At 46.0% G+C, this 123555-nt stretch overlaps 1 long non-coding RNA gene and 1 other non-coding gene across 6 annotated transcripts; one reads left to right on the top strand and one right to left on the bottom strand.

The window, feature by feature from the left end:
• Positions 1-19405: 19405 nt before the first annotated feature.
• Positions 19406-93886, bottom strand: LOC103165326. Of its 5 annotated transcripts, none has more exons than XR_005659732.1 (4): positions 93808-93886; positions 28811-28888; positions 27252-27386; positions 19406-19502 (listed from the first exon to the last, which is right to left on the bottom strand). It is a non-coding gene; the product is annotated as an uncharacterized LOC103165326 (long non-coding RNA). The 5 variants fall into 5 exon arrangements; XR_005659731.1 differs by lacking the exon at positions 93808-93886 and adding an exon at positions 76862-76931; XR_005659730.1 differs by lacking the exon at positions 93808-93886 and adding an exon at positions 31472-31598.
• A 25747-nt stretch (positions 93887-119633) lies between these two features.
• Positions 119634-119771, top strand: LOC114809459. The gene has a single exon (XR_003757243.1). It is a non-coding gene; the product is annotated as a small nucleolar RNA SNORA7 (small nucleolar RNA).
• The last annotated feature ends 3784 nt before the right edge of the window (positions 119772-123555 follow it).

Here is a 123555-nt window from a genome sequence, read left to right as displayed (position 1 = left end):
CACGACTGGAGCCTCGTCCTCTCCCCTCCTCCTCCTCTCTCCTTTTGGTGCAGTCTGCTTGGTAAACAGCAGCTGGGAGCCATCTTGTCGGGTTGGGTGGAGAGCTGGAGTCAGTAGCTTTGGGGAAAGACTGCTAAAAAGAATGATCTTGTCCTTGTGATTTTTTTTTAACGTGTGTATGGGGGGGGACTCTCGCGTGTAACGAACCAGGTTAGAGCGGCGATTAATAATTTAAACACACTGACATTTGCAGTCCGGACTACCCAGCTGCTTCCCTCCCTTCTACTAGCGTTGGCAGTTATTATTTTGGCTTGAGTCGCTGGATTTTTCTCCCCCCCCTTTACCCTGTAACAGTGTGTGTGTGTGTGTGCCCTTTCCATCCTCCTCTTTCCTCCCGCGCCCGGAGGTTAAATTTAAAATAGATTTTGCAGATTTTTTTGCTCCCTCTCCTTCCCCAGCACTTGGGGATGGACGGAGCCTGGGTCTTGCTTATTCCTTCTCCCGGTCGATTTGAAACCAGCCATTTTTCCCTCCCCTCCCCGCTTTTCAGGAGGCTCTGAATCTCTCGGCCCTCCTCCCCCCGGCTCACACGCACGCATTCCCTTTTCTTGGGGCGGGGAGAAGTTGGAGGCGGGGGGGGGGGAGGGGGGGCGGAGAAAAGATGTGGTTTAAAACTTTTTTTTATTGACTCTATGGAAACTCAATTGGGCTCGGCTGGCTGATTTTTTTCGCAGAGCTAAACCGGAGCTCACCAGGGGGAAAGGAAAAAAAAAGAAGAAGCAGCGACTCGCCCTTTCAGATCGTGGTCGCCCTCGCCAAATAAAGTGGACCGAATGAAAACGCGTTGGAGAAATCCCGACACCCCCCCCCCCCCCCCAACACACACACACTCACACATCTTTCCCAGGCTGCGTTAATTAGATTAGGTTTTCTTTTGTTTTGCTATTGACGGTTGGGTACAGTAAGGATCCGGGGTGCCCTTTCCTGGCCGAATGTATCACAAACACGTAACAATGCCCAACTGGCTTGACAAAATACTTTTCTTTTTTTCTTTTTAATCTAAGGACAATCCAACCTTGAGGCTTTTACACACGCACACTCCCCCCCCCCCCCCCCCCCCCCCGCGCCTTCCCGTATCCAGAAAGTGTCTCCCAGTTTTGTCGAAGGAAACGCGCCCTGCTTCCTCTTGTCCCTCCCGGCCGGTCCTGGGACGCGATAGGGATCTCCCGCCGCCGGACCCCCCCATCCCACCCGGCCCTTTTAATCACCTTGCAAGGAAGAAATTGAATAGGAGCCCCTTCCTCGCCCGCCCCGGCTACCCACCCGAGCCCGGGATCGCCCCCCCCTTCCCCGGCTCTCGTTGTAGGCCCAAGAGGGAGAGATGGGGGAGGGGTGGGATATGGGGAGGGGGCGGGAGATGGGGGAGGGGAGGCTGGGATCGAGCTCTGGATTAAGCCGAGCATAACACCCCACCCCCATTCCCACCCGAGCAAGGCAGGCGCTGGTCTCCTGGCTAAAACCCAAAGCCCCCTCCCCTCCCCACCCCCGTGTCCGGCCCGGCGCTTCTCCTCCGTGCCCGGCTGCGACAAGGGCGAGACCACCTTATTCGGTAGAAAAACTTTCTTATTTTTTGTTTTTTTTACCTCTCCCTCCTACCCCCTCCCCGCGGGTTTGTGGTGGGAGGGGGGAGGGTCCTCTCCCGCCACAGCGTCTGGTCGAGGCCGACTTCCCTCCGCGGCCGAGGGCCCGGACGCCTGGCTCCCCTCGCCCCCCCACCAGGCTCCCCCGGCCCCCCTGGTTCCCCCCGGCCTCCCCCCGGCCTGTTTCTTTGTTCGGGGCTGGGGCTCGGTAAGTGCAGCCTGCACCCGGGAGGATCAAAGGGTCGCCTTGCCTTGGTCGCCCCTAAGGTTGAGAATTCGATTCCGAGCGTAAGTCCCGGCGTTTCTCTGGGCTTTAGGTCCGGGGGGGCTCCGGGAGGGTGGTCTTCGTGGCCCCGGAGAGGGCAGGACCGGGGCCCCTGGGATGGGCAGGACCGGGGCCGGGCAGGACCGGGGCCCGAGGGTGGGCGGGACTGGAGCCCGTGGACGGGCACGATCGGGACCCGGGGATGGGCAGGACCGGAGCACGGGGAGGGCAGGACCTAGGCCCCGGGATGGGCAAGACCGAGGTCCCGGGATGGGCAGGACCGGGACCCCGGAGAGAGAAGGACAGATCGGGGCTTGGGGCGGGCAGGACCGAGGCCCGGGGATGGGCAGGATCGGGCCCGGGCATGGGCACGACCGAGGCCGGGGGGTAGGCAGGACCGGGGCCCGGGGATAGGGAGGACAGGGACCCGGGAAGGGCAGGACCGGAGCCCGGGGATGGGCAGAACCGATGCCCCGGGATGGGCAGGACTGGGACCCCGAGGAGGACAAGACCGACCGGGGCTCAGGGAGGGCAAGACCGGACCCGGAGATGTGCAGGACCGAATCCCGGGGATAGGCAGGGATAGGCAGGAGCGGGCCCCGGGCATGGGCAGGAGCGGGACCCCGGAGATGGGCAGGACCACGGGGGGAGGCGGGCGGGCTCCGGTGTCGGCATCACCCGCTCGTGGAGAAGACCCGAGGAGGCGGCGGCCAGAGCGGGGCAATCCTCCTGCCGATGGACGGGAGCCCCGGCCGCTGGCCCGGGGAGGCGGGAGCGGGGCTGTGGATTGTTTATTACAGGGTTGGGGCGGCGGCAGTTAAATGGCCCTTCGGCTCTGGAGGAGGAGGAGGACGGTGGCCGTCGTAAATCTTGCGTTGGATCAAGCCAGTCCTTCCTTACTGCGCCCCCGCCCCTGTCCCCGGTGATCTCCTTTTGTGAGGGGTGGTCGGGGGGCTCCCCCGCCCCCGGCTCTCCCGGCCTGGACGGCCTGCTCGGCCCTGGGTTCGGGGGCGAGGACAGAGCTGGCCCTCCGGGGTCCCAGGGTAGCGCATTATCGGGGCAGGAGGAGCCTTGGATTCTGCTACTACTGCTGGTCCAGGTGCAGGCATATAACCGCGCTTGGGCCGCGACCCCTGCCCAAGGCTGCTGGGGGCTGACCAGCCCCTGCATCGGTGGGCTCAGCTCAGGACGAGCAGTTATTTCCTTACAAAGGAAGGAAAAAAAAAACTTTCCCAAAGACACCCCCACCGCCCTTCCCGGAGGCCCCGGCCTCCCTCCCGGGAAGCGAGGTCCCCCGTGGGCGGGCCGAGCCGGGGACGGGGGGTCGCGGGGTGATCGGGGCTGAGCGGGTCCGCACAGCTGCCCGTCGCCTCCCCTGGTCCGACCGGGATCTGTCCGAGGAAGAAGACAGGGAGGCGGAGCTGCCTGTCCCCCCTTTCCCAGGACCCTTCCTCCATTTCCCACTGCGATCCCCGACTCCCTCTCCCGGAGCGTTCCTTGCTCCCCCAGGGGGTTGGAAACAGGTCTCGGGAAAAGACTGGAGTCCGGGAGGCTCTGGTCTCCTTGGGGGCCCGGGGAGGCCGCCGACCAAAGAGGCAGCAAGCAGGGACATCCCGTCCAAGTGCCCGAAGAGTAGGGACGGGGAGAAACCGACTCACTCTGCGGACTCCCTTCTTAAACATCCACTGGCCCACCAGTTCCCTTCGGCTCCCGCTTGAGATGGAGTGGGTGAGGACACGAGTGGGAAGGCCTCGGTTCCCCCAAGGAGTGGCGACATAGGGGCCTGCCCCCAAAGTGGGAGCGGAGGACACGGGAGGGAGGGGGATCCTTGGCCTCTTGAATCGTCTCTTCTGTCCGGGACAAGCAGTCTCTCTCACCTTGGCTTCCTGACCCCTTCATCGTGAGCGGTTTCATCGCTGCCAATCCCCCATCTCCAGGGAGCTGGGAATGGCGGGGGGCCTGGATCTCCCTGGGCAGAGGCCTGAGCGGCAGTTGGCACATCAGTGAGGGTCGCCCACTCTCTGACCCACCCGCACCGCAAGTGCCCACTTTCGTCTTAGGAGGGGCGGGAATGGGATGAAGGGGCGGCAAGCTTGGAAGGGCATTTTCAGTAGCCTGATAAACGAGGGTGGCAAAGTGCTGGGGCAACACCACTCCAGACTAAGAGAAGCCTTGTGACAGTGAGAACTGGGGGAGCACCTCTAAGAATTAGTATTGGGGCAGAATGGCAGGGGTCGGTGGGGAGAAGGGTGCCTGCGACCTTTCCAAACCACTATACCGCTTGAAATTCCCAGTTCCTGCCTTACCTGTCGTTTTGTTGTTCATAAATGGGATTAGCTAACATCCTGGCTGCCCAGATCGAAATTCTGGGAAACGGAAGTTCTAAGCCTGACAATGAATCCAGACACCATTCCCATTACATTGTCATTAACTCCACTGACGGAAACCCTGCTTGCATGTGTTCATGTGCAAGTGAGCATAAAAGTATGTTCTCCATGCATTGGAAACCCTATGTGCACACCCTGGGAGCGTCTTTAATTATTTTTAATTGATTTGATTTAACCAAGGATTGTTTGACAGTCCTGTGCCAACAGCAGGAAAATAAAATACCTATGCATCCGGCAGCCTCCACATTGGTATCAACGGAGTGCATAAGCAGGCGTTCTGCTTTTTCCTATCCTCTATTTTTGCCCAACTTTGGGGGTTGGGGTGGGGAAATACTTTGAACTTTTTAAGAAGAGCCCAAATGTGGGTAAGGAACCTGGTGAATTGGACTGAATCTGAAACTCTAGCATGTTCCTAGCATGCTGGTCGCGTGTGCTTTTCATCGGATTTTTAACAAGGAATCCCAAATAAGCAATGCGTCTTTTTTTCAATGGCGTATTCTTTGCTGCTTTAGCTAATTTGAGAGATTTCGGTAGGACGAAGAAAATGATTTTTTTTAAGGGCTGTGAGGAGATCATACATAATTCGCTCATCGGAGGAGTCGGAAAAGGAGTTTTGGAGTTAGCTATGGCTCTCTGTCTTTGGTTGCATCCTTCTTAAAATACGCTTCTTAGATCTACTACTGCTTAAACAGCTAGAACCCTCCAGGAACTGGAAAATCCAGATTTGCAATCTCTCCTAGAAGTATTCCAGAAAAAAAAAAGCGCTACAGTTTCTGCCCAAGGTTAAATTCACCACGCGTATTTTTACATCGAATCGAAGATAGTGTTTCGGCAAATAAATGGACAGTAAATCAGTGCAGCCGCCTGTTTCCCTGAGCCCAGACTTTTCGAAGGCCTGCCCTGTGTAACCTTGGAAAATTGGGCGTTTCCTTTCCCTCCCCTCTGCCGCCTCCTAAGCCTCTCCCCCCTCCGCCCCCACCTCCCCACAACACACATACAAAAAGTTTGGGGGTGGGGAGGTTGGGAAAGTGAATGACAGATTCTTGGATGCACATCTCCAAGGATAGAGGCCGCCTCGTGAGCCGCACCTCCTCCTAAAAGAGAAACGAGACGAAGGGTGGGCAGGGGATCACTGTCACTTCCCAAGGGTTGTTGTCGTGGGTCCGGTTTCAGATTCTTTCCCGGGCCCACAGCCTAAGCCTGCGACTCCCTCCTCCTCGACCTCCTTATCCTTCTCCTCCTCCTCTGTCTTCCTCTTTCTTCCTCTGCTCCTCCGCTTCGTCCTCCTCTTTCTTCTCCTTGTTTTCGTCTTCGTCTTTCTTCCCCCTCCTCCTCCTCCTCTTTCTCTTCTTTGCCCACCCTGTCCTATGATCCGGCGCCGGCCCCACACCGTCTGGGGATTCCAGCCCCGAATATGGCAGCCTCAGCCCACCCTAAAAGAGGCCGCAGAAGATCCCAGGTCGCGACCCTCCTTGGCAGGTGGGGTCAGGAGGGATCTGGATGGTATTAATAGCAGCGACCCCCCGTTATCCCCCCGGAGCGGGGCAGATTCGACGCTCCAGGAATTCCTTGAGAGACCGGGCATCCCAGGCCTTTAGCAGCTGCAAGGGGCCTTTCCTTCCCCCTTCTGGACGACCTCTCTCCCTTCTTTCCTCAAACCAGGGGGTCTTTATTCTGCGTGTCCTTGGCTTTGGACTTGGCTCCAGTCACATGCTTAGGATTTTCCAAAGAGCACTCCAATCCGTCCTCGCCTCCGATTATTTCTCCCTTTTTGGGGGGGTGTGGGGAGGGGGGAAGCCCAGCCCCGAAGGACACGATCCGGTCCCTGGAACCCCCGGGGCATGAGGCCCGTCCCCTCGCAAAAAAAGGACCGGCTGCTAGATCCATTCGACCCGCTAATTGGCCTATCGTCTGTTTAAGGGCAAAATGCGCGGAAATTCCTCCGGCCCCTGTCGAGTCAGGCTTGGGCTGGCCTTGCCTGGAAAAATGAGTGGTCGGGCTCCTTCTAATTACGCGGTCTCCACTGCAGCACTGCGTCATTGTCTTCTCTCCCTCCCTCCCATCCCGCCCTCCCCGCAACTGCGGCTGCCCGTTCGGGTGTCGGGGTTCCTCGGAGCCCCGGACCCTTTTCTCGCCCCACTTCCCTCCTCACTCGGCCTGGCCAGGCCCCCCCTCCTCGCCCTCCAAGCTGGGAGGTGAGTGGGTGGGATGGGCGCCGGGTCAGGGGGCTCCCAGGGGCTTCGCCTCCAGGGCACCCCGTTTGGAAATAATCATAATAATCATCATGGTATTTGGGAAGGGCTTACTCTGTGCCAGGCCCTGCACTAAGCGCTGAGGCACTGTACTAAGCGCTGGGCCATCCGAGGGCAGGAGGATGGGCGGGAACTTGGCATCTGCTGGGATCCCACCTTTCATCCCCAGGGGTCCCGCTGGGCCAGTTGACGCTTCCCGTCGACCTCCAAGGGGGTGGAGGGGAAGAGAGAGGCCAAGGCGGGAGCTGAGGAACCCAGGACCCGGAGCGGGGCAGATTCGCCCTTGGTGCGTCCAGTCGTCTGGGCAGAAAGGCAGGTCCTTGCGCCCGGCCGGGCACGGATGCCAGCCGGTTGGGTTGGGTAACGTGTCCCGCGGCTCTCTCGCCCAGTTGGACGCAGCCCTCCGCCCTCTCGGAGCCCCCCCACGCTGACCCCGGCGGATCCCGGCCTGTCGGTGCCCGGGGAGGGAGGAGGTCGGCAGGTCTCCGTCCGACCAAATCCACCAGCGCGGGGTGACCAGCGGGTCAAAAGCTCAGCATCGTCGAGCTGCGAATCCGGAGCTTTTCGGGCTCCTTCGCTCCTGGCCCGGCCGGTCCTCAACGTACCCTACCTTCCCCACCCGCTCTGGTGGGGTCCCGACCCTCACCCCACCCCGGACCCCACCCCCACATTCCCGGAGGACGGGAAACTTTCCCCGCGTAATTAAAGGTGCCTGGAAGTTGGTGCGCCTCGGGGGAAACCGAGGCCTGCAGAGGGGCACGGGCCAGCCAGGGCGAAGCAAAAACGATCCTTTTCTGGTGATGGGATCAAGAGACTTTCATTTCACTCTTCCAGGAGAGCCCTTTTTTGCTTCTAAGGACTATTTATACATACCCCCCTCCCCCTCCGCTCCCACTCATACCCTATACTTATAGCTCACATCTGCTGAATGCGTACTTGTGCCGTATCTATCTATTTACATATGCCATCTATACGGCCCATATATGTATATGGTAGCTATACCCACGCTCACCCATGCCCGTCGACATGTGGGAACGCATCCTTTCCTCTCCCGGTTATCTCAGAGCTCAGCATGAGAGGCTAGAAAGGGGCAGGGGGGCGGGTGGTAAGATTTAAGGGTTGGGGGCACAGTGGAGTGAGAGGAGCAAAAACAGAGAGGTGAGATACACGAGTTCTCACCTTCTCCAGCTTCTCTAACGGTCCCTAGGAAAAGCTACCTCCTTTCCCCTCTCCCGATGCTTAGCTTTCTATTTGTCTCTGGCATTTTCTTTCAGGCAGAAAATAAAAACATTTCCCATGGCTACCACTCTGAATGATTCCCTTTCCTTTGCCTCCTCGCCGCCTCCGTCTCAATCCTCTTCGGCTCGAGCCTCAAAGTCCAAACACAAACCAGAAAAGATAAAACCCTATCCAAACAGGCTCTCCGAGCCGCCGCCCCCTCCCTCCCCTCTTCCTTTCTTATTTCCCTTTATCCTCCTCAGAAACCCAAATCCCTACGCAGCTCCTGGAACGGATTGCAGAGTTTAGGGCTATGGTATGGTTTTGGACTTATTTATTTTTTTTAATGGGTCGTCCTCATGTAGAATCAGTCCAATTCGTCTACAGCAGGACGTCCTTCTACAGCCCAACCTACTGTGACCCTACATTTGCTCCCTCACCGAGCAGTGGGGATTAAGAAGTACATTCATTCATTCCTTCAATCGTATTTATTGAGCGCTTACTGGGTGCAGAGCTCTACTAAGCGCTTGGAAAGTACATGTTGATCAACTTTGGTAGTCGAGGACTGCTGGCCCTAGAGAGAATCTGGTGCCCCAACCCGAGCATGAGCTGGTTCTGGGGGAAGGAAGGTGGAGGCTCTTCTGGAAGTGGGGGTACAAATGTCTTCCTGGGAGGGCTCTCCTCTTATGAGAAGAGATCTACTAAATATTGGGACTTGCCTTGGGCTATTAAAATAAACCCCTCTCCGGCTCCTCTCCGTGTTCCTACAAATAGATGAGTCCGCCAGGGCTAGGAAGGGAGGGACTTTTTTTTTCCTTTCTGTGTATATTGGAAGTGGGAGGACCTGAAGAAAGGCTCAGTCATTTCGATTAAACTTTACCCCATGAGAGCAGGGGAGAAAGTATATCTATCCCCAGTGGGAGTACCCTCAGGGAACAGGGCCCTCCTGTTTGCTTTTCTTCTCAGGCCTTCCTTCCCACCCAGTTATGACCCCAGAGGAATCTGTTCAGTCCTCATGGGAAAAAGACTTGGCACTTTGTGTAGCCCATGTCTATTTCCCCAGCAGCAAGCCACCAATCAATTAATCAGTCAATCCGGGGTCTTGATCGAGACTTTACTTGCAAGCAGAGCACTGCACTAAGCATTTAGGAGAGTACAGTTCAGTTGATAGACACGATCCTCACTCCTTGCTGCTTACCCACCAATCTCGGGGTCTGAAGTTCCCCCTAGTTACCCCCCTAAAACATCTGCCAGACTCCCCCATCCCAATGCCTAAAGCATTGAAGTCAGCTTCCCAGGTCAGCGACCCTCCGTTCAGCAAAAACTGATTGGATTTTTTTTAAGTACCAGATCCATAGATGTAAATAAATAATTAATTATGACTTGAGAAAACCCTGTTCCAAATCTGCCAGGCAGTGAGAAGGAGCAACCTCTCTCCCTTGTCACTTGTGCTGGATTGATGGCTATTTGTTCCCAGGAACTCAGAGGGCTCTGGCTTTCTTGATTTTGGCCAGCACTATCCTGTGGCAAGGTAGGGGTGGAAGGATGTGGGGGCATTAGGTTCAGCCCTGGGACCTATTTTCCCCTTGAGAAAGCTTTTGAGATCCTGCCATAAAAAATAATTTTTAAAAAAGGCAAAGAAAGGCAGCACAGTTTCGTCATCCTCCCAGGGATATGTGAAGAGGGAGAGAGGTTGGGGGAGAGAGAGAGAGGGAGGGAGAGGGGTAGGGGTGGGGAAGAGAGCAGGAGAGGAGGCTGTTTAGGGGACTTCCATGCTGTAAACATCGGACAAGTATGGCTGGTTTTTCTCCTTTGCTTCTTTCCTCACCAGTTGCTGGGGTCTAAGATGGCTAGAGATACACTATTCCTCAGCCCCTCCGATGAGTTTCCAATAAACCGCAGCCCCAACTCACCACGGACATCGGCCCCACTTTATAATCCGAAACGTGAAGTATAAAAACTCCCCCGATGGGGAAGGATATACTTTCTCCCCTGCTCTCATGAGGTAAAAGTTTGATCGAAGTGACTGAGCCTTTCTGCAGGTCCTTCCACTTCCAGTATACCCAGAAAGGAAAAAAAAAAGTGAAAGAAAAAAAAGTCCCTCTTCCTAGCCCTGGGGGACTCATCTATTTGTAGGAACACGGAGAGGAGCCGGAGAGGGGTTTATTTTAATAGCCCAAGACAAGTCCCAATATTTAGTAGATCTCCTCTCATAAATAACTTTCAGATGAGGCCTTGAAAACTCGGGCTCTGCAGGCTTGATGGAGACATTACAAGTCCCGGGGGGGCTTTTCACAGAAGGTGGGGAGGCGGAGGGAGTCGGTGTGAGGAGCTGCCCTGGATGTCCTTGGTCAGATTTCTGGGATTTGCTGAAAACCTGGGACTTCCAGAAGCCTGGCCCAGCCCTGGGAGCGGAGCCTCAGAAACCCCACAAGAGGCCTGCCTGGTTATTTATTTCTGCTGTCTTAGAGGTTGGGTGTTTTTCTTTTCCAGGTTGGAAAACACAAATAAAAAGGAACTTTATCATTTTCCATCTTGCAGTAATGTGTCATTTGGTTATTGTTTTGTGTGGGGCTTTTTTTTTTTGCACCATCATCCATTTGTTGTTAGTCTCATTTAGGAGGCCATTGTTGTACAGGGAAATTCTCTTTACATTTCAAATAACAGGATTATTCCTCAGGAGGTAATATCCTGTAATTTGAACACAATAATAGGAATAAATTACTTACTTAGAACTAATAACGACTGCCTGATTCCAATATATGGGAACTGTAACAGCTTTGGTTAGTTAAAATGTAATTGTGTCACTGGCTGACATTTTCTTTCAAAGGAATGTGAATGACTTTTAATTAAATTTTCTGGGGAAAAGGCCGGCAGATTGTTGTAGAGTACGGTTGTTAGCCCTTGTTCTAGTCACAAAGCACATAAAACAATAGTAAGAGCTAGTAACAAACAACCCAATCTGAGAACTACTCTTACTCACCCATCTTGGGCTAGCCCAAATTCAAGAAATTGGGCACCATATAGTTCTGGAAAGAATGTTTAAAAACCTCAACCATTCCTATTCATGTGTACAGACTGGGTGGGGAAGAGAGTCATTTGTTATTACTAGTTTTAAAGAGATTGTATTTCCTTCCAAGAAGAAAATATATATATATATATATACACACACACACATATATGTGTGTGTGTGTATATAGGTTTCTTGATCCACACTGATGCTGAAGTTTACTTAAGATTGCAATTGTGGCTGAACTGAACAATGCGGCTTTGACCATCCCAACTCCCCATTGCACACAAAGATGGTCTCCTATTGTAATGATATCCTTGGTGCTTGCAGCCCCTAATGCTGTTTTCCCTTCTACAACAGTCTCCTGATCCTAACAAAGGCTCTTTTCCCCTTCCCTGATTGCAACACATCAGGCCAGTCTGTCTGCCAACATTCAGCTGTGAGGCTGCATTGTTGAAGGCTGCACTTTTCAGCATCCTTTAAGCATTTCTCCTGTTCCCCCTGCTCTAAGGGCTCCCCATTTCTGTTAACCTCACTGCAGTTCTTTGAGTGTCCCTGGGTCACCCATTCCCTTCACATGTCCCACCCATCAAAAGTGTTCAGGGGAACTTAAGTTCAATGTCAATAACAATAATAATCATGGTATTTGTTAAGTCAAGTGCCAGGGTAGATGCGGGATAATCAGATTGGACACGGTCTCTATCCCACATGGGGCTCACAGTCTAAGTAGGAGGGAGAACGGGTATTGAATCCCCATTTTACAGATGAAGACACTGGGGCACAGAGAAATTAGGTGATTTGCCCAAGGTCACACAGCAGATAAGTTGTAACGTGGGGATTGAAACCTAGGGCCCTTGACTCTCAGGCCCATGCTCTTTCTACTAGACCATGCTGCTTCTCTAATGTCAGGTTGCTGCCTCTCTCTATCTAGGGACAGAATCAGGAAAGATAACTTAGTTACTGAAAGGTCTGAGTCTCTATTATACGGCTGGAGGAAGAGAGTCTGCAGGCTGACTGTCCTAGGATCTCTCCAAATTACTTCATTCAGTCCGTCAAAAGGAAGCAGTGTGGTCAATGGAAAGATCATGGGCCTGGGAGTCAGAGGACCTAGGTTCTAACCCTGTCTCTGCCCCTTGCCTGCTGGGTGACACTGGGCAAATCACTTAATGACGGCGATGATGATAATAATAATAATGGTATTTAAGTACTTCTTTAATGGTGTTTGTTAAGGTCCAGAGAAGTAAAGTGACTTGCGCAAGGTCATACAACCGACAAGTGGCAGAGACAGGTTTGGAACCCAAGTCCTTCTGACTCCTAGGCTTGTGCTCTAGACCAATCTGCTTCAAGCACTAGGGTAGATACAAGGTAGTCAGGTCCCACATGGGTTTCACAGTCCAAGAAGGAGAACAGGCTTTTGAATCTCCATTTTGTTGATGAGGGAACTGAGGGACAGAGAAGTGAAGTGATTTGCCTCAGGTCATAAAGCTTGCAAGTGGCAGAATCGGGGTTAGAACCCTGGTCCTCTGACTCCCAAGCTAGTGCTTTTTCCACTAGGGCACTTTACTTAATTTCTCTGTACTGCAGCTACATCTGTTGTATTGTACTCTCCCAAGCTCTTAGTACAGTGCTGTGCACACAGTAAACACTCAAAAAATACCACTGATTGATTACCTCATCTGTAAAATGGGGATTAAATCCTGCTCTATCCCACTTAGACTTTGAAGTCCCATATGGGACAAGGATTATGCCCTTCCCGATTATCTTGTATCTACCCCAGTATTTAGATCAGTGCTTGGCACATAGCAAGCACTTCATAAGTACCACCAAAAAAAAAATCAGTGAATCAACCATTGTATCTATTGAGTGCTTAGTGTGAGCAGAGCACTGTATTAAACACTTACTATACTAAACCTTCTATTTGCATGTTTGGCATCTTTTGTGGGGAGTATCTGGGAAATGCTCTTTGCCTCCAGAGGAGATGGGGAAGAGCACTAAGACTTACTCGACTGGAGGAAAATACACCAGTCCAACTTCACTAAATACAAACAATTTACAGACTCTCAAAGACAATTTACTGACCTATTCTCTCCTTTCATTCATTCAGTTATATTTACTGAGCACTTACTGTGTGCAGGTCACTGTACTAAGCCCTTGGGAGAGTACAATATAACTATAAACAGACACATTCCCTGCCCACAATGAGTTTACAGTTGAGAGGACAGTCTAACGTCTCCTCGATGACTACGCAGGCAGCAAATGGAGTGACAGTCAATATTCTCATCACTTGCTTCTAAACTATTACTCACCAAAGACAAGAGGTCTAGTGACAATTTGCTCAACTCCAGCAACCCAGCTCCAGCCCAGTCCAACCTCTTTCTTATCCCTGTTCACCTTTTAGGTTTATCTGGTTTTGCCTTCAGATAGATTTTATGGTCTCCCCAATCCCCACTGGTGCATCTTCTCTGAAATGTATGGCTGTTCTCCTATTTATTTTTTTGTTTCTAAAATGTAGAGGATTGTACATGGACTTTCCTGCCCCTGCTTAACTGACAGAGTTGCCTGTGACTGAATGCTCCACCCCATAAACCTCACTTACATTAGAATCTCCAAAAGCTCTCTTTGTATTTGAGGGAATTCTCCCTCTTGGCCTGGGAACAATTGGTTTCAATCTGGCCAGAACTGTGATGAGGCTGCCCAGAAGCACTACTAGGTCCTTTGGATGGAATATTTCCTGGTGCCCATGGTTTTCCCCCAGCTTCCATTGGAGAGCACAGTGGAAGGCTTTGCTATAATCCTAGTGGCTTCAGCTGCTCTTCTCACCTCTGCTTTGTTTGCCATGGATAAATCACTGGGCCTCAGCTTCCCTTCCTCTTTTCTCCATCATACTTCCTGTTAGAGAGACTTGGGCTTTTTCTCCCATAATGCTTTGAAACTTTTCTAACATTCACCACTCCTTTTTCTCTTGAAAGTCAGGATAAATCTATTTTAGGTGCTTAATTCATAGTATCCATTTGGATAACCTCCATCACCTTTTCCAATCCTGCTTTTAAAAGCCCTTCCCTTAAGTAAATCCTTAAGTAAATTCAAGACACATTTAAAAATTCTTTCCTTAAGTTTTATGGTTGTAATACAAGATGGTTGTCTGACAACCACACCCTCAGCAGAATAATTATCCAACAGGTAGCCAGCTATGGGCCTGCTCTATTGAGGAAAATTGACAAACTGAAGCATGAATGAATTAGGGAAGAGTTACCAGCCTCCCCCACAGTGAGATTGTTAAACTCTGGGAGAGGTTTCCAAAAGGAGGTAATGGAATTCTTTCTCTGGAGTTCTTCCTTAATAGTATAGATTCTCATCAGTCTGGAGTAGTTGAGGAAGCAGGAGGATGGACTAGATGACCCCACAGATAACCTTTAACCACTAATCGATCATGTAAGCTCATTGGTGCTTTAGAATGCTATTGTATTCTCCCAGGTGCTTAGTACAGGGCTCTGCGCACAGTAAGTGCTCAATAAATACAATCGATAGATTAAATATGATTGATATTCAATGATTGAATAATATCAATCAATCAATGGTAGTTACTGAATGTTTACTGACTGCAGAGCTCTGTACTAAGCACTTAGGAGAATACAGTAGAGTACTAGAGCACCAACTGTGTGCAGAGCACTGGGGAGAATACAATAAAGTTAGTAGACACGATCCCTGTTCTCAAGGAGCTTCTATCCTATGAATTCCAAAATCTTTTGATGACCATATTAGGGAGGAATTCTCATACCCTGAATCACTTCTTCCAAATGAATGATTCTACATCTTGAATCTCTCTAGCTCTGAGTATTTCTATAAGTAGATCTAGCAATCACCTTGTTTCTGTTTCACACAGTGGCACCTAGATTAATTATCCTCTGGAGAAAGAAGGCTTTTACCAGTGTTCAGATTGGGAAAAATCAAAGTCTTGGCAGAAGCCCAGGCTGAAGGACCCTCTTTGGTAGCATCACCGGACCCCACAGCAAAGGCTATTAGGCAGTGGCAGAAAGATCTCAGTCCAGCCTCTCTGGACTCAGCACAATGCCCCTTGGGGGTTCATTGACCCCATCCAACCTGCCCCTTCATGATCACTTACAGAGGAACAGCATCTTAAAGCCAAAACCTCAAAAGCTTTATTAAGCCTCAGAACAGTTGTGGGGAGGAAGATATTATTACATGGATTCTCCAGGCAGGAAACTGAGCCCCCGGGAGCCAAAGTGACTCAACCAAGGTCACAGGGCAAGGCCGCAGCAGAGCTCAGAATAGAACCCATGACTTCAGAGTTCCTGCTCCAACCACGAGACCAAGTCCCTTCTCCAACCAAGCTGACCAAGTTGACCAAATAATCAGATTGCCTCAGCGGCCTGTCAAGTTGTGGATCACTGCATCACAAGTTTTGCAGGAAATGAGCTTTTCAAATGCAGTAGAGCCCAGACAAGTGTGTTTCTGCTGCGGAATGAAAGAATTTGTTTAGCCAAGCCAACTCTCCACTCCTGCATGGAAGTGAGACCTCCGTCTCCCAGAATGAAGTTTGTGTATTTTCTCTGAAATCATGAACATGGAGATGTAATGGTCCTCAAGAAATCAGCCTGGCCTAGCCTCCCTCCACTTTCCCCTTCCCTGCACCCCAGAGAAGAGAAAGACCGAACCCTCACGGCATCAGGTTAAAGATCGCCAGGGTTGGAGCTTCTATAGTTTCCAGTAAAGTCAATCTCCTCCAAGAAGCTTTCCTCAATTAAGCCATTTTTTTCATTAAATCAAAAAAAAAGTGGTGGTATTTAAGGCTTACCATGTGCCAGGCACTGTACTAAGTGCTGGGGTGGATAAAAACAAATTGAGTTGGACCCAGTTCCTGTCCTCACTGTTTTAATCCTCATTTTCCAAATGAGGGAACTGAGGCCCAGAGAGGTAAAGTGACTTGCCCAAAGTCACACAGCAGTCTTGTGGCAGAGCAAGGATTAGAACCCAGATCCTTCTGACTCCTGGGCCTATCATCTATGCACCAGGCCTTGCTGCTTCCAAATGAATAATTCCAAATGAATGATTGATTCCCTCTCCCTTCTGTGTCATCTCTCCACTTGGAATTCACTCCACCCCCAGCCCCACAGCACTTAGGTACATAACCACAACTTATTTATTTATATTAAAGTCTGTTTCCCCCCCTCTAGACTGTAAGTTCATTGTGGGCAGGGAAAGTGTCTAAATACTCTGTTGTGTTGTGCTCTCCCAAGTGCTCAGTACAGTGGTCTGCACACAGGAGCACACAGGAAGTGCTCAGTGAATGCCTTTGATTCATCGATTGATTCCATTTCAGTGTCTCATTGCCCATTCAGAAAAGACGTTTGTCCTCATGTTTAATCAAAATCTGCTGCAATTTACATGTATTTCCTCTGGTTTGGTCATCTTATTGACTTGGAGAATGACTAGTCAGCTTCCTTTTCTAAGGAACTTGCCTTCAAGACCAGAAAGGTTTCTTCAGGGCCCCCCTTAGTTCTGCACTGATGGTATATCCCACTGCCATGGAGCCTGTCACAATCTGCTTTAAATAAACATATGTCCATCTCAGTTCTTTTGGGGGTGAAAAGGAGATGTGTGTTCCCTTTCCTTTCCAGCATTTTCCTTCCAGCATTTCGCAAAATGTGCAGGGGCTCTATTCCTCTGCACTGTAAGCTCTTTGTGGGCAAGGAACGTGTCTACCAACTCTGCTATGTTGTACTCTCCCAAATGTTTAGTATGGTGCTCTGCACACAGTAAGGGTTCAATAAATATGATTGGTTGATTGGTAGCTTTCTTGTTCTCATCTCAGGCTCTGTCCAGGGGTTGGGTAGAGAGCTTGGTTCACTTCAGAGCAAGTTGATTATTCCAGAGAAAGTGGCATTCTTCCCCTGCCGAGAAGCCTCATTCAGAGTAGCAGTAGAATTGTCCTGTCTTGGAGTAACTGTGACCTCTCCTTTCCACATGGGGTCATTATTATGATTATTAGATTTCTAAATGCTTACTATATGCCAAGCACTTTACTAAGCACTGGGATAAATACAAGAAAATCAGGTCCCACATGGGGCTCGCGGTCTAAATAGGTGGGAGAACAGAGATTGAATCCCCGTTTCATAGATGAGGGAACTGAGGCACAGGGAAGTTAAGTGACTTGCTCAAGGTTACAAGTATAAGGATGTCCTGGGTATCTCATAACAGCTTGCTCCTCACACTCTGGAGGTAATGGAACTTTTTTCCTGAGAAAGATCCTGCAAGGAACTCAAACTCAAAGGCGAGTTTTCTGACCTACGCTGTCTCACGGGATCAACATCATCATCTTTGCCACCATTGTCGTCAGCGGCATTTCCTGAGGATCTACTGCAGGCAGGATACCTTAATAGGCACTTGGGAGTATACGGCAGAAGTAGAAGATACAATTCTTGACCTTGAGAATCTCTCAATCTGACACACATTGCTAACTGTAGAGTACTGGTGGTAAAAGTATGAGTGTATTGATGCAAATGATAAAAGCAAAAGTAAGCAATTAAATAAGTAATTGTAATAACAACTGTGGCATTTGGTAAGCCCTTACTATGTGCCAAGCACTGAGGTAAGCGCTGAGGTAGTTACAAGATCATTAAGTTGGACCTATGCCTGTCCCTCACAGGGCTCACAGCCTGTGCGGGAGGGAGAACAGGTATTAGATATCTTTTTTACAGATGGGGAAAGTGAGACACTGAAAAGTTAAGTGACTTGCCCAAGGTCACAGAGCAGGAAGAAGCATGGCTTAGTGGAAAGAGCCTGGGCTTGGGAATCAGAGGTCGTGGGTTCTAATCCCGGCTCTGCCACTTGTCAGCTGTGTGACTTTTGGTAAATCACTAAACTTCTCTTTGCCTCAGTTACCTCAGGAGCTTTAAAATGGGGTTTAAGACTGTGAATCTGATAACCTTGTATCTATTCCAGGGCTTAGAAGAGTGCTTGGCACATAGTAAGCATTTAACAAATACCATCATTATTCTTACTATTATTATTAATGGATCTGCTATTAGAACCCGAGCCCTCTGACCCCAGCACTGTGCTTTTTCCACTAGGCTAATTGTATAAAGAACCAACAAACAGACATGAGTGCTAAGGTGGCTTTTTAGAAGAAAGTGGCTTTTCAATAGGGCTTTGAAGTTGCCTGGTTTGGCAGATTCAAGGTGGGGGAAGTTGATGGATTTGAGGGGGAAGGAAAAGTATAAGCAATGGGTCAGAGACAGGACAAGTCTCTAGAAGGGTTCAGTTAAGAAGGTTGGTCTAGGATGAGTGAAGAAGGCCAGGTGGGGCTCAGCAGGAGAAGATAGTGGCTAGGTAAGAGCAAGACAGCTGGTGAAAGCTTTGAAGCCAATGGTTAGGAGTTTTTGTTTTCTATGCGAGACAGAAATAGAGTTATCAGGCACCTGCCATTTACCGGAACAGATTTTCTTTTCATGCCTTACCTGGAGAGACTGAGGATTTTGTTACGCTTCAGGGATTTTTATTTTTTTTTTTTGCACTTCCAACTACATAGATCAAGAGTGAATTCAGCCTCACCGGACCCCAATTGGATCGACTAGTATCCTGCATTCTCAAGACCCTGGAACCTGAAAGAGATTGAGAGTCAAGAAGTTTGAGGCAGCCTTGAAAATAGCTTCAAAAATTTACCAGCCTGCAAAAAATTTCCCTTGCTCTCCAGGTCTTCCCACATTCACCAATCTCAAGGATGCTGTATCTGATGGCAGTGAGTTTTGGAGGCCTAAAAGAGCATCAAAAAGTTGATCATCTTTGTTACTTGCCTGCTGCCTTATTTCTTTCAGATCCAATATCATTCTTTGAGGCCCTCTACTGACGTTTATTTGCCTGGTCAAGTTAGGAGCTACACTGGGTTTGGTTTTATAGTTGCCAATAGTTCCTAGGCAATAAACACAAATGTGAAGGACAAGTGGAACTCCAAATATAATCTCGAATTACTGTCCACCCCAAATAAATGTGCACAGATGTCAACTACACAAAAGACTCATGTCCATATCTTGGTTTAACATCTAGGAAGAAATTTTCTAAAGTGGTGACCGTTCAGCCCCACCCCTCCTTCCCCCTCCACCCAGTGAGTCACAGATTGCTTCCCTACTTCTAAAGCCCAAACTCCTCTAACACCTACATGCGATTCTGAGGGAGGAGAAATCACCGGACACCAGAGGCGGACAAAAGTGGATTTCATCACGGATGATTTTAACCTTTCTAATAATGGGCCCCTCTAAGAGGAAACAAACCAATTAAAAAAATTAAAAGAAACAAACCCGAGAAGTCACTCCTTAGTGTATGTTTCCTGGGACCAAAGGAACTTCAATCAGTCCCTCAGTCATATTTATTGAGTGCTTACTGTGTGCAGAACACTGTACTAAGTGCTTGGGAGAGTATAATACAACAATAAACAGACACATTCCCTGCCAGATCAACAGTCCAGCAGCCCAGTGACCTTGGTCAGGGCAGGCAGTATCCTTGCCTCTCAGGGGAAGTTTGTTGTATTTTCCTTGGGGTGAGACAACTGATCCTCCCACAGATGGGGAGGACCCCAGAGAAACTCACATCGTTCAGCCTTACTCTACTTGCCTTTAGTTCCTCTAGCTCCAGGTTGACCTGGCCTCCAAGTTGCATCCATTAGGAGAGCAGATTGGAATCCCATTGGCAGGCAGGCAAGTGATCAGCTTTAGCCTGGGAATTAAGTTAAGAGCAAAGGTTTAAAATAAATAAATTCCCAGAGTCATTTCCCCTTTCACAGCCCCACCTGCACACCCTCATTCATTTGGCTGGGAAGCAAAATGATTTTCCTGAGGGGTTAAACTTGGGGCCCAAAGGTCTTGACACTGTCCATTTAAGGCAATCTGCATGTGGCTGTGGATGTATTCTTTAGGAGATGGATGGTAATGGAAAGCTGGGCTGTTATGCAACATAATGCATGTCGGTGATGGTGATCTATCACCATATGTAAATACAATGTTAACATGCCCTTTTTATGGCCCGGCTATAATGAAGGGCAGAGCTGTGGGACTGGGCTTCCAAGGGGGAGGGTCAGGATGACTCCGAAGTATTAATTTGGGCAGGGGGATTGAAGGCTGGGATGTCAGGGAAGCCAGAAGGAGAAAGAACCTTGACCCTGGCAGTGAAAAAAAAAATGTCCCAAAGTAGAAATCGTAATCACAATTCAGTGACAGGAAATCAATGCTCAGCGGAGGGTAGGGCAGCCAGAGCGTAAAGCAGAATGAAACCACTATATTTAATAGCACCGTAGAGTCACCGATGGATGGTATAGGAGGAACGGGGCGGCCAACTGGCAGGTGGGCCTACAAAGACTATCATCACCATCATCGATATTTATCGAGCCCCAACCACGGGTAAATTCCTTGCTGCAGAAGAGAACAAATGAAAGATTTGTAGCTCTGTAGATCTGAGGGTATAGGCACAATCCTGTTCAGTCTTGATTGCTCATGGGCGATGATAAACCTATGGATTTTCCAGACCCCTAATTTCCCCCCACCCCCCGCTCTCTCTACCATTTGGCCATTTCCCTACTTGTTATTACATCCTCTAATGGTTGGACAGGGGAAAGGAAAAGAGGTAGAACATAAAGGAGTTCATTTGCCTCCAGGATTTCTTAGCAGATCTGCTGCAATATTTGGCAGTGGTAATATGGTTAAAATGAGGATTTTGGTTCCTCTCTCCCATTAGCTTGGATAATCCATAGTCGGTTGAAGTCCTGGCTGAATGCAGTGGGTTGGATTAGCTGCCTTTTAAGGATCTTAGTTTCTGCCTGACAAGGCTAGACCATCATATATACCAGCTTTTTATCTCTTGAGAATGTTTTTCAAAAAAGTATGTGTCAAACATACTAATCACCGGACAGTGGAACTTAGAATTGGAGGCGTACACTGTTCAAGCTTGACCTTGACGAAGAGCCGCTTCAATCTTCTCTCATTACAGAAAAGGCGCCAACTATGATGCCAGAAGGCAGAGTCACAGCATTGGTGACTAGGGAAAGAAGTTGTGGAATCTGCCTCCCTGGAGGCGGATTTTTAAAAAGGACAGATTACCCTCTTGCCTTGGGTGGTTTTAGGCACTTCTCTGCCTGCAGGCAGGGGACTGGACCAGATGGCCCCTGAAGGTCCTCTCTTCACTAAGATTCTATGTCCTTAAAGAACCGCAACCTGAAGATTTGACATGTTTTTCTGCGTGTATACTTGCTTACATGCAGCATTCTTGCATCCTCTAGTTAGACTTTGGGTGCAATTCGTTCTCCTGAGCACAGGAGCCTGGAAAACAGATACCCTTCCTCTTCCCTCCCCCACCCACCATGCTGCACTGTACTCTCCCAAGCACTTAACGCAGTGCTCTGCACAGAGTAAGGACTCAGTAAATACAATTGAATGAATGAGTGAACACCCATGCCAACTACCCTGCTCCAGCAGGGCAGAAGGAACGCAGAGTGGCAGCAATAAGCGCTCAATAAATACTATTGAATGAACCTCACGATATTGGAAAGATGGTGACTGTTGGACTCTGGACAAACCTGCCAGACAGGCCAGCTCTGGACAGATGACCCCCATGAGGGAAAAATTTGCCCCGTCCTCTTGCCCCATACGAGGTCATCAGCTTATGCTGCGTACCCATGCAGCATTCAGTGTGACTTCATCGTGTCAGGCAGTGTTCTGTGTGATGTCACTATGTTACACTGTGTGGGGGCATAGTGAAATGTGATGACATCATAAGGAAGCCCAGTAAAACTTCCAGACCATTAGTGTTTCCCTGTGGGACACTGCTTGATCCCACTGCTCCTGAGCTATTGCAGTCTTCTTTCAGTTCTCTGCTTACACAGGCACCATTTCCTTTCAACCCGGGCTAGTTACATTTAAACTGTCACCATCTTTAGGCTATCCTATGTTCCATCCCCCAACCCCATCCCCGAGAACCCCATCCCCAAGAGTGTGCCCTGAGGCAGCTGCTTACCTTAGCTACTGTCTCAAGCTGTTTATTACTATCATTATTACTACTGCTATTATTAATAATAATAATAACATTTGGTAAGGGCTTACTGTGTGTCAAGCACTGTTCTCTAAGTGCTGTGGTAGAGACGACTTCGTTTAGACGCAGTCCCTGTTCACAGTCTGAGTAGGAGGATGAACAGGTATTTAAGCTCCATTTTACAGATGAGGAAACTGAGACACTGAGAAGTTGCCACCCGACCAAGATTACACAGCAGACAAGTGGAAGAGATGGGATTAGAACCCAGGGACTCTGACTTTCAAGTCGATTCTCTTTCCACTTCTCCTCCTCCTCCTGATCGCAACCTCTATTTTGGCCATTCCATCTATCATTCACAGCTTCAGCAAAAGGATGGAGGGATAACAAGAGGAGATCAGCTCATCTGGTTCTCTCTCGTCAATTCTGGTGACAGGCTTGGTGAGGGCAAGGGATGAAGCCATTGTTTAAATGGAGCTGGGTAATTATCTGGAGATTTGCTTTATCAAGACCATCCCTCCCCTCCTAGCAGAGATAACTCAGAGCTTACTGTAGGAGAGAAGACCCGAGGGAACTGCCTGGATTTCACCAAGTTCTGAGAGCTTGGGCCTGAGTTTTTTGAGGTGACAGAGAGTGACCCAGATGTTTCATATCACATTTTGCAGGAATTCTGCCCCCCAACCTGGCATTGTCAGCCTCACTAGTGGCTAGTGTGATAATGCCCTAAAGGGTTATGAGTGATCAGGGAAAAAGACCAGCAGCCCTGAATGACTCACAGTTTTGTGTATTACCCAGTGTTTATTCATTCATTCATTCACTCACTCATTCAATCGTATTTATTGAGTGCTTACTGTGTGCAAAGTAGTGTACTCAGTGCTTGGGAGAGTACAATGTATAATGAACAGATACATTCCCTGCCTACAAGGAGCTTACAGTCTAGAGGGGGAGGCAGACATTAATATAAATAAATAAATTGCAGATATGTATATAAGTGCAATGGGGTTGGGACGTGGGGGATGAAAACAGTAGAAAACATCACCTCCTTCTAAACAGTTTATTTAATGCTGAGCTTTGTATCCAGGGTGATAGTGACAGACTATCAGTTGGATATGTACAAAAATAACTTCCTTATGGATGCTATTTCTCTTTTCTGAATAGACACTTGGACTTGCTTGTGTCCCTTCTTTAGCAGAAATTCATTGTTCTGCACCTTGTTCACTCTGGGGAGAGGCACAACCCAACAGTAATTTCTTCCCAGGGCAAGTGGAAGAGCAAGAAAACAGCTCTCTCCACCACACACTCACACATCCCATTTCATTACATTCATCTCATTCTTTATGAGCAAGGCAGGCTAAGATGGTTGGGATGCCAACCCGCCTCTCCAAAAGCAGGGACTAGGCCAGAAGACTTCTGATTGAGAAACAGCATAGCCTAGAGGAAAGAGCACGGGACTGGGACTCAGAGGACCTGAATTCCAATGCCAGCTCTGCCACTTGTCTGTTGTGTGACCTTGGACAAGTCACTTAACTTCTCTGCACCTCAGTTGCCTCATCTGTAAAATGGAGATAAAGACTGTGAGTCCCATGTGGGACAGGGACTGGGTTTAATCTGATTAAATTGCATCTAACCCAGTGCTTAGAACAGTGCTTAGCACATAAAAAGCACTTAACCAGTATAATAATTATTATTATTAGTGGAAAGAGCACAGTCCTGGGTGTCAGAGGACCTGGATTCTGATCCCGGCTCCACCACTTGTCTGCAGTGTGACCCTGAGCAAGTCACCTAACTTCTCCAGGCCTCAGTTACCTCCTCTGTAAAATGGGGATGAAGACTGTGAGAACTACGTGGGACAGGGACTCTGTCCCACCCGATTATCTTGTATCTACCTCAGCGTTTAGTAGAGGGCCTGGCACATAGCAAGCATTTAACAAATACCACCATTAGTATTAGTATTAGTAATTGCCTCTCCAGTCAGGGGGACCCAGGACATCATGGTGCTTGAGACCAAAGGAAGGGATGCAGAAGGCTGCTGAACTGGAAGGTGAGAAGCAGAACTTGGTAAAAGAAAACAGGTCTCTCCCATTCCAGCTGCAGGCAAGTGCCTTGTCCACCTTTGGAGAAGAACCAGCTTGAGTTTTTTCCAAGGCTGGAAGCCCAGGACTGTTCCTACTTTGATTAGTCTGGGAGCCTTCCCACTAGGGCTACGAGCTTCAGGAGCCGAGTCAGACACTCCTGCCTGACAAACTGGACAAGTACAGTTTACTGTGCACAATTACCAAAGATGAGTGCTATCTATGTGAGATGGAGAGCAGACAGAGCTAGGGGCAGAGTGAAAGTGGGGCTTGGCAAGCTGCCCAGTGCCACTGTCCCTCTCTTTCCAGCTTCTTGGGCAAGTTCAGGGGCAGGCAGAGCAGAAAGGAGAGCCCTCAGTATGGCAAGGTATGGCCATTACCCCATGTCCTTGGCTGAAAGACATTCCCCAACAGATTTCCTTCCAAGGAGGAAGTCCAAGACTCCTTTGGGAAAAAAAGGTCTTGTTACAGTGGCTAAACGGGGCAAAAATCATGAGGCTGCCAGGGGCTGTGGATCACCGGAGTTTCCACCTCGAATGCGCTCTAGGACCAAGCTGGGCTAGGAGTTATGCCACACTTCCAAGATTGCTGCCTGCCCAGCCCAGCCTACCAGAAAAGCCAAGGACTCTACAGTTCAAGTGTAACAAACAGGAGGCAATTAGTATCAGTGATAAGCAAAGTTTAATGACTATATCTTGAGTGGAAATGCAAGTGGAGAGCCACGAGTCAGATGGAAATGAAGACACCCTAGAGCCAAAGTCTTTCTTTCCATGGCCCTCACCACCCCATCCCCAGTGGCAGAGTGGAATCGCCCTGATGGGGCTCTCTCGCTCCTGCAGTGCTTTTCTCCTTTTTCAGTTTGCTTCATTTATCATTTTTCTGGAGGGAGACCAAGATAGTGAGCAGCGGCAACCTGGGACCTGATTGGCGATTTCTCTGAGAGTGTTCCATCCCATCGATCAGCACCAGGGGAGGCCAGGAGGGATAGCTGCAAGCTCCACTCTGTCGGCCTCCAGCCAGAAGGAGGGAGAGGCAGTTGGGGTGGGATTCAGGCCAGCCTTTTCCTGGCACCGAGCAAACATTTTTGTTTGGTGATGTGAAATATTTCAAAATCCGATGCAACTCTCACTTTGCAATGTGCCAATGTGTAGGTCATTCTCCTGAACCTCTCTTCTTCCTCAGATTGGCAGGATTGGCCACTTGCCCAAGTCACATCTGCCAGGCTCCAGTAGCATGGGCTGGAATCATGGGCCCTTCTCCCCTTTGAATTGTTGCCTCTCTGATGGCTCCCAGAACAGTCTCCTTCCAAATCATATCAGGAGGTGCACTTACTGAGTGTGTGTCCTTGTATGCGTGTGTGTGTGTGTGTGTGTGTGTGTGTGTGTGTGTGAGAGAGAGAGAGAGAGAGAGAGATTCAACCACCTCTTGGTACAAAGGGATTTTTCATGTTCATCAAAATTTCCAGCCATTGGGGGTCGGGGAGCGGGGAATATTGGACAGAGGGGACAGGAGAGTCTCACAGACTTAGTCATGGGCTGAGTCATTCTGAGAGTTCATCGGTATTCATCATCATCCTGCACTAACACATCACTCCTCCAGCCCCCCAAGATCCCTCCCCAGATATGCTAATGCACTTCCAGCTTGCACAGGGGTTATCTGGCATAGAGTTGTGGTCCTCTCCCTCCCTCCCAGGTGACTTTAAGTGGGGTTTTCAGTAAGTAACTTTATGGTAAGTTGCCTGGAAAACCCCAGACTCCCAAGGGACCCTGTAACCTCTTGTCTCATCTCATTCTGTCTTCCTTTCTCCACAGCTGCAAGCGTCTGGCAAAGACCACCTAGAGCTGTCGATCGGCTCTCCTACGGAGACTGATTTTGGAACTTCCGTTTTCATCCATGTCGGGCTGCCTTGGAAATCTTTCTTTTAAGGCCCAGACCTAGGCAGGAGAGGAGCCCCCTGAAATGTATCTCATGGTGTCAATCAGGGGTGTTCATTAGAGAGCCCAAGAGCCCTGCCGGAGGAGAGACAGGCACATCCTAAGTTTCACTGCATCGCTCTGCAGATGCACCTCTCACCTTGTTGGCTAACCTCTCCGGTGATTCTAAACCCGGTTTTCTCCCTGGAGGGCTCAGCTATCTTGTCAACTTTATGGCCCTGTATTGCATGTGGATAAATGTCTGTAGGAGAACAGGATGAGACTGAACTCATTTTCATTTGTGCCCCTGAGCCACTCTGCCATCCGGGCCTAGCGTTTCTGCTGTTATTACATTAGTACATCATTGCATGGGGGACTGACTTCTGGCATTAATGGGCAGTCTATAATTTCCTCATACTGGCCAGGAAACTGCCCCTCTGCTCAGGTAAACTTTTAATGTAAAGTACACAGTTTGTTTCCTTGAAATTTCATTTAGTTGCTGGCTACTCTGTTGTTTTATTTTCTTGCATCAGAGCAACTGATAAGAAATGTTTTGATGTAACCAAGATGCCTTCTGCCTTCTCCAAAGTTCTATCCCACTATCTTCTCTTCCCTGGATTGTGTTTTTTCTCTTTCCTTCTCCGTGGCTCCAGTCAATTCCATTTAAAAGAGAATGCCTTGGTTTATAAAATACAGGTTTCCCCACTTGAAAGATGGATAGACATTGATTTTCCTTCTGATCGCCTTATGATCAAGATGCCAGTTGACAGATCTTCATGCCCAGGGATGGAAAAGAATGGCTCATAATTAAGCAGACTGTGAACAAAGGATTCCCTCTTTTGGTCTGACATTGAGGGAGTGAGGCTCCACCCTCCAGCTACAGGGAGAAGGAGAATAAATATTAAATCCCCAATCAATCACCCAATCGATGATATTTACTCAACGCTTACTATGTGCAGAGCACTGTACTGCAGATAAGGAAACTGAGGCACCGAGAAGTTAAGTGACTTGCCCAAGATCATGCTGCCAGCAAGTGACTGAGCCAGGATGGGGAGAGCAGAGACCTCCTTCTACCTTATAGTGTGACCCTACCCCCGTGGGACAAGGACTTACCTGATCTGATTGTAATGTATCTAACCCAGTGTTTAGCAAAGTGTGTAGCAGATAGCAGGCATGTAATAAATATCACAATGATGATGATGATTATCATTATTAATTTACATTCATAACTTACATACTTTACCAGTGATATTTTATTTAAATTGAACCAGCTTGGATTCTATTTTTATTTCCTGGATGTCTGCCCTTCTCATCTTAGATTGTAAGCCCCCTATGAACCAGGGATGGTATCTTAATTGATTTTCTTGTAATTTCCTCAGCAGTTAGAATGCTTATTTGAAAATTTGTAAGTGCTTAATCAATTCTATTACTACTATATTAATAGAAAGGAAAATAAGACCTACCACATTAACACCATGCTTCTTAGGGTACCGATGCTTAGAGATTCCATCTTGATCATAAGGTCAGTAGAGTTGTAGTGAACATTGCAGGCAGGTAGCCATCTTTAATCCGTCTTCAAAGTTGTCTGATTAATGGACCTAAAGAGAATCTGATGCTGTCCCTGGCCTCAGTTTCCTTTGCTCCTTTAATGGAACCATAATATTTCCCACCATATTCCCAGAGACAATGAAGGGATAGTGTTTATCGAGGATTGAAGAAGCCTGGGTGGTGATGAGAATTTTCATTTGGTTTTAATAACGGATGACACTTGGTACACATACCCCGTCTTTCAAACCAAACAGGGACAAACAGGAGAAATATGGAGAGCAAGGCTTAATGAATGTTTCTCAAAGCTAATGCTGCATTGTACTGTCTTATTGATGTAAAATTGAGCTGACATATAATTTGTACCTTATGTTAGGGTAAGAAATTGTTGCAAGAAGAGTTCTGAAATCAACCATGAATAATTCCCATACGTTCAACAAAAACACTAATAAAACAAAAGTTTAAACAAATACTGTTCAAACCCATCAGCCATGAAGGGGAAAATAAATAGTGAAAACTCATATCAGCCTTCATTTTGTCTGGGGGGCTGAGGTGTTGGGTTAAAACTTAGGAATCATGGGATTTCTGCCCATCACTGCCACTCCCTGCTGGGGGATTGGCAAATCATTGTCTTCTGGGTTTCTCTTTCTGAAAATAGGGATAAGGTTGTTTGCTACTGCCAGGAGTTTGAATGGTTCATCATTTTTTTTAAAGGAACAGAACCTTTTTTCTATCTTGCCACTGAGTGAGCCATTTTTCAGGCCCAAGTAAGTATCAGTTCTAAAGGGGAAGGTATTGGAACTTGGTTCATGGGATAGCTTACTCATTTAGCTACTAGTCTTCCATACTGAGAGAGCAATAACACAGATAGGGAAAGTCAAAAGTTAATGCAGAAGTCCTCTATTTTATTACCTGGGTAGGGCAGTAAAACATTTCTGAGGGCTGGTATTCCTTTGGAGTTATTTGTAAGGTTGGTTTAAGCCCTCCTTCATCTTATCTTGCAAGGACTGGTGTAAATTAGAGATTGTAAAGTACTCAGTTCTCCAGCTTGAATATTATCTCTACACTGTTTGGATCGAATGCTATAGGGGAATTAAGGAATGTACACCTGACCAGGCCAGTTTGTCTGGATAGCATGCGATGAGATATCCAAATAAATTCTTGTGAAATGTGTGTGACATCGGTCAAGGCAGAAGAACTATAGCATGAGGTTTGTTAAGAATGAAATACCTGCATTATAGGAGAATTGAATGTAGTTGGAGAATGTCAGGAAAAAGGCTCTGTTTCTATCCAGGATTGCAGGGGTAGTAATGGTATTTTTTAAGCCCTAACTATGTGAAAAGCACTGTACTAAGCACTGGGGCAAATACAAGATTATTAGAACAGATATGGCTCCTGTCCTAAAACGGGGCTCTCGACCTAAGTACTATTTGTCAAAAGGGATCACAGGTGAAAGGGCCGTTGAGAGTCATCTCACCCATTCCTTTGCCAGTCCATGATTCCACACCTAAACCATCCTTGTCCGAGGGGAATCCATCTTTATTTTGAAAAGTCCCTGAAAAAAAAGATATTTCACAGTCTCCTTCACTACTAGAAAATTATTCCTTGGACCTAACCAAGAATCTCAGTTTAAACCCGTTTCCCTTTTTTCGGTTTTCAGTGGAGAACAGCTGACCACCAAGTATTGAAATGCATCTTAGAACTTCTTCATCAGGCCAAAATTAACAAGTGCCCAGAGGATGCAGATGTCGGCATTGTCTAGATGGAGTCTACACAAGAATCCTTTCCTTCTCTCTCGAAGTTTACAATCTACAATTATTAAAGAAGACCACTGACCCCGGACCTCTAAATGCTTTCTCATTGTTCAGGTGGGAAATTTCTACGTTCCAAGTGCTGTACTAAGTGCTGGGGTAAGACTAAGATAATTAGGTCAGATACCGTCACTGTCCCACATGGGGGTCCCCATGCTCTTGCATGCTCTTGCTCTTTATTCTTTTATTCAATTGTATTTATTGAGCTTCTACTGTGTGCAAAGATCTGTACTAAGCACTTGAGAGAGTACAATATAACAATAACGAAACATTCGCTGCCCACAATGAGCTTCAAGTCTAGAGGGGGAGACAGACATTAATATAAATAAACTCTTGCATGAAATACCTGTTCTTCCTCCTAACTGACCAATCAGAGGCATTTGTCAAGGATGAGGATGAGCTTCCAAGAGTTTATTTATTTATTTATATCGATTTCTGTCTCCCCCACTAGACTGTAAGCTCGTTATGGGCAGGGAACTTGTCTGCTAATTCTGTTGTATTGTACTCTCCCAAATGCTTAGTATGTGCTCAGCACACAGTAAGCGCTCAATAAATGCCACTGATTGATTGATTGAGGAGAAAGTACAGGTATTTCATGCATATTTTACAAATGAGGAAACTGAGGCTTGGAGTAGTTAAGGGACTCGTTCAAGGGTACACAGAAGGCAAGTGGCCGGGTTGGGATTGGAACCCAGGTCCTCTGACTCCCAGGCCCATGATCTGTCTACTTGACCACACTGCTTCCTTCTAATGAGGATGTCTTTGAGGCTATTTCATGAATGTCTCTTACCCTGAAGATGCCTAGCAGCGGAGTGGTGAGAGGGTTGGGAACTGCTGGCCTGGAGGGGACTTACTGTCACCTGGTCCAGAGATTACCTCAAACTCAAACGGACCAGGAATTGGGGTGTTCAGGTTTCTGCCAAGGACTTCGGGGCACTAATGTCATCTTGAGCTATCAGTGTTTATTCATCCAATAAAACGGCCCAGACTCACTAAGGGCTGGCTACCTGCAACACAAACTGCAGTAGGTGTCATGGCATGATTAAGGGGTTTGAGGGACCAAAGGGCATTTTGTTTCACTGGCAAGGGGAGAACATGAAATTCAAGGCACATGAAGGACATAGACAAGAGTTAAGATCATCTAACATAATCTCAGATATCTGTTTAACCAGGATCCTTACAGTAAAAATAGAGAAGCTAAAAGGATACAAGCTAAAGGTATTATTGCCTGATGGTTTATTGTCGATTACCTCTTCAAAGAGAATGCAGCATAAAGTGCTCTGGAACTAGTCAGAATCTAGAACCCGGGACAAAGAATAGAGTTGAAAAATTAGGGAATTGGAAAACTGGGAGTCTCTGCCCAAATCTTAACAAGGAGAATCCCAGCTGTTGGGTTACCTGGGAAGACAGAACCAAAAGCAAAAGAGCCAGAGCTGCAAATCTTATGTCCGTGTTCATTATATAGGTCAAACATCTCATTTTGGGTGGGGAGGGGGGCAAAAGACGTAGAAGCAGCCCCAGTTTTTTTCTTAATGGTATTTAAGTGCTTACCATGTGCTAGGCACTGTACTAAGCATTGAGATAGATAGAAGTTAATTAGATTGGGCACAATCCCTGTCCCACTTAGAGCTCACAGTCTCAATCCCCATTTTTACAGAAAAGTGAGGCACAGAGAAGTTTAGTGACTTGATCAAGGTCACACATCAGACAAGTGGCAGAGCCGGGACTAGAACCCAGCTGATCCTTTTGACTACTAGGCCCGTACTTTATCCACTGGGCCATGCTGTTTCTCAAGCCACTTCCTCTGGCTTCCCCATTTTTTATCATATTACCCATCCTCTTACTCCTGTAGATTCAGCAATTTGTGTCTGTTTCTCTCCCCCATTAGATTGTAAGCTTCTTGAGGGCAGGGACTGTGTCTTTCACGTCTACCATATGTTTACAAGCAACCAGTACAGTGCCCTGCACCCAGTAGCTGTTCCATATGCCATTGATTATGATGGCGTAGTGGATAGAGCATGGGCCGGGGAATCAGAGGTCATGGGTTCTAATCCCAGCTCTGCCACTTGTTTGCCGTGTGACCTTTGGCAAGTCATTTCATTTCTCAGTGCCTCAATTACCTTATCTGTTAAATGGGGATTGAAACTGTGAGTCCTTTGTGGGACAGGGACTGGGTCTAACTTGATTTGCTTGTATTCACCCCAGTGCTTAGTACAGTGCCTGGCACGCAGTAAGCATTTAACAAATACAACACATTATGATGACGATGAAGATGATGAGGATGATGACGACAATGACAAGGAAGACTTTTTTGGGAATTTACTGACCTCAGCAGGGAAACTTTGTGGGCTCATCAGGACAGGTTCAGAATAGAGTCAGATAATGGCACCTGAGACTTCCCCCATGGGCATTGTGGAACAGGCTGTAGGATACACACACATGTAAGCAGCGGGAAGTAGCATGGCCTAGAGGAAAGAGCATCTGCCTGGTAGTCAGAGGACCTGGGTTCTAATTCCGGCTCTTCTGCTTGTCTGCTGGGTAAACTTGGGCAAGTCACTTCTCTGTGCCTTAATGAAGATTAGGTCCTACTCCCTCCTGCTTAGACTGTGAGCTCCATGTGGTACAGGGACTGTGTCTGACCTGATTAATTTGTATGTACCCCAGCACATAGCACAGTGCTTGGGACATAATAAGTCCTTAGAAGTACTATTAAAAAAAAAGCAATGGAGCCCATTAAGACTGACCCAGACAGCAAGACCATTTGCTGCTGCTTTTTATTGTCTTTCTATACCATGTTTTCTATAAAAAGCTCAAATATGCCAGAGGCCAAGTCTCCTCAATTTCTGATGGAAAAGTTTTCAATTCTGCACCAGAAGGCAGGTGAAACTTCGCTTTCTTTTCTTCTTGAAGATAAAGTTCTTGAGTATAAAATCCCATCCCCTTGTTCCCTCTGCCGACAATCCACACAACCTGCAGTCCCTCTCTCACAACCAGAGATACTCTACAAAGGGCTTCCCAATCTGTAAATCCTCCTTCCAGCCTGCATCATTTGCATTTGCTATGCTCCCACTTCTCTGTCCCCACCTTCTGCTGACGTCTCTTTCTCCTGCTCCTCAACTCACTAGGTTGAAAGAGCACTAGATTGTAAAGCATCTGAAGGGCAGGGATCATGCCTACCAACTCTACTGTGCCCTCCTAAGCACTTAGTACAGTGTTATGCACACAGTAAATACTCAATAAATACCACTGATTGCTTGCTTGATTGAATAAAAACACCATCCCCAGACTCATGATGATCACGTCTCCAGTATCTGTCCAGAAAGTGCAGAATCTTAGATCTCTGTTTGGCCCAAAGAGACTTCAGGGAAATTCAGAATACACTCCCCACCAGTAAGGCCACCTCCAGAGGGGTGAGAGAGGCTGGACAACTCTCTTCGGCTGAGCCATCAGTCCAAGGTTGGAGTATTGGAACAACTTAATAATAATAATAATAATGATAATAATAATGATATTGAAAGTATTTGTTTAGTTTTTACTATGTGGCAAACACTGTTCTAAACACTGAGGTAGAGACATGCTAATCAAGTTGGATATCATCCCTGTCCCAAATGTGGCTCACAGTCTTAGTCCCCATTTTACAGATGAGGTAATTGAGGCACAGAGAAGTTAAGTGACTTGCCCAAGGTCACACAGCTGACAAGTGGCGGAGCCAAGATTAGAACCTTGGTCTAATTTGACTTCCAGGCCCGTGCTCTATCCACTCGGCCATGCTGCTTCTCTTGTCCCTGCTGTATTTCGACCCAATGGCTTCAGGGTTTAATCCTTTCCCAGCCCCCTTCCCCTGTCTAATGAGCTCCTGAAATCACTGATTCCAGGGCTAATTTGATCCTGCCCTCAGTACCAGAATTATTATTATTATTATTATTATTATTATTATGTCTGTTTCTCATCGGAATGGGTGGAGCCCCCTAGGGGCCCCGGGGAATTACTCCAATCCACCTCGAAAAGGGAAGGTGTCACTTCTTCATTCTGTACTTGCCAAGAGCCTAGTGCCTGCGACGAGTGGCTGCTCAATAAATAATTCTACTAACCTGGGCAGCCCTAAACACCAATCACTGATGCCTATCTCCCCCACTCTAGAGGCCTGTGAAAGTCAAATTACAAGGGAACAGAAAGGAGGGTCAGGTCATATGGCATTTCTTTTAAGCTTGCTGGCACTTCAAACTCAACTCTCCCACTTCAGGCTGCTACACCACAATCCTCCCCGCCTCAGAAAACTGCCATCTTGGCGACATCCTCTAGGCAAGTAAACTCATCCTCTAGGCTGTAAACTCGTTATGGGAAGGGAAAGTGCCTGCTAATTCTCTTGTAGCGTAATCTCCCTAGTGCTTAGCACAGTGCTCTGTACATAGTAAGCTCTCAATAAATCCTTTCGATTGATCCTCGATCGTTCGTCATCATTCGACTCCCACGTTTAGGTCACTGCCAAATCCTGATGGTTTTTCCTGCACAAGATTTTCTTGCTCTGTCCCTTCCTCTCCACTCAAACTACTACCACCCTGGAACAAGCTCTGGTCTTCCCATGTTTGGACTATTGCATTACCCCCCTTACGCGCTGCTGCACCGACTCTTCCTGAAATACTGCCGGCCTTCATCTCTCCTTTCTTCAACCTCCCAGTGGCTTCCTGTGTCTCTTTACATCTAATAAAAACCTCTTCACAGCCAGCTTCCAGGCTCTCCACCATCTGACCCCACCAAACCTATCTGCTGTTTTTTCTCACTTTTCCCCCCCCCCCCCCCGCCGCTGTCTTCATTCCTCCCAAGCCAACCTACTAGCCATACAGCACCCTTGACTCTCCCATCTCTGTGCTCTTGCTCACTATTTCCCCAGCCAGAAACTTCCTCCCCACACCAGACAGATCACAGCTCTACCCACATTCAAACGCCTCCTTCTAAATTCCCACCTCCCACAAGCTTTTCCTGGTTAATTTCCCAGCACCCTGAGCTGTATCTTCCATTCAGGCAATTCTAGCATTTCTGAAGTGTTAGCACTCATATATACATATACTATATCTCCTCAATTCATTTATTTTTGACCTCTCTAATTGCCTAATTTTTATATTTGTCACCTCCATTAGAGTGTGCGCTCCCTGTGGGGTTGGGATGTGTCACTTTGTTATTCTGTACTCCCCAAGTGCCTAGTTCAGTATACCGAATAATAATAATAATAATAATAATGTTGGTATTTGTTAAGCACTTACTATGTGCAGAGCACTGTTCTAAGCGCTGGGATAGATACAGGGTAATCAGGTTGTCCCACATGAGGCTCACAGTTAATCCCCATTTTACAGATGAGGTAACTGAGGCACAGAGAAGTTAAGTGACTTGCCCACAGTCACACAGCTGACTGAACCAAGTAGGCACTCAGTAAATACTAATACCATTATTTCCTCTATGTCTGATTTCCATTAGGCACCCCCCTCATTGACCATGTTTATCCCAAGGCCAGGCTAAGTTTATTTCCTTAAGCACATTGCTTGCTGGTGATGAAGAGATTAGAGATGAAATACATCAAGGGACTCCACATCAAGCCCGAGGAGATCAGACCCTATTCCGCTGACCTGCAACCTGGACCCTGCGGTCTCTGAATTCCCTTTGTTCCCTCAGGTTTCCTCCAAAGAGCTTCTACCCCAAATCAAAATGTTCCAAATAACCTCCCAGCTCATTCAGCATTTGAACCCGAAGCTCAGTCCCTCTAAGTCTTTTTTTAATGGTATTTGTTAAGTGCTTACTATGTGCCAGGCACTCTTCTAAGCACTGGGGTAGATACAAGATAATCAGGTTGAACGCATTCTCTGTCACACATGGGACTTACAGTCTTAATAGGAGGGAGTCGGATTTAATCTCCATTTTACAGATGAGGAAACTGAGGCCCAGAGAAGTGCCTGGCTCAAGGTCACACAGCAAAGTGGAGGAGCTGGGATTAGAACCCAGGTCCTCTGACTCCTAGGACTGTGCCCTTCACACTAGGTCACACTGCTTCCTTTCATTTAGGCCAGTGACAGGCAAATGGAAGTTGTTCTGTAGCCAGAGGGGAGCAGTGGGACAGGGGACTCAGAGGGGTCAGTGAGGGGGAGAAGGACAGGGAAGCATTTGCTTGTCTAACAACACTTGAGGCGGACTGCCAGGAATTCACTCTCTAATACAGCTTGACAACTCACTGGATCAAGCAAAGGCAAAACCAGGCAGATAAATGGGAAGAGAAGTGTGAACATATTTAATATTTAAAGCAATTACATTACATACACCCCCTCCCTAGAACTGGTTGTTACTAGTTCTCTCATTAGCTGTCCAGAGGCAGGACCTGGGGCTCGCTGCTGCTACTGCTGCTGTTCTGAGGATATTAGCTATGGGAACAGAGCAGTCAGCTGGACATTAACAAAGCAGGGCAGGGAGGAAGAGGGGAAAGGGCAGTAGGGAGGCAGGGAGAGGGAGAAAAGGAAGTGGGGGTGGAAGAACATTTACCAATTGGAGACATAAGTGTCAGTCTCTCAAACCTTTCAAGTTTGTTCTCAGTGAATGTCCCTAGAGGCCCAGGGGCTGCAAGAAAACCTGCTGGGGGAAAGAAGACAGGAGGAGCCAGGAGGAGCGAGAGAAACTGAACAGCAACACCCACGTTCTGGGCCTCAAACACCCTCCAGCAGATTTCCAAGCGACAAGGAAATACTGCAGAGCAAGCTGAACTGGACGATTTGATGCAAATTTCCTGAGAGTTTAAAAGAAGACCAGCCGTGGCTGTCTCCAGCCAGGGAAGGAGATGGAGAGGGACTACTAGACTTCAGTTATATGAGGAAAGGTCTTTGAGTTAAGCAAGATGAGGAGTGGTCAAATTGTGCTTCTGAACCAAGGAGAAAGGATGGAGGAGCTGGCTGGATTTGGAGCAGGCAATCAACCAGTCAATAAATCACTGATATTTAGTGAGTGCTTCCTGTGTGCACTGCACTGTACCAAACGTTTGGGAGACTACGACAGGGTTGGTAGATATGTTCCCTGCCCTCAAGGAACTTAGAGTCCAGAGGGGGAAACAGACATTAAATAAGCTGTCCAGGTGTGGGTGTGGGAGATGCAAGGGTCAGGTTTATAGAGCCTAGCAAGCAGGAGGGTAAATGGACCATCAGTGCATTTTTTTTACAGGCCATTAAGAGGTATTAAAAGTTAAACAAGTCAGGCAGGAGAGGAGGCCCTCTCTGCCTGAAGCAGACCTGGTTTAGGGCTATTCATTAACCCCATCCCAACCCCCAATCCCTCTCCACCCCTGGAAGGGGCTAGAGGAGAGAGGAAAGGGGCTTCAAACCCTTCAATTTGGCTGCCTCAGAGCAGCTTAACTGAAAGTCTTGGAAAAGTGGGAGTTGAAACTATTCGCTAAAATGAAATTGGGGAATTACCTAGCATCTTATTCATTCATTTAATTGTATTTATTGAGCGCTTATTGTGTGCAGAGCACTGTATTAAGTACTTGGGAAAGTACAATACAACAATAAACAGTGACATTCCCCGCCCACAAGGAGCTAGAGGTGGGGAATTGTGGTATTCGTTAAGTGTTTACTATATGTCAGGCACTGTACTAAGCACGGGGGTGGATACAAACAAATAAGGTTGGACACAGCCCCTGTCCCAGGTGGGGATCACAGACTCAATCTCCCTTTTACAGATGAGGTAACTGAGGCCCAGACAAGTGAAGTGACTTGCCCAAGATCACACAGCAGACAAATCCCAAACCCATGCTCTATCCAGTGAACCCTGTTTCCCCTCAGCTCCACTAAAATGGGTCATGCAGAGCTGCCTCTATAGCAATAGAAAGGGAGTTCCTACGGTTTAGTCAGATGCCAAACCAGGGCTTAGGCTGGAGAAGGGGAGCTTTGGGTGAGAGCAGGTTTCTCTTTGGGGTTGGTCCATGAGTTGTGGGCAAGGCCACCCCAGGGTTGCAAAAGGTCCCACCAAACTGACATGTACCAGAAAAGGCTGCTGAAGAGGATTATCTGCTTCCCAACCTGCAGAGTCAACAAACCTGAGGAGAAAGAAGAAATTCCCAGGTCTTTAAGGAACCTACAAAAGTGGTCTTTGAGTTTGCATGAAAGAGAAACCATGCCTGGATACAACCCAAGAGACCAATTTTATGGCTAGAATCAATTAATCAATCAATAGTATCTATTGAGGACCTACTCTGTGCAGACCTCTGTTTTGAGCACTGTTTTGAGCACAAAAGAGTTCAATCAACCAGTGGTATTTACTGGGCACTTTCTGTGTGGAGCATTGTACTAAGCACTTGGGAGAATACAATACTGTAAAGTTGGCAAGGACAGTAGAGTTAATAGGCTTGAACCCTGCCCCCAAGGAACTTATACTGGAAGAGACAGACACTAAATAAAATAAACAGCAGATACAGGAACTAATAGAAAATAAAGAGAAGCAACATGGCCTAGTGGAAAGAACACAGGCCTGTGAGTCAGATCTACCAATTGCTTTCTGTCTAACCTTGAGCAAGTCACTTAATTTCTCTGTGCCTCAATTTCCACAGCTGTAAAATGGGAATTAAATACTTCTTTTCCCTCCAACTTAAACTGTAAACTCCATGTGGGACAGGGACTGTATCCAATCTGATTAACGTGTACCTACCCCAGCATTTAGAACAGTGCTTAACACATATAGTAAGCACTTTAATGCCATAAACAAACAAAAAAGAGATATACATAAATACTATGGAAGGGGGTGAGAATCTGGGGGCTAATGTAGAACAGAAGTGGTGAAGTGGCAGTTGAGCAGGATATAATGTGGGGAAATGAGAGATTAGTCAGGGAAGACTTCCTGGAGAAGATATGATTTCAGAAGTACCAGAAGCATATCTACAAGACAACTAACTTGTTCCTGAGACTCCCATAGATCTTCTGAAACGGGATGAAAAATTGTTTTAGCACCAAATTAGCCTGAGAATCACTACAACCTGTGGTATAAAGGAAGAGGGCCCTAAGCTTGTTGTAGGCAGAGATTGTGTCTGTTTATTGTTGTATTGAACTCTTCCAAGTGTTTAGTAAGTGTTCTGTACACAGTAAGCACTCAGTAAATACAATTGAAATAAGACTGATGAAAGGGGAGCAAGGAAGGAGAGATGATAGAAAAGATCAGAGAAATAGCATAGTGGACAGAGCATGGGCCTGGGAGTCGGAAGATGAGGGTTCTAATCATGGCTCTACCACTTGTCTGCTGTGTGACCTGGGGCAAATCATTTCACTTCTGTGCCTCAGTTATCTCATCTGCAAAATGGGGATCGAGTCTGTGAGCCCCACATGGGACAGGGACTGTGTACAACCTGATTTACTTGTATCTACCCAGTGATTAGTAGAGTGTCTGGCACATAGAAAGTGCTTAACAAATCCTATTATTACAATTATTATTATTATTATTGTTTAGATTATTTTAAATGACTTCCTAAATGACATCACGGGCTTCCAAATAGGGTGAAAAGGAGCCTCCCCAGTGCTCAGTCAGGCCCACCTTGTCCCCAGTCCAGGACAAGGGGGCTGAAATATGTATTAGGAACCAGTTGAACAGGCTTCAAGAGATCTGACTTTGCTTGAGGAAGGTTTGGGGCACTTGTTTTTTTTCCCCCCAAACCTGTTCTTTGACAGCAATCTTTTAGAAGGAAAAGACATTGTTTTGACAGCACTACAGAAACTTAGGAAAGCAACTCTGAGGCAGAAGCCAATGCGGATGTCGGTCAGACTGGGCATGTCGAGCTGAGGACCAGGACCTCTTTCCAGGCTCAGAACCCCCCTTTGGGTAGCCCCTCTATGGGCTGTTCTTTAACACCTGACTTACAGCCTTCCTTATGCCTGGTATTTCAGGCAGGTAAGTGTGTAGTAGTTGCCCCTTTCTGCCCTGGGAGAGGTTTTGGCCTCCAGGCAATGATCTCTCTTCAAAAAAAGGGGGGTGGCACAGCTTGGAGGCAGCTTGGTGCTCAGGCAGTAACTCCTCTCTCCCACCCCCTCCATGGAGCTGCAAGTTCCCAAAACAGGCTGGTCTGGAGAAGAATGGGTCTGCTGTATGACCCTGGTCACAAGTCACTTCTATGTGCCTCAGTTACCTCATTTATAAAATGGAGATTAAGACTATGAGCCCCATGTGGGACATGGACTGTGTCCAACCTGATTAGCTTGAATAGGGTTTAGAATAGTGTCTGGCACATAGTAAGTAGTTAACAAACACCATACAAAAAAAGGACAAGGACAAGGACAGTGGGAGGTTCGGGAGCCCCGGACTGCTGCAGCTTGACTCCTGCGTTTCTCAGTATCTTCATTTTACACCACACAGAGGCACTGGAAAGCAAGAACACCACCCACACTCGGGGAATGAGAAAACATCCCCCAGAAAGAAACAAAGAACAGAGAGGGGCATTTGGAAGTCAGCAGACCTGGACTGAGTGGTTTGGGTGACGGTTTGGAAGCTGGGAGCCAAAAGGCTTTCCAGGACAGGGTTGATGTCAGAGATTTTTAAAAATCTGTTCTTTGGGAGTTTACTCTTTGAGGTTAAAATCCTTCTTAATACCAGATGGAAACTAGTTTTCAGGGCTAGAAACTATTCATTTCTGTGTCTATGGCAAGATAGTATAGTTCAATAGTATTTATTGAGCGCTTACTATGTGCAGAGCACTGTACTAAGCGCTTGGAATGAACAAGTCGGCAACAGATAGAGACAGTCCCTGCCGTTTGACGGGCTTACAGTCTAATCGGGGGAGACGGACAGACAAGAACAGTGGCAATAGAGTCAAGGGGAAGAACATCTCCTAAAAACAATGGCAACTAAGATAGTACCCTCAGATACTCCTCTTCTTCCCCACCAGCCCACCTCCCCCAATCTACTCCCTAAGATGCTGGAGGGCCTGGCTGTCCCCGAAGTGGATTAAGGGTGGCGGAGGTGCTGGTGGAGAAAGAATGGGTTTGCTGGAGGGTTGAGGAGCACTCTGACTGTGTCTCCCTTTGGAAAGGCACTCCTGACGATTCATTCAATTGCATTTATTGAGTGCTTACTGGGTGCAGAGCACTGTACTAAGCGCTTGGGAGAGTACACTACAACAATAAACAGATACATTCCCTGCCCAAAACAAACTTAAAATCTAGAGGGGGCCCTAGACTGTCTAGAAAGAGAGTTTATAGTCCAGAATGGCCCCTCCCTCCATAAGACTCTGTAGGATTCTCATTCCTTCCTCCTCAGAGTTTGAGCTACAATTTCTTCTTTCCAACCTGATTCCGCAGCTTGGCTCCTCCAGTCTAGCTGGTAACTTAGGAAGGAAATCCACCCTGCTTTGTCATTCCCTGGGCCACCCCGTGTGAGCAATCTGGAATCTTCCTTCTGGGACAACTCTCTGCTCCCAATCAGTCAATCAACCACTGGTGTTTATTGAGAACCTATTATGTTCAGGGCACTGTACTAAGCCCTTGGGAGAGTATAATAGAATTGGGAGACACCATTCCTGCCCTTAGGGCACTTAGAACCTAGAGGGGGAGACAAGCATTAAAATAAATTAGAGAGGAAGTGGCAGACTAAAAGGACATGTACAGAAGTACTGTGGGGTTGGAGGGTGGGGTGAGTATCTAAGTGCTTAGGGGATACAGTTCCAAAATCTCCCTGCCTTCAAAACCTTACTGAAGGCACATCTCTTCACCCTGACCTGCTCCCTTTGCTCTTCCCCTGTCTCAGCTCCACAGCATTTATGAACATAGTAATTTTATTTATTTGTATTGATGTCTGTCTCCTCCATTCTAGACTGTAAGCTGTTGTGGACAGGAAATGTGACTGTTTATTGCTGTATTGTACTCTTCAAAACACTTAGTACAGTGCTCTGTATACAGTAAGTGCTCATTTAAATATGATTGAATGAATGAGATGCCTTCTTTGAATAAGCCCTCTTTTCCTTTTCTTCAACTCCCTTCAACACCCTGACTTGCTCCCTTTATTCAACTCCACTCCCAGCTCCATGGCACTTATGTTCATAACTGTAATTTATCTGTATTAATGGCGGTCTCCTGTTCTAGACTGTAAACTCACTGTGGGCAGAGAATATGTCTATTAGTGTACAAGCTCTTAGTACAATGCTTTCCACACATTAAGTGATTAATAAATAAGATTGACTGATTGCCTGGCAGAGGGAAGGGCAGATAGGGTGGGGAAATGAGAGATTAGGCAGGGAAGGTCTCCTGGAAGAGATACAATTTTAGTATGACTTTGAAGATGAGGAGGGAGTTCCAGGCAGGAAAAAGGGTGTATGAGAGATGAGATCGGGGCAAAGCAAGTAGGTCCATGTTAAAGGAGTAAAGTGAGAGGGCTCCTTCAGAGGGCTCCTTCACTTTACCCTTCAACTGTTTCTTTCCCTTCCTTTCACTCTGCAAGACAAAGAGATCCCTCTCTGGTTCACGTTAAATTGGGTCTCTCAGATATGAGAATAGTGGGACGCTATGGACTATGTGGATAAAGTGAAAGGTCATAGGTCACAGGATCGAACTCCAGAACAAGGTCCTCTCTCCCAGTCCCATGAGGCCCTGTCCCCACTGGGAGCTCCCACGGGGCACTTGACAGCTGATGTTCCAATCCACGGCTTCCTTCCTGCTGGTGGTACCTCACTCTTTCTTGTGAAATGCTTGGGGATGCTTTTAAAAAGATGTGATATGAAACCTGATTCTATTCTCTTTTTTTCTCTCACCAGGTAGAAAGCCCAGGAGATTGCAATCTCTTTTGAGGAGGAGGCCTTAAAGGCTGAATGCAGAATTTACAGCAGTAAACAGTCCAACAAAAGACAACCTAAATGTGGGAGACACACATAATTCAAAATAAATGATGGAAATGCTGCTGTACAAAGGACAAGGAAGTAAAAGAATACCAAAGTCATCCTACATGTTTTGGATAATGGCAGGGGAGAGCTGATTGCTAGGTGGTAAATCAGGGAACAGGTTCTGATGATACCGAAGGTTTACAATTGCTCCTGAAACAGTCCTGATTTACAACCTAGTCACCCATCTACCCCATTCGTTATTTTTCTTACACATGCAGGAAAGGTTTACAATCGTGGTGGAGGGAAGATATGTGATTGGTCAATTTTTCCCCCTCTAAAAAGCCAGGAATGTGGGGTGTGTGTGTGTGTGCGCGCGTGCACGTGAGTGTGTGTGTGTGTGTCTGTGTGTATGTAGAATGAATGCCCCAGAGAGGCACAATTACCAACACTTTCTGACCAGGGAAAAAGCAAGTCCCATTAAGAAGCTCCCAGTACCTGCACAGAAGGGGCTAAGGATTGATTAATCAATCAATTAACTTGTGCAAAGCTCTGTACTAAGCATTTGAGGATCTATTCATTCAGTCATATTTATAGAGCACTTACTGTGTGCAAAGCACTGTACTAAGTGCTTCGGAGAGTACAATATAAGAATGATCAGACATATTCCTTGCCCACAGAGAGCTTATAGTCTAGAAGGGGAGACAAACATTAATATAAAATACATAAATTACATATATTTACATAATTACAGATAACAGGCAATCTAGAATTCTACCAGCACAACGTTCCCCAATCCTCCATTTTTTGAAGCAGCCAAGGGAAAGGAATCAGGTCAAGGGACTGATGTCTAGTCATCCCTTGGCCCTCTAGGTGAGGGAAAAGGTTCTGCCAGTGAGATTAGGCAGTTTGCTGGAAAAGCCCCTGGAGCCCATGAACAGCTGGTGGTAAATTCCCCCTCCCCCTAACCTACAACCCTACAATCCCAGGTTGGTGTTTCAGTTGAAGAAGCAGTGAGAAGCAGCATGGCCTAGAGGATAAAGCACAGGCTTGGGAGTCAGAAGAACCTGGGGGTTCTATTCCCAACTCGGCCACTTCTCTGCTGTGCTACCTTGAGCAAGTGACTTAACTTCTCTAGGCCTCAGTTCCCTCATCTGTAAAATGGGGATTAAGACCTTGAGTCCCATGTGGGATTTGGACTGCGTTGAACTTGATTACCTTGTACTTACCCGCACACTTAGTACAGTGCCTGGCACATTCATTCATTCAATCATATTTATTGAGCGCTTACTGTGTGCAGAACACTGTACTAAGGGCTTGGAAAGTAAAATTCGGGAACAAATAGAGACAATCCCTACTCAACAAGGGCTCACGTCTAGAAGGGGAAGACAGACAGCAAAACAAAACAAGTAGACAGGCATCAGTAGCATCAAAATAAATAGAATTATACACTTTATTAATAAAATAAGTAGAATAATAAATATGTACAAATATACAGGGGGCAGGGAAGGGAGTAGAGCAGAGGGAGGGAGTAGGGGTGATGGGGAGGGGAGGGGGGCAGAGGAAAAGGGGGGCTCAGTCTGGGAAGGCCTCCTGGAGGAGGTGAGCTTTCAGCAGGGTTTTGAAGGGGCGGACAGAGCTAGTTTGGTGGATGGGAGGAGGGAGGGCATTCCAGGCCAGAGGTAGGACGTGGACCAGGGGTCAATGGCAGGACAGGCGAGAATGAGGCCCAGTGAGGAGGTTAGCGGCAGAGGAGTGGACTGTGCAGGTTGGGTTGTAGAAGGAGAGAAGGGAGGAGGGGGCAAGGTGATGGAGAGCTTCGAAGCCAATAGCGAGGAGTTTTTGCTTCATGCGAAGGTTGATAGGCAACCAATGGAGATTTTTGAGGAGAGGGATGACATGCCCAGAGTGTTTCTGTAGAAAGATAATCCGGGCAGCAGAGTGAAGTATAGATTGAAGTGGGGAGAGACAGGAGGTTGGGAGATCAGAGAGGATGCTGCTGAAATAATCCAGTCGGGATATGATGAAAGTTTGTGCCAACAAGGTAGCGGTTTGGATGGAGAGGAAAGGGCGGATCTTGGCAATGTTGTGAAGGTGAGACCTGCAGGTTTTGGTGGCGGATTGGGTGTGTGGGGTGAATGAAAGGGCAGTGTAAAGGATGACACCAAGGTTATGGGCTTGTGAGACGGGAAAGATGGTCGTGCCGTCCACAGTGACGGGAAAGTTAGGGGGAAGACAGGGTTTGGGAGGGAAGATAAGGAGCTCCATCTTAGACATGTTGAGTGGACATCCAGGTGGAGATGTCCTGAAGGCAGGAGGAGATAAGAGCCTGGAGGGAGGGAGAGAGAAGTGGGGAGATGTAGATTTGGGTGTCATCTGCATAGAAATGATAGCATAGAGATGATAGTTGAAGTAAGCACTTAACAAAATCATAAAAAAGGTGCAGTGTTAGCCCTGTTAAAGGAAGGGGCTAGAAGATGTACCCTACTTACCTACTCTGTGGTATGGGAGAGACTGACCTCCAGTGATATTCACATCAAATGGATAGAATCCATGTGCAGGCCCTTGAATAAGAACTAGACACACACTCATACCCTCAAGGAGAGGGTCACTTTCCTCAGGCTAGATACAGCCCCAGATTTTTCCTGTTCACCCCTAAGAAGTGGTCTAGAGTTGGGGCCAGGCTGAGACTGGATGAGAAATCAGCAAAAGCCCTCCAACTTCGAATTAGCTGTGACTTGATCAGTCAGTCAGTAGCACTTAATGTGTGCAATATTTGCAGCATGCTGTGTTGAGCACTTGGGAGAGTACAGTAGAATTAGTAGACAAGGGACTGACAGTTTAGTGGGGGAGACATGTACTAGAATAGGAACTGAGTTCTAATACCGGCTTTACCACTTGCCTGCTGTGTGACCTTGGGCAAGTTACTTAACTTCTCTGTGCTTCAGATCCCTCATCTATAAAATGGGGATCGAGACTGTGGGACATGGAGTGTGTCCAATCTGATTAGCTCGTATCTACCCCAGAGCTTACTACAGTGCCTGGCATATAATGAGCACTCAACGGATATCATAAAAATAAATACATTATAGATAGCAAGAAGAAGGAAAAGAGGAGACATATATGAGTTAGTACTTATGTAATGGAGTACAAAATAGGGCTGAACTCTCCAAGAGAATATGTATAAAGTAAGACGGGAAGGGGATCCAGTCAGAACTATACTGGACAGCTACAGTTCGCAGGTAGGAGACAAAGGGTCAACAGCAGATATTTAAAAGGATCGGCCAAAAAGGTAAGGAGAGAATCAGTAGAGAACTGTTTCAGTTAAACCAAAGTTAGATAAGTGTTTCCAGAAGAAGGGAAAGGTTAGGATTGAGGAGTCAGGGAAGAGTCTTATAGAGGAATGGCCAATCGATCAGTGGTATTTATTGAGCACTTACTGTGTGCTGAGCACTGTACTAAGCACTTAGGAGAGTACAATATAATTGTAATCTCAGAAGGAGCCTGATTCCTGGACCCTACAGACAGGATTCTGGGCAGCCAGAGATTCCCCCAACACCCAGCTATAGGCCTCACTAAACAAGTACCTCTTACACCATGGACCAATAAATCTGCTCCTTGTTATTCGCTGGCGGACTCAACCAACCTGAAGTCAGCAGAAGAGGTCCATGAGCTTCCCACAATGCCACAGCTGCTCAGCATTGTCCATTTACTTTGACCTTAAGCATTACAAGGTTCAAGTCCTTGTTACTGACTCAATGGCCCACCATTATTAACCCAGAGGTTCTGTTGGAAGGCTTGGAATGAGGGAAACTCTCAAGTCACCAAAATGGTTCTTCACGTTAGTTCTTGAAAGGAAGAAGGCAGGATCCTTGGGTTTGTTTTTCATTTTGGTCACTATTTCCTTCAGAGATCATCTACAGGTTGCACTGTGTCTCTGAAGTTAGACATCATATTTACTTCATACTTGACACAGTGCTAAGCGGTGGAATAGGTACAAGATCTTTAGATCAAACAGTCTCCATCCCACATGGAGTTTAAAGTCTAATCAATCAGTGGTATTTATTGAGCACTTATTGTGTGCAGAAAACTGTACTAAGTGCTTGGGACAGCACAATACAATAGAGTTGGCACATTCCCTGCCCACAGGTACTTTATTCCCATTTAACAGATGAGGAAACCGAGGCCCAGAGTGGTTAAGTGACTTGTCCACAGTTACTCAGCCGACCAATGGTGGAGCTAGGACTAGACCCCAGGTTTCCCAGCTCCCTTTCCTCAGCTCTGTCCACTAACCCATGCCCCAGCTCTAAGGTTTCTGGGGCCTTGGTTTCCTGGTTGCTAGCAGTTGAGGTCAGGAGATTAATTGGGATTTTCCAGGCACATCTGGCCTGCTCAGGATAGAGGGTCTTAGAAACGCCTGAAGTGTAATAATGAAATCCAAACAGCAAGTAAGCCTCCCGGAGGCCATCACTGATCAGAATCAGACTAACCAAATCCGGTCCCCAAGATGAGTGAACTGGGGGAAAGCCTCCTTGCGAGTTGGCTGTGGAAGGGGAGGGGGCAAGAGGAGGGGCCAGGAAGCAATTAAGTCTTAAAGTGGAGTAGGAATCAGGGGACCACGTTTTTGGGACTTCAAAGTGGGACAGGAGGTGGGGCAGCCCAGGAGCAGGGCTGAAATGACAGAAGCAGGATGGCCTAGTGGAAAGAGAATGGGCATGGAAGTGAGAGACATGGGTTCTTATCTTGGTTCTACTAATTGCTTATTGATTGACCTTGGGCAAGTCACTAACTTCTCTGTGCCTCAGTTTCTTCATCTGCAAAAATGAGGGCAAGATACCTGTTCTCCCTCCCCCTTAGGTGGTGAGCCCCTTGTGGGACAGTGACTGTGCCTGATCTGTTTATATTATTCTAGCCCAGCGCTTTGTACTGTGTTTGGCATAGAGTGAGTTCTTAATAATACCACAAGTATTAGAGAAGAAGCATGGCTTAGTGGAAAGAACAGGGGCTTGGGAGTCAGAGGATGTGAGCTCTAATCCCAGGTTCACCACTTCTCTGCTGTGTGACCTTGGGTCAGCCACTTAACTTCTCTGTGCCTCAGATACCTGTAAAATGTAAAATGGGGATTAAGACTGTGAGTCTCATGTGGGACAACCTGATTACCTTATATCTACCCCAGCGATTAGAACAGTGCTTGGCACATAGTAAGTGCTTAAAAAATACCATAATTATTATTATTTTTAGAGATACATGTGTGTAGAGGAAAAAAGGAATAAACACATGGAACAAAGAAAAAGGGAACAGAAAAGTGGGGGGAGAAAAAGAGATGGGGGTGAGCAAAGCATCCCGAGTGCTACCTACAATCATGAAGTCTCCAGGGTGAAGGGGTTGACAGCAGACTCCTGGCTTCCTTTCTCCCTTCTGACAACACTGGGGTCCTCGGAAGGTGGGGAGGTGAATTGGGGGAGTCCAGAGAGTAGGCGGTGGGAGTGTTTCCTGCGGAGGGGTCCAAGCAAGGGAAGGAAGAGGGAGCATCCCCAAGTTCCTGGGTGGGTTTCCCAGATAGAGACCCTGGGCCCAGGCGGAACAGTCTCTAGCCCATGGATCCATCTCCACATGAGAAGCAACTGCCGGGCCTGTGCCACCGTGGATGGAGATGGGGAGAGGAGCAGGGGTCCCTCCCAAGGGGGTTTTTGTCCCTGCCTCATGGGGCCCCATTTTTTGCCACCCCTCACCCCAGCTCTCCCTCCCCTATTGCTTTTTTGTCCCTGCATTAATCAATCACACAATACCATCAGTCTATGCTGAATGCCCAAGTCTACTGTGGGTGAAATCAGGGGCAAACAGTTAACCATGTTTGTCTGTTTCTGTTGTTTTGTTGTTTTTTTTTTTACTTTCTTCTCTTAAAACTCAGAGATTCCTAGTGCTATCAGACCCCCCTCAGTCTTCCAGGGACCCTTGGAAGCTCTTTCAAGGGAGCAGGATATGACTACGGGCACTGAAACCATAACTTACTGAAGTTACTCTGGTGGCCTCAAAGAGTTAATGCAGTTTCCAGAGATGCCTTACTTTCTCTCAGCTGCTGCTCCAAGGAGGAGACTCAATATCCGCCTCAGACAGAGCTTGGTCAATCCTTAGAAATCATCTCTACTTCTGTAGGACTGGTTAAAAAAAGAGGCAGAGAAGAATCTTCATATGGGGGGCAAAGAACAAAACAAAGTAATGGTTGGTTTAATATCACCCGGTTCCATTGGCAAGCGATTTTCCCTCTTCTGCCTGGCACACATTTCAGGCACACAGCTCTGTAAAGGCAGCCCTTCCTCGACAGCTTGGCCTCCCAGCTTGTCTGCTTTTCCTTGAAGTCGCAAGCCCACGTCCCCACCACCAGCCTGTGACCACAAAAAAGACAGCCATATTGCTTAAATTCCCAGTTAGCATTCTCCGTTCCCAAGGGAATCAAAAAAGGCCAAATGCAGAGGATGGGAAAGACCAAATCAGGCTGCTCTGCAGCCAGCCCTTTCATTTGAGGAGTTCAAAGCATATGGGAAAAGCAGTCTTCTCATTTTCTATTTTCTATTGGGAAGCAATGAGGTCTAGTGCAAAGAGAATGGGTCTGGGATTTAGGAGAACTGGGTTTTGGGGTTCTGCCGCAAGCCTGCTGTGGGACCCTTGGCAAGCCACTTACTCTTGCAGGACCTCAGTTTCCTTACCTGTAATTTGGGGATCATAGTGCCTACCTATCCTTCTCTCACAGGGATGCTGTGAGGATAAAATGAGGTCACTTAAGCGAAAATGCTTTGGGGAAATAAAAGTACTCTTTGAGATACTATTTTATAATTAGATTGGGAAACAGAGGCTTAGAACAGAAAAGCCACTCGTCTAAGATCACTTGTCAGAGGAGGGTCCTAACCCTTGCCCCCAAAGGTTCTTTCTGGCTTGTAACCTACAGCAAACTGGGTCCTGCCTCCCACTGGAGCAAACTCTTCTCGTGCTAGCGGATGGACTTTCTCCCCTGAGCTGACTCAAGGTTGGTCTTGGGCCCAGATGAGCAGTTCACTCTCACTTGTTTCCGAGTGGCCCTGCTGGCTCGCCACCTCATCTGGAAGCACACAGGGAGAGCATTCAGTGTTCTCCACCCTTGTCGACACTGTTCCAGCAGTGGCCACTGAGAAGCAGTGTGGCCTACTGGATAGAGCACAAGCCTGGGAATCAGAAGATTCTAATCCCAGGTCTGCCATGTGACTGCCGTGTGACCTTGGGCAAGTCACTTCACTTCTCTCTGCCTCAGTTATCTCATCTGTAAAATGGGAATTAAGACTGTGAGCCTCATGTGGACAGGGTCTGTGTCCAACCTGATTTGCTTGTATCTGCCCAAGCACTTAGTACAGTGCCTGGCGCATAGTAAGCTCTTAACAAATACCACACATTATTAGTATTATTACTTCTGCTGACTGGAATGTTTTCAGTGAGTCTGGGGAACTCTAATTGGATCCTATTTTACAAAAAATTTGCACGTTGAATTCTACTCCAAATTTCCACGGCCTGCTGGAACCATATTGGTATCTCGATAGGATGGTCAGCTAGTTTTATACCACACAGACCTGTTTTCAACTGTCCTTGTTCATATCCAACACGGAACTGGATGCTTTTATATTTGCTTTTTCAAATTTGGAAGTTCTATGCCAGAGTTCCTTCCTCTAAGTTCCACTGGTCAGAAACTGTGACAGATTCCCACCAGTCTGTGAGACAAAGCAGAATCACTGGTGGAAGAGTGGGGTTCAGAGGTGCTCACAGAATAATGCTCTGGTCTCCCATGAAATTAGTATACTTCTGGGAAAATGGTGCCAGCGATGTCATTTCATTATGCTGCATGCCCAGCAGAACTCATATGATGTCATGTGCAGCTCCTCGCCCAGCAGTGGGGAGGGCCTTTGGTGGTCACCCTAGACTCGATCCACCCAAAACACATCATGGAGTTGGGAGGTTGGAGAGGAATGGATGCATCACAAGGGAGACCATGTAATTTCAGGGGGCATGAGGGAAGTTCTACTTCACTCCTTCCTTTTACCCCGTTCTGCCAGATTTCATGGGCTGTTCCTTGAGGACAAGGAAAGCTCCGGGGACAAACTGCGGTCATGAGCCGAGAGACAAATTAGGAGACTGACCCTTGAAATCAGGAACATCTGGGAGGTTTATTGGGCAGGGGGTGAGAGAAGAAGAGGGGGAGGGGTGTAGGACAGGGCCAACAACAAGAATTTGGTCAGAAATGGTTCTGCTTCCTTTCACCTTCCTCCCCTCTGCCTTGTTCTGCATCTCTCAGCCACCATGGTTGTTGCTGCCAGGGAGAAGCAACAAAGAAGCAGAGCAAGGAATCCTCAATTTCTCCAGAGTTCATTTCATCCAATCCCCAGACTCCAGGCAGAACCAAGCTTAAATGGCCCCAAACAATGAGACTTTCTCTATTTCTCCCTCTCTTTGTTAAAAGACTTTTCAAGACGGTGCTACCATAACCTCCTTTGACTGCAGGTTCCATTCAAGCCTGGGGTCATCCTGCCTGGCTTTCTTTAGGTCAAAGATACTCTGAGAGATGAACAAATTGATATAATAATAATTATAATAATAACTGTGATATTTTTCAGTGCTTACTATGTGCTGTGCACTGTACTGGGAGCGCTGGGGTAGATACAAGACAATCAGGTCTACACAGTTCCTGTCCCGCAAGGGACTCACAGTCTTAAAACAGAGAGAGAACGGGTATTGAATCCCCTTTTCACCATTGAGGAAAATGAGGCACAGAGAAGTTAAGTTACTTGCCCAAGGACACACAGCAGGCAAAGAGTGGGAGCCAGGATTAGAACCCGGGATAGGAGACTACTTCCAAAGTGACACTCGAGAACCAGGAAATTTGCCTGTTCCTATTCTGCTACTGAGCAGGGGGTAGAGACTAAAGACAGCCCTGGCTTTTTTTCCTCAAAGAAACAGATTTGTTTCTCAGGCCATTTAATTCAAACCTTTCCCTTCCCCCAAGCTTGCCTTTGTTCTGAGAATTTGCCTGTGAAGTTTAGGCCAGAAGACTTAATTGTATGAGAAAGTGAATGCGCTTCTGAAAACTGAAGCTTAGACTGGTATTGACCCTTTCAGTTTTACCTCCAGGAGAGCTTCACTCATTCCCATATTCACAAGGTCTTCGGACAGCCAAGTGCAGGAAACATGTTTTAATAATCAAGTGATATTTGTTTAACATACAATATCTGCTTTATGTCATCAGTTGCATCCAATTTAGGAGAATCGTTACTATAGAACATTTAAACACCAATGGGCTGTTCAAAAAAAGACCCTGGGCCTTGTCTTCTCCAAGGCTTTCAATTCTCCATCCATATGTTTTCAATAATACCTTCATATTTATTTAATAGCAGGGACAATGAGGGGTTTGTGAGTTGGAAATTTTGTTTCTTTCCGAAGACTCTGAGAGAAACAGGGACTTCGAGGAGTAATGAATGTAAAAAGCAAAGAGAAAACCTTTCTCACTGGAGTAAGCCTGAAGCAGAAGTGAGAGGTTATGTTGTCACTCCAATTGCATTATTGGGTGACGACATGACAACCTGATTTTTACTATCAAGCACTGTCCTAAGCACTGGGGTAGATTCAAGTTAATCAGGCTGAACGCAGTCCCTCTCTCAAATGGGGCTTGTAGTTTAAGTAGGAAGGAGAACAAGCATTGAATTTTGCTGTTGGGGAAACTGAGACACAGAGAAATGCCCTAGATCACACAGCAGGCAAATTATGGAGCCGGGATTAGAACCCAGGTCCTCTGACTCCCCGGCCTGTGCTCTTGTCACTAGTTCTTGCTGCTTTCCTGATTCTAATCTTTTGGAGGCCGCTGGAATGCGACCAGCACTACTGCTTTGCCCACAGTAAACACTCAGTAAACACAAGTGAATGAATGAATGAATATCCAGCTTGACATTTCTTAGGTGGTTGGATCCCAATCCTTGTACTTTAGTCAACATCTTTTCAGCGACCAATATCTATGGTGGAATACAGGGCCGCCAGAAAGCCTTCCCTGGAAACTGGGAATAATGAAATCTAGAGTTCGGAGTTGTATTGATTCAGAAATAACAGGAAATCTGGCCAAATTGCTCCTGAACACCACCCACAACCCCTCAATTGCCCTATCACAGAACCAGGCAATTCTCAGAGGAATATGGTAAAGGTTGTTTCTATTTCATCTTTTGGGCGACTTGGTTCACAGAAGCCTCTCTCCAATCCTGCCGTCAGAGCGCTCCAAGATCGTGGCCTAATAGATAGAGCATGGGCCTAGGAGTCAGAAGGACCTGGGATCTAATCCTGGCTCTGCTTGCCTGCTTTGTGATCTTGGGCGAGTCACAATGTCTCTGTGCCTCAGTTACCCCATCTGTAAAATGGGGATTAATACTGTGAGTCCCATGTATGACATGGACTGTGTCCAACCTGATTAGTTTGTATCTTCCCCAGTGCTTGGTACAGTGCCTGGCACGTAGTAAGGACTTAACAAATATCATTGAAAAAAGAAATAAAGAGGCCTCTAAATGCTCTTTTGAATAGCCAGAAGAGCCTCATGTGGCTTCCGATTTAGGTCCTTTAAAGTAGTTAAACTCGTGAGAAGCGGCATGGCCCAGTGGATGATCATGGACCTGAGAATCAGCGGACCTGAGTTTTAATCCCTGCTCCGTCATTTATCTGCTGTGGGACCCTGGGGAAGTCACCCAACCTCTCTGTGCCTCAGTTTCCTCATCTATAAAACGGGGAGTCAATGCCTGTTCTCCCTCCTACTTAGTCTCTGAGCAGCATGTGGGACAGGGACTCTTTCTCTCCTGATTAACTTGTATCTACCCCAGCATTTAGAACAGTGCTTGACACATAGTAAGCACTTAACAAATACCATAATAGGATGTGCTTTTAAAACTTAACTTTTGTGCTGAAGAGATGAAAGAGGTGGGTTGGCGATACCTTCCCAACTAGAAGGAGCTGCCAACAGGAAACAACTGGCAGAAGCCATGGACAGAGGAAACTACCTTTGATATGGTCCTGGGGAGAAGCTCCCGTTCCAGAAGACAAAGAGGTGAGGAGAAGCTCTGAGAGTCAGCAGAGCCTCCAGGATGACTGGAGGGGAGGGGGAAGGGGAGGGGGGCTGAACACCTGTTTCCAATCTAGCAGGCGGTCAGGGCATGGGGAATTTATATGGCAATTGTCCTCTGCCACTCAGTTGTTTAGGATTTTGTAATAGCTGGTAGCACCCTGGGCTGTGACTCCTGAATCCATTCAGCAGCAACAGAAGGCAAAGTCAGTGCTACAATCTTATTACCCAAAGAACTTGGCAAAAAAAAGAAGAGATGCTAATATCCATTTTACTCTGCCTTCACTTCACGTGGAATTAGCTCAAGTTAAAATGAACAGAAAATCCCCCAAATCCCATGCCTGCCACAGAAGCCCTTGGCTTCTGTTCCTTTTCCTTAAACTCTCACAATCTCTCAGCCCAAGCTCTATCAACTAGCCCAGTGAGACCAGGGAAATTCTTTGGGATAATGGCCAGGGGATGGGCTTTGAGAAGCTACTGTACCTGAACCAGATCGAGTGGAAAGGGCACACAGGTCTGGGAGCCTGGGGAACTGGGGTCTAATCCCAGTTCTGTCAATCTCCTGCTGCATCACCTTGGGCTTGGTTGCTTAACTTCTCTGAGCCTCTATTTCCTCATCTGTAAAAATAGAGAATAAATAAATACCTGTTCTCCCTTCTATTAAGATTGCGATAGAATCTGGGATAGAAACTGTGTCTGACCTGCTAATAATAATAATAATAGCGATATTTATTAAGTGCTTACTATGTGCCAAGTACTGTTCTAAGTGCTGGGGGAGATACAAGGTTACCAGGTTGTCCCAGATGGAGCTCACAGTCTTAATCCCCATTTTACAGATGAGGTAACTGAGGCACAGAGAAGTTAAGTGACATGCCCAAAGTCTCACAGCTGATAAATGGCAGAATCAGGATTAGAACCCATGACCTCTGACTCCCAAGCCCATGCTCTTTCCACTAAGCCACGCTGATTATCTTGTCTCTCCCCCAATGCTTAGTACAGTGCTTGGAACACAGTAACAAATACCACAGTTCTCATCATTATTATTATTATTGTATCTCCTCCCCATTCTCCCTCTTCTGGGTGGCTCCAGATCTTGTGTGTTCTGGCCTGCTTGGAGCTTCACTATCCTGAGACTGCCTTGAATCCCAACCCCCAAAGCTTCAGCACTTGCCTGCATTTTAGGGTTCCCCCATGTTGGATTTTCTCAGGCTCCATGTGAGACAGGGACTTTGTCTGACCTGATTATCTTGTTTCTACTCTAGAGTTAGTACAGTATTTGGCACAAAGTATGCACTTAACAAATACCACACTTACGATTTCAGGTCTGTGGTTTATTCATGGGTCCATGGACTGGGTGAATACAGGACTTCCCTTGTGGTACCAAAGCAGCAATCCATCTTTCAGCAAGCCCAGTGCCCTCCACGGTGGAATTTTGCCAATCCAGGGGAGAAAAAAACACAGGCCAGGGGACACAGGGGAGCAGAAAAGTTAAATGAGGCAGAATTGTTGCTAGATCTTCGGGTGGGGAAAAATTCCAAGAGGTTAAACAGTGACAAGCTTGTGAGCCTGGGAAGGTCCATCCTTCCCTTGTCCACCTGCAGGTCCCACTGCTGTAGCCTCCGAAGTTGTTGGGGTTTTTTTTCCCCCTTGAAAGGTTTCTACTGTTTCCTTCCCCTTGCCCTGCCTTTAGATCTCAGGTGGGCTCCTGGCCTGTCCTGCGCAAGGAATATTTCCACAAGCTCAGAGTGTTTCCTCAAGTCAGGAGGAGGCTGCTGCCCTAGATCCGGCAGGTTGAGGAAGGACAGGCCCGTGCTGACCATCAAGCTGAAGAGCTTCTAAAAAAAGAATCCCCCCGTGAGACCCCAGGACCTACTCTGGGTGTGTCAGTGTGTTGAGAAGAACCAGGGAGGGAAAGCAGATGCTAGAGAATGAGGCCCTCTCGTTATCCTGCTGAGTGGGTGGCTCATTGTTAACAGAAATAGTAATAATGAACGCTAATAAATAATACTCTGACTTTGAACTCAGAGAATCACAAAAAAGTTCCCATCGATGATCTCATTTGACCTCCTAGGATTTTTATGGGAAAGATTTTTCTGGGGTGACCTAGAAATAGGAACAACAAACATTTTAAATGTATTTAGCTTAGAATCGAGCCTTCTTTCCTCTCTGTGTCCCTGGACTGTTGACCATTTTCCTTTCCTGTGACATTTCAGAAATTGCTAACCAAAAAGGTGACTGTGAACATATATTTTCCTAGTTTGCCCCCCTTCTTCATGATCTCTATTCCCCATTTGTCTTCCTCCTTCCGCTCAGTGAAGATTTACTTAGTTCTCTTTGATAGCTCTTCTTCCAGGTGATCTTTTTCACAATTGTATTGGCCTTATAAAGCTTAGATCCCCAGAACCATGATTTCCTGAAGTCCCCTTTCTATAAAGCCCACAGAATCTTACCTCATTTGCAAGGCCCTGGTATTTCACATTCCCTTGGCTGCTGCCATCAGCTTATCCCAGCCTAATAGCCATTAGTTGTCTTTGAATCTCTTCCACTTTCTCCCAGGTCCAGGACTTAAGGGGAACAGATATTTGGGAGCCCACTGAGATATGGTAGGGCCTCTAGTAATAACTGTGGAATTTGTTACCTAAGTGCCAAGAACTGTACTAAGCACTTCGATAGATTTATGCTAATCACGTTGGACACAATTCCTGTCCCAAATGGGGCTCCTAAGTTAGGTAGAAGTGAGAACAGTTATTTAATCCCCATTTTACAGATGAGGTAACTGAGGCATCAGGCAAATGGTGGAGCAGAGACTAAAACCCAGGTCCTCTAACTCCCAAGCCCATGCTTCTTCCAGTAGGCCACACTGCTACCATGCTTTTAGAGGGATGGGGGTAACTCTTGTGTAGGAAATCCACTTTCTGTTGCCATGGTTCTTGGTCTAAATCCAGTCCCCCACCCAGATCCTTGGCTTGAATCTCAGGGCACCCTTCATCCCACCCAACTTGTTCATGCTCCCCTTTGGGCCAGAGGTGGTGGTGGCTCTTTAAGAGCAGTAGTTTCTTGGTCTACTCCACTTCCCTCCCACCACCCTTCATCCCCTCAACATCCTTGACTCTAACTACCTTCTTCCCCTAAGCTCCCCAGTACAAGCAGGAGGGAGGTGCTTCAAGTCCCCACCGAATTCCACCCCACCTCTCCTGTGCCACTTATGCACACACGTCCTTAACCCCTAAGCACTTGGGCACTCACTCCTCCCTCGTATTTGTCAATCTTTAAATTTGATTGCTTTCCCCCTGAGTGTAATTTATTTTAGTGTCTGCCTCCCCTACTAGACTGCAACTTCCTTGGGGGCAGGGATCATGTTTACTAACTCTGTTGTACTCTCCCAAGTGCTTAGTGGAGTGGTCTGCACAGAGTAAGTGCTCAATAAATACTACCTGTGGATTGACAGATACATCCTGGGTTGGGCGAGCATTTCCTTCCCTGAGTCATCTCCCCCTCTAGGCAAGGGACTCTATCCAATTCTCACCTGTATCCTTTCCCAGTTCTGAGTACAGTGTCCTGCACACTAAGTACTTAATAAATACTACAAGTACTCGTCCTCCTCCTCTTCCTCCTCTTCTGCAAGTCCTCCATCTACCTTCCCTCCCCCCGGGCCCCCATCAGCAGCAATGCACATGCCTTTCAGTGAGCCATTTTCAAATATCTGGTGACAGCATCCTGTTTTTCAAGACATAAATGTGTCCCATAAAACATAAAGTGAACATTGAGAAAGCCCTTTAAATTGAGGGGCAATTCACCTAAATCAGGGCATCTGGTTACCTTATTCAGGACATGGTTTGTCTGAAATTTCCTAGTTCTTATAACTTGCACTTTCCTCTGCTGGATGGACCATGTTATATCTCTGCTTCTCAGTGGTTTCATTCTGAACTCTTGTAAGAAGCTCTTCTGTGATCCCCCCACCCCCCACCCCCTGACGTCACTTGCTATAAAAACTTTTCTCTCCAAACTTTGTCATAACACTTCTTTTCCCTCTGGTGAGCCCATCTAAGGTTCTCTCTTTATGCCCCATTCACTATCTTGTTTGCAATTTCCTTTCTCTAATCAGCTGCTTTCCCAGTTATGATCCTTGAACTTTTTAAGGAAGTTGAACCCTTCTACCATAGTTCCTCTACCATAGTAGGGAAGGTACGACTTGAGATTTTGAGCCCAATAATGGACAGAAAATGTGTTCGAGCTACTTGTCTTGTATCTGCCCCAGTACTTAGCACAGTACCTAGCACAAACTCCACAATTATTATTATGGAAAGTTTTCTTTCTCACCTTTTTCTCCCAAGTCTCTTAATTGTAAATTAAAACATAAAAACATCAAGCCCACAAACAATTCTGTATTTATCACTCTGTCATCCTTCCCCCTCCTCTTGGGGAAGTTAGCAAGTCAATTTTCTTCTAGCCATATTGGTCTTGCTATCCCATAAAATGGTAAAAAGCAAGAAACCGCAGTCAGTTGGCAATAGTCAGATGACCCTCAAATGTAAAATGATTGAATTCCTCCTTGATGCGGTGGACTTTGCTCCACTGGGGCATCCTCCAAAGTTTCTGCGATTTTATTTTCTTCTCACCTTCTTCCAGGTCCCTCTTCAAAACTCTAATTCTTCAGGTGCTTTGCCCAGGAATTCACCCTGAAGATTTGTATAGAGGCTCCTTCTATCTTCATTCCCCTTATTGCCCCATTTCTTTTCCTCACTTTCCCAGTGACTCTGCAGGGACTCTGATTTCAGTCCCCAAAAGCTCTGCACATTTGGTGTCCATTTGAATGCTCAACAGTGATCTGCCTCTCTCTGTCAACAATACAATAATGTTGTTCACTTTTGCCACAATCGGATTCAACATACACAGTGAGTTTCCCTCCCCTCCATATCTGCGTTCTGTACTAGTTTTGGTTCTGTAGTGCATTATCTAGTCACACACTAACTGTACAACTCTTTTCTCATACCCCCTTTCCAATCCACCTACTCACTACTAGAACTTGGATCACATTTGTGTAGAGCACACATTTAGATGGTCGCCTACATGCTTATATTACTAAATGAAAAAAATCATTGGTCCTGTTGGTTATCTTCTCTTAATCCTCTTTCCTGAGGTAACTTGGCCAATCATTTACCCAGTTAGTATGTTCCTGTACCGGTGTCTAAGCACTCTGAGCCCTTTCTCGCTTAGAATGTGAGCCCCAAGTGGTACAGGGACAGTGCCTGACCCTATAGACTGTAAGCTTGTTGTAGGCAGGGAATGTGTCTGCTCTATTGTTATACTATACTCTCCCAAGCGCTTAGTACAGTGACTTGCTCTGTACACAGCAAGCGCTCAACAAATACGACTGACTGACTGATCACTTTGTAACTACCTCAGCGCTTGGCACATAGAAAGTGCTTAACAAATGCCATTATTACCTCTACAGTATTTTTGTTTTACCTAAAATGATCCTAAAGGATGGAAGTGAAAAAGATCAAGATGGAGTGGCATAGTGAAAGTGTGACAGAAAGTCTGAAAGGGAATCAATCAAGCCATAATATTTGTTGAGTGCTTACTGCGTGGCTCAGTGGAAAGAAGCAGCTTAGCTCAGTGGAAAGAGCATGGGCTTGGGAGTCAGAGGTCATGGGTTCGAATCCCAGATCTGCCGCTTGTCAGCTGTGTGACCATGGGCAAGTCACTTAACATCTCTGTGTCTCAGTTACCTCATCTGTAAAATGGGGATTAAAACTGTGAGCCCCACGTGGGACAACCTGATCACTCTGTATCTACCCCAGCGCTGAGAACAGTGCTCTGCACATAGTAAACGCTTAACAAATACCAACATTATTATTACTGTATGGAAAGCAGTGTACTAAGCATTTGGGAGAACACAGTAGAATAAGCAGACAAGAACCTTGTTCTCAAGAAGCTCACAAATGAATGGGGGTGACAGACATTAAAATAAAATACACATGACTAGAGATACATACATCAGTGCTAGGGGTGAGGGTGGGGTGAGTATCTATGTGTTTAAGGTAGGACTAAGGGTATAAATGGCACAATAGGGAGAGAAATAGCGTGGGGAGATGAGGGATTAGTCAAGAAAGGCTTCCTGAGGGAGATGAGATTTTAGTAAGGCCTTGAAAATGGGGACAGTTACGGTCTGTCAGATATGAAAGGGGAGGGAATTCCAGGCCAGAGAAAGAAACAGTGTGGAGAAGACAGAAAGAAAAAAAATTAGATAGAAATCAGAGGCAAAGAAAAAAGTGATAGACAAAGAAAAACAAATGGATACAGAGAGACAGTACCCAAAAGACACAAAGACAGAGAAAGAGAGCGACAAAGAATCAGCGAGGCAGGCAGGAAGAGGACGAATGCGTCAGAGAGAGTCACACTGTCAGGAAGAGATGGCATATCAGAGGGAAAGAATGAGAGGCAGAGCACATCAGAGATAGAAAAGGACAGAAAGAAAAAGAAAAAGGGGGAGACAGATAGAAAGGGAGACCTGTGGGCAGGAGCAATAGATCCATTCCACACAAACACAGAAACACACCCTCGCTGAGAAAGATGTTCTGCCGAGCAAATGGCAATGACAGGAATTGGTGAGAGGATGCAATGAAGAGCAGGTCAAGGCAGCTGCCTCGACCGTGGGTGCCGGCATGGGTGCTGCCTCTGCCAAAGCTCACTTTCCTCTCCTGGAAATTCCACACCCCTGAGAAGCCCCTGGGAATAGTGTCTGCCAACCCCCTGAGCTCTTCTCTTTGTAAATTTCAAGTGAATTCTCTGAGATTTCACCCACAGATAAAACCTGTGGGGAAAATCCCCAAGAAATGATTATTTTAATGATTTGAATCGACAATTTTCCTTTAAACTTGTTTAGACACCTCGACCCTGGGGAAGAGTTCCATAGACTGACCAGAAAGTGGCTGCTAGCCCAGCGAGGGGGCTCTCCAGAATCAGAGCCCTGTCCCCGGCTCAGTTGAGACCAATGGAGCTTGGCATGGTTACAGAGAAGGGTCAGGCAACCAGACATCCCAGTTTAAGCAGAGCTCTCCTGGAACTATTTCAGGCTGTGACCAGATGCTGAATACCTAAAATGTAAAATGGCCACCTGAGATGTGTGTGGAGAAGCAGCGTGGCCTAGAGGATAGAGCACGTGCCTGGGAGTCAGAAGGATCTGGGTCTAATCCCAGCTCCACCATGTGTCTACTGTGTGACCTTGGGCATTATTTCACTTCTCTGTGCCTCATTAAACTCCTCTGTAAAATAGGGATTAAGAGGGTGAGCTCCATGTGGGACAGGAACTGTGTTCAACCCGATCTGCTTGTATCCACCTCAGTGCTTAGAGCAGTGCCTGATACATAATAAGAGCTTAACAAATACCACAGTTATTATTATTATTATTACTATTATTAGTATCTCAGCAGAGGACAAGGGTCTGGGAGGGAAAGTGATATGTGCCTCAGCAGACCACAGCTCCTGTCCTGTGAGTGAGAGGCAGAGGAGGGAAGGAAGAGCTGCCTTGAGCACCATGGGAGTTCAGGCTCATAAAATCAGAGCCCGCCAGGCAGCTGCTGTCACTGGAATCAGCCCAATGACTCTTACGGGGTCCAGGCCCAGATCTGGCCAACCCACCCTGGGTCACGGGGTGGAAGCAGCAGAGGAGGCAGGAGGATGCTGCCCTTTGCTCCACGGCTCTCTCTCTCTCTCTAGCTCCTCTCTTTTTCTATCTGCTTCGCTTTCTCCTTTCTTTTCCTCCTTGCTCTACCCCTCCACCCCCAGCCAAGGGCCTCACCCCAACACTGGCTGAGGCAGTAGGGCTCTGGTCACTACAGGGAAGGGGTGGAGCTGCACAGGCTCAGTGCAACTCAGATGCAGTTTTCCTGGCAGGGCTGAGGCTAAAAGTTGTAATTCAAGTGAATCAGCGAACACACAGGGGGTTTTGTGCCTGTCTGATTCTTTCCTGTTGGCGTGGCACCTCTCTACTTGCCAGGAGCGGCGGCCTCTTCAGCCAGGAAGAGGCCCCCACGTTTTGAATAGCCTAAACCTGCCCCTTCCAAAGCACTTCTTACATATCTTTCTACTTGTTTACTTCCCCCTACCTGTAATTTATTTTAGTCTCTATCTCTCCCACTAGATTGTAAGCTCAGTGAGACAGGCATCATGCTTACTTACTCTACTATATCCCCCTAATGTGTCCAACCTGATTATCTTGTATCTACCCCAGAGCTTAGGACAGTGTCTAGCACATAGTAAGCATTTAACAAATACCACAGTTGTTACAGTGTTCTGCACAGGGTAAGTGCTCAGTAAATATAACTGATTGATAGATGGATTGACCGACCGAGACCTTCCATTCTATAGCCCAAGAATAATAATATTGATGGTATTTGTTAAGTTCTTACTATTTGCCTAGCACTGTTCTAAGTGCTGGGGGAGATATAAGGTAATCAGGTTGGACACAGTCCCTGTCCCACATGGAGCTCACAGTCTGAATCCCATTTTACAGATGAGGTAACTGAGGCACAGAGAAGTGAAGTGACTTGCCCAAGGTCACACAGCAGACTTGTGAATGAGTCAGGATTAGAACACACATCCTCTGACTCCCAGGCCTGATTTGGGCAGAGCTCTATCAAGGGCCACTCTGATGTCCTGAGTCAAATTTGCAGGTAAGGTTACAAAACTCGGGCAGCTGAAAGCATCCCCACAATAACTTCCTCCAGCAGGAGATGTCAAAGTGGGGGGTTACCCCACCAAATGTGAGTTGGGCTTCTCTTGGACCTCTTTGCTCTCTACACTGATGCAGACAAGGCCTCCGTTTCCAGTGTTACATCTGAATCCTGTAAGCAGGCTGAAAAGCAAGGCAGCACAATTGCTGCCTGTGGGAATGTAAGTGTTCCTGTATTATGTCTTTTCAAGAGTCCCAAGACCCCTTCAGCTGCGCAGATTGAAAGGCAGCTGGGAGTGGAACAAGCCAAGGTTGGAAAGCGAACAATTGGGGTCCTTTCTGATTTCCGTGTATTGAAAATCCTCATCAAAGCCAGCATTCCTCTGGGGAAGCCCGAGCCCTCCCTGGCCCCCCACAAGCGGATATTCCCCCTCCACCTCCAACAGCCCGGAGTCTCCTCCTCCACAAGCCCCCTCCTCACTTCTATTCATAAAAGGAGGGTTGTGTTGGGAGGTCTTGGACCCTCACCCCAGGCGAGAAATAATGGCTACCTCACTGGGGCTTCTCAATTTATCTCATTTGCGTCTCCCCTCGGCCCCCCAGGTGCTTATATTTTGGTCGAGGCAAGGGAAGTTGTCTCAGGTTTGGCTAGTGCTGGGCCCTGGGATCTAATTGGAGAAGCAGCGTGGCTCAGTGGAAAGAGCACGGGCTTTGGAGTCAGGGCTCATGAGTTCGAATCCCAGCTCTGCCACTTGTCGGCTGTGTGACTGTGGGCAAGTCACTTAACTTCTCCGTGCCTCAGTTCCCTCATCTGTAAAATGGGGATTAAGACTGTGAGCCCCATGTGGGACAACCTGATTCCCCTATGTCTACCCCAGCGCTTAGAACAGTGCTTGGCACATAGTAAGCGCTTAACAAATACCAACATTATTATTATTATTAATTCTCTTCCCCTCTTCAAATCCCTACTTAAAGCTCACCTCCTCCTAGATGCCTTCCCAGACTGAGCTCCCCCCTTTTCCCTCTGCTCCCTCTACCCCCCACTTCACCTCTCCCCAGCTAAACCCTCTTCTCCCCCCTTTCCCTCTCCTCCTCCCCCTCTCCCGTCCCACCCCATCAGCATTGTACTCGTCCGCTCAACTGTATATATCTTCATCACCCTATTTATTTTGTTTAATGAGATGTACATCACCCTGATTCTATTTGCCACTGTTTTAATGAGATGTTCTTCCCCTTGACTCTATTTATTGCCATTGTTCTTGTCTGCCTGTCTCCCCCGATTAGACTGTAAGCCCGTCAAAGGGCAGGGACTGTTTCTATCTGTTGCCGATTTGTACATTCCAAGTGCTTAGTACAGTGCTCTGCATATAGTAAGCGCTCAATAAATACTATTGAATGAATGAATGAATGAGGCAGGGGCTGTTGCCGAGGCGAGCTGTCCCAAGAAGGGAAACTGAGCAAACGTCTGCGAGCTCTGTGGAAGATGCAGATCCAGGAAAAAGCTACCAGAGTACAGAAGACATGGGGGTTCAGGGGTTCAACAGGGCTGGGGACTTGTGGCCTCCACAGGGCTGCCTGCTCATTACTAGCCAACACTCATTCATTTAATCTTATTTATCAAGCACTTTACTGCACGCAAACCACTGTACTAAGCACTTGGGAGAGTACAATACTACAGACAATGAGCTTTTTAAAATTGGTTATTATGCATATTTGCCTGTTCAGTTTCAATAAAGCATTACTATCAATAATATGACATTCGGGTCTATTTTAGCTCTTCATTTCTCCTTCAATAATCAATATTTAAAAACAATGACCACAGAAAATCCAAACGAATTATGGTCTCCGCAAATTTAAATCTTTTTCCAATGAATTGCCTTGTTTGACTATTAAGAAAAAATATTCAATAAGGATTGCTGGTCACCACGATGTCATCAAAACTGCCATAATTGAACTGGTGTTTGAATCTTGAGTGTTCTTTCTTCCAGAAGTGCTGATTCAGTGCCATGTTCTTTCATGATATTCCCTGCAATTTCCAGCCCTGATAAATGTCCACCCTTTCAAAATTTTACTAAAAAATGGTTTTAAAGTATCAAAGAGGGAGATCTCAGTATCAAACTGCCTGTTTTTCCTTTGCATCATTTCACTCACTTAGTTAACTTGGATTAGCACATTGTGCCAAATTACAGTTGATAAAATTTCACTGACTGTGCACTGAGAGTAAAACCAAACAGTGAAACACCACTCACGCTTATCATCGCATCCTGCAAGTTCAGCATTTCTTTGGGCCGCGATGCTACGTTTTATGCAGTGAAGGCTGGGGCTAGCAAGGGGTGAAATTGCATCGTTGGTTCAGGTGACCCTTTCAAGTCAAAGGATGATGCCAGCTAAAGGGTGATTCCTCCAATGTCCAGGAGCAGAGATGGCATGGGGCAGCTCTTGCACCTGACTGAAACTGGCCCTGAAAAATACGGCAGGTATCATTATCTATAAGGAATTGAGGGTGGGCTATGAGGGTCCTCAATAAACAAGTCACTTAGCTTCTCTGTGTCTCCATTTCCTCATTTGTAAAACAGAGATTAAATAGTTGTTCTCCCTTCTCCTTAGACTGTGAGCCTTATGTAGGACAGGGACTCTGTCTGGTCTGATTATCTTGCGCTTGGTAGAGTGCTTGGCACATAGAAAGTATAAGTACAGAAAGTATAGAAAGTACAGTGCTTTGCTCACAGCCCAATAAATATGATTGAACTTAACAAATACTATTATTATTATCATCCTGGAACCTATTATCAAAATGCTTGCTGATTTTTAATCCTCAACCCAAGCCCCTGGCCAGCCTTGGCCTCAGTTTCCCCAGCTGTAAAATGGGATGACAGGTTACTGACCTCTCCCCACCTCTAAGGGCTGTAGAGATTCGACTGCAGACTGTAAACTCTTTGCGGATAGGGATGGTGTCTGATAACAACTGTACTCTCCCTTGTGCTTTAGTACAGTGTTCTGCACAAAGTAATAAATAATACTGATTGACTGTTCGATTGAGCTCCTTGGGTGAAAGTTTCCTTCTAACTCAAAAGATTTTAAAAATCAAGATGTTCCAGGTACTCTGGATATGAAGTTCTCTATAATAAATGAGGGCAAAGGAGAGGGAAAATTGAGGGAATGAACTGTATTGAATTCAAATGAGAATGAAAGCGGCAAAGGGAGTGGGAGATGGAATGAAAACACAGAAGGAGAACAAAAGAGTAGAGGAGACAAACAGGGGAAACAAAACCAAGAAGCACATGCCACCCTCAGCATTTCCATTAGAGACTTTTATTATATTTATCTAGGTGGCTCTATTTTATTGTTGCTCCCTGGCAGGTAGCCATAGGCCTATAAATCTGGGGGAAAGGGATAGGATGGGGAAACTGTGGCTCCCAGCGGGACAGGAGTGACTCACTGTTTCTTCAGGCCTCTGAGGACCCCAGGCACAGTGGGCTTAAGCCTTCCGCTCCAGAAGCCAGAGCTTGGTGACGCCAAGCCTTCAGAGAGCTCAGGAGGGAGCTTTGGTGAAATACAACTTAGCAGAATATAAGAGCTTAAATGGCAGGACCTTAGCAAGGGAAACAGAGAGCGAGGAAGATGAGGATCAGCGGTTGGCCTTCTGAGAAACAGCTACTCTATTCACTGTTAATAATGCCAGCCGCTGCCAAGTCAAGACCACAAGGAAAAGGTGGAGTGGCATTTTTCAGCTGGTGTGTGTCTGTGAGAGAGAGAGAGTGTGTGTGTGGTTGTGTGTATGTGTGTGTGTTTGGCTCTCTTCTCAGGCTGCTTACCAACTCTCCTGGGTTCTGTAGTGAAGGAAAATGAATTTTTTTGGGTTGCGACTTTGAAAAATTTTACATCGCTTTCTTGCTTCCTGAGCAGGATTGCATTCTCTCTCCAGGGTAGACCTGGAGTGGTTATTGCTTGTGATCTTTCCTTTCTTTTTCTACCGGTCAGGGTAATGGTGTTGATCCAGAAGAAAAAGAACGAAAATAAGCCAGTTGAGTGCAGGGGGTCCTGTTGAAAACTCAGATATATTAAAGTGGCTGTTTAGAGTGATCTTTTTAGCACTGTTCTAAATTTTTAGGGCCATGATGATGATGATGAGAGCCACCTGCAAAGAACGGCGGCAGAGACTTGGTCCCAAGACTTCGCACCCTGTATGAAGGTACTGATGATGTTGTTGTTGGTTGTGAGTGCTATTCACACTCCCTCATCCCTGTCAGTTGAGTTCCCGCTGAAGCTTGGAGTGTGACAAGTGAGAAGCAGTGTGGCCTTGTGGATAGGGCTTGGAATTCAGAAGGATCCGGGTTCTAATCCCAGCTCCCCGCTTGTCTGCTGTGTGACCTTGGGTACGTCACTTCACTTTGCTGTGCCTCAGTTACCTCATCTGTAAAATGGGGATTAAGACTGTGAGCCCCAAATGGGAGAGGGACTGTGTCCAACCTGATTACCTTGTATCTATCTCAGTGCCTAGAACGGTGCCTGGCACATAGTAAGTGCTTAACAGATACCACAGAAAAGTGAGTAGCGGGGCAGGGATACAGCACACTGTGAAGGACAGAGAAAAGGTTTTTACACGCAGGACATGCTGATGGCCAAAGAGACCACATCTTAGTGCTGATGCTGCATCCTGGCCCCGTAAAGCAGTAGGCAGGTGTCTTGATAGCTGCTGTGGTTTGCATTGCCATTTCCAGGATTCCTGCTTAGCCTGTTTGCCTCCTGGAACACCCTAGGTGGTTCCTCAGGCAGAAACCTTCACCTTTCTTGGCATAGTCGCAGCCTCTAACATACGCTGAGGCAGGACTAGAACCCAGATCTCCTGATTCTCTGAGTCTTCTGCTTTCCTCTGAGACCAACAATCACACTCTCACACATTCTATGTATGATCCAGAAGAGATGTACAGGTCGGAGGGCCCAACTTTCTCCATCCCCCTTCTCCCCAACTAGACGGTAAGTTCCTTGAGAGCAAGGATCATGTCTACAAACTCTATTGTAGTCTCCCAAGCATTTAGCACCTTACTCTGCATACAGTAATGTTCAGTAAATACCATTGATTGATTGACTAATTGATGGTCCACAGGGAGTCAACTCTAGGGGAAGAGGCCCAAAGCACTGGGAGCAAGAAGAGGGCTGGAGACTCAAAAATGGAATCCCAGTGGCCATATGTATTTGTTAAATGCTTACTATTTGCCAAGCACTGTACCAAGCATGGGCTAGATATAAGATAACCAGGTTGGACATAGTCTCTGGCCCACATAGGGCTCACAGTCTAGGGAGGATGAACAGATATTCAATCTTTATTTTCAGATGAGGAACCTGGGGCACAGAAAAGTTAGTGACCTGGCCATGGTCAAACAGCAGGATTAGAGCAGGGATTGTCCCTATTTGTTGCTGAATTGTACTTCCCAAGTACTTAGTACAGTGCTCTACACACAGTAAGAACTCAATAAATACGATTGAATGAATGAATTCATGAATAAATAAAACCAGTCTTCTGAGTCCCAGGTCCATCTTTTATCCACTAGACCAAGCTGCTTTTCATTCCAGCCCTGTGCTCATTCCTCCAAAGACTAATGACCTCCTGATTATCCCCCGACCTCTGCCTCCGTGCCACTGTCACTCTACCCATGGAGACAGTTGTTGGAACTTACACGGTCCACCCTCTCAGGATGATGCAAGAGTTTTTAACATAACAGCATGCACAGAGAAGACTAAAGGGTTCATCTTACAGGGAAGCTTTGCACAGCCCCCATATTCCTGTTTAGGGATCAGCTCAGCTGGGAGGTCAGAGTGTCTCATTTCCCTTTCCCTCTTTTCAGTCAATCAATCAATCAATCAATCAATCAATCAGTGGTATTTATTGAGAGCTAATTGTATGCAGAGCACTGAACTACGCATTTGGAAGAATACAATATAAGAGAGTTGGTCGATAGATCAATGGTAGCCATTGAGTGCTCACTATGTGCAGAGCACGGTACTAAGCACTTGGGAGAGTACAACAGAATTGTTGTATTGGTCGACATGTTCCCTGTCCACAAGATTTTTACATGGAGGAATGTTAAAATGATGAGAAATGCTGGTCCCATTTGGGTCCTGCTCTGACCTAGGATGGATACAAATGTGGGCAGCATTGTGGCCTTCTCATCTTTTAGAATGTTGGGAAAGATTCAGGCCTGGTTGAGGCATATGTGACAGGGAAATGTCACTGTTTGTTGTCGTATTGTACTTTCCCAAAGGCTTAGTACAGTGATCTGCACACAGAAAGGGCTTAATAAATACAAGCGAGTGAGAGTGAGAGTGGAACTGAGCCACAAAGAAATCTTCTCCCAGAAGCTTAGAACAGTTCGCACATTTGGTAGGTGCTCAGTAAATACCACTGATCAGTTGATTGAGAGGGCTGAGTGAACTCTATGTGCAGAACCCTGCACTAGAACCTGTGGGAAGTTAAGGAGGAAGAGCCAGTCACACCTCTGTCCTCAAAGAATGGACAATTTACCAGAGAGCTGGAAAATAGGGTCAGAAATAGCATGGCCTAGTGGATAGAGCACGGGTCTGGGAGTCAGAAGGACATGGGTTCTAGTCTCGGCTCTGCCACTTGTCTGCTATGTGACCTAGGGTAAGTCACTTCACTTCTCTGTGTCTCAGCAACCTTATTTGTAAAATAGGGATTAAGATTGTGAGCTCCATGTAGGACATGGACTGTGTCCAACCCGACTAACTTGTATCTACCTCAGCGCTTAGAATAGTGCCTGGCATATAGTAAGTGCTTAACAAATACCACAAAAAAACCCTACAAAAAAATGTACCAGGCCAGGAGCAGGAATTTGTTTTCGACCCCAACAACCCCCCCCAGTAGCAATACCTAAGCAAGGACCCAATCTAGTTTTTCCCGGGACCCATTTACCTGAGGCCAAAGGGTCAGAAGCTCCAAAGAGTTTTCCTCATCATATCTCGTTCCCCAGTCCATCTTTGTGGGCAGATCGACTGAGAATGTGGGCCCCTCATAGTGTAAACATACGTTAGCTCATTCAGGTTTATTTTTAGTCTTTTACAGCAGCAGGGTGAGTTGGGTCAGAGGTGGGAGTGAAGGGCTGCTTCCAGGAGCCACACTCTGGGGTGCCAAAGGGGCCCCCTTGAGCACTGAGATAGGGTTGGCTGAGCCTTGAGCACGCACCCATCCGCCAGCCTCCCTGCCAGTGCTTCCGTTTGGAAGTCCAAAGGGTGACGGGGGCCTGAGTGGGTTGTGCAGTCACCCCCAGGGGCACAGAAATCTGCCTTTCAAAACTTAGGATACAGATGACCCCTGGCAATGCAGGCCAAATATTGACAGGGGACAGCCTCGGGAGCAAAGGGCAACACGGGGTGAGGTTCTGCACACTAATCTGCCTTGGATGATTTAGGTGTTAAGTTTGCCTGGAGGTAAGCGCCTGGACCAGATGACCTCCTGATGCCCCTTATCGTTGGGGACTGTTAACACAACCACAGTCTTTGTGCGAGCTACGAGGAAGGGGGACCCCAGTTCCTCATCCCACTCCTTTTCTCCTCTAGTGTCTTCCTTCCAGAAGAAACCTTGGGGTGGGGAGGTCTCTCCCACCTGGGAGGTAGCTCACTGAGGGGGTCCCCTCTGCATGCTTCCCAGAGCCCAGGGTGGGCGGTGGCGGCAGCAAAATGAAACAAATAGTTTTGATTTATAGCTCTTGCGGAGAAATAGAGCGTGCTGAAAGAAAGCACAGGAAATCATGTGGATAATAAATCCTGTTTAGAAGCAGATAAAGAAACTGGACTCTACAATGCATGAGATGCAGGAGAGAGATTTGGCTGGCAGGGCATTAGTATATAGTTTATAGAAGATTTTGCTAATGAAGTAAACATACCCAACTCCTGGTTTTCTGGGTAAGGTGGATACTTACTGATAAAGCCTCCTGTCATCTCCTGTTTGAATTAGAAGAAACATTCATCCCATAATTTAGCCAGCTTTTGACCTCTGACCTCCCCCAACCCAACTCCTGGAACAATCAGATTGACTTGGTATTTATAGAGCCCTTTCCTTCCAAGAATCTCAAGATGCTCTCTCTCTGTCTCTCTCTTTCTCAGGTACATAATGAAAGAAAGGGGCAGTGGAATGAGTTACCAGAGAGAGGTAAAAGAAGAAGTCAGACCTGTGTGGGGATGAAGAACTTTCTTCAAACGAATCCCCCCGAGAGAGGCAAAGAGGACACTGTCAACATCCTGACAAACACTGACTTCTGACCCAGTGCTGCTGACTTTTGGGGACTTAAGCAGATGGAGAAGGCAGAAGCTGCTCTCTTCCAGTCAACAGATTGTGTTGACTTACAGGATCCTAGAACTGGAACTGATTTCGAGGAGTCATCTCTTCCATTCTCCAGCTTCCAGGATGCCTCCAAATCACCTCATACAAATTTGTGTCTTCACTCCCCTAAAGACCCAGAATATCTAGGAGATTCCATAGTTCCTCTAGTGATCTGGTCCAGTCTCATAGAAACCATATTAAATGGATACTTCTTAGATTTAGATTTAGATCTAGCCCTAAATCTCTCTTGCTGCAATTCAAGTCCATTTCCTCCACCTCAATACCAAAGAACTGGTCAACTTCAGACATTTGAACACTGATAACTGGCCCTTCCTCAGCCTCTTGATATTTGCTTTGGGACTTCCCTATCAGTATGAGTGGGAATCCAGCACAATACCATATGTTTGCAACTCCGTGATGCAAAATCATCCCCAGTCTTGTAACCTCTTCTAAGAACCTCAGAAATTCTGAAGCTGTTCCAAGGGAACTACTGCCTGACAGGAGGTGGGACCGTGAAAATGGCTGGAAACCCCATTTCCAGTCCCAAGACACAATCAGAAATTCCCTATGAATGAAAGTCCTTAGCCCCCAAGAGGTCCCTCGCTCTTCCCTTTGCTATTATCTGTGATAGGTGTACTGATTCAGAAGATACTCCTGGGGACACTGAACTCCTTAATCTTCCCTTCTCATTCTGGAATGGAGTGACCAGGGATTATCTGGCCTCAAATCCCTGTCAGAGGAAGCGTATCTCAAGAAGGTTTAATTGGCGGAGAAGACGGGCGGCAGTTCCTTTGGGAAAAGAACCAAATTACTGAGCAGAGTAAAGCAAAACATCTAATGATAAGGTGGGCAAAAGTGGGGGCTGGGAGAGGAAGGTGAAGGGGAAGCACAAGAAAGAACATTTTGTAAAGAGCAGGCAGAACTAGATCCGGTACCACCAGTGGTATTTGCTGAGGGTCCACTTTGGCAGAGGAGCGTACTGTCTGTAAATTTTTCTTGGTGTCTCTCCCCATAACCAACGGTTTTGTCAGGAGCCAACCTATCCCAAAATTCATTCCTGTCTGTGGATGCTGGCAGCCAGGCCTCTTCAGAGAAGAGTTGGCTGCTCAGGGATTCGGACATCTCCAAAGGAAACAGGGAAAAAAATGTTCCATGCTCACATCCTGGAAAAATGCCATCCTGTCCACTTCTGCTCTGGAAACCTACAGGATTGATGGGTGAAAAGGAAATGGGTTTTCAGGAGCCTCTATTTACAGTATCAAGGATGTGTAGCTTTGATCCTAGAAACAGAGCTCAAAAGGACCTTAAAAGGTACCTGGCCTTTCCCTTGCTTCCAGGCAGCTAAGTGTCCGAGCCAGGTGTTGTCTTAGATGGTTAATAATAACAATAATAGTCGTAATTTTTATGGTATTTGTTAAGTGTTTTCCATGTGCTAAGAACTGTACTAAGCTCTGGGGTAGGAACAAGATAATCAGGTTGGACATGGTCCCTGTCCAGCATGGGGCTCACAATTTTTTACTTTGTCTACTATCAACACCATCATCCTGATCACATGGGGCTAACTGGTCATTCCACAAAACAATAAGTATTAACTATTCCTGCCTCTTGGGAACATAACATTCAAGAGAGACAATGAAGACCAAGGCTCTGTTTTCCCTCAGTAGGGAATGCCCGGGAATGGCAATCTGGGATTTCAGAGTAGATGATAAAGATTCACTGGTGCTCAATAAAGTGTCAACAATCAAGAAACCCAGGAAAAGAAACACTAGAGAAATGGAGGGAGCATCCAAACAACTGTCAAGAGACCCAGGCTGTAATCATCAGGACCCCACCATTTCTCGGCTAGACCTAGTCCCAGAAATTAACAATTCTGGGACCTTTAATTGAAGGGCAAAAGGTACCGGACAGACCCATAAAGGTCATACAGACAAATGAACAAACACTGAGCATACAACTAAACTAAGTAAACAAATGGTTAAATAATTGGCCAATTAATTTAGTTAAGTAAACCATTTATTTACATTATGTGTAAGCAAAGAGCATTTTTGTTGAGTGGTGAGTGAAGAATCATGGGAGGTGACTGTGCAAAGGTGAGGGATGGAAGAGGAGGGTGCCGGTGGGAGAGGAATCAAGGCAGATCTAAAGAAAATCAGACAGGAGCTAAAGAAAAAGGCAATATGTTTTGCCTTTTCTTTCTATTCTAGAGGAATAGCAGAAAGGACATGGGCCTGAGAGACAGGAGACCAGGGTTCTATCCTGGCCCTGCTACTTTCAAGTAATGAGACCTTAGGCTGGTCACTTAACTTCTCTGTGCTTCAGTTTCCTCATCTGTAAAATGGGGATTCAATATAAAATGGGGATTCGATAACTGTTCTCCCTCTTACTTAGGCATGAGCCCCATAGGGGCAGGGACTATGTCCAGCCTGATTAATTTGTATTTACCCCAGAGCTAAGAACAGTGCTGAAGAGATAGTAAGCGCTTAACAAATACCACAATAATAATAATGATGATGATAATAATAATAATAATTTCCTTTCATTTTGATTTTTTAAGCATATTGGTGACAGGTAGATATGTTTCAACTATTAAACAGGAGGGGCAACTGTCCCATGCATATCTTCTCAAGCCGCCAGTGGGGCCGCAGTGGTCCTCCCATCAGCAACCTTCACTGCTGTTCGTACCTCTGGTATGATTGCTAGGCTACAAATCATCCTACTGGGTTGGGAGAGAGGGAGGGCATGTCCAGAAGACTTGGCTTCATTGACACTGTCCTCTTCTGGTTCTCTTCCTTTCTCTCTGGCTACTCATTTTCAGTCTCCTTCCCAGACTCCTCCTCTGCCTCCCACCCGATAACTGTGAGTGTTCCTCAAGGTTCAGTTCTGGGTCCCTGTCTATTCTCCATCTATACCCACTTCCTTGGAGAACTCACTCGCTCCCATCAATACAAGGATGATTCCCAAATCTACATCTCCAGCCTTGATCTTTCTTCTTCTCTGTGGTCTATATTTCCTTCTGCCTTCAGGACATATCTATTTTGATTTCCCACTAACATCTCAGACTTATTATTTCTAAAACAGAACTCCTCATCTTCCCACCCAAACCCCGTCCTTCCCCTGACTTTCTCATCACTGCATACAGTACCATCCTCCTTGTCTCACAAACCCATAACCTTGGTATTATCCTCAACTCATCTCTCTCATTCAACTCACATATTCAGTCTGTTGTTAAATCCTGTCGTTGCCTCCTTCATAACATCACTAATATCCACCTTTTCCTTTTCATTCTAATTGTTGCTACGTTAATCCAACACTTATCCTATTTTGCCTTGACTACTGTATCAACCTGCTTGCTGACCTCCCTGCCTCCTGTCTCTCCCCATTCCAGTCCAAACTTCACTCTGCTGCCTGGATTATTTTTCTAAAAAAATGTTCAATCCATGCTTCCCCACTCCTCAGGAACCTCCAGTAGTAATAATTATGGTACTCGTTAAGTGCTTACTGTGTGCCAAGCATTGTTCTAAGTACTTGGATACAAGTTTATCAGGTTGGACACAGTCCCTGTCCCACATGGGGCTCATATTCTTAATACCCATTTTAAAGATGAGGCAACTGAAGCCCAGAGAAGTTAAGTGACACAAGACCCAAGGTCACACAGCAGAAATGTGATGAAACTGGAATTAGAACCCAGGTCCTTCTGACTCCCAGGCCTGAGCTCTATTTTCCCCTTGCACTTCTGCTTTTCCCTTGCACTTGGATCCGTACTCTTTATTCTCCCCACCCTCAGCCCCACAGCACTTATGTTCATACCCACAATTTATTTATGGATATTAATGTCTGTACTCCCCTCTGGACTGTAAGCACCTTGTGAGCACGAAATATGTCTACTTAGAGAAGCAGTGTGGCTCAGTGGAAAGAGTCTGGGCCTGGGAGTCAGAGGTCATGAGTTCAAATCCCAGCTCTGCCACTTCTCAGCTGTGTGACTGTGGGCAAGTCACTTCACTTCTCGGTGCCTCAGTTACCTCATCTGTAAAATGGGGATTAACTGTGAGCCCCACGTGGGACAACCTGATTACCCTGTATCTACCCCAGCGCTTAGAAGAGTGCTCTGCACATAGTAAGCGCTGAAAAAATACCAACATAATTATTATTATTTTTATATTGTACTCTCCCAAGTTCTTAGCACAGTGTTACCCACACAGTAAGCACTCAATCGATATGACTGATTGATAGGACTGCTCTGAAGAGGGAGGGAGTGAAGGAGGAGACCAATTTAGGTCCAGGGAAGCTACTTAGGTCTCCATTGCCTCAGACCCACCTTACCCTAGCCCCGGATGCAGGCAGAAGATGACATCTTTTCAGGCAAGTGACATAAAGACAGGGAAAGGGAGACCTTGGCAAGCATTGGCCTGACCAGTTTATAAGCCAAATGGAGCTTTAGTAGCTGAGTTACATTTGAAAATGCTGCGCACGACAGAACTAGAGTATAAGAAGGGAAAAACAGTTTTGGAAATGAGTTCGAACTTCCTTGGTGAATGTGGTTGGTGCCCATGAATGCAGTTCGTAAAAAGACATTTGGTCACCTACCCAGTGAGGCGGGGAATTGGTAGTTTTCCCCACAAGGTATCACTACCAAACTCAGGGGTCTTTATTGTAAGTGTTCACCAGCTGTTTCCCATCTAAATGGGGTGTTTTTATGCCAGAGTAGAAGCAGCCAAGTTCTAACCCCTGCCAAACGTGCATGGGTCTCTCAAGCCCAATTTCAGATTGTCGCCCAAACGCCTGGTACAGTCATCTGCACGCAGTAGGTACTCAATAAAAGCGCTTAATGGTGATGATGATGTTTTCTACACTTACAAAAGAAAAACTCATAGCACTGGCTAGGGCCAGAAGGCCAAAGAATTGAGACCCACTGCTGGAGAAGGGAGTTGGAAAAAGCCCCTTTGGCTGGCAAGAAAACAGATAATCTGCTTGCTTTGATTTTCTTTAGCACTAAAGCTGAAGCTAGGTACAAACTAGGAAGATTACCAAAACCCGGTATCTTTCATAAACATTCAGAAAAACAAGTACCAGTTATAGTTCATATCAATGTCTTTTTGCTACAAGAAAAAGATCCCAGACTGTTGACTTATGGTCTGAGCCTGACTGAAGAACCAGACTGGAAGAGGCAGAGGGAAGGAGGGGTAAAATTCCCCTATAATGATGGTCCTGGTTACTGAAACAGGTGGGATGGGGGTGGGGGTGGGAGGCAATAAAGGATTGTTTGACGTTGCCATTTATTTTGTCTTAGCATGATTAATATTACCTACAAAGTACAGTCAACGTACTTAACATTTTCAAGAATGATAGCATCTTGAAATTCTATCTAAATTCTAAAACTTAGGGCTGGAATCTATTTCTGAGCTCTCCCACCCCCACTCCCACACCCATTGGTTCAAATTTACCTCCGTACTCAGAAATGCCCTGTAAAAACCATGTCACAGACATACCTGTCCCACTACAGTGACAGGAAGGCCAAAGGACCGAGACAGGGAGTGGCCTCAGAGCTGGCTGGGTGCTATTAGTGAGTTTAAAATAGCAGCTATTAGGACTTTATTTTGTCTGTAACTCAATACCCATCATTTGTTAGGTTCCACTCAGACATTCTTAGATGTTGTTATTCAAATGTTGTGGTTGAGAGTTTAAATTCCCACTAAGAATTTGTACAGTACACACACACACACACACACACACACACACACACACACTTCAATGACTTTGGAATGTCTCTTTCTATTTACCTCCCTTTCTCCACTTTACAAAGAACATTAGGGAGGAGAACCGCCAGAAACCAGCAGCTCTCTATCCCACTGGCTTGAGATATAAATGCAAATTTGGAGACAGTGATTTACATTCCACAAATCTGTCCCAACAGGGACAACCGTAAATAGGCTAAGGAGCAGGCACTCTCCCTTAGAATGCGGCCTTAGGAGAATTTAGGTTAGAGTTGACCCAAGACCCTCCAAGAACAAGCCCTGGTTTCTTTCTCCTCCCCTCCCCTCCCAGTTTCCCACAAGCCCATTCTGCACTTGAGGCTGAAGCTTGGCGGCGGTCTCCTAAAGAAAACACACAAAACCAAGCAGCTGAACCACCAGAGAGGCGGCTCTGAGCTGGCAGGCTGCCTCCCCAAGACAAGGAGCTTGGCTGAGATGTCTTGCTCTGTTGGCGAGACTGTGGTTCCCTCCTCACCAAATCCAGTCAGTACAGGAAATTTACAATTACAGCCAGAGAGCGGGGCTCAACAAATACTGCTGAGTTTTCAGCTTTGAGCAGAAAGTTGAAGCCAAGAACTCCGAGAGAACACCGATGGTGTAGGTAGAGGTTGATGGCTCCATATCTACAGATCGCCGCCTTTTTGTTAACCTTTCCCGTACTCACTCTCTGGGAAATGTCTTTGTAACTTCAATCAACAACTTCTCATGCTACATCTCATTGTCCCAGAATCTTCTCCCAAGGCATCCTTGCTTTGCCTCATTTCTCGCCGTCTTGCTTCCTCACTTCAGTTTTCACTTCCCAGTTGGCCCAACTTCTGGTGGATGGGGAGGAGTTAGACATCATCACCCTTCAAAACTCGTCCTATCTCAATCAATCAATTAATCAATCATATTTATTGAGTGCTTACTGTGTGCCAAGCACTGTACTAAGCGCTTGGGAGAGTACAATATAACAACAGACCCACTTCCTGCCCACAGCGAGCTTACAGTCTAGAGTAGTAGGATATGATGATACGTACCTGAGTGCTATGGGTCGTTGTGAGTATACAGATGCTTATGTGGCCCAGAAGTGCTGGAGGAGGAGTTGGGGGTATAATCTGGGGAGATAAGAAATTAATCAGGGAAGGCCTTATTAGGATTATTATTATTACTGCTGTATTTTTAAGTGCTTACTATATGTAGAGCACTGTTCTAAGTGCTGGGGTAGATACAAGTTAATCAGGTTGGACACAGTCCCTGCCCTAAGTGGGAGTGCAGTAGGAGATGGGTTTTCAGGTAGGAAGATGGGGAGAGCTGGAGCTTGTCAGATCTGAACGGGGAGGGAGTCCAGACAGGGGGAAGGATCTGAGCAGAAGGTTGGTGGTGGTAGAGATTAGATGTAGGCCCTGAGAGTAGGTCAGCTTGAAAGGAAAGAAGAGGGCAAGCTGGGGGAAAAGAGAGACCTGTAGACTTCAAGTTCTTTGTGGAAAGGGATCGTGTCTATTGTACTGTACTTTCCCAAGAGCTTAGTGTATAGTAAGCACTCAATACATGCCATTGATTAATAGAAGGATTTACATAAGTATGAGAGAGTGAGCTAATTGAGTCCTTAAAGAAGTTAACTACATGTTATTTCAAAGGGTGTCATATGATAAGAATAATAATAATAACTGTGGTATTTGTTAAGCACTTACTGTGTGCCAGGTACTGTACTAAGCACTGGGTGGACACAAGCAAATCAGGTTGGCACAGTCCCTAGCTCATGTGGGACTCACAGTCTCAATCCCCATTTGACAGATGAGGTAACTGTCATAGAGAAATGAAGTGACTTGCCCAAGGTCACACAGCAGACAAATGGAGGAGCTGGGATTAGAACCCAGGTCTTTCTGACTCCCAGGTCCCGTGCTCTCTCCACTAGTCCATGGTGCTTATATGCACCCAGATGAGAGAATTTGGACCAATAGACAGCAAGTACAAATATGACAATGCGAACTCAAAACATGGCTTTGGAGGATTTGTTCATTCCCAAGAGAAAGAAAGCTTGGCTCAAGGGAGACAGGTGTGTTTTCAGTAAGGAACCTGCTCAGACTAGCTATTTTTGTAAAATGTCTGGAGGTACAACAAGGTTGAGAGATTTTCTCCAGGATCACCAGTGACTCTATAAGTTGATGACATTTGAGCCTCCCACTGTTCTCATGCTTGGGATGAAGATACTGCCGTCTTCTCTCGAGCAATGAGGAAACCCGAGTTCTTCCCTCCTAAATGGATTGGATGAAAAGAAACTGGGAGTATTGCAAGTTGGGACTACTCTGAGACCTACAGTTCTAAGTCATTAATGAAAGGAAACACACCATTACACTCTTGAGACCATGGATGTTACCTTTTTCAGGTCAAACATGACCAATGCAATAGATGCCTCTCTATTTTCCCTCACTACTAAATAACATTCATTCACTGATTTGTCCATTACCTGCCAGAGAACTGGTACTAGAAACTCCTCTTGGGCAGGGAACTCTACTGTACTCTCCCAAGTGCTTAGTACGGAACTCTGCACACAGTAAGCCCTCAATAAATACCACTGATTGGTTGATTGATATATTTAAAAGAACTAATGCTAGCCTTCTGGGATCTGAAAAATCAATAAATTTTTATTTTTTATGTTTTATTTTTAGAAGATTTTTTGAGGTTTAAAAGAACTTGGGAAGAAGGGCATTTTAGTAGCTCCCATTATTTGTAATTTATCCTTGTTTTCCTTGATTCTATTTAGTTGCCATCGGTTTTTCCGAGATGTTCTTCCCCTTGACGCTGTTTATTGCCGCTGTTCTTGTCTGTCCGTCTCCCCCGATTAGACTGTAAGCCCGTCAAACGGCAGGGACTGTCTCTATCTGTTGCCGACTTGTTCATCCCAAGCACTTAGTACAGTGCTCTGCACATAGTAAGCGCTCAATAAATACTATTGAATGAATGAATGAATGAATATTTCTACCCTCCCCCACTTAGACTGTGAGCTTCCTGTGGTAAAGGGACCAGGTCTGAATTGTTTATTTAGTGTCTATCCAGCAACTAGTTTAGTGTTGGCACAAGGGAAGCACTCAATAAATACCCTTTTCTTAAGAAATATCATTATCTTTTGACACTCTTCTTTTTAGGGGGTGGGCCATCACACTGACCTGTACACAAGAACTTCTCCTATAATGGGGGGCTGTATCCTTGAAAAATCTTGTGCTATAGAAAAATCACATTACAGTAACCATTGATTAAATGGGAATTAACGTGTTGGGAATAGATGATTTGGAGACACTTGCTGTGACTGATATTTTTTACTACAAATTGCAGTAGGTCCAACATTAACAGGGGCTTTATAAGAGTGTTGCCCATTATTACTTTACTGTACTGAATACTGTAAAATTGCAAAATCACAAGCATAAAGTACAGTACAATGTTACAGCAGAAAAAGGCTGATAAAGCATCTGGGATCCTGAACAGCATCTCACCAGGACTGATTATCATTATCATTATTATTTTTATTGTCTTTGTTAAGTGCTTACTATGTTTCGAACACTGTTCTAAGTGCTGGGGTAGGTACCAGGTAATCAAGATGGACACAGTCTCTGTCCCACATGGGGCTCATAGTCTTAATCCCCATTTTACAGATGAGACAATTGAGGCCCAAAGAACTTAATAATAATAACAATAATAATGTTGGTATTTGTTAAGCGCTTACTATGTGCAGAGCACTGTTCTAAACGCTGGGGGAGATACAGTGTAATCAGGTTGTCCCACGTGAGGCTCACAGTCTTAATCCCCATTTTACAGATAAGGTAACTGAGGCCCAGAGAAGTGAAGTGACTTGCCCACAGTTACAGCTGACAAGTGGTAGAGCTGGGATTTGAACCCATGACCTCTGACTCCCAAGCCCGTACTCTTTCCACTTAGCCACGCTGCTTCCCAAGGGACTTGCCCGCCATTTTCATGCCCACAACCATTTCTTTCTACATGGAATTGACTCAAACCAATGGATTATGTTATATCAGAACCGACTCATCTAGCGGATGTTCCCTAATTCTTTCATCTTCTTATATCTAAATTATGTAAATAAATCACTTTTTAATAACCAAATTGGGCATAATCCTGGTAGTCTTCCTGGATGAAAATAATAATAATGTTACTTGTTAAGCGCTTACTATGTGCCAGGCACTGTCTAAGCGCTGGGTAGATACCAGATAATCGGGTTGGACACAGTCCCCATCCCACACAGGGCTCACAGTCTTAATCACCACTTAACATATGAGTGAACCGAGGCACTGAGAAGGGAAGTGACTTGCTCAAGGTCATACAACAGACAAGTGGCTGAGCCAGAATTAGAACCCTTGACCTTCTAACTCCCAGGCTCGTGCACTATCCACTAGACCACGCTGCTTCTCAAGACAAGCTTTCCGATGATTTTGGATTGAAAGGAGTAAAATGATGAGCTGATTGGGTGGAGAAGACTGTTCCTACGGTGTGGACTACCCCCAAGGCAGAACTCTTATCACAGGGGCACAATAAATACCCAAGATGCATCATCCCGGTGGAGGACAAAGTGAGAGAGTTAGAAAATTGAGGTGGTCCAAGGGGCTACCATAGCATTATGTTCAGGAGGAAAGAAACGATCTTGGGAAATAAAGTGGCGGCTGGAGAGACTTGGCCATTTTCAAAACAGCCAAACAGAACAGATAGCAGGTGTACTAGATACCACTCCCAAGTGAAGCACTAAGAGCATAAACTTAGTGTTAAAGTGTGGTAGGAAAATGAGTGTTAGGGGAAAAAAAGGTTTTCCTGTCATATGAGTAGTGCTATAGCAAAAGTATTTATTCAGCACCTTCTTTGTGTAAAGTATTATACTAATCACTGGTATGAAAATTAGGCCTGGCCCCAGGCTTCCACAGGACTCGCAATCTGAGAATAAGGAGGGGAGAGTTGGCAACGGGGACCTAAGGAAAGATGAAAAGCACAAAAACATCAAAGGCAAGGATGACAATAAATACGGTGAAAGCCACAGAATGTGGCGGCTAAAGGAGGAGGGACGTGCTTCTCTCGTCTCAGATGGGGCTGTTCAGAATCCCACAGTCACCAGAGTCACAGCCAGCCCAACCCCAGGAAGGAAGTTCGGATGGCTTCCTGCTGCTGCTTGTCCTTACACTCCCATACTGGAGTAGTAATAGTCATCATTATCATTTTTAATAAGCAATTACTCTGTGCAGAGCACCTTACTTAGCACTGGGAGAAAATACACAGGTGGGAAATAGACACAGTCCCTATCCCTCAGCGGGCTCACAATCTAAGACACCTAAATCCTTCTTCCTAAAGGATCCACCCCTTTAACCTCTCACTAATACTAATACTAACTGTGGTATTTGTTAAGCACTTACTATGTCCCAAGCATTGTACTAAGCGCTGGGGTAGATACAAGACAATCAGGTCCCTCATGGGGCTCACAGTCTGAGTAGGATTGAGAACATTACCGAATCCCCCTTTGGCAGATGAGAGAACTGAGGCAGGCACAGTTTAAGTACTTAACAAATACCATTAAAAAAAAGGTAAGGGATTTGCCCTAGGTCACACAGCTGGCACTTGGTGTAGGCAGAATTAGAACTCAGGTCCTCTGTCTCCCAGGCCCATGCTCTTTTCACTAGGCCATGCTGCTTCTCAGCTTCCTGACTCCCGCCCAAAGTGGCCAGTCTTAAGCACTGTTAGTCCCAACTTGCGCGAGACCCCACGCTGAACCTTAAGCTCAACATTTCTTAATCACCTCAAGTTCCAGGCAAGGGCTATCCTTGCTTTGGAGCCTGATTTTTTTTTGTTGGGGGAGAATAGCAGCCACTGCATCACGTGTCTTCCAGGCAGAGGTTGTGGGAGCAATCAATCAATGAATCAATGGTATTTACTGAGCACCTACTACATGCAGAGCACTGTACTAAGCACTTGGGAGAAATCAATACAACAGAAACAGAAGTCACATTCCCTGCCTATAATGAGCTTACAGTCTGGAAGGGGAGACAGACATTAATATAAATTAGTAATTTATATTATATAATTTAAAGATATTTATGTAAGTCCTGTGGGGTGGAGAAAATACCAAATGCCCAAAGGTCACAGAGCCAACTGTACAGATGATGCAGAAGGGAGAGTCAGCCGCTGAAAAGAGGACTTAATAGGAGAAGGCTTCTTGGAGGAGATGTGACCTCAATAATGCTTTGAGAGTGGAGAGAAATAATGCTTTGAAGGTGGAGAGAATGGTGGTCTGGCGAAGATAAAGGGGAAGGGAGTTTCAGGCCACAGGGAGGAGGTGGGAAAGGGGTCAGTGATGAGATAGATGAGATCGGAAAGTAGTGAGTAAGCTGTTGCTAGAGGAGCGGAGTGTGTGGGATGGACTGTAGTAGGAGCAGAAGGGGCTTGGGTTGGCAAAAATACAAAGGGGCGCAGAGAAACCTCACATGTGGATCAGGCTCTGAGCTCCAGGAACTGGCCCAACGATGGAGTTCCAGGGTGGGAGCAAAAGTGGAGGGAGCTGAAAGACCACAGCTGGCTCCTCAACAGCAGGTTGGAAATCAAATCTACTTGAGGTAATGGCATATTAAATCTCCACTTCAGCAAATCAGTCGTATTGATTGAGTGCTTAGTCTGTGCAGAGCACTGTACAATACAGTACTCTCTGTTTTGTGCTGTACAATTTGGAGAGTACGATATAACCGAGTTGGTAGACATGTTCCCTGCCCACAACAAGTTAACAGTGCAAACAAAGTAGCTCCCCGGCCTTCCTAGGCCAACCTGCTCTGATCTCATGGTGTTCTTGACCCAACTTTGCGTGCCTTGCACATGCTCCTTTTCTCCAAAAAGCCACCTCCATTCTAAATCTATTTTTGTAACTTTTTCTTTCTTATTCTCCCATTAATTGTGGTTAATTCTGTCCTCCAGGCTCTCCTGGGCCCAGTGGTCCCCAACTCCTGGGCCTGCAAAGTCAAGGTGCTGGGGCTGGACAAGGTGGTGGTGGCAGCAGAGGATGAGAAAGGGGGAGGTAAGGAAGGAAGGACTAAGGCCCTCCTGGCCACTTTTCCTCCATCACCACTCCTGCTCTCTTCTCATCCTGCCCCAGTTCAACCTTGGCCCCCTGACTTTGTGGTCACAGGAGTTAGGGACCATCAGGCCCCGGGAAGGACAGAGGATGGCCGTGGCAGCTGGTTCCATCTCGCTGGAGTTGGAGAGGCAAACGAAAGTTAAAGGAATAGATCTGGAGTGGAGCGGGGTCACAGGGTCAGGTGAAACTCCACAGGGGGTGAGGAGGGAAGGGACGGGATTAGGGTTCCACATGGGACTGGGGTGGCACTAGCTTTACATAGCTCCATATGGGAAGGGATTGCGTTACAGAGCTCCTGAGGTACTTCTGGACATTAACTCTACAATCTGAGGGGGACCAGATAAGAAAAGAGACAAAAAAATCCCAGATTCGACTTTTCCACAGGGCTTGTTATTGCTTCTAAGCTACTTTCCCAGTATTGTCCTTTTTTTTTTTTTTTGACATCTTCAAAATCACCACCTCTGTCAAAAGTGCCATAATTGTGCTTGTTGCAACAACCCCCGAGAAAGCCTAAGCAATCAATAGTGCAAATATTAAAAACCGTAAATCTCACCCACCTCCGACACCAGGCTGTGGTTTCCAGACCTACCCTCCAGATGTTATTTTTCATCTCCCAGTGACACGAGGGGTTACAGATGACCTCTAGATTAAAGGGTCAACTTATTTTAACACTGCTCCCTTCCAGCAATCTTCTCCTCCCTCACTGTCCCTCCCAGTGTTCACACACACAAACACACACACACATCCACATGCATACATAAGCGCACACCCACCTACACACATTCTCTTTCTCCCTCTCTCTCTCCCCCACATATACATGTACTCTCTTTCTCTCTTCCTTTCTGTCTTTTATTTCAGAGTGGTCCAATCAAAGAGGGTTTACTGGGAAAGGAGAAAGGAAAATATTGGTCTGGCTAAACCCCAACACATACTGACACAAATTTGTGGGGGGAAAGATGTCACATGAAAAGAATGTACACGGGCGAGCATGTCAGGCAGATCAGATATCAACTTCGAACCAGGCTTTAACCAAGAAGAGTGAAGTTTTAACAATTAAAAACCCCTAAGCTAAAGCATCTCATCTCCCACGGCTTTCAAAAAGATATAGAGCTCAACAGCGACAGAGAAAGAACTGAGAATTGAGAATTCAAAGGCATTTTTCAATCTGGGAGTGAGAGATCCGTAGCTTTACCCTAACCAGAGAGGAGATAGAAAATGCAGACATTGTAGGGAGGTGGGTTCAGCTTGGATAATCTGAGGAATAGAAACAGTCAGTCAGGTTCATCCAGCGAGCAATAGGATTGGAAATGGAGGATCAGAGAGTACAAGTCGGGGTGGCGGAAACTTTCACCTGGTCAGAACCAGCCAGTGTTGGTGATGGGGAAAAGAAATAGTTATCTTCATTGCTTGCTCAGAGACAAGTGGTGTGTTAGTGGTGTTAGTGCTTTCTCCCAGGCCCTAGTGTACACATCCCCAGGGCTGAAGACAGAAAAAGATGTCCCAGATACAGTAAATCCTGCCCCTCCCCCAAGTCCATTCTGAAGTAAGGTTTTTACCTACACAAAAGTCAGTCCTTTACCATGTTTATCAAGAGATTGAAGTGGCTACTAAGGCTACGGTGGAACAGCAGTGCCTCGGCACTGCCTGGCGGTCACTTTGGGCCTGAATGGGTGTTGTACTTTGAATGCCCTCTGAAATGTGTACACTGCTGCCCAGGTTCCCACTCGTTGCACTTCAGTTTGTACTGGGAACACGACCAACAGGATCGAGAGACCGCTGGTGGCACTGCGCAAACTGCTCTCGCTGTAATCCATTTCTTCAGGCAGGTCTGCCTGTCCCTCATTTTTGAGGTGAGACTCCGATCCTGACGGTCTGCCTCTCTGCGGGACACCTTTCATCAAGATCCTGCCCCAAAGGAGTTCCTGGACCCCAAGAGAAATTCCTTTCTTTGTAAAGAGGATCTACAATTGAAGCAAATGTCTCTCTGTCCTGGTGGTGTGAAGGCTTCCTCTGACTGGTCCACAGTCCTTCGACTTAACTTTTCTAATTAGCATAACGCATTAGTAGGTTCCTGAAAGGGCTTAAGTCCTGGCCTGGTGAAGCCAGGAAGGCTTGTGAGGGCCTTGCCTGACCACAGTGAAGAAGGGGAGCTCTTCATTGGACTATCAAGGTGAGGAGATGGACGGACTGCAAAGCCTACACGTTTAGGGGAAAAGAGTGAGGAAGAACTAGCAGGAGGAAGCCCAAGCCCCCTCTTGCACTGCCAGCAGCTCTGTTCACCCCTCTTTCATAAGTACTGAAGTGAACTGAATGCCCTCTGCAGTGAAAGGGAAAGAAAATTGCCTTCTGAGGACTTTCAAACAGATCTACCTTGACCACAGGTTAGAACTGAACAAATCCTTTTACTTGCAGCCTGTCAAACAATGGGCTGAGGGTTTGTTGGAGAAATAAAATGTCTAAGTACCTTAACTGCTTGGTTTCTACTCTGGTTTATTGATCTTTCTTCCCTGTGCTTTTAAGCCTCTGACCACACGGGGAGGGGAGGGTTTGGGGCTTTCATGACCCTTGACTTGGGGAGGTGATTCTCTTGCTCAGGCTACGATCTGCTATCAATATCCCCCAAGTTATCCCAGCTAAATGCCCTCTGGAAAGGGGCAGCCACACTTGGCCCTGGTTGATACCCACCATCAGTTAGCAGTGTTTCCTTTGACCATGTTCCCCAGTGATGTGACCTCTGCTCAATGAAACCAAGTTAGAATCTAGCAACACAGAGGGAACAGGCTATCATCCAAATCCTTCCCTCTTTCCCCCAGCCCTCTCTGCCTTAATGTTTTTCATCCTCTTTCTTTCTTTCTCCCTCCCTTGTCTTCGTCCGCCATCCTGTATATCATCTCCTGCCCTCTTTGCCTTCTCTCTTCTTATCTCTGCTCTCTTCTCTCTTACCCATCATCCTTGCCTTTCCTCTTCCCTCTGCCACTTATTACAGCTGAAGTAAGGGAATGAAGCTGGGCCTCCTAGAAAAAACACAGATCTGGGAGTCAGAGGATCTGGGTTCTAATTCTGCCACCATTTGCCTGCTATGTGACCATGGGTATGTCACTTCACTTCAGTTTCCTCATCTGTAAAATGGAGATTCAATACCTATATTCTCTCCTACTTAGATCATGAGCCCCCTTGTGAGACAGGGACTGCATCTGACCTGATTCATCTTGTATAGATCACAACATTAAGTACAGCACTTGGAACATAGTGCTTAATACTATTATTATTATTAAGTAAAGAGCTGCATCGGAAAGGGAGTAGGAAAGGAAAGCAGTCCTAATTCAGCCCTTGAGGAAGGAAGTTTATGTGGTGCAAACAGGACAGTTGTCTCCCTATTCTGGACCAAAAACTCTTGCCCCACAACAGTAAGAGCTAGGGAGGATGCAATCAGGGTGAAGTAGAGTGAGCAGAAAGTTTAAACTCCCCTGCCAAGCATTGTACTAGGTGTTGGGATAGATACAAGATAATCAGGTCCCACATGGGACTCACAGTCTAAGTAGGAGGGTGAACAGGTATTGAATCTCCATTTTGCAGATAAGGGAACTGAAGCACAGAGAAGGTAAGTGACTTGCCCAAGGTCATACAGCAGTACGTGATGGAGCTGGGATTAGAACCTATGTTCTCCGACTCGCAGGCCCATGCTCTTTCCACTACGCCACGCTTCGTCTCTGAACAGGGACCATAGGGACTCCACATGTCAAGAATTCCCCCAAGACAGCTAAAATCACTGGGAATCAAAGCAGCCACAGAGGACTCTCTGGAATCCCAGAGATGCTCAAAAGTCTTGCATGGAGCTTTCACTCCATATCTGGGGAACATTCCATTCTTCCTGATCCCACTCCAACCGTGCAAAAAGCCTTGACATTTTTCACTTTTCTGAACAGGACTTGGCAGATCTGTCTTCTGAGATTCTCTCAGAGGCGATGCCTGTGATCTCCCAACAGCCATTTCTAAAAGAAGTGAACAAGAACGAACATTCTGAAGAGGAATGAATATGGTGGCTGACAGATAGGAAAAGCAACCCTATGACCATGTCTCTCCTTCAACAGACCACCATCCAGGTGGTCGAAAATTTTCAATAGAGTGTGGAAGATGAGAAAGGTCCCTTAGCAAAAACAGGAATATTTCCTAAGGGACTACTGCTGTACGGTCTTGGATCACTTACGCAAGAGACTCAACTTCATTCACCAGCAAACCCCTGACTTGCTTCTGAGGTGAATTTTCTGGTCTTTTTGTATTAAGAGGCCTAAAAGACTAAGATTAATGTCTCCTCTACTGGAGACAGTCAAGGTGCCTGCTTCTCCTTTACAAGTTCCTCATCACTCCCTTCCTGGTCCGGAATAGAGGAGAGCCAAAAAAATAGAGTAGGGGCCAATGAAATGAATCACTAGGCAGTCTTGCCTTGAACTCAGCACTAACACAGAAAAAACAAGTACACTGCTGAGATCCAGAGACAGCCAAATCATCTCTGGAATCCAAACACAACATACATACAGTAAGAGCCCAAACAACTGGCCAGAAGAAGAGACAACTTGAGAGAGAAATGCTACCTGAGAGAAACAACAGCCTCAATAAAACTAGGATTCCCATTCACTTAAATTATGTGAGGTTTTTGTTTTTAGTGTTTTTTTAAAAATGATTTCAATATTTCCCTTTATTTTAGGACATGAAGATTTAGTCTGGGATTGCAAGAGATGAAGATGCCAACATATACAAAAAACTTCTATGTCCTAGTTTCCAATCAATCAATCAATGGTATTAATTGAGCACTTACTGTGTGCAGAGCTGGAATTGCTGACAACATATCAGCCACTTGAACTGACTACTATTCAAAGTAAGAGAGAACTTGGTTCAAAAATTATAGGAATTTTTAACACCATTTTTTTGTTCCTCCTCATTTGTCCATCAATTTTGGGAATCTTCCTTCTCCTCTCCAACTACAGTATTTACTGAGAACCTTCTACCTCTAAAACATCTTGACATGGACATTTTGCCAACACCTCAAGCTCAATATATCCAGAATTGAACTTTTCACCCTTCCTCCCAGAAGTTCTCCTCCTAACATTTTCATCACAGTTGACAAAATCACTATCTTACATGGGCCCCTAATCTCGGCAGTATCCTCAACTCCCGCCCTCTCAACGCCTATATTCAGTCTGTCACCAAATCCTATCAGCTTTTCCTCTTTACTATTTTTAGGATCTGCCTCTTCCTCTTCAGCTGAACAACCAGTACACTGGTGTTGGTGTTGTTTAGCCCAACTTGACTACTATATCAGCCTCCCTGCCTCCAAACTCTTCCTCTTCCAGTTCACATTTCACTCTGCTACCCTGCACAACATTGCCCTACACATATCTCCTCCACTCCTCAAAAACTTCAAATGGCTATCCATTCTCCCCTGCATCAAGCAAAAACACTAGTGCTACCGTACTCTCCCAAGCACTTAGTACAGTGCTTTTTGCATTTGGTACTCAATAAGTACAATCGATCGATTGAGTGAAGTCTCTACGGTGCGTAGAGCCCTGTATTAGAGACTATACAATAGAAATGAGACTCATTTTCTGCCCTCAAGGAGTTGCCACTCCTCTGACCATCTTAGTTGAATGGGAATCCAAGGTAAAAGTCAATTAATCTGAGAGGATCGATCAGTCAGTGTTATTTGAGCTCTTACTATATGCAGAGCATTGTGCCAAGCATTTGGGAGAGTACAGTGAGTTTACAGACTAGAGGAGCAATGGGCAGTGCTTTTCACTGCCTTTTTCTGGATGACAAAAGCCTAGATTTTTCTTTTTATGGTATTTGTTAAGTGCTTACTAAGTGCCAAGCACTGTACTAAGCATTGGGCTAGACACAAGCTAATCAGGCTGGACACAGTCCGTGTGCCATGTGGGGCTCACAGTCTTAATCTCCATTTTACAGATGAGGTAACTGAGGCACAGAGAAGTGAAGTGATTTGTCCAAGGTCACAGAGATGACAAGTGGAAGAGGGAGGATTAGAACCCAGGTCCTTCTGACTCCTAGGCCCATACTCTATCCATTAAGCCACTCTGATTCTCCACAAGTCCAGGCTTCTCTTCACCTCTTTACTTTCCTCTTTCACCAGTGAAGCTGACCCTTGCTCAGTACTGAATGGAGACTGACTCCTCTCTGCAGGAGGGACTGCTGGTCTGTGAAAAGAAGGGAGAAATACAAAAAGGCAAGGTTCTCCCTAAACTCTCTGGCCTGAGTAGTGTCAAACTGAGTCTGTTAGACACACAGGTCCTTTGAACACCTCTGCCTTCTCAGAGGGCCTGCCACTGGATACCAGGGGAACTGCTTCCTGTTTGCTCCAAAGGCACAGTGGATTGACCACAGGTCGTTTCGGTCCAGAGGGCCTAGTCTTTCCTTATTGTCACATAGAACCTGATTCATTTAATCCTTCAAAGGGGTCTTGTACCTCAAACTCATCTATCTGGCCACCGACCTCTCGCCCACGTCCTGCCTCTGGCCTGGAACGCCCTCTCTCCTCATATCTGACAGACAATTACTCTCTCCCCTTTCAAAGCCTTATTGAAGGCACATCTCCTCCACAAGGCCTTCCCTGAATAAGGCCTCTTTTCCTTTTCTTCCACTCCTTTCCGCGTCACCCTGACTTGCTACCTTAATTCATTCCCCAGTCCCAAAGCACTTATGTACATATCTGCAATTTATTTATTTATATTAATGCATGCTACCCCTCTAAACTGTAGGCTCGTTGTGGGCAAAGAATGTGTCTGTTTGTTGTTGCACTGTATTCTCCCAAGCCCTTAGTACAGTGCTTTGCACACACTAAGCGCTCAATAATTATGATCAATTGACAGACTGAAGCAAAAATGCCCATGCAATCGGGCTCAAGGAGCTTCATATATTGGCTAAAATTAGCCACCTTACAGTGTTGGCTAAATTAACACTAAGCAGGAAGACCATGTGTAATTTGACCAAGGCATCTGTGATGACTAACAGTTTCCAGGAGGTACTTGCTATCCAGAAAGGCGGCCAGTAAGCAGGAACTGCTCCCTTTTCTTTGATAATACAGGTCTTTTCTAGGAAACAACGGGAGAGCGTAAAGGGTTGGGAACTGAAGAGATGGAGAAGGGGTCTATCAGGGCTTGCTGCTCTCCCTTCCAGTTTGAATTTTTTGCTCTTTTCTTATATTTTCTCACCTTTTACTTCTGGTCATTATCTCTACAGTTGATCAGTTGGGTCCCTTTCCAGTTTCAAAAATAAATGGTAACTCTGACGCCACGGTTATTGCTTTTAATGGTTCCCCGGTTCCTTCATGGTCTCAAGACCTGAAAGCTGAGTCCAAGAGTTTCCCCCATCTGTCCAGGTGCACTCCAGCCAAGGCGGGGGGATGATTTATTCGGTTCGGATATTAGTCCCTCATTTCTTGGGGGCGAAGGTGTTGATCTAAGTCACTGGCGAGTTCAGTGTAACTTGAGAGTCACCTGCTTTGGAGGAACTGAGCTTTAGGAGGAACTCTGAGTCTTACCTGGCTTCACTTCAGACACTCTAATGGGTGTATCTAGAGGGTGGAGGGAGTGGGACTCAAGTAATGTAAACCAGTTTCCTGGGAGGAATGTAGAGACTTTCATTCTTCTACTTTAAAATGATATATCACTGCAGGCCACCCCCGCAAAAAAAAAAAAAATCAGTCTGCTGGGACTACTCAAGATCAGTGCAAGTTATAGATTTAGTTTATCCTCCTCTCTTAGTTAGCTTCCACTTCTCTACCCTCTTTTTACAGTGTATTCTTACCTCCTCTGCTACAGGAACTTTAACAGAACCCAAGGGGGCAGGAACAAATAAGCATCTAGGCATTTGGATAGTATGCAAGGAACTCAGCCCCCTTCCGCTTTGGAAAATCCCAACTAGGAAACCGTGGAGAGGTAATTTGGTCCCTGGACTAAAGGGATGATGCCGGGTCTCAGCAAGGGCCATGGCTAGCCTTCCGAAGTTCCTGGCAATTTCCAAGCAGCAGCAGGGCAGCCGGTGAAATACAGTTGGTTTGCTTACCCAGCTCAAAAAATGAGAAGCAGGCCCCTTACATACACATCTCTCTCTCTCGTTTGCATGTTAGGTTTGGCCAATGGGCTTTAAGGGTTGCAGATGGGGCTTTTAAACAGTGCCCAGTGTCTCAAACTAACCTTACAAGGGAAAGAAGATGAGGCCTGGAGAAAGGAATCTCAATTCTTCAAGCACACTGGGCTGCTCAGTTCTTGTCCTCTCCAGGTGGGGCCCAATTAAAACACTTTGGTAAAGCACTGGCCAGAAGAATCAAGTAGATTTGCTGGCCACCCGGCAGCTCAAGGCTAGAGGAACAGCTATAAATCTGCTACCTTCCACTGAGAGCCCCATGGCAGACCCAGGGCTGTGTCTCATCCGATTATCTTCGTCACTTGACCAGCACTTAGCACAAAGCTCGGCACATAGTAAGCACTTCATAAATATCAGAACTAACTAGCCATCTCTAAGGAGATGTGACCACCTCGCTTAGGAGGTTGTGGTCCCTTGATGAATAACGAATGGGCTGGTGCACTCCTCAACTGTCTTTATGATTCGGCTAACTGCTTTCCTGCTGAGACAGGAGGAACTGATTAGATTTGAATTCGGATCTACAGAGCTCTGGAGAAATCTGCTTCTATCCTCCAGAGGTTAAACCATTTGGGATCCACAGATGTCAGAGAGAACGTCCTTAGCCCTTGTCTAGGGGTTTGGTCAGAGAGTTGCTTTGGTCGAGGTTGGGGCTTTTGTTTGTTTGTTTGAAAAAGTCTCATTACCCTTGGAAATTCACAAAATGATAGGGAATTGTTGAGCTGGATGAAATTAGGCAACAATTTCTCCCCTTATCCCGAAGAGGCAGAGTGTTTTTCATTTTCATTTTCAAAAAACATTCAAGCACCCACACAAAAGGAGGGAGCAAAGAAAAAAATACAATTGAATCAATTTTTATAAAAATAATTAGCATCGTTCTGTATTGAGGAGACAGATAACATCAAAAGGCAAGAGGTTTGGGACAGTAGGGGGTTGGAGGAGGGAAGAGAGAAAGAGAGGGGGAAAAAAAATCCCTTGCAGCTAGAAAAGATGGAAAGGAACATTTGTGATGAGCATTTAATATAATTGCAAACCTATTCAAATGAGGACGGGTGAGGGGGAACCGTTACTGCCACAAATGGACACAATGTTCGGGGAAAAATGCTTTGATAGGGCCAGGCAGCATTAAGCCCAGATGTTCATTTGTCAATGCAAAAAAAAAAAAAAAAAAAGAGGCAAAAAAGCTTTAAATTATTCTTTACAACTAGAAAGGAGCTAGTTAATACACACCATATGGGCAGAAATGTCCTTTTAAATCCCCTATCCCACCAGCCTGTGGGAGTCCAGCAGGAGCTGGGACAATTTCCAGAGGAGTCAGGCGCTCCTTTCCCCAGCCAGACACTTGATCTTCTCCCCCACGCATCCCCTCTCTCCAGTTACCACTCCATCCCTTTAAAAACTTCAGCAAAACAGAACCTGCCTTTCCCTCTTTCCCTGGCCCTCCCCTCCCCCCCCGATTCTCTTGCGTGCATTATTTTTTAATCTGATGAACAAGCTGCTCTGCAGTCGTTTAAGGGATGATGTAATTTGGCTTCCTTTTCCTAATTAAAAAAAATCCCTCTTGATCATATAAATTTTTATTTTTGGACCGGGACACTCCCCAAAATACTCTTTGAACATTTTCTCTTCATGTGTGAGCTTTTGGGTTAAAAAAATATATAATGCAATCTATTCCAATTAATTCCACTAAGGGAGGAGCTGCCTGCATGTTGTGCATTTAAATGAACATTTTGTAATATTTTACAGCCAACCTGGAGCTCTGCAGCACATTCTCCTGTAAAACCATTAAAGGGAGAAGTGTAAATGGAGGAAGATGACCGAAAGCACCCCAGCTTAATAATGCTCTTGCCCAGAGGGCTCATTCGCAATAGGAAAAAGCGCAGAATTGAGCACCCCCCCCCCCCCCAATTCATGGAAAGAATATGCACGGATTTCTCTCGAAACAGGAAAAAAAAATCATGCTGATGGGAGGGAACCTGAAAGGCAAAGGAAACGCAGCCAGGGAAAAGAAGAAAAGAAAGAAATCGGCACAAGTTTTAAATCAAGGACCCCTCCCACCCCCAACCCCCACCCCTAGTGAGAGCACTCCAAATGCAAGATTTAGCGACCCAAATTCCGCTTCACTGCATGCTCAGCTTCGTCTCAGCTAACCTGAATCAAATATGCACACACATACACACACTCGCACAGAGACCCGCACACACACAAATAAAAGATTAAAGGGAGCGTTTTCCCTAGGAGAAAGGACACAAGCAAATGCTGCTGAATTCACAATTCGGTGGGAAGCTTTTGCAGTTACACACGATGACCTTGAAAATGTGAAGAGCTCTTACCAAGCGTTCTGAGTGCAACCCCGAGTTCAAACCCCAGTTAGGCCCCCCCATTAAGCCACTACAGACATGTCAAAGCATGCGCCTGCTCCTTCTAGAGGCAGAAATATTTATATGTCTTCGTCAGAGTCAAACGTTAACAGTTTCAAAAATCTTAAGGTATCTTGTCCTTCATCCTATCGCCCTTGAAAATGCCCTCCAACCTCCCTGCCTCAACCCCATCCCGTAGCCCATCGGGGATAGACACCTCCAATAAATATATATTCTATATGTATAGATTAAAAGGTTCTTTTATGTACATAGAGAGGGAGAGCTCAAAAGTGAACTCTTATTTTAGTTCTAAGGCTCCAGGTTGGTTTTCTCCCTTTAAAAGCAGAGCAAATACCATCAGCCCTCCTGCTGCTGTTGCTCCCCGCATACTCTGCTCGAGCTCTCAGCTGGAAGAAGGGCGGCACATTGCAACCCAATGCCTCTTGTGCCAGGCTGTTGTGATAAAGTACCTGTCCTCCCTCCCCCCTGGCACAGCATCCTCGGGCTCTTCAGTAAACAGTGCCCTCCGCCCCACTGGAACACTAGCCAGAGCTACAGGTTGCTTGGCCAAATCCTAATCTTAAAGAGACCTGAGTCCTTTAATCACGGATGCAAAGAGGAGTTGTTCCCAGGCACAGCCCTTGTAGGAACCAGCATCTTCCTCGGCTACAAACAGTGCCTATTGGGAAGCCATTCCTCCCTCCCTCTGTCTCTATGTCTCTCTGTCTCTCTCCCCAAGCCTTCCTATTCTTTTCTTCCTCCCTCTTCACTAGAGAAAAGTTTTCTTGGTTTATTTCATTCCTGGGCTCACTCCTGCGATTCGAGCAGACACAAGTTGTTACTCCCATGAAAGGTGAAAAAAGAGTTTGTAAAAACATTTTTGCAATTGCATGTACCAAGCTCCCTTTTTCTTGTCTGGCGTGTCTCTTTGATAAGTTTACCAGTCAAAACAAGTTTTCTGCTCCCCTCAGCGCTGCTGGGGTTCATGAAAAACTGCCTGTTTTCTTTCTGCTTTACACACATATCGTGTAAAGCCAACCACATAGTAGAACTAGAGCTTGAAGCTTGACAGAGCAAACTCCAACTCGTACAGACGCTACGTGGAGCAGGGCAAGAACAGAAGAGTCTTGTGCTTTGGTTCAAGTCAGATTGGGACAGGAGAAAAAGAGTTTGGAAAGGACTTGAAGAGGAGAGCCTGCATAAATCACTCCCTTCTACTTAGACCGTGAGCCCCATGTGGGACAGGGACTGCCTCCAAACTTATCTTGGATCTAACCCAGTGCTTAGTACGGTGCTGGGACCATAGTAAGGACTTAACTAATACCATGATTATTAATTATTATTATTATTCGGATCACATGTCCTATCTCCAAGTGACACTGCATCTAAATGATTCCAAAGAGATGGGGTCCAATTCTATTTTCACCACCCACATCTTCTGTAAATACTTACTGAGTGTTCATTAGTAGTAATAGTATTGAGTGCCTATTGAGAGCAATGCACTCTACTAAGAGATGGAGCATAAGCACTAGGACACACAAGGGAATCAGAGAGTTAGTCTCTACCGTGGAATTTACAATTTATCGGGACTTACAGTAGATAGATGGGAGAACATGTCATTAAGATAGAGTGCTACAATTACCAAATGTAAGATAATTGAAGGTAGGAATTGTGTCTCCTTACTTTATTGTACTCTCCCAAGCACTCTAATAATAATAATAATGTTGGTATTTGTTAAGCGCTTACTATGTGCCAAGCACTGTTCTAAGCGCTGGGGTAGATACAGAGTAATGAAGTTGTTCCATGTGAGGCTCACAGTCTTAATCCCCATTTGACAGATGAGGTAACTGAGGCCCAGTGAAGTGACTTGCCCACAGTCACACAGCTGACAAGTGGCAGAGCCGGGATTCGAACCCATGACCTCTAACTCCCAAGCCCGGGATCTTTCCACTGAGCCACACAGTAAGAACTGCCATTCTTTGACTCATTAATAAGGACATTTTAGAAAGGGTGACCATGCATCCTGGATTTTTAAGCTTTTCTGGTATCCCGGCTGGATATAAATGGAATTGGCTTGTTGAGGAATTGAGAGCATCTAGATCCCACTTCCAAACTATGGGTAGCTCTCCTTGAATTTGAAAGAAACTGAACCCAGGAATATGTGGCTCCCCCTGCTTCCATGCACAAACAGTGGGTAGAAGGCCTGGACTTGTAGGTGCCTTTCCTTACAGTCTGGTTTTATTAAAAAAACTATATGGTTATCTTAGCTGTGGGGGAAAGGTGAACTGAATATGAGTTGGTGCTTGGTTGGGAAAGTGTGCCTAGAGCTGGGATTGAAAAGATCGAAGGTGCATGATCTGGAAGGTTGGAGGAATCATCATTCAGATAAACATCTCCAGGGTAAGTAACACTTGACACCAACACCTGCACTCATCCAGCAACATCGCTTCAAAGGAAGTCTTTGGAGAGGTGGGATCCTGCACCTCACTGTTCCTTCAAGCTTCGAAATCAAATCGAGATGCTCCTCCAAAGCACCAGCTTATTTTGTTTGTTTTAGTTTCTTTGTGCTGTGTATGGGGATTTGGGAACTTGGTTTTTATAAAAATCAGTTGTTGGCAAGACTTGAGGCGTGCGATATTTTTATCCTTGAAATATTCCCAAAAGGCAAGCCAAGATGCTCAAGTTTGATTCCTTTAAGGCCCTGGTGGGGAGGCGGTGGAACCTACAAAGGGTGGAGTTGGGGACCATTCAGAAGGTTTGGTGAGGCAATTCCTGGCCGGATTGGCTTGTGATGCCCTGGAGGCCAAAGACCTTGACTTCTTCTAGTAGAAGTACTGAGCACCTAATATACTGCTCTGCTGATGATAGGTGCTCAGTGAACATTGAGGATAGTGAAAAGGACAGCACTCTCCGAGCTGGGTCCGGAGCTCTTGAGAGCCCCAAAGTTTCTGGTATATTCTCTTAGTTTCGCACTCAGGTTTTTTTCTTCCGGTGAAAGTCTGTGTAAATGGCAGGCAAGAGGTAACAGAGATGAGAAAATCAAATCTGTCTACCTTCAAAAGAAGTCAATTGATCAATCAGCAATATTCACTGAGGACTTCCCGTGTGCAGAGCACTGTACTGAGCACTTGGTAAAGTGCAATACAATAGAGTTGGTAGAAACAAACCCTGTCTGAAGGAGAAGCAGTGTAGCTTAGTGGAAAGATCACAGGCCTGGGAGTCAGAGGACCTAGACTCTTATCCTAGCCCTACCACTTATCCACTGCGTAACCTTGGGCAAGTAACTTAATTTCTCTGTGCCTCAGTTACCTCATCTGTAAAATGGGGATTAAGACTGTGAGCCCCATGTGGGACATGGACTGTGTCCAACTTGATTAGCTTGTATCTACTCCAGTGTTTAGTATAGTGCCTGGCACATAGTAAGTGCTTAAATACCATTAAAAAAGGAGCTTATACTGTTTAGCGGGGGAGATAAACTTTAAAATAAATTACAGGAAGGGAAAAGGAGAAATATAATGACATGTACATAAGTGTTGAGGGTCTGGGGGTGGGGTGAATATCAAAGTGCTTAAGGAGTAGAGATCTATGTGCATAGGCTAAACACAGAAGGGAGGGAGAATAGGAGAAATGAGGTCTTAGGAAAAGCTTCTTGAGCAAGGTGTGATTTTAGGAGGGCTTTGAAGGTGGGATATGTTGGATATGAAGTGGGAGGGAGTTCCAGGCCAGAGGCAGGACATGGACAATGGTCCAGCAGCGAAATAGATGAACTCAAGGTACACTGAATAGTTGGCATTAGAAGAGTGAAGTGTGTGGACTGGGTTGGTAGGAAATCAGTGAGGTAAGGTTGCGGAGCTGGGAGAGCTGATTGAGTGCCTTAAAGCCAGTGAAAAGGAGTTTCTGTTTGATGCAGAGGTGAATGGGCAACCACCATTTTAATCTTTTCAAAATTAAAAGTCATTATCTTTTGACTTCGAAATGGCCTAATCAAAGTCTTTTTGGCCAGTCTTTGTAAGTTAATGTAAATCGTATGCAAATTCTATTCTAATACACATGTGAGCCTCCTAAGTATTTCATTACCCTGAAAGTGGATCTCTGTAAAAATCCTATGGATTCTACTTCTACTTGAGTTTAGGAACAGGGAACTTGCTAATCACAATAGGGACTTTCATTTGTCCGAGAAAGATGGTGGGGGCGGGGAGGGGGAAAGGGAGCAGACTCTGGGAACTCAAGCCAGTCCTTTTTCTCAGGCACAAGATTTGACTCTTCTCAGAAACAGCTGACTATCCCATTTAAGTTTTAGCTCATTGTGAGAGTGGAACTTGTCTTCTGTGGTACTTTCCCAAATGCTTAGAGCAGTGCACTGCACCCAATGGGAATTTAATAAATTCAATTACTACTTGTCTGATTGGGACAGTTACTACAATTACTATCATTTACTTTTTAGGGCAGAACCAGAGCGAAGGAGCACTCCAGGAATCAGAGTTTCCCTGGGCTTACCTGGGCCCTAGATGACCAATCAGTCAATCGATCGTATTTATTGAGCGCTTACTGTGTGCAGAGCACTGTACTAAGAGCTTGGGAGAGTACAATACAAGAGAATATTATAGTTTAGAAGGGGAGATAGACATTAAAATAAATGAGGGATAGGTACGCAAGTGCTGTGGGGCTGAGGGTGAGGTGAATACTAAGTGCTTAAAGGGTACAGATCAAAGTGGACACATGATATAGAAGGGAGAGGGAGTAGGAGGAATGAAGGTTCAGTTGGAGAAGGCCTCTCAGAAGAGATGTGAATTTGATAAGCCTTTGAAAGGGGTGAGACTGGTGGTCTGTCGCAAATTGAGGGGGAGGGAGGAGGCGGGAGCTCCGGGCCAGAGGGAGGATGTGGGCAAGGAGTCGGCAGTGAGCTAGACAAGATCGAGGTACAGTGAGTAAGTTGGCATTAGAGGAGCTACGCCCTCCTAGAGGCTATTGCTGCACTGAAGTTATGAACCGGTAAGCTAATCATATCCCTTCTGAGTCTTACTTCCTATTGTATAATATGTGTCTTACTTATACCTCATATCTTCAAAGCCAGGGAATGATTCAATCAATTCTACTGAACTGTACTCTCCCAAGTGGTAGATCAGTGCTCTGCATATAGTAAGCGCTTGATAAATACTGATTGATTGATTCAAGGGTACACTGTCAGGCTGGACATAGTCCATGTCCCATGTGGGGCTCACAGTCTTAATCCCCCTTTTGCAGATGAGGTAACTGAGGCACAGAGAAGGTAAGTGACTTGTCCATGACTGCACAGCAGACAAGCGGCAGAGGTAGAATTAGAACCCAGGTCCTTCTGACTCATAGGTCTGTGCTCTTTCCACTAGGTAATTCTGCTTTGTGATTGATTGATTGATTAATAAAATGCAGGCTCCCTCCAAAGACTCTTTTGGAGTCCTCCCTCCTTTCCCCTGCATCTGGCAGAGGGTGGAGAAAAAAGGGGGACCAGAGGCCATGTGTTCCTTCCAACACAATCATAGCAGTGTCCAAGAATTTTGTTTTGTTCTCTTTCATCATTCCTAAATACAGTTAAAGAGCTACACTCTAGGTCCAGATCTCAGGGGCATGTCCACTTGGACCAAGAATCCAATTTGTTTTCTGACCAACCCACCCTAGTATGTCCAGATCATTGAACAGATAGACAAAGTAGAGAGAGCTTATAGTGTAAAGGTTAAGAAACAGTGAGCATTAACTGAGTTAAAATTTAAGGTGCATAGGTAATAGTAGAATGCACAGTAAATATGAAAAGCAAGCCCTCGGATGTTGACTCAATCCAGATAGAGCAGAGCTTTCCAAAGAATTATCAGACAGCAATCAATTGTCCTTGAGCTCAACCAAAGTTAAGCTGGAGGAATTGATGGTTATACAAGGCCCGTTGAACATTGGGAAGAGATGAAACAATAGAGAAGAATGCAATTACCTCTTAAGAGCTACACTGGGATCACTTTTAACCTAGCTGCCTTCTATAATAATGGCCAAAAAAACAATATTCAAAACATTCTGAGAAAACCCAATTGCTAAAGAACCGCAACTCTGTGAGAGGGTGTTTGTGTGTGTGTGTGGTAGCCATTTGTCCTGTTTTATATCAGACATCCTAGGTTTCAGCTGTTCTATACCCTTCTCCAGTATGGATTATGGCACTGGACATTTTTTTTCCGCTACATTTATTTTAAACGCTCAGTCTCCCTCCACCATGACTCCTGCCACTGAGTGCCCACAGCCCAAAAGCAGATCCTGTTTTCACAGTGGCCTGAGTGGGGAACCAAAATGCTCTGGAACAAACAGGGAAGGCCAGGGATCCCAGACACCCCTGCAAAAAAAAAATAGTGCTAAATCCAGCAGCCTGGGACTGATTACTGAAAAATGGAGTTGTATGGAGTTTTGCTGGGCAGGCAGAATAACATATGTGCCTGCCTGCTATCTGTGAGGACTGCCAGTAGCTGTGTGTGTGTGTGTGTGTGTGTGTGTGTGTGTGTGTGTGTGTATTGGATACTCTGGGTGGGAAGTGGAGAACTTTTTATATCTTACTGGAAGGATGGATCCCAAAGACCAAATAGGCGATTCTGTTTCAGGTTCACAAAAGTAACGAAACCATAAAGTAGAGCTTGGTGGGAGGACTCAGGAACTGATCGCACAAAGCAAACAGCCACAGAGGTCTATTTCCCTCAGAAGTGAGACCTGGACTTCAGGCAAAAGAATGCTGTTCAGTTGCAAACTCCTTGTGGGCAGAGATCATGTCTTCTTACTCTATTGCATTACCCCAACGACTTAGTACAGTACTCTGCACACACTAGGTGCTTAATCAATATTATTGACTGACTGAAAAGTCAAGTTTCCTCCTCAAGAACTTTAGGCTTCAGAATGGTTTCTGTACTCCTGAGCACCTAAGACCCTTGAGCTCTAGCTCAGAGGAGCAGTTAGCAAGGAGAAGAGAGCCATCCAGAAGAGCAAACGAGGACTATGAGAAGGTGGGAGTAGCTAGCTGATGGGTAAGAAACTTTGCACGAATTGGGGTTCATTGATTATGGTAGCCATATACCTTCAAGATTTGTAACTTTACTCAGAGCTATCACATGTTAATTGTTTATGTGAGTGTTAGCCCTGAATGGTTGAGTTATTAGTGATGTGTGGAAGAACAAGGACAAGGAGTCTGGGTCATTTTGAGTGGTTATTATTGTTCTGTTTGGCCTTGTAAGAGGCCATTCTGCGCTTTGCTTCATTACAGACAGTGCATTGAGTTAAGTGTGTGGGTTTAATGGGCATGTGTTCTCCGCAGCAGGGCAGAGGGCAGCTCCAGGGGCTGATTAAGATGGCAAAATCAGGGCCTGTGGGGCTGGCTAGAGCCCTTCCCAGAGATGATAAGCAGCCAGACTGAAACTGATTCACGAAGGGCAGGCCAACATCCTCGAGGCTGCACTCGCTCTTGGGTTCTTCTCTTTCTTTTCTGGGGATGGCTCTCCCATGTGCTGAAGCTGATGCATTCTTTTCTGGGGACCCCCTGGCCATGCTGGGTGAACTCTCTCCCCTGCCCCTTGGGAGGAACCCAGATGCCCCAGTGAAAGCAGAAAATGACAGAGAACCTAAGGTCAAAACTCCCTCAGTCCCTTCTTCCCTCCCTCTCTCCCTTCTTCCCTCCCAGTTATTTCTTTCAAAGGAGGAAGGAACTGGAGCTCTACTGAAGGTTTGGTTACCGAAGGATAAAAAAGGGGCATCAACCTAATATGGGGAAGGGATTTTTTTCTTCAAATTTTAAACAACCTCTAGCAGGAAGAGAAACCCAAACCTTACAACCTTGGTGAGACCCAGGAGGTCAAAAGCGAACCAGACCAGAAATCCACGAATGCAAATGGGCCTAATTGAATTTCCCAACCCAAGGGTGAAACGCAAAAATGTAAACAACGTCGACTGAAGAAGGAGAAAGAAAATTATTTCAGCATTAATAATCTGGAGGTTATGAATATCACCAGAGAGGACATTGAAATAGATGTGATTTTTATCTTGACAGCGTCCCTTTAACCTTATGTTTCTTTTAACAGAAATCGCTTGCTTCCACATAGCTGGGCTCTGAGGGGCTTTTGGTGCAAGAATGGTTGCAGGGTCCTAGTGCCCCAATATGGAGCAAGACAAATGGGCTGTCTGGAAGGAGAGGAGGGGCAGAAAGAGGGGAAGGAGTGTGGTGGGGATAGGGAGGGCCTGGGAAAAAGAAGATGGAGAGTTGAGAGGGGAAAGGCAGAGAAGAAGGAGAAGGAGGAGGAAAAGGAGGAGGAATAGAAGAGAGAGAAGAGGAGGTGAGGGAGGAGGATGGAGGAGAGGGAAAGAGGGGAAGAGAGTGAAGAGGAGGAAGAAGGGCAGAAGGAAGGGGGAAGAAGGGGAAGGAGAGGAGGAGGAATAGGAATGAAGACCAAAGAAGAGAAGAATCAGGATGGAAAGAAGGAGGAGGGACAAGAGAGGAGGAGAAGAGGGAAGGATGATGGGGAGAAGAAGGGGAAGAAGGTGGGGAGGAGGGGAGAGGAGGAAGAGAGGAGAAAGGGGAGGATGAGGAGGAGACGAAGGGGACGAAGCGGAGGAGGAAGAGAAAGAAGGGATGAGGGAGGAGGATGCGGAAGGAGAAGAGGAGAAGAAGAAGAGGAGGAGGAAGAAAAAGTGAGGAAGAAGAGGAGGAAGAGGAGAAGGGAGAGGAGAAGGGAGAGGAGGAGGAAGACCAGGAGGAGGAGAGTGAAGTTGAAGCATCACTTCTGCAATGTGGTGGAACCGGCCAGCCTCTACTGCTTGAGCTTCCCTTTCCCTGTTCTGGAATATGGAGGTAAGGAATGGAGCATGTTGCTCTTGAATTCCCTTCCTTCCTTCCCTTTTTCAGAGGCTAGAGCGAGAGCAGGGAACTCTCGAGTGCTCAGTGACAGAATACTGCAAACCAGATCGAGTAACTGGGCAGGACCCAAATGCACCCACCCCTGCGCACAGCTTCTTTCTATTCAAGAGATATTTTGGGGCACTTCAGCATCACCATCTTATATAAAACTTCCTTCCTCGTCTAGAACAGGACAAACAATTCTGGGGCAGAAGAAATGGTCAAAACAGAGAGTTCAGTGGGTTAGGGCAAAATGGGAAGGAATAAAAGCTACCTGTCACAAAACAGAGTAGAAAGAGTTCCTTCTGGACCCTCATCTCTTGCCCCAGGAGCGAGGTCTGGTTCCAGAGGTGAGAAGCAAGCCTCGGTGGACTCTTTTTATAACTCCTGGATTTCATCCCAAATTGAAGCAGCCAAGTCCAGATAAAGCCCAAGGCATTCTCCTCCCTGCTCTTTCCCCATCCTCCTCCTGCCTCCCTGAGGTGCCTTGGAATTAGGGCAGAAACTAGCAGTGGAGTTTCCTTGTTAATCCTTGACTTTGGGCCCTATTGTCTGCCCTTGTGCTCTTGCCTCATCAATCAATCAATGGTATTTATTAAGTGCTATGTGTACAGCACCCTACTAAGTACCTGGGAGAGTACAAAACAACAAAATTAGTGGATGGGCTCCCTGCCCATAACGAACTAACAGTCTAGAGCTTACACACATGATTATAACGTGCTCTTTACTGCTCATGTTGTTACATACTTCAGTACCCTCTATTCACGACTGTTGTAGAATCTAAGAAGTTCCAACCGAGGGCTGGTGATTGTGATGGTGTGTTTTGGTTTGGGGGTGGGGGTTATGTGTGACAGAGAGAAAGAGAGAGAGAAAGAGTAGAATGACGGTAAAAGAGAGAGAGCATGAGGGTACCTGTGGACAGAGGCAACATTCCTAAACATTCCCTCTCAAGGCTCCCAACACACCCAAGACCCCGTTGCCTCAAATCAACTTGATGCTATCATGAAGCGTCCACATCAGGTAAAGGCCCTGCACCCTGACTCTCCCCTTGGCCCTGCCAGCGAGTCTTGCAAACCTAGTTCAAATGCTCACTGCCTCCTTCCCCATTGGACAGAGGGAGGAGGGTTTATCCCTGGGGATTTCCCTAATGAACACACACCTATAATTAACCTAACTGGTCACTTGGGAGACACTATTCTTCACAGTAATGCAGCTATTAGAAACTCATTTACCTGGCAGTTCAAAAAAACCTGATTGTAGCAGGTGAGAGCTTGATTCAGGTAATCTGTCCATCTTGAACTTGATGTGCTTGAACCTTCTAAATGATTTCAACATCCAAATCCAACCTACCCTACACGTGGTTTTTCTAAAGGACCTATTCTGAGCATGTCAACTTCACCTGCAGTTTTCTTCCCCATCTGGGGATGTTTTCTACTGATCCCAAGGCTGTTACGCCAGGGTCCTTCACTGATAAGGAAATGGATGAGGTGATCCTCTTGGGCTTTTCTATTTCTGATTAATATTACATCTTGCCTGAGTCCTCTGGTTGGAAAAGATCAGCCATAAAACACATCATCACGAGGTGGGGAAATGGGTTTGGGGTTCTCTATCTGCATTTGAGCCTCCTGTCTTGAGGAGCAGTATGGCCTAATGGAAAGAACATAGGTCTAGGAATCAGTGCACCTGGCTTCTAATCCCAGATCTGCTACTTGCCTCCAAGGTGACCCTGGGCAAGTCACCTAATTTCTCTGTCTCTCAGTTACCTCATCTGTAAAATGGGGTTCTCTCCCTACTTGGACTGTGAGCCCCATATGGAACAGGGACTGAGTCCAACCTGATTAACTTGTGTCTACTCAGTGCTTAGAAAAATGCTTAACACACATACCACTACTAGTAATAATTATAATAATAAATTGTGTAGGTTGTGAGCCCATTGTTGGGTAGGGATTGTCTCTATCTGTTGCCAAATTGTACTTTCCAAGCCCTCGCTTACTTAGTGCTCTGCACACAGTAAGCGCTCAATAAATACAATGAAATGAATTTGCTAAGAGACAAAAAGGGAGAAGAGAAATGCTTCATACTCTCTGAGTGCCTTTCCCCCTAGGTTCTGCAAGGATTTTATAAACAAGACCCTTGAGGTTCACCGGTCCCGGTAGGGGATACGGAGGCATACCCAGAGACACAGCATGGAGTCAGCAAGGGGACTGGAAGAGAATGCAGGATTCCAAATTCTCAGCTTTCGCGACTCGACTGCTCTATTTCAGGGAGACGGTCCTGATGTATATTCTGCAGACGATTCAGAGTGAGAAACAGAGCTTCCCTTTGAGATTAGTGGCTTCTTGGGATCTTGCAGAGGGAGAATAGGAGCACTCAGCCTTCATAACTACAATTCCTTTGAAAGAGAGTTTTTCTTTGAATAATCCCTGGAAGAGCAAAATATCCATTCCCTGTTCATGTAAATTCTTCAGCCCTACTCTTCAGCATGAATTTTCTTTCTGTAGAAAAATAAACTAATGATGTTTGCAGAAGGCCCTCATTTACGAAAATGGCTGGGCTCAGCACTTTTCCCCAGGAAAGCAGTGATGTGTTCAGAGGATAGCTGCCTGTTTGCTGGGGGGTGAAGCGGGGGGGGATGGCGGGGGAGAGGAGTGAGGCGCTGATTAATCTGGTCCCTAGGGAAATGGAAATAACATGTTCTCTTGCTGTATCTATTACCTGCAATCTAATGCCAAGGCTTAATGGAAGCACCTTCAGAACAGGGCTGCCCTGATGTAATCAGTCCCAAACACTTCAGATTTGATGCCAAACACGTTAAATATCCTTCAATTGGCTTATAAACTGCAGAAAGAGGAAGGTCCAGTAAACTCTGACTTTTCACTACAATTAAATTACACAAAGTCCCTCACTAGTTAGGAGGAGGAAATGAGAGAAACAGGGAAAGACTGATTTTTTTATGGTATTTGTTAAGCGCTTACTACGTGACAGGCACTGTACTAAGCACTGGGATAGATGCAAGATAATCAGGTTGGACACAGTCCCATGTCCCACATAGGGCTCACAGTCTTAAACCCCATTTTACAGATGAGGTAACCGAAGCACAGACAAGTTCAGTGACTTGCTGAACATCACACAGCAGCTAAATGGAGAGGTCAGGATAAGAACCCAGGCCCTTCTCTACTCCCAGGCCCATGCTCTATCCACTAGACCACGCTCCTTCATTGAATTAGTTTCTTCATCTCTGAAATGAGACTAAACATCTTCCACTGTAAGACTAGATTATTGAAATGATGAAGGCAATGTGTTTTGTACTCTACAGGGACACCAATGGCACCAAAATATTCTTTAGGGTTGGACCTAAACAATTCCAAATAAGTAAGGTCCAGAGATATCACCTCCCCTTTAAATCTGGGTTTGGCAATATTGCTAGTTGGGAAGATCGCATATCATCTGGGGATACCCTAAGAAGAAAGAGTTAATGGTCGTTCACTGCTCAGGGTGCCAGGTATTTTACGGCACAAAGCCACCACACCCCCGATATAAGAAGCTGACATGTGATTATGAAGTTAGCACTAAGGGAAGATGTTACGGTGAGGAGTTCAGTGATAGGGTGGCTCAGCTGGAGCTATAGTACCAAGATGGACAGTAAGAGGGCTTTCAAGCAGCAGCAGCACCAAGCAACTGCTCCTATCCCGAAGACAGTGTGAATGGGGCAGTATTAGTTTTTTTTCCACCATTTTGTAAAGCACTATCTACACCATCAGCTTAGACCTGAAGGACAGTGATAAATAGGAGAGCTAGCTAACAGTAAATCATACAGGGGCTTCAGGAGATGACAGGGAAGAGTACAGTTTAGCCATAACTGATGTCCCAAAGGAATATGGGTACATTTGCTACCACAGTTCTTGGAGGCACAGGTGCTCTCTTTTGTCTCAGTTAATGTTGCCTGGTTGTTCGCTTGTTACAGGAAGGGAATGTGTTTATTGTTGAATTGTATACTCCCAAGCGTTCAATACATCGCTCTGTGCACAGTAAGTGCTCAATAAATACGACTGAATGAATGAATGAATGCATGAATGAATGCATGCATGCATGAATATACACACCATAGAGGGTTGTCTGAATTACAAGCGGGTCAGTGACACTCATTTCTCCAAACCTACTTTCTCAGGAAATCTGAGCATTTGGAGAACCACAGAAACAAACGGTACAAACAACTTTCTACTTCACCAGCCATTCCTCTAGGGCTAGAGCACCAGACTTTTCCAGACTTTTTGCCAAGTCTGGCCAAAAACAATAATAATGAAAAAAGAACTGTGGAATTTGTTAAGCCCTTCCCATGCGTCAGACAATGTGCTAAGCACTGGGATCGATACAATACAATCAGATCAGACGCAGCTCCTGGCGCACATGAGCCTCCCAATATATGGGGGGAGGGGGGGGGGGAATAGGCCTTAAAGAAGGATTTCAATAGAAAGAGGCAATGTAGGAAAAAAAGGGCGGTCTCAGAAGGGCAACAGACACCTGGGGCAGGAATGACTCTGTTATAAAGGGAGAGAGCGTTGTGATACAGTGGGGTTGATATTTCCGAATTTATAAGCTGATGCTCTGGGCCAGTGCTGGGAGATTAAAAGCCAATTCCTCGAGAACCAAGCTTTGCAAGTCCATTCTATAGGCTCTAGTGACATCTGCTGGCCTTATGCTTCGCCCATCACCATAGAAACCTCCATATGATCCCCAAGTCATCTAGCTGACAGGACGGGAAACCCTGATGTGGATGGGAACTGGAGGGAAAGGGCTTCTCTTTTTTTAAAACCGGATCACACCTGCATTGGAGGATTTGGTCTTGTCCATTTTCCATCTAGTTCCTTGGGTAGGGAACTGTGTGCTAATAGCTCTAGTTATCCATAATAACGTTTAGAAAGATGGGCTCACTGCAATGAGCCTCTGGGCAAGTTGGCATAAATAAAAATGTAATTCATGTTTTAAAATTAAAAACTGTGTTCCAGCAGGCAGCCTCAGTAAGCACTCTTCTCATCCATTCTCCCCTCTGCACTTTCCCCACCTCTCTCCTGTCCACCCCGTCTTAGCCGAGGCCGACACCGGCCACTGCAGAGCCTTTGCTGAGAGCATTTACTTGAGGTACAGTACTCTGACCGGTTTATTAGGAGATACTCGCTTCTCACTCACCCCTCGACCCCCACCCCCACACTCAATCTGGAAAGCACAGACAAACCTTTCCTTATGCTGGAAAGGTCAGCGAGCTTGGCCTTGGGAACAGGCTGAACAGCGAGGGGCCCTCTCCTGAGAATACAGGCTGCCTCCTAAAGCAGTCACCCTTGAAATGGGTGAAAACCAGGGTCACACTTGGGGGAGTAGAGGCCCTGGCAGGAATCTGATGGGCCTCCCTCAAAGAAGACCTCTGGACCCCACTGAAAGGCCCCCCGCACTGCAGAAAATCCCCAAGCCCCTAACAAGTATCCACTTCTTGCCCTGATTTGACAGTGGGGAAAATGGGGCCAGCGACAGAGGGGTTAGAAGAAGCCAGAGTTGTAGGAGTACAAAGATAGTAAAACATTACTAGGTTTAATGCCCGACCTCAGCTCCCTCTGAACCAGTGCTCTCTGCTTCCCAGCTGCAACACGGTTGGAAAGCGGGGAGGCAAAGGGAAGGCCCCAGAAATCCACTCTCCCATCAGCTTCCTGGACCTTAAACCGGAGGATAAGCGAAGCGGCCCCGGAGACCTGAGCAGGCACCCAGAAATCTGGGTAGGCTGGTCTAAAGACACGGAGACAGCAACTCTCGAACACCCTTGCCCCAACGTGAAAATTTCTCAAAAGAGGCAGATGATAGGAGAGTCCCTGTATTAGGGAGTAAAACGAATTCTGTAGAAGTCCAAGTCTTAGATTCGGGTAGGGAAGCAAGTGTAAGTTTGTAAATTAAAATCAACCCCTGGGAGGCGAGGAGGTCAGACCGAGTCATTAATCCAGGCGATCTGTATTTTTTCCTAAACCTAAGACCTCTCTTGGTGATTTTTACCTTCAATTCAATTACTTGAGTCCCTGCAGAGATGGCAGCTGCCCAGCTCCCCCGCAACATGCCCAAATCTTCTCAGGATGCCACCAACACATTCCACGTACTTCCAATACCGATCACCAAAAGATGTTTTTCCCCACCCAGTCAATTCCCTGTAAAATGCCCAGAGCCCAAGTGGACTAGAAGGTGGGTGCCTTCAGCAGCTGGATTAAACCAGCGGTTCCCCTGCATTGAGTCTCAGCTTCGTCAGCCTTGACAAAATGCTTAATCCCTTGTTTTCGGAATCACCGTCGGTGCAAAATGACAACTCGATGCCACCTGCCATTTTAGACGGGGCGCTTAGAATTATACTCTTTAAATAAGAATAAGTAACTCCATGTGACTGCCGTGCCCCAGGGTACCTTGTAAAAATGAGCTGCATTGTGAGGTCCTCAGAGGGAGCAGAGATCTGTAAGATAAATAAATATGGACAGCCAGTCTCCAAACCTTCATTACTAATCCATCTTACAGGCTCTGCTCTCTGGTGCATCTGAATTCTTTGTAACCTAAACCAAAATGAAGTTCCAAAGCAAAGAGATAGTTTTGAAACCAACTGCACCCTAGCCAGCCACGTTTCAACGGTTTTTTTTTGGAGAGGGCAGGTGGAAAAGCCATTTGTTGCTTCACTAATTTACCAAAAGACTTTCTGGGTAATCTCCATCAGGAAACAACAGAGTGTCTGGGAGACCTGGAGCTGAGGCGTTCTGAGGCAGGTGCTTCCCAATGGTGCTATTCTGCTCTTGGATATTTTCTTTCTTCCCACTAGATGAGGACAAAGGGAATTTCACATCAGGGAAAGAAACTCCACAGATCCAATTCAGTCTTCCCTGAGGCTTTCAAACAATGGTATTTGTTGAACACCTCCCTATAGATGGAGCCCAATTAGGCATTCTGGAGGATTTATTTTGATATGTGTCTCCCAAGCTAGATCATAAACTCTTTGAGGGGAGGGATCCAGTCTACTAGCTCTAGACTGCAAGGTCATTTTTGGCAGGGAATGTGTCCTTGAATTTTGTTTTTTTGTACTCTCCCAAGCACTTAGTACTGTGCTCTGTACATAGTAAACATTCAATAAGTACCACTGATTGGTCGATTGATTATTGCACCTTTCCAAGCTCTCTGTACAGAGCTCTGCAAAGAATAAGCTCTTAATACATACTACTGATTGACTGATTACAAAGGAAAAATGAGGCTAGGTCCCTGCTCTTATGGAGCTGATATTCAATAATAATAACAGTATTTGTTAAGCGCTTACTATGTGCAAGGCACTGAACTAAGTGCTGGGGTGCATACAAGGAAATTGGGTTGAACACAGTCCCTGTCTCACTTGGGGCCCACAGTCTCAATCCCCATTTTACACATGAGGTAACTGAGGCTCAGAGAAGTGAAGTGACTTGTCTAAGGTCACACAGCAGGCAAGAGGTGGAGCGGGGATTAGAACCCATGACCAAATGGTATGAACTCTTGAGATTTTCTCTGAGATGGAAATCAATCAGTCAACGATATTTACTGAGTGCTTACTCTGTGCACAGCACTATACTATACTAAGTGCTTGGGAAAGAATATTATAAGAGTCGGCAGACACATTTCCTTCCCACAACGAATTTATAGTTTAGAGAAAAGGAATCTGAATTCAATGTAGAACTATCCCCTAGCCCTCATCAATGTTCTGATGAAGAAATATGAATTTCTACTCTTGCAGAGGCTTGAGCACTCAATTTCTGGGGCACCATATGTGGAGCACGATATGAAAGAACCAGCTAAAAAGAGAACAATTGATCAAACCAAATAGAGAATCAGTAGGGAACCTAAACTGAATCCCTTCACTACCTAGAGCTCCAGCAGCACCACTGGCTGTTGCAGCAGGATCCCAAGAAATTTCAGTTGGAGGAATTGCACCCTAGTCTCGGCTGGGACCTCAATTACATAAGGTGTGATCCTGGCATTCAACTCCATCGGGTGGCAGGGCTGGGTAGATATCCAGGCCACTGGCTGGGAAAACCTGCTGCATTTTACAGAAACAATCAATACCCGGGATGAAAAATGATCATGCCAAGACAAAACCAAAAAAGAAAACCCTGATGACAAGAGGCTCCTTGACAGAAGTGTTTGATTATCTTCTCTCAGCCTGGGCTCGCATAGTCTTTACCCTTAAGAGGCCAGCCCCCTCCACTTCTCCTCCTTCCCATCCCCCCAACTCCAAGCAATAGAAAAGACAAAAGAAATCAAAGTTGGGCTCAGCAAAGATGGGTGGCATTCCTCAGAGCCCTCTAGCAAAGATGGGGTGGGGAGGTGGGGTGTTTGTGCAGTGTCTGAAGGCCAGGTAAGCTTGCCTGTTTTCTGCTTCGCCTCTCTGATATCTGGGAAACTGGGAAAACAGCAGTTGTATCAGTGCAGGGGAGGTAGGGCAAACATCTGGTTGATTTGATCAATGTAGACTGTCAACCCGGCCCTAAAGTGGATTATTTGGCCTGAATTACCCAGTTTGTCCATCTCCATAGTCTGCATTAACCAGACAATTGCCTCATCTTTCTGCGCTGGGTACACTCAGTGAGCAAGCCTTCCTCTAGGCCTGGATGGCTAATCCTTACTAATTTCCAAATGACAGTTATGCTCCTTTGAATCTTGTTTCTAAACTTTTTTTTTCCTGTTTACAATTCCATTTTGAAATTAACTTAAAAACATGCAGAGCATAATTGTCCCCGGTTAGTATCTCCTGTTTATATTTAGTGCAAAAGCCCAGCAGTGTTTCTGGACACAAATAACATGCCAGCAGCATCACCAGCCCTGATAATCCTTTGAAAAACAAAAAAATTCTGCCCGAGGCCCCTTCTGATGAGGAGAAGCTGCAGTTGGGTGCGGTTCAGTAGTACATCTGATTAACAAGGAGCACTGTATTTCCAAGATTTCACCGTGTTCTCGGAAGGAGAGTGGAGGGAAAAGGTTGTATTCAGCATTAACAGAAGAAGCGAGTGACAAAATTAAGGAGGAAAAAGTTGTTTACCTGGAGCTGATTTTGATTTTCTCTTTTCAAATACCAGCAGGATGCTCAGTCCAACCTCATTATGCAAATAGAAGCAATTAGAGCCAACCCAGGATCTCACCATGTGATGCATTATACTCACGGAAATTTTCCCTGCTACATGAGAAGAATAACAACCAAGTTGTGTTCTTCTGTTCTCTATGACTCATTCCACGATATATATGTGCTGCCTTCTACTTCATTCGGAAAAGTAAACAAAAGTTAAAGCAATTCCTATAACTCAAATTCTGCTTGTCTTTAATGTCAGTCTCCAGGGACAGCCTTTTTAAAGAGCTCTGGGTACTTTGGAACACAATTGAAGAAGAAAGAAATCCTCCCGAGAGATGAGGAGGGGCTTGTACAGATTTCTAGGGTTCTGGGCCTGCCGAGACCTTATCTAGATGTTTGATAACTGGTTGGAATTTACAGCAGTGAGGGGAGGGAGCTGGGCACAGTGAGAACTTTCCAGTTCCTAGCCTCCTGGAGAAGCTCGGGTTACAATGAAGCCACTCTCTGTATCTATTTTTCCTGCGTATTTTAAAAGCAGAAAAGATAGAACTGCAGTTATGATCGTAGAGAAACATGTCATGCATGTTAATGATGCCTTTTTTTAATTTTAATCATTCTCCGGAATCTCCTTTCAGAGTAACTGGATGATTGTGAACCAGGCAAGGATCTGTCCCACCAAGAAAACTTCTCAGCCTGTTTAGAGAGAGGATGGAGGGAAAGGCTTTTCTTGGGAGGGGTAATTAATTGCATACCTCTCCTGGGCACAGAGAAGAGAGCTACAGTCCACAAAATTTGAGGCTAGTCACTTGAGTCCCTGTGCAGAGATGAAAAGCCACCCTGTTTCTATCGATTCAAGATGGATGGGTTTGAGGGGTTTTGGTTTTGTTTTTTTCGTTGTCGTTTTCAGTCAAATAGCTTCTCTGCCCATTTGGAGGATTACTCATTTATCAAAATAAGAATAACTGAGATTGGGTGGCCTCCCAAAGCAATCAAGCTAGTCTACAAAGCTAACAGGATGTGATAATATGGAGCCCTGTCAAAACGACTGCTAACACGATCAGATTCTATCCTGAAAACCAGGCAGTCCCAAGAACCACATTCACAGTTCTCTCTTAAATGACAAAACCAACCAAATGACGCAGAACCAGACTGCAGGGTAAGCAAGTCCAAGTGGTTCTCTAGTGCCACTGACCAGATTCCTTTCCTCTCAAGAAAGGCTCCAATTCCTCTAGACTGTAAGCTCCTTGTGGGCAGACAACATGTCTACCAATCTTGCATTGTACTCTCCTAAGCATTTAGTACAGTGTTCTGCACACAGTAAGCGCTCAATAAATACAGCTGCATGAATTAATAAGCACTCAGTAAATACGATTGATTGGGAGGCAGGAAGAGGTTAGCAGCAGAAAATCTTCAGGTTCAACATTCAGTTCTTAACACAGACGAGATTGTTTATAATGCCTTTGGTGGGTGGGACATTCAAGGCGGCTGGGGGAATTTGGGGAGGGGTGGAGAGACGGTTATAATAATCCCAGCTGTTGACCCATTAAGATAGCAGTTGTGGATCTAAGGCAGCCTGTTGTTTCCTCTGCTGCCTAATTTTATCAGCTCACTGAGCAGGTTCCGGTATAAAGGCTGAACTGCCTAAGGAAATGCTGAACTAGGATAAGAGATCAGCAGCCGCTTTTCCTGCCTTTTTTTTTTCACACTTTGGGGAAAATGACCTTTTCCCATACATGTGGTTCCAGTTTGAAAACGTATCCATACTTCACATGAAACTAGCTTATTGCAAGATCTGCATGTTCTTCATCAATATTTATTAAGTACTTACTGTGTGCAGAACGTTGAACTGGATACTAGAGGAAATTACAATAAAAGAGAAAGAAGTGGCTCCTGCCCTCGGGGATTTTACAATCTGACATCCACCCTCATGGATAGAAGCTCATCATCGGAAGCATCGGTGAATTCAAAGATCGATTCTTTCTTTATAAACACATACATCCGCATAGTTACAGAGAGGCACTGTAATTGATATTATATGGTTCCAATTTTGATGCAGCTTTCTCCAACAGGACAATGGGAATAATGATCACTTCCCTAAAGGTTTTCAAAGGCACGGGAGATTATGTTGGGAAAGAACACAGAGATCCTCAGGTGCTACACAGCAAGACATACTAAGATGAGTGTTAATGGATTTTCTATACGTCTTTTTCCACCTGTTTCTCTGTATACTTACTATTGTCTATCCTTTCCTCCAGTATCTCTTAAGGAGGCTCCTTAGGCTCCCATAGTAAAACCTTGTAGCATCCAAAAACCTTAAAAGGAAATTCCTCCTAACATCTAATCAAGATCCTTCCAGCTGCAATTTAAACCTGTTCCCTCTTGTCCCATCCTTAGGGGAAATGAAGAACAACTGCTCACTGTCACCCATTTGTTAGTTTTTCACGCCCTTGAAAACTACTACTGAGTTCTACTCAGCCAGCCTTCTTTTCTGCAGGCTAAATACACCCAATTCCTTGCCCTTTTCCTGATAAGGTTTATTCTATTCAAGAAGCCTTGTATATAAAGGCTTAACTTTTTGCTAATTCTAATCTAGGCTTGCCCCTCTGCTCTTCAGCCAGAAGGAAAGCTGCCCTGCCTGAGTTCTAGAAAGGCAGAATTACTTTAAAGAGGATGATGAGTCTTAAGTAACTTCAACAATCATTCCTGGGACAGATTTATGTTTGTTTATTTGGAAAATTGATCTTTTGTCGAGTTGCCACTCAGGCTGGTCCCCAAACCTTTCTGGGTCTTATAGTCTATGTCTGAAAAATGAGGTAATATTAGTTGATCAGATGAAAGCTATTACAGATACAAAAAGTACTATAATTGGGCTTTCTGGGTCTCCTTTTCCCACCTGTAAAATGGGGACAATAATATATCTCCTCTCCTACATGGTGGTAATGACAAAACATACTTTGAGTTTCTGGGGTGAGAGGACCTATATAAAAGTAGCGTAGCATTTTCATGGGTAAAATAGAAATAGATTACTTGCTTGTAGAGCGCTTTGGGATCATCATCAGTGGTATTTGGTGAGCCCTTACTTTATGCAAAGCATTAAGCACTTGGGAGAGTACAAGAGTTGGTAGATATGTTCCCTGCCCACAACAAGCCTACAGACTAGAGGCAAAGGCAGACATTAACATAAATTTTAAAAATTGTATTACATACATATTGTACATAGTACTCCTGGAAACAAAGACTCTAGTCTTCTCTGATGCCCCCATTGTAAACACTTATTTAGAATTTTTTTTTCCAGGAGTTTAGGAAGTAAAGGCACATAAAAGATTCATATGTGTGATCACTCGGGTAGCACATTAACATGGGTTCTAATAGGGTTGTGCTCCTAATGTAGAATAGAGAGACCAGACTTATTAACAGCTACTAGAGAAGAGCAGACCTCCCTTTCCAGCAATTAAGTTTATCTACTTAAGTGCACCAGTTCCTGGGGAATGCAGAGAATTTTGTTTGAAGAAACTGGGAGTATATGGTTGCGTCTGTGGCTGTATGAGGCCAGGTTTATGCTTGACAATTACCTGGATAAATTACAGTTGGCTTCAGTTAGCTGGATATTTGAGGAGAAAAAAATTGGCCTGAAATATTTGGGTAACTAAGGTCAGAGCATATGTTTTGGTCTAATACAGTGCTCTGAACATATTAGGTGCCTGATAATAGGCTGCTGATGGTATTGACTATGGTTTTGGCCTGAATTATTCTACCTTAATTAATCAATCAATCATTGCTATTTATGAGCTCTTATTGTGTGCAGAGCTTTACTAAGCGCTTTATACTTTCAACACAGAAGAGCTGGGGGACATAATCACTACCCACAAGGATCTTAGAGTCTTCGAGGGAAAGCTTATATACCCTATATTCTATTTTTCCCACGTAATAAATGAAGTGAAACAGGATTCTATTTGTGGGGCCGGAAACTTCCTTGGGTTCCGACAGAGGGGGGTTCGCTTTTTGTTCCCTAGAAGTTTTCTTCGAAAGGTGCATTTCATCTGTGGTCTCCATGGCTACCCAACCGGTGAATGGGCTTTATGAACCGGCCCTTGAGAACCATTTGCCACAGTGAGTACAAGGGCTGGGCAAGAGAAAGCCACGGAGGAATTATTTGGAGACTTGCAGATGGAAACAGTAAGTACTTAAGGACAATCCCAGCAGCCTTTTGAAAGTTTCCAAGATAGATTAGAATAGATTTCTAAGACAGAAGCAGAGACCCACAGTGGGTGTGGGAGGAGTTGTTGCGAGCTAGGAGTTCCCCTTACCAGCTCTATTCACAGTCCCCAGAACATTCAGAGAGGTTTCTGGTGGCATTAATGACCCACTTTCAAAGTGAGTCCCCAAATCTCAGGGTCCCCCTGGGTCTACTGCCCTTGGCCCATACCTACCGTGATGTAATTCAGATTACAACTGGCCCTTGAAAGCCTCAGAAATTTGACGAAGAGTGCTCAGGACCAGGGCGTCTCCTTGGTTGCACTGAGCCACCTGCGGGTCTAACCTCTATCAAATTACTCTCTTAGCTACCAAATTCTAGGTTATGTAATCCTGGGCCACAGAGTTGACTTAAGCCTTTTAGTGCAATTGGATGGACAGAAAAATGCAAAGGGAAGGGAGTGTTAAAAAAAAAAATCAATACTTTCAGTGCTGAATAATAATAAAAACTCAGCGTCAGCACTTTGACTTTCAGCCCTACACACAGAGCGGGAATTGGGTTTTATATAGCCCTTTCTAAAGGTATTTAAAGTAATGGCTTAAGTCCTGGAATGGAAGCAGTTGTGTCAAGTCCACAGAGGAAGCCTCCGCCCATTAACTCTAAGCTGTCACTCTCACAGCCATCACCTTGATGAATCCAAAGCAAGAAAGTTGGCTGAAATAGCATGGTTCTCTCATCCGTTTTCATAATAGAGCACTCACCCTTCATCAGGCAGCGTGATGAAGTAAGTACCCAGGGGGTGGGCAGCCTGGATGGAAACTCTGATGGTTGGCAGAGGGGAGGGGAGCAAAGAGTGTGATCACATCCTCTCTCTGTACATTCAACCTTCCAAGATTGGGACCATGATATGAAGCCATTAACTTTGCCTCTAAAGGAGCAGGGCAGGCAGCCATACCCCCGGATCCAGATGGAGGGCTGGACAGACAATAGAGCCCCTAAGATGGCGGCCATACAGCTGGTCTGGCAGCCTTTAGCAGGCTCAGGCTCATGCTGGCCAGGGGAGCAAGGCTAAAGAGCTTGGCAAGAAGACTCCCCTCTGACCTCAAGGGCAGAAGGCAACTCCTGGCCCTCAGGGTCTTGGCCACCACATGCCATGGCCGGAAGCAGGGATTTTTGTCAAGCCCACTGTGTCTGATTCCTCCTCCCAAAGAAGCCTTGCCCTCCAGAAGCTCCATCTCCAGTTGACCCCTGCATGCAAAATGAAGGCCTGGCACCAAGCTTAGATAGGGCATGGTAAAAGAGCAACTTAAACAGTTCCAGGCCCTTCCCTTTAACAACACTGGGAAGCAACATGGCCTAGTGGATAGAGTATGGGCCTGGGAGAAGGATCTGGGTTCTTATTTGAACTTTGCCACTTGTCTGCTGGGTGACCTTGGGCAAATCACTTAACTTCTCTGTTCCTCAGTTCCCTCATCTGTAAAATAGGGATTAAGACTGTGAGCCCCATATGGGACAGGGATTATGTCCAATTTGACTATCCTGTATCTACCCCAGAACTTAGAACAGTGGCTGGCGCATAGTAAGTACTTAACAATACCATTAAAAAAAAACCAAAAAACTTTTCTGAAACCACCACAAGCAGGTTCCAGGATGGTTATGGTGAACCTTAAGCAGAGTTATAGTTAGTAGGACATGTTTGTGAGAAGAATGAGGCCTAGTAGAGACAGGACAAAGTCAGAAGACCTGGGTCCTAATTCCGACTCCACCACTTGCCTGCTGGGTTAGCTGGGGCAAGTCACAATGTTTCTGTGCCTCAGTTTCATCATCTGTACAATGAGGATCAAATACCTGTTCTCCCTCTCCTTAGACTGTGAGCCCCATGTAGGGCAGGGACCATGAACAATATGACTGTATTGTACCTACCCTAGCATTAAGCACAATGCTTAGCACACAGTATCTGTTTAATACCATAATTATTAATCATTAGTAGTAGTAGTAGTATTTTCTAATCAAGGCTACCCATACTCCTTTAATAGGATAGGAGTTGTCAGTTCCAGCTCAAAAAGTTTCTCTTTGGAATTTCCAGTGCCAGTATTGAACAGGAAGAAGGCAACATGGCCAAGTGGGAAGAGGATGTCTCTGATAACCAGGCGATCTGGGTTCTAAGCTATGTCTCTCTCCTGCTAGAAAATCTCAGGCAAGTCACTTAACCTCTCTGGATCTCAGTTTCCTTATCTCTAAAATGGGGATAATAATCCCTGCCTTTCCCTCTCATATAGGGTTGTTGTGAGGACAAAATGAGGCAGTAATGTCAAAAGCACATTGGGAAAAAGCACTAAAAACAGTCAAGGCATTATTATTTATTTAATGGGAGTTTGAGGTCTGTTGCTGATTCTGTTTGGCATTCTTGTGGTGCCGAGGCTTTCAAAACAGGCCACAGCCCATCTGAAAGGTGGGTCAGTTTGGTAATCCATCAATCAGTGGCATTTATTGAGCGCTTACTGTGTGAGGAGCACACTACTAAACACTTGGAAGAGTACAATACAACAGAGTTGGAAGATGTGATCCCTGCGCATAAATCCTACCACAGACAAAATGAGGAAGATAGCATAAGTATCTGGTCCAAGTGAGACAAAGAATGCATGTTTTTCAGTTGCACTCTTCCTCTGTTTACCCTTCTTAACCACAGCCTTCCCCGCCCCCTCTGGCTCTACGGTATCAGCACTGGGAATGAACTCCCTGCCGGGTGTGGGATTTGAACCCATATGACCTTCTGGCCTAGAAGCAAAAGTGCTCTCAGTTGAGCTGCCCTGACCCCTAAACAGAGCTCTGCCCACATGTTCTGAGAGCAGACAGCCTTCATCTGTATGGTTTTGCTTAGATGTCAGCACTCTGGTAGTAAATTCTGCTTTTTTGGTGGGCAATTACTCAGGGCTGGAAGGACTGCTTTTAAAGAAAATTTAACCCACCCACTCCTAACTTGGAAACCAGGAGAGCATATATCCCTAGTGGAATAAATAATTGGAAAAGTCTGCATTGTCTTAACCTAGAGGAGATGACCCAGTTCTAGGCAAATCACCACTCTCCTATTTCTTCAAACCCCTTCTAAATATAATAATAATAATGGTATTTAAGTGTTTACTATATACCAGGCACTGTACTAAGCGCTGGGGTGGATACAAGCTCCCTTGTCCCACATGGGGCTCACAGTCTCAATCCCAATTTTACAGATGAGGAAAAGGAGGCAAAGAGAAGTGAAGTGACTTGCCCAAAGTCATACAGCAGACAAGTGGAGGAGGGGGGATTAGAACCCATGACCTTCTGACTCCCAGGCCTATCCACTCTATCCACTATGCCAGAAAATTCACATCTCCTCCCAGAGGCCTTCCCTGACTAAACTCTCATCTCCCCATCCTACTCTTCCTTGCTTCTGCATTGCCTATACGCTTGGGTCTGTACCCTCCAAAGCACTTTGATACTCATCCCACCCCACCCGGCTTGGGTACACATAATTATACTCAGTTGCCTTCTCTACTTGTAATTTAGTTTAGGGTCCGCCTCCCCGGCTAGATGATAAAGTCCCTGAGGGCAGGGACCTTGTCTACCAATTCCACTGTATTCTCCCAAGCACTTAGAGAAATGTTCTGCACACAGTAAGTGCTCAGTAAATGACACTGAATGATTGTAACTGAAGACCCAGAGAAGAAGTCTAAATATGTGGGGTCAATGGGCCTATGACACCCCAAAATAAATACTGGCATATTTGGAAAGGCCCAAGGTAAGGCTAGGGGGTGCTCACCTCCTCCATTCCCCAGCAACCTGCCACCACCCCACTATTTCCAAGGTTATTTATGATTGGGTTCATTTCTCCAGTCTGGGGCAGATTCCAAATAATTTCCTGGGATAGGCTCTTTCTCTTTTCACACATCATTAAGAGTTATAGGATTTGATGATGATGATGATTGTATTTGCTAAGTGCCTACTGTGTGTCAAGCTCCCCTCTCAGGACCACAACTGGAGAGTTTCCAGTACTCTACCGGTCTCAGCTTTGCGAGGGAGAGTCAAGCAGAGACATACCCATTCCATTCTTAGCTTGGACAGTGGTTAGCGAGTGGAAGGCAACCTGCTACAAGTCAAAACTAACCTACCCTGGGCAGCAGCGGCATGGGGCAGAGTCAAAGGTGGAGACTCAAGTTTATTGAGCGGAAGGAGGCAACGGTAAACCACGTCCATGGACACACTACCAGAATGATTGCAGATGGAGGTGGGGTGTTCTGGGAGAGACGTGTCCTTGGAGTCATTATGGTTCAGAGATGACTCGACAGAATAAGAGAAGACAAGATGTGTTAAGCATTGTTCAAAGACACAGTCCTTGTCCCACATGGGACTCACGGTCTTAATCCCCGTTTTACAGAGGAGATAATTGAAGCACAGAGAAGTGAAGTGAGTTGCCCAAGGTCACACAGCAGACAAGTAGTGGAGCCGAGATTAGAACCTAGGTTCTTCTTATTCCCAGGCCTGTGCTCTATCCACTAGGCCATGCTGCTTCTCTAGGATTTTACTCCTTCTTCCTTTCCCTTCCTACGCCCTCCAACCACCCCCCGCCCACACCACCCCGCCAACCAAAGCCGAGGGGCTAAACTGACTCAAGCAGACTGGAAGAGAAGAACAGAAGGCAGAATGGTTTTCAGTTTCCAGGCTTGCCAAAGGTCGAGGAGGTGGTAACTTACTCAGAGAACCCAGGACTTATTCCAATATTGTCCCGTTAGGTCATTGGCATTCAATTCATTGATTTGCACACAGATGAGACAAGGAGCTCCCAGATCAGCATTCCTCTCCATTTGAGGCCCTTGTGGGAGAAGGGACTGTGTCTAAACTGATTAACTTGTATCTACCCCAGTGTTTAGTGTGGTTACTGGCATATGGTAAGCACTTAACTAATACCACAAATACGATTATTTCTCTCCTACTTCCACCAATAATAATAATAATAATAATGTTGGTATTTAAGTGCTTATTATATGTAGAGCACTGTTCTAAGCGCTGGGGGAGATACAGGGTAATAAGGTCGTCCCACGTGAGGCTCACAGTTAATCCCTATTTTACAGATGAGGTAACTGAGGCACCGAGAAGTTAAGTGAGTTTCCCACGGTCACACAGCTGACAAGTGGCAGAGCCAGGAGTCGAACCCATGACCTCTGACTCCGATGCCCAGGCTCTTTCCACTGAGCCACGCTTAATGAACCCCAGATAATTCACCCTAATAATAATATTAAGCACTTACTATGTGCCAAGCATTGTTCTAAGCACTGGAGTAGATAGAAAGTAATCAAGTTGGACACAGTCCCGTCCCACAAGGGGCTCACAGTCTCAATCCTCATTTTACAGATGGGGTAACTGAGGCCCAGAGAAGTGAAGTGACTTGTCCAAGGCCACGCAAATGGCGGAGCTGGGATTAGAACCCACGACCAGCCCCAGACCAGCCTCATGGGGACCCTTCCCTTTCCCCTAAGAATCCAGGCAGCATGAAGAGTTGAGCCACGATGCCCACATTGAAATGGTTAATGTTTCCAAGGAAGGTGTTAAATCCCGGGTCAAAGTGCTGTACTAAGACAAGCCCACAAAAGGGTGCAGGCAAAAGCTTTGAAAGAGGAAGTTAAAAAAAAAGGAGAAAGAAAAGAACTTTGTATATAAAGGAGTAATTTAAGCCACCCCTGCATATATGAAAAGGAAAAACGGCTGGTGTGTCTCTGAACAATGAAAGGGAGAGAGAAAGACAAGTGTGATTAAGTTCAGGCCCCTATATCTGTTAACAGTTGTCAACCTCTTTTCAGTGGGAAGGGCAGGGCCGAGGGGGTGGGAAGGGTGAGGTTAGCAATCAACCAGACTAAGAGCCAGACAAAACTATTTCCACATGTCAATAAAACACTGAACGTGAACAATTTTCTGGAACACTGTGGGCCCCCTGTGTTGCATTTAAAACAAAACAGAGGGTTGGAATACACACCCAAACAATGACGGGCTTGGAATGAAATATGCCAGGGGGTTTTCAGGGTTGGCTTCACATGCCCCTCCTTTGAAAGGCTTGGGGTGGTGGCAGGGAGAAGCAACACGACGCTCTCTCTACCTGGTCTGATCCCCAGTCCCGAATCAAATGGGAATCCTTTAAAAGTCACCGTCCCATACCTGGCCTTGGGGGCTGCATGCCCCTCTCTCCCCTCCACCCCCCATTTTCAGATGGTTTTAGACTGGAAAAAGCAAAGGGAGAGAGGAGAAGGGCAGTTCAGTGGTCCAGGGAGCTGCCTTCCCATCCAATTAGTTTCACATGTCCTCGCCCTGCTCTGAATTTGAAAAGGGCTGAAAAATTGCCCTCCAATTAAAAGCTCCCTATACTCATTTGAAAGGTATTTCTTTCCAGCAGGCTTCACTCTGGCCTAGCCAGAGCCTTATCTTTTCCTTCCAGGAGAGAGTCTTTTGCTCGTTTAACTTTTTGAGTTTTTAAAACAAATCCAGTAACAGGTGGGGCTGCTTCAGAGTTTGGCTGGAATTTGTTTTTAGAGCTTAGCTGGAATGATAAGGGGAAGACAGCTGCCCCGACAGTATGGCCTGCTTAGAAATACTGTGGCTGCATTGCAGAGAAGAACAAACATCTACAAACAGAAGTGTCTTCATTTTGCAAATTGCAGTGCTTGGCAAAGAAAACAATTTGAATATGAGAGGGCCACCTTCAGGGCTGAAGCATCTTTACAGATGTCTCTGCCAGACACTGTAGACACTGCAAGAATTTTTGGCTCAAAGTAAGCCCTCTTAAAACACAGCTTAAGAAGCAGGTAGCCTGGAAATGTTGGCCAGAATCTTTGGTCACCTTTAACTGCCCTAAAATATATATGTGCAAGGTTTCCTTTTCGAGAAGCAGCGTGGCCTAGTAAGTAGAGCAGGGGCCTGGGAGGCAGAAGGACCTGGGTCCTAATCCTGGCTCAGCCACTTGACTATTGTGTGACCTTGGGCAAATCACTTAACTTCTCTGTGCCTTAGTTACCTCATCTGTAAAATGGGGATTAATACTGTGAACTTCATGTGGGAAATGAACTGTGTCTAATCCAATTAGCTTGCATCTACCCTAGCACTTAGTACAGTACCTGGCACATAGTAAGTGCTCAACAAATACCCCCCAAAAAATCTTCCAGCCAATGAACACCTGCTTTTGACAGCTATACTTACAATTTTAGGATCCTACCAAATTAAATATACATTTTATTTGGAAAACACTTTCTTGTTAGGCACAGACTGTGTGGTATTCTTTCCAGCACCAGACAACTTTCTCTTTCCCAAGTGGCTTTTTAGAACTTTGAGCAGAAAAATGAGTAAAACATGTCATACATATCTATTTAAACATAAAAATATATAGATGCTCTTTATATTTGAAGTTGATACTATTGTCAGTTCATTTTGTTTATGTTTAAGGCTATAGATGAAAAATTTGATGGTGCCTGATGGGAAACAGCATGGTCTAAAGGAAAGAGCCTGGCCCTGGGAATCAAGGAACCTGGATTCTAAATCCAGCTACGAGACTTGTCTGTTGTGTGACCTTGGGCAAGTCACTTTACTTTTCTATGCCTCGGTTCCTTGTCTGTAAAATGAGGATTAAATCCTACTCCCTCGCACTTGGACTGTGAGCCCCATGTGGGACAAGGATCGTGTCCAACCTGATTTACTTGCATCTTTCCCAGTGCTTAGAACAGTGTTTGGCACGAACTAAGTGCTTAACAAATACCATAATTATTATTACTGACCATCCTTACCACTTTGTAAACATACAAAGACCGCTCTGTGTTGTGCGGACCCTGGCACTCTTTCGGTTTTGCCTCTGTTTCCTGGTCCTCTTGAAACTTTTGCTCAGAAAGAGCTGCTCCTTTCG

Source organism: Ornithorhynchus anatinus, chromosome 2, assembly GCF_004115215.2.
Source record: "Ornithorhynchus anatinus isolate Pmale09 chromosome 2, mOrnAna1.pri.v4, whole genome shotgun sequence".
NCBI lineage: Eukaryota > Metazoa > Chordata > Mammalia > Monotremata > Ornithorhynchidae > Ornithorhynchus > Ornithorhynchus anatinus.
Note: the sequence above shows the minus strand (reverse complement) of the source record. Positions and strands in the feature narration are given on the sequence as shown.